At 53.7% G+C, this 139,092-nt stretch overlaps 2 protein-coding genes across 5 annotated transcripts in view; both read left to right on the top strand.

Annotated features, from left to right (window-relative positions):
- Positions 1-4,186, top strand: part of SLC35C2 (solute carrier family 35 member C2) — a 5,441-nt gene extending 1,255 nt beyond the window's left edge. The window contains exons 3-9 of one of the 2 annotated variants that reach the window (XM_027646177.1): positions 782-845; positions 1,058-1,130; positions 1,285-1,453; positions 1,745-1,828; positions 2,160-2,224; positions 3,026-3,155; positions 3,298-4,186. In XM_027646177.1, the coding sequence (XP_027501978.1) occupies positions 782-845; positions 1,058-1,130; positions 1,285-1,453; positions 1,745-1,828; positions 2,160-2,224; positions 3,026-3,155; positions 3,298-3,416 (704 nt within the window). In that variant the 3' untranslated portion in view covers positions 3,417-4,186. Of the gene's footprint in view, positions 1-781; positions 846-1,057; positions 1,131-1,284; positions 1,454-1,744; positions 1,829-2,159; positions 2,336-3,025; positions 3,156-3,297 lie in introns of both variants that reach the window. The other variant, XM_027646176.1, reaches the window with a different exon arrangement.
- Positions 4,187-33,102: 28,916 nt separating this feature from the next.
- On the top strand, positions 33,103-110,260 carry CDH22 (cadherin 22). Of its 3 annotated transcripts, none has more exons than XM_027646110.1 (12): positions 33,103-33,373; positions 57,038-57,989; positions 61,930-62,224; positions 71,367-71,486; positions 80,923-81,090; positions 82,053-82,240; positions 83,088-83,341; positions 90,381-90,517; positions 97,605-97,726; positions 98,001-98,118; positions 105,595-105,846; positions 107,205-110,260. In XM_027646110.1, exons 2-12 carry the CDS (start codon positions 57,765-57,767, stop codon positions 107,741-107,743), a joined length of 2,418 nt encoding a protein of 805 aa, XP_027501911.1. In that variant the 5' UTR covers positions 33,103-33,373; positions 57,038-57,764; the 3' UTR covers positions 107,744-110,260. The 3 variants fall into 3 exon arrangements, with proteins under 3 accessions (XP_027501911.1, XP_027501912.1, XP_027501913.1); XM_027646111.1 differs by lacking the exon at positions 33,103-33,373 and adding an exon at positions 41,276-41,319; XM_027646112.1 differs by lacking the exons at positions 33,103-33,373; positions 57,038-57,989; positions 61,930-62,224 and adding an exon at positions 65,572-65,725.
- The last annotated feature ends 28,832 nt before the right edge of the window (positions 110,261-139,092 follow it).

Below are 139,092 nucleotides of genomic sequence, written 5' to 3'. Positions count from 1 at the left end.
AAGCCATGCATTTATGTTATTTCAGCAGCTTTCTCAGATTGGAGCTTGATAGAGAAGTTCATCATACGTGGCACACAGAACTGTAGCTGAGACCAAGGAGTGAAGCTCCTACTCAGAGCACAGAACTGTAACTACTTCTGCAGTTCTTTGACTGTATGTTATGTTGGCTCCCACAGAACAGCATCTGGTCTAAGATCTCTGGCAAGGTTTGCAATGCCTTACATAAAGTGCCCCATGGTTTCTTGAAAAGTGCTTTCTCCACATCTTCAGCAATATTACCTTTCAGCATAGCCTGCCCCTGGATCAGCAAAACTGTCTCCTGTGGTAGGAAACTTATGTACAAGGGATTATAGACTGTAACAAATGCTGCACCCAGGGTTAGGAGTGCGTGCTAGGGGTTGTTGCTTCTTCAGGCTTCTTGCAGTGGCCCTCAGACTTACCAGTTACCATCTTCTGATACATTCAAAAAAGACTTTATGCAAATCTGTGATGGCTTTCAGTCACAGGGAGGGCAAGAGTTATTTCTGGCTTTTTCACAGTGCTTGTTCAATGAGTGCAGTGCTGAGCCCAACGTAAATCACAGGGAGCAAAACAGAAACATAAAGAGCTGAGAATATCTGAGCTGTGTTGGTACTGAAGAGTTAACATGAGGAAAATTTTTTTTTCCCCCCCTGGTTCTACTCTGCTCTCTGTGTTTTTGGTCAAGTAGCAGGGTTTTGTGGTGGGTTTTTTTAGGTAGTTGATGACAGTTAACATCAGAATTTTTTCATTGATTCTTTAGCTCTGTCAACTTCCTTGGATATTGGGCTGAGTAACTGGAGCTTCCTCTATGTCACTGTATCCCTGTGAGTACAAACATCACCTTGCCTGGGTGGGGTTTGAAAAGTGCTTTGTCAGGCTCTGTTTCTTGAATAGGTGTTTGACTCGGTGGGGTCAGCACGCAGGGTCTGTGATAGCTTGTTAGTAGCAATGTAGAAGTGGGTGATTGATTTCTAATAGTATTTTGATGGGAAAGACTACACTGGAGGGGACTGACAGTGTATTTTGGTTCTTACAGCTACACGATGACCAAATCCTCTGCTATTCTTTTCATCCTGCTTTTTTCACTGCTCTTCAAGCTGGAGGAAATGGTAAGGGTGCCACACAATGCTTTAGGGAGGGAGAAGGTCAGGCCCGGGGAAATAGGCAGTACATGCACAGGAAACATGTAAGTAGAGGGAGAACGCAGTTATGTGGATGAAAAGCAAGAGGTTGTGTGTCTCTGTTGTGTTTGATCTCACACAGAGAGTGACGTTGCTCCTGGTGGTTCTGCTCATTGCTGGGGGACTCTTCATGTTCACCTACAAGTCCACCCAGTTCAACGCACAGGGGTTCATCCTGGTGCTCTGTGCCTCTTTCCTTGGGGGCATTCGCTGGACTCTCACACAGATACTTATGCAGAAGGCTGAGCTGGGTACGTGGGGTGTTAGGAAAGGGGGTGGTGGTGCTGGTAATGGGGAGGGGATTAAGGAGGTGATAGCCCTCACTGCAGAAACAAAACATCTCCTGTAAGGGAAGGTGTTTGAAACCTGGGGCAGGGGTTATCTGTTGATGGGTGATGAAGGTGGCTTGGTATCTGCAGCAGCACAAGCGTGGGCATCACAAACAAGGTGTGTGTCTAGGAAGGGTGCTAATAAAGGCTCTGGGAGCTATTTTATTCCCTGGCTTGTTGCTACCTGGTCTGTTATTGATTCTCCTCTTTCAGGGCTCCAGAATCCCATTGATATCATGTTTCACCTGCAGCCGCTCATGTTCCTGGGGCTCTTCCCACTCTTTGCGGTGTTTGAGGGTGCGTGAGTTAATTAGAGAAAGCAGGGATAGCTTTATAGAGTGGTTGGGGAGACTGCTTAGCAGTTTGGTGTTTGAGATGATTCATTTAGATAAGTCAACAGCTGTGAACTTTACAAAGCAGTTAGAGATCTGGAATTACCTTATGCTGGCAAATCATTAAAGAGTGCGTAGGAAAAGTAGCCTGCCACAGTTGTGGAAATAAGGGCTGTGAAGAACTGGCTCCACATCCTCCTGACACTGGAATGTGAGCAGCCCACCCCTATCCATCTTGTTGAAAGGAATCCTGGGAGTTGGGGAAGGTATTCTGCTACTCACTGTCTTGTTCCTAGGCCTGCCTTTGTCCATATCAGAGAAGCTCTTCCGTTTCCATGAAGCAGGAATGCTGTTCTCTCTGGTAGGGAAGCTGTTCTTGGGTGGAATTCTTGCCTTTGGTCTAGGCTTTTCTGAGTTCCTCTTGGTTTCCAGAACATCTAGCCTCACCCTTTCCATTGCTGGCATTTTTAAGGTAAGGCATGGTTCCTGTGCTAACACTAGAAGGCAAGTACTGAGTCATCCCTGTTGGGCCTTATGTGATGGGAACTTCCCTTAGATCCTTAGAAATTATTGTTATTTTTGTCCTCCTTGCACAGGAGCTTGATGCTTTGCCTTTCAGTCTCTGCAGTGAAGTCCCTGACAGCAAAGGGCCAGAGACTAGTGGCTGTTCTATAAAAAATACCATTAGTGACCAAAGTCTGTTGTGATGTGGGATAGACTAAAACACGTGGGCCTCATGAGCAGTGGATGGTGCGGAAGGGAGGAGGGTGAGAAGGGCAAGCTCTTGCATCAGACCTGTATGTGAACAAATCTTTGGTTTGAGCTATCTCTGTAATCTAGTTTGGCACATCCTCCCCTCCTGCTAGGAGTCCAGCACACATACTTTTGAGCTGAACTCTGACATGTGAAATCTGTCTGGTCCAGGAGTTGGAAGATTTCCTCTGTAACCAAGCTATGCAGTCAGATGACTTAAAATCCCACATCCCAGTTTGACAGGTTGTTTGTTCCCAAAAACTGTTTTTAGAACTCCGTGCGCATGAAAGAACATGCTGATGGAAATTTAGCAGCCTGGCATCTTGATCTGGGCTGCAGCTGTAAAACATCTCGTGCATATCTCCTCAGGTCCTGCCCTGCCACTTGTCATGTTTTTTTGTTTCCACAGGAAATCTGCATTTTATTCCTCGCCACACATTTGCTGGGAGACCGCCTCAGTCTCTTGAACTGGCTGGGCTTTGCTGTCTGCCTGTCAGGAATCTCCCTTCATGTCATTCTCAAAGCCGTGAATTCCAAAGGTCATTGTTTTAAATCACTTTGTGTTTCTTCATGGGCTTTCTCGTAGCCTCACTTGGAGCTGTGTCTGGTTCCAGCTCCTTTGCCGGCGCCAGGTTTGGTGTGTGCTCCAAGTTTGTCACTAAACAGGCTGTCTGCACACAGGTGACAAGACACTGGAGCCACACAAAGAGGCCAGCTCTGACCCTGACCTGGAGCTGCTGCTGCACCACACTGAACATGGGGAGAAGGAGGAAGAGGATGTTGAAACCCCACAACAATGACTGAACATGAAGCACAAAGTCTCTTGCTCTGTTCTTACCAAACCTGCCTGATACCTATCTAGGAGGAAAGTCCAGAAGTCTCTGTGACCACCCAAAGGAGAGCCAGGGCCTAGTGAGAGAATTCTGCTGCTGTGCTACAGTGTGGATCTGTAAATGCTGCACAAGAAACAGGCAAAATTCCTTTCACAGGAACTTTGAAGACAGGCCCTGGTTCAGTGGACGTGGAACAGCCCATGAGACACAGAAATGCTCCAGCAAGTCTGGTAGGGGATCCTGAAGTCTGAATACTGACAGTGTAGACCATGGGCTGTAGAATGAGTGTGGACATACCTGGACTGCAGGCTGAGTGTTTCAGGGATGATTTTACTGTTTTAGGCTTTGGCTTCAAAAGAGAAGGTAGATATACCTTCCCTCCCCTTTTTTTTAAAATGTTTCTACAAAGTAGGAACTTCCATCCTAGTGGGAGTAGATGACTGTATAAATCCTTGAAGTTGTCCCAGTGAGAAGGACCTTTTGTGCCTGGTGACCTCCATGTCCTGTGTGCACAGTAAAGAGAGAATTAAATGCTGGTATTTGGGACCAATTGAACCTGCCAAGTGATGTTGGTTGGAGGCAGGATAGGGATGCAGGAGTACCTGTGGTGCTGCAGGCCAAGGGGAGAGAGAGCTGTGTCACAGGAGGCCTAACTTGAGCAATAAGCTTATCAGAAAGTGTGTGGGGTTTTGAGAGGGGGAATTTTTTGTTTTTTAAATAAACTGTTTTTCTGATTCCCTCTTGTCTGTGCACTATGTACCTATGCTTCATAAGCAGAGGTCATTTGTCTTCTGAACTCCTTTCCTTTTAGAGCTTCACTGACCTTGCTGCTGCACGCCAAATTGTTTCTGAGGCCTGGCAAACAAAACACTCGCCCATGAACAGGATCATTGATCTCTAGAACTAAAACTTCCTGCAACCTCTCATATTTATGCCAGCCAAGTGAGCATACTGACTTGTCTGCCTTCATGCATCCTGGGAAGACTTTAAATATTGTGGCTTTTATAAGAATCTTCCTTCTTTGCCACGCTGGATTGGATCAGTCAGTGCTGCAGCCTTGTCCAGGAAAGAGGGATAGTGCAGGATTTGAGATGGCTCTTTTTCATTTCTGCTAAGCCTCAAGTGACATTGGGCAGGTGGCTGTTTTCTTTTGCATGGCGGAATTTTTGCCTCTTTGAAAGTTTTGTTCAGTGCTACCTTTTGTAGTTTTTGGAGTGGAAATAACTTGAGAGAGCTCCCCCAAGGGATAACAGTGTGATCTTTCTCCTGACAGGAGCTGGGTATTAAAGGGAATTCCTCATATTCTGTTTGAGACCTGAACCATTTTGACTAGGCTGTCCCTCTGTAATCTTGCTTCATTAGTTTTCAGATATGAACTCTTGATGACTTTAATCAAGAGCATGTCCTTCAAAAAAAAAAATTGTTCTGAAGAAGAAAACTTTTGTTATTAGTGATCATCTTTGATGATGTTCTGGTAACTGACTCCAGAGCAGACAGCAGGTGGTGCAGCTTCCTCATGTAAAGCTACTGAACCAGCACTTCCATGCCAGGTTGGCACACCGAGGTATTCTGTGCATCAAGTGGAATGCCTGGAGCTGAGAATGGCTTGGTGTGTCTCTAGCTGGATTTTCCAGTAGCTGGGACTTGTGATGCTTCCAGCAGGATTCACCCTGTTTATCCCACCAATAGCATGAAATACTCTGTACTTGGTGAGGGGCAGTGGTGCTTTCTGCACGTGATCTGTGTTCAGCCATATCACAGCTGCTTTTTGCAGTTCCCCTTCTACTCTTCTAGAACTGAACCCCAGGCATCCTTCTAGTCTAGAAGGATGGGGTAGAATCTCAGGCTGGGATTTCAGGTCCCTGTAAATGTCATGGTAAAGGCAACTTTGTTCCCAAGCCAGAGTTTACACCAGGTACAGTGCTCGAAGATGAAATCTGATTGTGCTTGTGAACTGTAGAGCCCTGTAGTCTCTTTGCTTCCAGTTTCATTTCCTTTTTAAGACAGAGGTGATGCCCTAGAACTGCAGCTCTGTCCTGGAGCTCTTGGAGCAAATCTTGATTGCCTGCAGCTAGATGCACCTGACCTTGCAGGTTCAACTAGTGCAAGCAGCAGGTTTAGTGAAGGAAATCAGTGAGCAACATAAAAAGGCTGTGGCAGAGGTCCATGTGGGAACTGGCAGGAAGGGGTAAAAGCTTTGATATTATTTGGGAAAACAGCAGTGTTCCTCTCTAGGCAACTCCAGTGGGGCATGGTGTGGGGCTCCTTTCTGTCCCTGTGTTGCCTGGCTCCTCTCCCAGAACCCTCATGGGTTGATGTGATGGGTCCTGTGTGAGAGGTCAGAACCTTCCTGCTGGGGTCAGTTCTTGGAAAAGGTAAGGGAGGCCTCATCCTCACACTTGCTATAGTCCTACCTCCAAGCTGAGTCACCCTGGATGTGGTCTTGCTTGGCAGCAGTGCTGGGTGACTTCTAGAGAACATGGCAGAGTTACTGGTAAGCTTGGGAGGGGTCGAGTGGGACTATGCTGGTGCAGGGCAGTGCAGCAGAGTGTTAGAGCAGCAGCACAGCTTGTCTGTTGGATGCTGTCCATCTTACTTGAGTGGGCACTAACATTTAATGAAAGGAAGGAAGAACCCCTGTCCACCTTCTTTCATCTAAATCAAAAACATCTCCTGTGCATTGAAAATGCCAAAAATGGAAAAAGAGGCAAAAGATGAAGGACTTGGAGGAGAAGGCAGGAATGCTGCAGAAATCACACAGAGAAAATGAGAAGGCACAGTCTTGTTGTTGATAGCGTTGAGGTGCAGACTGTAGGCATGAAGAGGTAGGGTTGGAATCTACTGAGGAGATAGGACAGAAGTACAGGGGATGGTGGTGGGAGCTGGGAGTACCAGTAGATTCTGTTTGACCCTGCAAAGCCCTTGCTTTGCAGCTCTTTGGCCAGAGGTAGTCAAGGCCTCTTGGTGTTGCTGAAGCTGTGTGGGGCTGGGATTGATGCAGTGGGCTTGGGACTGGAAACACTGGGGAAACCTAATTGTGTGTGCAGGCACAGGGCCACATCTCCTGCCCTTAAAAGATCTCTTTGTGCCACACCGTGGTCTCTGTGGCCATCTGAGAGGGGTGGTGAAGCTTATGGGTCATCCAGACCATTTTCTGGCAAGCCCTGAGTCAGGAACCGCTTTAGGGGGTGGGAGAAGTCATTTTCTGTGCAGACAATCATTGTGTGCCACAGTTTTTGGTTCTGCCCCTCCTTTCATCAAAGGAGATGTGTGAAGGCTGAATGTTCTGGGCTGTTCTGGAGCAATACAGTGCTGGGGAGGGCACACACGTGTTTGTGCTGCCCAGACCTTCCCTGTCTGTGCCAGCCCACACACTGACACACAGCCATACCCGGGGAGTGCGGGGCTGCCACTGAATATTGATGGTGTTTGAACTCATTAAGCAGCGGAAGCAAAGCTGAACGAGTCTCAGAGGTGCTGCTCTCCTTCCGCAAACTCTGTTCCTGCCTGTAAGACCAGGTGTTTACATGTGTGATGATTCTGCCTCTATACCCATTCTCCTGGGAGGCCTCGTTATTTGAAGAACAGATGCTTGGCTTCCTGCTAAAATTTCAATACCATAAACATCCTGAGGGCTAGGAGAAAGTGTCCCTGCAGACCCCTCTGCACTCCTCTGGTTCTCTGCCCAGCAAACAAGGTAGGTAACATCAGCAAGTTACTGTGGGGAAGCCAGGCTATTTCCCAAACACACAGGAGTAGCCAGGCAGAGCAGCAACACAGGGCCTGGTGCCCAGCAGTAGGGCTGCCTCCAGATGTGCTTCATTTCTTGTGTCAGCTCAACATCTCAGTAGTTTGTATTATGAGGTCTGTGGTTGGTGTCTTGTGAGGTGGGGAAGGGGGAGCTCTGGTGCAGATGGATAGAAGGCTGGTTATACCACCAGCCTGGGGCTGTAAAGGGGCTCACGTTCATCTGCAGTCTTTGCAGTGGCAAATAACTGCCCCTGACTCTATACCGCTGCATCTGCACTGAGGCTCTTCTTTTTTTCATCATTGTGGTATGCAGATTTTCGTGTTCACAGCCTTGCATCTCTGCAGGTTTTTTTCTGGGAATTGCACCTACCATTGTCTTCTCCCCATCACTGTGACACTACCATCAGCCACCTTCCACACTGCCACATGACCCCTAGAAAGGCAATGAAAGGAGAGGGGTTTGAGCAGAGAAGAGGGGAAAAGGCAGCTGGCCAAGAAGGGTGGAGAAACAGCGGAAAACAAGAAAAGCGAATGGTTGGAGATCTCCATCACAGAATGACTGAGGTTGGAAGGGACCACTGAAGTCATCTTGTCCAAGCCCCTGCTCAAGCAGAGCCACCCAGAGCTGCTGCCCAGGAACATGTCCAGATGGCTTTAAATTTCTCCAAGGATGGAAACTCCACAACCTCTCTGGGCACCCTGTGCCAGGGTTTGGTCACCCTCATGGGGAAAAGGTGGTTCCTGGTGTTCAGATGGAACCTCCTGCATTTGAATTTGTGCCTGTTGCCCCTGGTCCTGTCCCTGGGCACCACTGAGAAGAGCCTGGCTCTGTCCTCTTTCCACTCTCCTGTCAGGTATTTATATACATTGACAAGTCTTCTCTTCTTCAGGCTGAACAGTCCCAGCTCTGTCAGCCTCTCTCTGTGTGTGAGGTGCTCCCACGCCCTTCATAATCTTCGTGGCCCTTTGCTGGTCTCTCTCCAGCATGTCCATGTCTCTTGTAGTGGTGATCCCAGCTCTGGGCACAGCACTCCAGCTGTGCCCTCACCAGTGCTGAATACAGGAAAGGATCACCTCCCTTGACCTGCTGGCAATTCTTTACCTCATGCACCCCAGGAAATCACTCCTTTTTTTGTGGCAAGGGGATGTTGTTTGCTCACTTGAAGATGCAGGTATGCAGCTAGAGGGCAAGAACCTGCCCAGTCTAACACTGCAAGAGAGTTTGCTGGAGCAGAGAGCTGTCCTACAAGAACCACACTAGCATAAGTAGCCCTTCCATCTCATTTTGTCCTCTCCAGCCTTGCAGAGCTGGGTAATTGCTTTATCTATCAGAGCTCTTTGCATTAACAGGCGGTAATTGGCACCTGTGTTAAAGAGCCTGGTTTCAATTACTGCTGAATGCAGCTCAAACTCCAGAGCTGGGAGATTACATGGGGGAGGAGCCGTAGTGCTCACGTTTACTCTCTGTCTTTCCACCAGGTGCTCCTCTTTCCCCAGGGATGAAGCAATTTTTTTTTTTTTTTTTTTTTTTTTTTTTTTTTTTTTTTTTTTTGCATTTCTTGCTTGTGCCTTGAATCTGCAAAGCAACCAGCAAGGGCTGCCCGGAAAGAGTAGGGCTGTGGCTCTCGGGAGCTCAGCGCGGGCGTGGCTGGCACACTGCTCCTTTCCCTTCTTCCCCAGTTGGGTGTTTCTTATAGAAGCCTCTCCTGCAAATCCAGGCTGAACGGTGGGGTAGCAAGGTGTGGGAGGGAATTGGTCTTTGTAGATGTTGGTGTTCCCCCACCCGCAATCCTGGGAGCTTTCCTGGTCTCTCCCCTCGGCTGTAAGTCTCTCTCTTTGGCTTCCACTGCATCAGCTCTTCCCCAGTGTGCTGGGCCCAGCCCCCTCCTGCTGCCATTCATCATTTCTGATCCAGTAAATTACAGCACCGTAAAAGTGCACAGGGAATTCTCTTCTGTGTTTTAGAGTCAGAGCCCTTAAATTTCCATTTGTTTTAGTGGGTGATGAATAGACAGTTGTGGTTGGTGCTGGAACCATGCAGAGTGGTGGGAGAACTCTGGCTACACGGTGACTAGTGCTCCCTCCTGCAAGCTCAGCACCAGGGGCCTCATCGGTTTGTGAGGAAGCAGCTGTCTGGGGCTCCCCTTTTCAACATAACTCACTGATTCAGGTCATAAGAGCCATCAAAGGTGGGGTTTGGAGAGGCTAAGTCAGAATGTTAAGTCTCTCTGATCTGTAGGTGTTTCTGTGGCAGTCAGTCCCTCTCCAGCCAATGCACTCTGCTGCATCTGTGCTGCTCCTGCCCTTCTTCTCCCCGGTGAGCTGGAGGCTGCACATGCACCACAATGCCTAAACTGTGGAGATGGGGGTGTCTGGGGGGTATGGCCACCCCTGCATGGTTTGCCTCCTTCTTTCTGTAGGTGTCTGTGTTCTTGCAAATGTAGTTTTAAGTCAGTCTTGCAGCACTTTGGACCTGTCTAATGGTTTTGACGCTGGATGTAAACGTAGCTGCGTGACTCGTGCCACAGTTGAGTCTAAGTCCTGCCTTGAGCAGTAATGAATTCCTGGTCTAAGCTGCTCTCCCTGCGCTGCCGATGCATGACAGTTTTTCCCCTCTTCCCTGTCTCTTCAGACTGCAGGCCAATGGGAAGAGCCTGGGAGAGGCCTCCAGCTCTGTTCTGCTGCTCTGGGGTACAGCACAGGAGTCATTCCACTGCCCTGTACATCCACCACTTGCCTGAGTGGCAGGAGAAGGCACAGAAGGAGTTAAACAGTGCTGGAAAAATTGGCGTTTAAATCCATTGCTGTCCCTTCTAGCAAACCTAGATGGGAAAATGCCTCCCTGTTGGAAATAGCGCCTCTCAAAAATGGAAATGCAGGATGGCTGGGGATTAGGGTGCCTATCGCTGGAAATAGTTTTCTTATCGTCTCTCTGAGCTGAATTGGTGGGACAGCCTCTGAAAATTGAATTGCCTTCTCTGTTTTGGTCTCTGCCATTGCATCCCTCCTGTGCTCTAGCTTTGCACCCACCTTCCCAGGCTCTGGCCTCCCTTGTCCCCATCCTCAGCAGAGCAGACCCCTCTGAGAGGGTCCGTGTCTGTGGAGAGGGACTGTCCCAGCTGGATGGTGGACAAAGATTCATCCTTTGGACTCTCAAGCCCAGAAGGATTTGGTCCCTTTTCCCAAGCCTTTCCTCTGACCTTGCAAGGATAGTGGTGGCCTGGCAGAGCCTGGTTTAGGACAAGCATGAGTGAAGGTGTGAAATGATCAGAAGAGATCGGCACTGCTGGAAACGAACATTGGCGATGAGGAGCTGGGACCAGGGGAGGTGGGAGGCAGAGGAGGAGATGAGGGGAGCTAGAATAGATCAAGGAGAGACCTTAAACACATCAGAGCAGGAACAAGAGTGATTGTGAGGTGATGGGCAGCCTGAATCCTGGGTCTTTGCTGTGCCAGGTGGAGGCATCTCTCCCAGCAGCACTCGGGCTCTGTCCTGGGATGGCCAAGGTGGCTCTTTGGGTTCGTCCTCACAGTCTCTGTTTGTGGATTGAAACATGGCACACCACAAGCACCAGCCAGTCTGTACCCAGCTGTGTCCCCACAGAACCTGGGGGACTCAGTGCTCCCCAGGCCCAGAGCAGGTGAGGCTGAAGGCAGATCAAACATTTTCTCAAGGTGCAAACTGCAGGGCACAGCCCGGGTGTGCCAGTGATGGGTGTCCAGGCACAGTGCAGGGACTTCTTTAAATGTCTTTTTTCCAGCATTCAGCTGGGGATAATTCTCTTTTACTGAGCTGTATTTTACCATAGGCTGCCAGTGCCTGATTTAATCCTTGTCTCTGTCACAGTATTTTTTTTTTGGAGGAATTTCCCACCTCTTGTTAAAGTGTGAGCCATAAGCACAAGAGGTGCTGAGTGTCCACCCGCTGATGACTTTTCAGTGCACCAACCTGCAGTCACGGTGCTGCTCCTACACACAGTTGCTGCTCTTGGTTCTTCACCTGCCAAAACACATTGAGTTTGAAAGTAAAAATTATTTAGGACTAATTGGAGAGTTTTTGCTGCTCTTACAGAGCTACCATCCTTGGTTAATGGAATCTGAAGCAGAACTCACTTTCAGAATAGCCCCTCTGCAGTGAGCTGGAACACATCAAGTAATTGCTGGCTGTCAGGGCAAAACCTTAGCCAAGGGCCTGGTTCCTCTTGGAAGAGCAGGTTGTGCTCAGGCTGCAGGGGCTTGCTGTCTGCCCCTAGAAAGAGAAGTCCTCTCTTCTTACTAGGGTGCTATTCTTGCCCTCTGATGAAGGACTGACATGAATTGCTGACAAATAATGGAAAAAATGTTACCTTTAATCACAAGAGTGCTTCCTTACATGCTGAGGGGCAGCTGTGGCCAGGTCTACCCACATCAGAGGGGTGGGGAGCCTTTATCTCTGCAGAAAGGAAACTATGGCCAAAGGCTTTATGCTGTTTGAGGGCTCTGCTAAAGAGCTCATTCCTGGAGTTAGGATGCAGGTTTGCTCATTGATCCCCAAAGCATCCACACCTGCATGGGAGGACACAGGCTCAACCTGCAGTGGTGGCCTGGAAAGGAGGGACATGGATGGGGGCAGACCAATGGCAGTCACAGAGCAATCCTTTATGCAATTTTAGAAAGTTTTATTGTTGCCAGCCCTGCCTGCACTGGAATGGACTGTCCAGGGAAGTGCTGGAGTCACCATCCCTGGAAGTGTCCAAGAAATGACTCAATGGGGCACTTAGTGCTGTGGTTTAGTTGATGTGGTGGTGTTTGGTCAAAGGACTCGATGATCTTGGAGGTTTTTTTCCAACCTTAATGATTCTATGACTCTACACTTCTGCACAGCCTCAGTCCTGCCCCATGGCCCCGTGCCTGGGGAATGAACCCATGGAGTTTTCCCAGGAGTATTTTGCAAGGGGGTCATTTCTCCAGCTCTTGGTCCTGGTCCACCTGCACTTAGTGGAGGCCAGCACAGAGCTACCCCTGTGTCATCTGTTGATGCAAAGGGGCACCAGCTGTGCCTGGCCTGGATGTGCAGGGTGCCCTATGGGGCCATCACAGCCCCCTGGCTGCGGTCATGTGTTTTAACAGTTCGTCCAAAGCAACTTATTATTTCATTTTGGGTTAAAACTGATAAATCAAGGTGACTTTGGGGAGAGAAATAATTCCTTTTGCAGGATTTGCATAATCCTGGCTGGTGATATGATAATGGTGTTTGTTAAAGACAGAACACAATGAATTAATACTGTTAAGTTGCTGCTGCAAAATGCAAAGCAGGTAATTTACTGTGGGTGCAAAGAAGAGTGTGAGTACAGCAGGCTTGGCAGTGGAAGCAGCAGGCCTGGAAGACTCGTTGCCACAGGTCCAGACCCTGGCACAGTCAGCAGCAGGTACACCCTGCATTCTGCTTGGCCCTGGCTAAAGGTTGTGCTCAGCTTGTCCAGGGAAGGATTGCCTGTTTCAGTCCCTTTTCCCACTGTCTCTGTAGGGCCAGGAGCTGCTTTGTCCCTTGGATCATTCCGGAGGGCCAGCCATGCAGGGCCACTCCCTGCTGGAGGAGGGACAGGGAAGCTGAGGGTGACGTGTGTCTGCTGGGTCTGAAGAGACCTCTGGGCACAGAGATGCCCTGGTAAGGAGATGGACCCTGGCACTGGTATTCATGCCACCTTGGCCACCCCCAGGAGCCAGGAGACTCTGGAGGCTGTTCAGCCCCAAAGAGTTTTCCTCCCACAGCGAAGATGAAGGCCCTGGGGTGGGTTCACCAGCCTGGAGACTGCTCTGCTGCAGCCTCAGCCCTTGGCTCCCACCTTGCTCAGCCAGGCTCAGCTGAGGGAATGGTGCTGCAGGACAAGAGGGAGGAAGGGCTGGTGTGAGGCAGAGGTGGAGGGAGGTGCTCGGGAAAGGTGCACGGGTGCCTCGCTCATTCCCTGGGCTGGTGCTGCACTTCCAAAGCCATCCTTCCTGCCAGACCCCACTGGAATCCTAATGCACTGTTTATCTCTGCAGCTCCACGGCTCTGTGAGAGGGAGATGCTGCGAGGGAGCCAGAGCAGGATTTCGAGCTAATTGGATTCTATGTCTCCGTGGCTTCCCGTGTAGGCAGGCGACTGGGATTAGTACAGTGTTTCTGAGGGATGGAGGAGAGCAAGGATGACCTGCATAGGGATTTCGTCCTGCATAGCCCCTGCTGACAGCTTCTGGAAAGAACTGTTTCGGACAGGCTGTCGAGGTAGAAGGGCCCAAAGCAGTGTGGCCCCACTCTGTCCATATCGATTCTGCTCTTCCTAAACCTTTAAACCAAGTACAGTCCCCTTCCCAGGGAAGGAAACAGCTCAAACACCTCCTGAGCCAGGGGACTGGTCTCTCTTGCTGACTCCATGTGGGGGGAACCAGAAAGAGAAATCAAACAACTGGTGGCTCCTGCATGTAGCCAACCAGCTGCCTGGCTTTGCTCCCCTTTCCCTCCCCAGGCCTGGCTGCTGGCTGGGAGCAGCACCCATTTGAACCTTCTCCCTTCCCCCCCCCCCCGTTCCTCCCTTTGTCTCAGAGCCTGTCAGGGCAGGATTCACCTCATTAACGGAGATTTATTCCTGTATAAACATTTCATTCCTTTAATTGCCAGGCACTCGTGCTGCAGGCAGCAGCGGTGGCGGCTCCGCGTGTGCAGGGTGCTGGGACACCGTGCCAGGTGTGTGTGTGTGGGGTGCTGGCACACGTGGCACACGTGGCTGAGTGACACACCACGGTGCCCACATGTAGGAGCATGTGCAGGACCAGTCTGGGTACGTGTGTGTGGCCCCGAGCTCCGTGCTGGCAGATACCAGCAGGTCTGTGGGGTCGTAGAATCCCAGAATGGCTTGGGTTAGAAGGGACCTAAAAGCTCATCTTGTTCCAGCCCCCCTGCCATGGGCAGGGACACCTTCCACTAGACCAGATTCCTCCAAGCCCTGTCCAACCTGGCCTTGGACACTTCCCGGGATGGGGCAGCCACAGCTTCTCTGGACAACCTGTGCCAGTTCCTTACTGCCCTCACAGGGAAGAATTTTTTACTGATATTCCATCTAATCCTGCCCTCTGTCGGTGTGAAGCCATTCTCCATCATCCTGTCACTCCATGTCCTTGTCACAAGTCCCTCTCCAGCTCTCTTGGAGCCCCTTTAGGCACTGGAAGGGGCTCTAGGGCTGCCCTGGAGCCTCCTCCTGTCCAGACTGAACACCTCCAGCTCTCCCAGCCTGTCTCCAGAGCAGAGGTGCTCCAGCCCTCAAAGCAACTCCATGGCTGTAGTTCCGTGGCAGGGCTGGAGTACTTTCCTTGCTGTGCAGAGGAAAGGCCAAGGCTCAGAGGTGCCCAGACCCTGGCTCTCCAGGCAGTGTAGGAGAATGTTGAATAGCCCATGTGTCAGCAGCTGTACACCCTGAAAGCTGTTGGGATGTTGGGTGTCCAGTATCTCTGCTGTATCCTGGATGGTGGGATGGAGTCCTGGAGCAGCAGGAGAGAGGCAAGCCCTCCTCAGGGCCTCTTGGCCTCTCTGGGGTGTACCTGGGGTCACTGTTTCATGGCTCCTGGCATGACAGGACATATCTTGGGCTCCCTGATCTGTGATCTGTGGAACAGTGTGTTCCCTGGGTCCTATTGCCTTACCAGGGTGCTTATCCAGAGAGCACACACTGAACCAGGAAGGAAGCTGACAGTGGAGAGGGAGTCTGAGCCTTCCTGTCTGGCCTAAGCCAAACCACAGGGAGATGCTTCCACCGTGAGGGCCAGGGAGGGATCCCCCCAGGAGATCTAAGATGTGGCCCATTCCTGCCCTTGCCACTTACTCCCCATGGCACTACCAAAATGCCACCATCTCCCGAAAGCTTCCTGGCAGTCCCTTCCCAGCCATGGAGCATCTCTGGGGCCCTGCTCAGTCAGGCATTGGTGCAGGAGGATGCACTCAGTCAGCAGTGCCTGCTGGGTTATGAGAGCAGGGGTGGCAGGTACCAATCTGCTGCTGTGGTTCGTGATCTCTTCTCCCACATGCTCATCCAAATGTTAATTTTATGGATGTCTTTATAAATCTTGTGACTTTCCCCTGTCCACAGGCTACATAGATTTCATCTTGTTGAGAGGTGACGCTTCTGGCCTTTGGTACCAGGCTGTCAATTGAATATTCTGAGAGTAGTAAAAAACTTGGGACCATATTAACTCATGATTACTTTGCTGCTCCCTCGTGTGACTCTTTCTGTGCCATCTGAAATTCTAGGGTGATGAATAGGTGCCTCAGCTGCTGGCAGAGCCACAGGCGTGGAACAGCAACAGCCAGGGCCAGCCTCCTGCCTGGAGTATCTACATGGAATCCAAACTCTGAACTGCTATTCTCCTGCTTGCCAAGAAGATGGAGGTTCGTGCCCACCTCTCTGTTAGACCTGGCAGTCTAACCCTGCCTCTGAGACCCTTCCACGTGTTCTGAGCAGGGTACACCTGCAAGTCTGCCAGACACACAGCACATTGATTTGCCAGACTGAAAGCAAAGGCTTTGCTCTGCTCACTGTGAGACAGCCTTGCTGCCGCCAAGCCTGGAAGAACATGTTTGGGTCATTCCATCAATGTAAAGGTTAAACGTTTAGCTGCAGCTATTGAAAACAAAGTAAAAGCAGCAACACCACCACCAGCAAAAGAATTGGATGCCTTATCAGTGTCTGGATTTAAGATCTGCATCTAAGCACCTACCAGGTACAGTGCACTGAGGTCCTCACTGTGCCCTGCCCTGTGTCAAGGGTTCTGCCTCTCTGCACTTTGCCACCCATGGGCAGCTCTGCAATGGCTCAGCCCCACTTCACCCCAGTTGACAGCTTTCCCAAATGGATTTTTGGACTCTAATTTTTGCCTGGGAATTTTGAAGAAGCGCCTGATTTGCTCTCTCTGCTGATTAAGAGGGCTTCATGTTATAGCCTTGCTTTCAGCCACTCAACCTCTGTGAGTATGCCAGTGACCTACTCTAAGAGTTATTTGAATATAGGTCTTTTGTTGAGTAAATATGGACCTGGAAGAGCAGTTTTTTTCCTACCTTGCACATCTCCTGTTTCAGTTAATCAGTAGATGGCTCATACATTTAACTCATATTGTTTTGCAAAAAAAGCACATCAAAAGTTTCTATTTTAGCATCATAGAGCAGGTTGTCTTACGGACAGCATGACTTGCAGCTTTCACAGTTCCACAGTTTGTCTTATTAAAAGACAAACTAAAACCTCATCATGATGCAATATGCCTAAAAGTCCCATAATGCCTGAATTCCCTCTTCCTGTCACATCTGTGGGCATGTCACAGCAGCTGTCCTGCTGCCAGGCCATTGTCTCTGGAGTCTGGGCTCACCTTTTGCAGTCATGTGCCTGGAAGACCTGCAGAGTCCAAGGCAAACAGCAGAAGACACAGGCAGAGGTCCTGCTCCGTGTGTATTCCTGCCTGTGCTCTGTCTCTGTGTGCCTGTTCTTGTCACCCTGTCTCCCCAGGGTTGTTGCTCTTTCAGGCTGTTGCTGGCAGGGTCAGCCTGTGATGGAGCTTTTTGGGCTTGAGCCAATCTCACATCCCACCCTGACACAGGAGGGGCTCCGGGGGATTGTTCACTTTATAGTCCTGTCTGGAGCATCCAGAGCAGCACCAAGTGCTTGGCCCCCCCTCCTCCATGCCCAAGGCTGACTCTTTGCTCCATGTAGGAAGCAACAGCTCCTGGCAGCACCTGTGTGAGAACTGGTAAGGGCTGTGCTGAACAGGTCTTCGTGCTGTGGCAGCTGGCATCTCCTTGGGGACAGTGCCAGGTGCTGTCATTCTTGGTGCAGGGTGTTGGCATTAAGTGCTGGTCTGTGCAAATTGCATACCTTGTGTCCCTCTCCTGTCCCTCTCTGGCAGTTGCTGCCCCTGTTAGGTGTGGGTATGATCCACTGGAATCCAGATGGCCCCAGTGACCAGCAGACTAATCCGTTGTGGGACTTCATCAAAAGGCTCAGTGGGGAGCAGCTGTGTGACTGCTGACTCCTAAACTGAGCTCTGGTGTAATGCCTTGGCCCCCCTGTGCTGCTGGACATTGCCCCAGCCACAGGCTGCAGCTGAATGAGGTAGATCTGGGGTGCAGGCACCCAGCGAGCACCCAGGTCTCTGCTGGGCTGTCACCTGAGGAGCAGCAGCAGATGGATGTGGAAAGCCTTTAAATTCAGCACATGATCAATACTAAACTGATCTTCTGGAGTCTCTTATAAGATTACCCCAGCTTCATGCATCCAATTGCAAAAAAAATCACTCAGCACACTAGGGAGATGTGAGAAACGCTGTGGCCCCCGTTTAGGATGCACAGAGCCAGAGTAAGTGACTTCACAGTTGTTTATTGCAGTAAATAATTCATCCACTTTACATTTAGTATTATTGCTACCCCCTGCCCCCACCTCAGTTCCTTTCTCTCAGTTTCCCTCTCTTGTCCTCAAATTCCCATGCTGGGTCATTTCTGTTGTCATGATTCCCTACCACACACACGTGTGTGCTCATACACACACACAGAGGCACAAATCTGTCCTGGTCCAACTTTTCCTGACTGCCATACCAGGGAGAGCAGTGCTGAGGTGGAGACAATGCTGTTTCACTGCTCAGCTCAGTCCATGCCCAAGCCTGGCTTTGCCGCCTTGGTCTCTGCCCCAGCGCTGCTTTCACATGGTGCCAACGTGCAGAACTGTTTGGAATACATTAGCATTGCTAATAGTATTTCTATACTAATTAGTAATGACATTTGAACAAACTCTGTGGCACAAATTATCAGCCAGCCAGGTGTGGAGCAAGGGCTGCAGCTGACACAGAGCAGCAAGGAAGGGGTGGGTGCTGCTCTGACATGGGACCAACCTGAGGCAGGTCCATCTCACCTGGTACCTGTCTGGAAGCCCTGGACTACCCCACACAGCCAGAGCCAGGAGGGACAAGGCAGCTGGATGGGACCTGCTGTGTGGGGTGTGCAGCATCTGGGTTTGGGTGCCTGGAGAGCTCTACCACTGATCACACAAACTTGCCACTGTAGACTCTGGGGGGCTTGCTGAGCCTGCCAGCTCCTCTGTCAGTGCAGTTTTTTTCAGCTGCTAAAAACAGGTTGATGGGAGTCCCTGACATGGGATGAAGCTTTCCTAGTCCTGTCAACTGAGACAAGGTGGTTATATACATCTCTGAAGCCCTTGGCAGCATCTTGCTTGTGGATAGTTTTGCAGAAAAGACTGAGTATAAATTGGTACATGTCTCTCTGAGTTGAAAATTGTTGGAGTCTGGGAGAGTGTCAGGAAGAGCATCACACCTGCATGCTCCAGGCAGTTGCTTCTGGCCATTCTGGAGACACGATATAGGCTAAAAGGACTCTTGGGCCAGACTTTTGCTGCTCCCTGTGGAAACCATTTTGATTGTGTCTGGAGCCTTGCAGGCACCTTTTAGGAGTGCTGTCATTTGCACAGGTGGGTGCTGCGAGGCTCTAATCTCACCTCTGGTTGTGTCCACTCTTGATCACTCTGGAGGGCCAGGAGTTGAGGTCATGGTGGCAGTGGTCTGACCTGAACTGCATCTTCAGGGATGGATCCTCCTTTACAAGCACTGCCCAGCCATCTCCACCGGCTCTTTTAACACTCCTTCCAGCAAGGCAGCAGGTGACCTTTTGGAGTGAAATGATCCCAGCATCCATATGGTACTTTGGGATCTGTAAGTACAGGCCAAATCAGTGTTATTCTCATCCACTGCCTTGAGAGATGTCAGCAAGATCTCACCATCTGGGAGGCAGTGGCTGCTCTGGGTGTTTTGACTCCACGAGAGAACCCCTGAAATGCCTTGGGGTCATTTTTTGATGTGCCCCTCTGGGGCCCCTCCTGGGCTCTGGTTTGTGGGGGCTGGAGGTCCTCAGGCATGATCTACACTGGTTTGTGGGGGCTGGAGGTCCTCAGGCATGAGCTACTTTGTCAGTTTTTGAGCCCTGCTGCTCCTTGCACAGGAATCTGTCTGCAAAGGGGTTGTTGCCCCTCCACAAGGTGTGAATCCAAGGCCTCCAATGCCTCGGGCATGCGGAGCATTGCACTCCCAGCAGCTCAGGTAGGCACCTCCACATCATGGGTGATGTCCCCAGGAGCGACCTCTAAGCTGTGCCAAGGGTTCTCCACCTGACCTTGGCCTGAGGTTGTCCATTATGTCACAAGAGGAAAGCCTGGTTCCTAACCCAGAATTGTAGCCAGGGTGGGGAGCATGAGGAGGGGTGTGCACAGCCCTGCCAGCCCCCCCAACTCTGCTGGCTGCCAGCAAGTGCAGGGGGATGGAGGAGCACAAGGCAGGTGCCCAGCATCTCTACTGCCTCTGGAGCCAGCCCCTGGGGCAGAGCACTCTGGATACCCCTGCAGATGACAGCTGGTGGCACTCAGCACCTCTGGAGCCATTCTGCAGGCTCTGAATTTGCTTTCCGTTCGAGGTGTGTGCTTCAGCTCAACCCCACACGCTTCCCATGGGGTTTGGCATGCTGTGCCCTTGGGGCTGCCTGCTGACAGTGCTCCTGTGCCAGCAGACAGCAGCTGGGGCTGGGGCTGCACTCGGCCGCGTCAGGCTGAGCTGACAGGCCTGGTGTGAAACAAGATGAATGGGCTGAAGTTGGTGAAAATTATTCTAATTTATAATCTGCTGCTTTGTGGAGCTCCCCAATTAATTCTCTCCAGATACATAAGTAGGCCACATGTTTGCTTTGCTTCAAATGTAATAAACATTACACTCTGTCCCCAGCTTTTGGTGCTGGTTGCTGTCAGAGCATTAGTCCCTGTAGCTAATTCCTCACACCTGTCTCCCAGGCTCCTGGGACCTAGGCTGGGCATGGGGCGGAAACACCAGGCTCCAGGAAACTTGTGGCATGGAGAGATAAACTGCTGATCAAAGGGCTAGTGCACAGTGCCTCTGAATATTTAGTCACAGGCAAGGCAGCCCAGCCCGCTCGGGAGAGGGCTTTGTTCTGCCGGCAGCCGGGGTGGGATGGGGTGCTGGGATCTGTGCCCCCCTGGCTCACAAAGAACTGGTGAAGGGTGGGGTCCATGGGGGGTGCAGCAGTGATGGGGAGGCTGCTCTTCACAGCTCTGCTGGGGTCTGGGTGTCAGCAAAGGGCTGCTGCAGCACCGAGGTGCCAGCCTTGGGCAGGGAGAACAACCTCTCTGGCTGGTGCAGAAGTGGCCCCTGCATCCGTCCTCAGGGAAGGGTGCTCTGCTCCTGCCCTCCATGGTGCTGCAGAGCAGGAGCTGAGCACAGCCCCTGCCATGGAGCCTGGCCAGGAGCTGCAGCCCAGTTGCCCAGAAAGAGGCAGAGAGGGTCCCAGCAGGTAGCCGGGATATTCATGGCCCTAAAGTGCCAGGATGCCCAAGGAAAGGCCTGTACTGCCTCTGCAGCCAAGGGCAGTACCACCCAAGAGTCTGGGCACTGCTGGCCCAGGCAGTGTTCTCAGGGGGAAAGAGAGGTCATGGGCAGCCCCTTGTTCTTTCAAAGGACTCCTGTGTAAATAGCAATAGAATCAATTTTGCAATGCCTTGCTGATCCCTCTCACCTCCTTCCTTACCTGCAAGGGATGGAGGGTGATTCCAGATTTGCTGATAACAAGGGTGCAGAGAGGTTTGCAAGAGCAAAAGCCCTGGCTGTGCTCTGGTGCTGTGTTGAGCTGTGAAGAGCTGCTTTGCTTGCTGAGGTGCCCCTGGTGGAGGGTGAATGAATTGGGGTTGGTACTTCTGCCTGGTTTGATGCAACGATGGCTTATTGACTGCTGTGCAAAAAACTGGGGGAAGCTTACGTGGCACTTGGTTTTCAACATCTCCAGAGGAAAGAGAACTTTAAAAATAAGTTTAGAGTGTGGTTCAATAGTGAATTTCAGCACTGCTGCCACTAGCAGCTCTTCTCTCTCATCTGACTTTACCTCTCACATCCACAGCTTCTCTGCTGGCATCTGAGTGCAAGCAAAGGACCTGCCTGGCCTTTGGCTCCTGTTCTGCCCTGGGTGGTCCAGAGCCAGCCACACTTACTGGTGGTCCAGAGCCAGCCACTTCATGTCCTTCAGTGAGCCTTAGGGCAAGGACAAATTCCTGGAGCCCTGGTAGGGGAGAGGTGCTGGCTTCGTACTCTGTGCCCCAGCACCCAGTTCTGTGCTGCTGTAGGGCATGAGGAGCATCTGCCAAGCGTCTGAGCACACTGAGGGGATGCACTTCCCACCTGTCCTTCACGGTGAGGCTGAGCATTCGCTCCACGCTCCCATGTTCTAGCAGGAGGAGCTGTGTTGAGGGCTCTCAAGGACAGAGATGCCAGCCTGGCCTTGAGGCACGCAGCCCCCCCTTTTCCTGGAGCCCCAGACACAGGCACTTGTGTGCCCCACGCAGGCCTGCCAGGGAGGGGAGCCAAGCAGCAGCCGTTATCAGGCTCACACAGACCTTTCCCATCTGGCTCCTCTTCTGAGGAGTGATCCGTGTTCCCTGCAGGTGCCGGGAGCTGCCACCATCACGGGAGGTGCAGCCAAGGCGGGAGGTGCTGCTGCTCTGCCTGCAGAGTCGGGGGCTACCCCCTCCAAGCCAGGCTGGTGCAGCCCTGGCAGCACCTCCAGCCCCTTTTCTCCCCAGTTAGGCAGGTGGGAGCTGGCAGGGAGCCCTGGGATTTGAGTCGGCTCGGGCAGCTTGAGCAAGAGGCTGGAAACACAAAGCTCAGTCTGGGTCTGGGTCCAGAGCACTGGGGATGGAGATCTGGGGGGTGGCAACAAGAGGATGCACGAGGCCCTCGAGACTCTAAAGCCACCACTTCTCCCAGCTCCTGTGAGGGGCAGTTGTCCCCTGGCCCTATAGGGGTGTGCCAGGGCACTGCACACTGGGGGGCAGGGATCTGCTGGCAGACATGGTCCTTGTCACCTTGTTGTCCCCACAGCCATTTGCAAAGTGCCACTGGCAGCACGTGTAGGTTAAAGTAGAGCTGCCCACCAGGCTGGAAGGAGCTCAGACTGAACACCTTCCCTGTAGTGTTGTCGAGCCCTGTGACTGCAGAGCCACTGAGACTGAGCCAGGACATTGTCATCTCTCCTGTTTCCCCTGAAGCTATCCACGGAATTTCTGGGAAGGGCTGAGCTGAGTGGGTGCCCACCACCCTGTTGTCAGACACTCTTGCTTTTTTGCACAGCCTGGCCCGAGGCAGAGGTGTGGGGCTTGGACTGGCTGTGCTGTGGAGTTGAGCTGGGCTGCAGCTGTGCCACTGGTTGCAGATGCTCCTGCACAGCTCAGGGAAAGCAGCAATCCCTTGGGTGTCTGCTGCTTGCTCAGTCCCTGGCAGACGGGCAGGGGTGCTGGCTCTTGGGGAGCTGTGCCAGGACATGTTTCCAGGCCTTAGGTGGGAGAGTTTCTCCTTGATGGATGCAGTTTGCTTCAGAGGTGGAGCACTCACTGCAGGAGCAGACCAGAGCTGATGGGCAGAGGGGCAACCAGGCTGGTGAAGTGAAACATTTCAAATGCTTTTCATTCCAGCTCTCTGCAGCCCATGCCTTGCCAGGAGCTGCTCTCTTGTTTTCAGTTAACTTGGTAATCACATCAGGACCCAGTAAACAAGCTTTCCAAGGATGTTGCAGGAGCCAAGGCAGTCCTGGGTGTCTTGGTCACGTCCCTGGGGAGAGTGCTGCTGAGTGTTGCTGGCACTGTGACACAGCTGCTCCAACTCTTGGCTTTGGGGATCCCCAACACCTTCTCTGGTGATACTGAGCCAGGGGTTTGGCTGCAGAGAACCCCCAGCTGCCTCCTTGGAAAGGACTCTGCTCTCAGCCTGGGTTGGACACTCCAGCACAGCTCTACTCCCTCTGCATGTGTTTCCTGCTCTTTTCTCCCTCCACCTACATCCACAGAGACAGGACAAAGGACCATGGGGAGTTAGAAGAGGCAACAGAGCTGAGCACTGAGAACCACCAAGACCAATCTTTCATGGTACCCCACTTACTACACACACCCTGCCTGCACCCAGCTTCCCCATGCTGTTCTGGCTCCTGTCCTGAATATACTTTTACATTTAGTGACTCTCAGAGGTTTTTAAATTTAATGGGTTCTTTTTTTTTCTTTCTTCCTTCTTATCACCTGAGCTGGATCCTCTCTGAGCTACTGCCAGCTCCAGGGATTACAAGTGAATAATTTAGGTCTGATGGCACGTTTGAAGTTTAAGAAAAGGAAATGGCAAGTGTAGCCTACTCCTCATCCCTACCCCAGAGCCATGGTGCAGGCTGCTGTTGTTTCTCCAGAGGTAATTTCAAGGATTCCCTAAGGAGCCAGGCTCTGCACATGGCATGGCCCTTCTTGGGCGTGGCCATCCAGGTCCTGGCAGCCTGGAGGTGAGGGCTCCCAGGGCACCACAGGGGCAAGGGGCTCATTTTCACCCAGCTGCCCTTACAGCCTTTTACTCTGCCACGAGGCAGCTCCCCAGCACCAGCAGGAGGATCACTGTGTGTGCCATGGAATGACCTCCCTGCCTGTGGGAGGCACTCAGGGCTGTGCCAGCCTGGTGCCAGGAGGGGTTAAATGCCAAACCAGTGTGTGTGTGTGTCCTGGCAGCTCTGCAGCATAGCCAGGAAGGGCAAAGATGCCCTGCTGGAGAGCTGGGTGCTGGGCTGGCTGCTGCTGGAGGTGCCTCAAGGATCACCAGCCTGTTGTCTCCAGGTGCTGGGGGAGGAAGGAGAGCCCGACAGCGTGCTGAGCAATGGCAGCACAGAGCTTTTGGCTGGATCCCCCACCTTTGCTGAGCACTGACACACTTCTGCTTGACTGACCTGCACAGGCTCTGGAGGCAGAGAACTCCCTCCCACATCCAGGGCTGTGCTGCCAGCGTTGGGCTCTGGGCTGTGCTTGCACAATGCCAAGCACGTTGTTGGTTCTCAGGACAGGAGGCACAGGAAGATACTCTGGGAAATTATTTTTGCCTCCCTGCGATTCACTCTTCAGAGCTAAGTCACTTTTATCAGCTCTGGTTCAGCCCCAATGAAGGCAATCTTTCCTCATACATACACTTCTCTCTGCAAGGTGGCTCTGACAAAATTTAAATATGAACTTTAGTGGTTTCCAGGAGCTCTTGGAAGAACTAACAAGCGTATCACAGGGTCCAGCATTAAATCCTTCCCTGCTGGGATGCAGTAGAGAACGGAAACTGTCAGGCAGTTTGAGATCCACTTAGCAATTAGTGCAGATGAAAGAAGCACTAACGCGAGAGCCCTGGTCTCTGTGTTTCTGGTGGGAGGAGGAAAGGAACGTGTAAGAGAAACATGACAAAATGTAACTGTGTATCCCAGAAAACAATGAATCATTTTAACATTTCCAGTCCTTTTCATGCAAGCAGAAACTGTCGATCAATACATGACAGAATTAAAGACCTGCAGTAAAACCTTGGAGCTGAGGATCTGTGAGAATTGTGAACACAGACTAATCTGTGTAATTCTGAATACAGCATACCAGGAGAGACCAGCAAATGTACAGGAGTCAGAAATTCCAACAGTAGAAGTCTTCTGGGCAAAGAGGTTCCTCTGCCCACCCGGAGGAACACCCACTGGAGAGGAGAAACCATCACTGGCAACAGATATGGTGCAGCTACAGAAAGCAGGAGTATTTCCCAGAAAACTCCAAGCTACAACAAATGTGGCCCTAAGCCATATCCTTGTAAAAGCCTGCAAAATGTGATTCAGAATGTGTGTTCACAAAAGCTGCAGCCATATCCATGGCTCTGGAGGATTTGGGGCCAGCAAGAGCATCTCATAGGCTTTACACTCTGAAGTGGTGAAAACAGCCAAGAGATGCCCTTCTGTGACTCTGTGCCACAGCTAACTTCAGTACAAAGTCAAATTCAAGGTAGGTTAGTAGGATAGTATCCCTAGAAAAAGGAAAGGCAGGCATACAACAACTAAACAGGGGACTAGTTAGTTATGTGCACAAGGGACATGATGAACTGTGCTTGAACCTAGTCTAAAAATATCTTTACTGGGCCATTTTAAAAGTAGTAGGGAAGACAAAATTGCACAGTTTGAAAATACTAACATTTTTAGAAAGTTGGAATCATTCTTTGGTAACTGAGTGAGCACAGGGGCTGGACATGAGGCACTTAAAACATGTCTTTGGGGAGGCTCAGGCTCCAGCAGCCGCACTTTGGAAAAGCTGTAGAACCTTGTCTTACATGCAGAGAAACCTTCTAGTCACAAAATCGGGACAACAAATGGCACAAGGAAAGTGTAACTTTAAACTCAGTGCTGAGGGACTGCCAGGAGATGAAGGAAGCCAGGGAACTGGCTGTGTGTGCACACATATTGTCAGTTAAAAGCAGTGGATCTAATGGTGGTGGAGGCTGAGCAGGATTTGTGTGCTTGTGTCCTCGGAAGAGAATAAAAAGAGGCTGTATCATGTCATTTAGCCCTTGTCCTAAGCTTTCCATCTACCTGGGGTTCTTGGAAGCAACCCAGACCTGGAGCCCAGACCTCTGCCTTTCCTCATTTCCTTTTCCCTGTCTTTTTTATGTTGCATATCTAGGGCATAGCTCCAATGCAATGCCTGGGTGGTGAGCTGTGCATCTAGATGTAGTTCTTGGGAGCAAAGAACTTGGAATTGTGCCCTGTGCCACTGAGGGCAGGGCACTATGTGAACACATCCCAGAGCAGGGGTCATTCTCCCTCACTTAACCCCCTGGGCACTCTCTGCCTTCACACTAACAGAGCCAAACACTTGCCATTGGGCTTTCTTCAGACCATGGTCTGGGACTTGTCCAGCAAAGCAAATGCTGAATGACTGCCTCAAATAACTGCCCCAATCACTAATTTTTACGGGCTGAGTGGCAGCATTTCACGCTGGGCACAACAAGCAGAGGAGATGAAAGCTCAAAGCCAAATAGACATCACAGAGCCAGTACAGATGTGATTTATTAAAGAAATGTCTGGATTGCAGAGGAAGCAGAAAGGTGCATCTTGAAAGGAACTTTTAACGTCTGTGAGTTTAAAGCAACAAGGGCTGGGAAGCAAGGGAAGCTGCCGGGGGCAAAAGCTAATGGACCTGGTCCTAGGGTGTGTTGTCAGCAGGGAACATGTGGCTGGGAGCCAAAGGATAAGCTGTGCTGCTTCATCTGTAGCCATGAAAGCAAGAGCTGAGCAAAAGGGCTGCCCAAGCTGAGCTGAGAGGCAAGTGTTGCTGGAGAAGGGGATATCCCCAGGCTCCCACAGGGATCTGATGTACTTTACATCAGAGAAACTAATAACTAATAACTAACTGTGCAGAGAAACTAATAACTACCATGCATTCAGCAGGGCATGTTGCATTTCTGCACCCTCTCACACTGGAGCAGGGATTCCAGCTCCCACTTTGTTGTCCAGATCCAGTGCCTCAGCTGCCAAGTTCTGAGCAGAGTCCCCATCCATCCCTCCTTTCCCAGTGTGCCAGCACAGTTGCTCCAGGCTGGTTCCAAGCCTTGGGTCCCCCATCCCTGCAATAAGGCCTGTGCAAGGATGAGTGTTCACCTTCCAGCAGCTGACCAGGCCCTTTCTCTCAGCTGTACACACTCTGGCCGGGCTGAGGAACTTGTGGGGGAAGCCCCAAGCCTTCCCTTTCCCATGCCAGCCTCTGCTGCCCAGCCTGTCCGTCCGTGCCAGCGCACGGCTGGGGCACTGCCTGCCCACGCTGTCCCCAGCCCTGAAGCCACTCTGAGCAGCACAATCTGCTGCATTAGGTCCATTTCAAGAGCCCCTCCAGGTCAGTTAGCAATTACCTGCACCAGATACACGCTTGGAAAGGAGCTTCTGATCTCTTCAATGCACTCGTTTTCCTCTTTCAATTTCAAATTCGCCTCACTGGAAATAGGCACTTCAGCCTCTTTTACAGACCATGGTAAATTAGGATTTCGTCCAGTTCTGTTGGTTTTGCTGATATAGATGTTTTTCTGTGCAGAGGCGATGCCATGGCCAATCCGAGGTGTGGTCAGACTCCCTCTGCTCAGACTCTTCCAGCTGAGCCTGTGGGTGATGTCATGGTGTTTCTGCACAGACCAGTGGCCCCAGAATGTGCTGAGCAGCCTCTCCTGGGATGGGCATCCTGGTCCCAAAACTCTTGTTATCAATTCAGACTGGTGTCCCACGTTGTTGAGACATGGCCAGTGAGGCATTTCCTCCCTCGAAGAGTCAGCTGCAGTGCAGGTTTCCCATCTGCATACTCCAGTCTTGTCCTGGAAAGGTAAGGACCGGAAAGAAGGAAATCCAGTGTCTTTGCGTCTGTCCTTATTTTTGTGCTGAAACCTGACTGCCATCCGCTTGTCACAATGATATTTTCTACAGTGACAACCTTCATGCTCTTCCAGCACAGCACTGGTCACACTGTGGGGATGCTCCAGCTGGTTTGTTCTGCTGCTCAGCTGAGGAAGACACATCTCCTGCCTGTGCCCGAGGACAGGTTCCCAAGGGAAGGGAGGCTCACCGCAATCCTGCAGCTGGTGCATCTGCAGCAGTCTCTGGGGCCAGTGTGGAGCCATCCCCTGGCACCCCCCTCACAGGCTCAGTTTGGGGGCCAGGGCCAGCTGGCTGCCAGCAGGCACAGGCTGCTGGGGAAGGGGTCTGGATTTGCTGTTTGCCTCGTCACGGGGCGCCTGCGGCCCGACGGGGTCACACCCCATCCCAAAACCAGGGTTCAGTGCTCAGAGGCAGAAGCAATTTTACATTAAGTTCAATTAAATATTTGCTTTATAATTGCGCAACAAATTATTCATAAAGGCATTGGAATCTAATCACAAGGCTGACACCGCCGAGTCTGCAAATGACACAGTACTTGAAGAGAATAAAGATGGGGGGGGAGCTGCCAGGCTCTGGTGACAGCAATCTGTGGGACAGTGGGAATGCTCCCAGGAGAAGACCCACAGCAGCACCAAAGAGGCTCAGCAAAGGCAGGGGCGTTTGGCTGGCAGAGTAAGTGGGGTGGCATGTGAGAAATGGCCCTGGGCAATAGTTTGGGGGTTTGGCTCGTGTGTGCCCAGCAAACAGGGAAGCACTGGGGTGTGCCCCTCTCAGCCAGGTTGTGTCAGCTCCATTTTTGTGTGGGCACGCTCTGCAGTGTGTTATGGAGCATTCCCAGCTCTGCAGGACCTGTGTGAGCACGGGATTGCTGCCTTCAGCTCTTGCCCCTATCTCCAGCAGGAATCACGGTGCTGCACATTTTAGGGGGTGCAGAGACTCTCCCATAGCCATGGGGTGTGAAGAAAGTCATGTGGTGGTACCTGCCCATGGGGTCCATCCTAGACCTGTGCCAAAGCAGCATCCAGGAAAAGGCAGGAGGCAACCTGGGCAACCCCACAGTGCAACCCTGAGGAGACAGGCATGTGAGACAAGGATGAGCAGCTGGCAAGAGGTGCTTGGTAAGCACAGCAGGAGCAAATGTGACCAGCCAGGGACCCCCTGCAGGGAGTTTGGCAGGGGGACTTGCTTCCACGCAGCTTTCATGGCATCCTGAGCTGCAGCTCTGTGAGCAAAGCCCTCTCTGCCAGTCCTGACACTCAGTGCTCAGCTCCTTTCAGGGTGAACTTTGGAGGGCTGAATCCTGCCCCCACGAAGAGCAAGAATGGTGGGGCTGAGCTGTGTGAATCTCTGCTGGTTCTGCTGGGATGAGGCAGGGTGAGGTCAGGGAATGAACACAGCTCTGCTGGGCAGGTGCTGAGTCCAGCAGCCACTGCAGTCAGGTACCATTTTGCCTAACAAGTACCCAGATTCTGTCCCCTGCTGTGATCCTGGGCAGTGGGCTGCGGGCTGCCCTTGTCCTGCCAGGGAGAAGCCCTGCAGGGCACCCAGCGTTAGGGAGGCTCTGACTGACAGAGGAGCTGGATCCTGGACAGAGCTGGACTGGAGATGGATTGCCTGCCTGCCAAATATGGACATTAGACAGGGAGTTAGATTAATGGGAGATGGCTCTGCCAACAGAGAGGTGAGTCACAAAGCTTGTCCTGTGCTGAATCTGTTTCTCCAATAGGGAAGGAGTAGGAGGATTTAGCAAGATTAATCTCTCACAGAGTTGTGAGAATAGCCAGGATTCATGGGCTTCTCAGCAACAAATTTCCAAGTAAGCAGACAGCACTTTGGCTTGCTTGGTGTGACACAGCACAGATCTGTACTGGTAACTCTGGTTTCCCTGCCACAGATCACAGGTAAGATCAACCATCCTCCCGTGCTCACACATGAACCCTGCAGAGCACAGGCTGCACAGGAGCACCAGGCAAAGTGGATCGAAAGCACCACTTCCCTGTGTTTTCCTGAAGTGGCCTGCAGCTGCTCCACCCCAAACAAACAATGCTGGACCCTGCACAGAACACGAGAAGGAGGTAAGAAAGAACTCCTTTTGGCAGCTGAGAGGAGCTGGTGACACATCAGCTGGGAGAGTTTGCCAGGTCTCTGCCATCTTTGCATGAAGAAGGAGTAGGAGCAGGGCTGGGCAAGAGCCAGAGCATCTTTCCTGGTGTGACCAGCTCTTCCCTCTGGCTAGCAGATTGTGATGCAGCAGGACTGACACACCTGGCAGGACCTGATAGCCACGGGGGGAGGGAGAGCAGGTCAGTCACGGCTACTTTTTGGCAGATGATGGGGAGCTCTCAGACACTCCTGTATCTGCCCCTTGCAGCACCGAACACACCACAGAGGAGGATGAGGTCAGGAAGGGGAAATCTTGATAATTAGGTTTTATGTTGTGTTTTAAGGAACTGTGGAGGGAGAACCACAGTGTTAGTGAACCGGGGAGATTTTTTTCTGGAGAAGGCAGATTTCCATTCCATGTTGGGAGTCCTGTTTCATTCTGATATTTCTTCAGTTGTGTGTGTCATGGCTCTTCAGTCTGAGCAGTTTTACAAATGTGTTGTGGAGATGAAAGCACCTGGGAAAGCTGCTCAGGATCAAGTTGGAAAAGCTTTTAACTTTCAACTCCTTACAGACAAAGGCACATAGAGGAAGGGGGGGAGTGCAAAGACTGGGAAAAGGAAGAGGAAGAAGCAAAAAAAGATAAGGAGAATAGATGAGTGAAAGGGACAGAGCAGGGAAGACAAATCACAACAAGAAAAGGAACAAGGCTCTAGCAGAAAGAAAGGGAGAGATAGGGAGAGAACAAAGCAAAGGGGCCTGGAGCTCAATGAGATGGGGAGAGTGTATCAGAATAAGGGAACAGTGCTGCAGGTAGAGGAGAGCTAAGAAATACAAAAGAGCTATTTGAATGCTGGGATAAAACAACGATGGGAATAAGAAGAAAAGAGAAGCCAGATGAGGACTAAATTCCCATGAAGATAAAGGGGATGGCAGCAAAGTCAGAGGATAACCTGGCCATCCTTCTGTCACTGCAAATATCAAACATGACATGAAAGTCACATGTGGGCTTCTGAGAGAGGCAGTGGGATGCAGCTGTGGAGGCTGCACTTGGTGTTCACACAGGTGGGGAGCCACGCTCACACCGGGAGTGATCCTGTCACGGGTGGTTCTTTGCTCTCCTGCTTTGCACCCTCCATTGTCCCTTCCCCACAGGGCCTGGGGTGGCTCCTGGTCTGTGCTGCCGTGTGACCCAGGCATGCTCTGAGGCATTGCTGACTGCAGGTCTCACAGAAGGACTGCCATGATGTGCCTTCTTACAGTGCTCTCTGGGGCTCGTCTGGGAGCTGGGCTGAGGCAGCTGCCTGGACTTATCAGCACTCTGCATGGCAGCAGCAAGAGGGCATGGAATCGTTGAGTTACAGAATGGTTGGGGTTGGAAGGGACCTTTAAAGGTCATCTAGTCCAACCCATGTGCAATGAGCAGGGATGCCTTCAACTAGATCAGGCATGGAGCTGCTGTGGCACAGAGAGGGTGATGGTAGGAGAGACAAATCTTCCCTGTCTCCAGGATAAGGGGGCCTTAGCAAAAAAGAGCACCATGACTACAGACAAGTGCTGGAACCATCTCCACCCACTAGCACACCAGGTTATTGGATGATTTCAGCCAGGTGTGCTCAGCTCCACCTGTGCTGGGAGGGGTGACCTCTCGTCTGTCCCAGGGAAAGGATCTGGGTGTTCCCAGTGCCAGTGGCATTGTTGGCGCAAGAGCCTTGCAGCTGTCCTAGGGCTAGGCTGGCATTGAGCACACGGGCTCTGTTTGCAGACTGTGTTAGCAGTGGAGCAGCTGTGCTCCAGGCTTTGCTCCTTTCCCTACAAGAGCATCAGGCTCAAGTGGGATCTACTTTGGCAGCAGTGCTTGCAGCTGGGAGGCCTCTCACTCTCTCACTGGGATTGAGGACATGTCTGAAGGGGATGATATGAAGCATTTCCTAGGTTGTCCTCATTGCCCCATTGACCTTTGAGGGTGGGAGTCAGGCAGCAGTTTGATGGTGGGAAGCCTTGTGCCAGCCAGTGCAAAGGTGGGAAGGACACTGCTGGAGCCTGACAATGGATCTGTGCCCTGCTTGTCTTTTGGTCCTGGAAAGGAGGAGCCACTCCTCCTGGATCCATGCTGGGGTTATTAACCTCTCTTTTGCTTGCCATCCACGTCTCCCTGACCTGCAGGCCACCTGCCTATGCAGGAAGCATCAGGCTCAGGTCATTTGTGGATAACCTGCTACTGGGTTACCACTGTTTCTTGACCCATATTAGCCAAGCAGACGACTGTTTGCCTTGTACAAGGTGCTGTACACACAGAGGAACAGGGCATTCCCTTTTCTGGTGTTCTCTCTTGCTCTTTTCAGGGCTGTATTCCAAGGCCCAATACCAGAGAATGCTGTGGACTCAGGAGAGCATTTTCTCCAGGTAAGAAGCGAGACCCTGGACAATGGACACTGGAAAATGTCCCACTGGCAGCTGTTTGCCTGAGCTGTGGCTGAAACCTGACTTGCATGATCAGATTTATCTGTCCCCAAATAGTACTGCAGCCTCACCAGCCTCGAGCTTCTTCTCTGCTTCCACCTTCCACCTGTCCTGATCATGGCCAAAGTGTTCCTCAAACCCAGCACTCTGCTGTGGATCCTACTGCTAGTGTGTGACTCCACTGTAGGCAGCAAGGTGTGCTGCCACTTCTGCCCCTGCCCCCCCTCCAAAGTGCTGCCGGGCAAGGACAGTGCCCACCAAGCTTCAAGCAGGGCTCTGAAGAAGGCACCTGAGACCTGAGGTGGGTGCTGAGGACACCAACTGCCATGGCGACCCCTGTGCACAGCAGGACGGGGTCTGACAGCCCCAACCTCAGCCCCAGTGGTGCCCAGAGCCCCTGACAGAGCTCCTGCCTCGCTGCCACTGGGCTGCCGAGGTCTGGCACCATTCAAAGGCTGGGGAAGAGCGGGCTGGGGTCTCTGTCCCTGACCTGCCAAAGCCCTGGCACACCGGTTTAGTCCTGCACTCCGTGCACTGAATGCGTTCTCAGCCCCGGGCATTGGAGGGGCGTCCTGACCTGGGGGGCAGGTTTGCCCCTTCCCCTGCCTCTGCCCCTTCCCCTGCCCCGTCCGCGCCCCGCTCCCGCCTCCGGGGCGGCGGGGACGGCACTGCGGGCGGCGGAGGCGACGCGGGCGCCGGGGCGGGGGTACCGGGGGCGGGGAGCGGACCCGCGCTGCGGGCAGCGCCTCGTCACCCTGCCGGGGACCCGCGGGGCTGGGGGGCCGCTGCTCCCGGCGCCGGGGCCAGGCGGCGTCCCCAGGGCGGGTCTCTAGGGGAGGCCCCGGGGCCGGTCCGGGGCGCGGACCCGGCGCTGCATTCTCAGAGTCTCCAGCAGAGGCTGGGCTGGGCTGGGCCGGGCTGGGTTGGGCTGGACTGGGCTGGGCTGGCGGGGAAGGAGGGGAGGCAGGCAGGGAGCGAGGGGGAGGAAGGCGGCTCTCGCCGCACATGCATCCCCCGCCGCGCACCCGCCGCCCGCGCCCCGCCTCGCTCCCTGCCCGCCCGGTGCCACAGCCGGCTCCGCTCGCCGCCGCCGCCGGTCGGGGCTGCGATCCGCTCCCTGCCGGGGCTCCGCTCGCTGCTCCGCGCCCGGCTGCCGGGGCTGCGATCCGCTCCCTGCCCGGCTGCTGGGACTCCGCTCCGCTCCGTGCCCGGCTGCTGGGACTCCGCTCCGCTCCGTTCCCGGCTGCCGGGGCTCCGCGCAGGATGCCGCGGGAGGCCGAGCGCCCGGCGCGGGGGGGCCGCCGCGGCCGCCGCCCCAGGTAAGAGCCGGCTCGGGGGGCGGCGGGGCGGGCACCGCGGGGCAGCCCAACTTCTCCGTCCCTCGCCGCGCCGCAAACTTTGCCGCCGCTCGGCGGGGCTGCGGCGGGCGCTCCCCGCGGGTGAGCCCGGGCTCGGCCCGGCCCCGGGGTCGCCGCCTCGGGCCGTGCAGCCCCGCAGCCCGGGGTGCCCCGGGTCTCCTCGGAGTCGGCGGGAGAAGCCGGAGGTTTGATGCCTGTTGGGCGTCGCTGCCGGGCGCTCAGCGCTGGCACCGCGGGATCCAGCGCGGCTCCACCAGCGGCGGGTCCCAGCACACCCTTCAGTTAAAGCGCTCCGGTCTTTGGAGAGCTGCAGCTCCTTCTTTAGCCTGTGGCATCTTAAAACACCCTCTTCGGGCTCCTTCCTGCGCAAGAGCCGTCTCCCCATTTCTCGCAGAGACCAGAGCCTTCGTGCCCATCCCATTCTGCATGGGCTTTGCTTGGGGGGTGTGTGGACGTGTGGCTGCAATGCCTGCGGAGCCCAGCCCGGAGCCCTTAGAGCCGGCCGGGTAACATCTCTCTTCCCAGAGCCACGGTTTTTTTCTAACAGCAAACTAAAAATAACTGTTCTAAAACTAGCACTTTCCTCATTTAAAATGTGGTTCCCAACTGGCTGTGCACAGGCCTTGTGGGAGCAAGAGCTGCAGCCGTGTCTGCCCCCACCGCCTGCCCCGGCCCAGCGCTGCCGTGCAAGGTGCTTCTCGCTGGGCATCTGGGGAGCCCAGCCCGTGGCATCTGGGCTCCTGTGGGCACTGGCAGTGGGTCTGGGAATGGAGGGACGCGGTTTTGATGCCTCTGCTCTTCTTGTTTAATTTCTGGCGGTTGTAACATCCCGCACAGTCCGGGGAGAGCTGTCGTGTCTTCTCGTCCAACCTCATTGTGTGCATGAACAAGACCAGTTCCAGGGCTGATGGTGTAGGCAGCAGCAAGGAGAGGCAGGCTCAGGAGTTCAGACGTAACTTCATGAGACAGTGCAGTGCACCTCAGGGAAGCCTCTGGACCTGAGAGGGCTACGAAGGATGGATGGCTCCACCAGAGCTCTGGTTCTCCAGAGCTTGCTTGCATGGCCTGAGGTGGCAAATGGGGGATGTGCCTCTCTGTCCCTGCTCCTGGGTTGGTACTACGCTGTTAAAATGCCATGCACTGCAACGTAGTCTTGCATGCCACTGAGGAAATCTCGGCTAATGACTCTTTGGGACCTGTTTCTATTTCTTGAGAGTGCCTAATGTTCAGAGCATGGCTGAAGCCTGCAGTCTCTGTACTCATGCATTTCATGCCCAGCTCAGAACCTGGGCTTTGCCAGGTTTTCCTTGTGAGACTGGTGGATGCTCTCCACCCCTTTCAGGAGAGCGCTGGGTAAGGAGTATTTGCAGCAAACAATTATCAAGGTTGGAGATCATTGTCCTGGTACATCAGTTTTCAAATGCTGAAAATAAATAGCTTCTCTGGCTTTGAGTCTGAAACGGTTTTCCCTGTGCTGGTGCTGTGTTTGTTTGTTTTCAAGGCCAAAGGGTGGTTCAGCTGCTCATTGATGAAATCCTGAAATGTTGACGATACCCTTAGTGTAGCACAGGGTAGAGCCCACTGAAATCTGAATAAGCTGGCCCAGATTCTGCACTGACTTTTATATCACGTCTGCCTGTGCTCCGGTGAGGTGGGGGTCAGAGCAAGTGAGGCTTGGTCTCTGTATGAAATGCTGGTTGCTGAATAATACAGAGATGGAATTGGTGGGCTTATGAAAGAAAAAGTATGTGCTGTTTCATAGGTAAAAAGGGCCAGCTTTGTTCCTGCCTAAAAAAAAAAAAAATATGCCCTTTGCTTTTTGGTGCATTGACACTTTATAATATGATATGGTGATTTCATGCCTATGACAGAGAAGTGGCTACTGAAAGAAGGTCAGTTTTAAAACTCTTTTTCAAAAGAAGCTAGCAGGCCTCCAGGAAAAAAAAAAAAAGAAAGAAAAGGTTGGCTTTAGCTTAAAAATAACAGTTAAAATCCTATTTTTCTTAGCTTCTTATCAAATAACACGATATTTTCATGCTTTAAATGCAATGTCATGATTGAAAAATTCATAGTTCTTGCTTGTGTGTAAGGATTCTGAGAAAGGGTCATAATTTACTGTTATTCATGTATATTGTCTGATTAGCTTTGGGGGGGGGTTGCACATTGAAAATAATATTGGGCTAGCAAGGGTTTTTTCATAGGAAATTTTACTTTTGTGCTCCTAGTCACTATCCCATAGTAGTAAAATTTGGCTGCAAACATTGCAGAGGGAATGTTTGTTTGTTTTTTTGAAACCCCTTTTACAACCCATGAACTTTATCTCCTTAGAAGGATTAGATTGTTCATGGAAGCTTTGAAACAAGACTGGACTTCAGGTGGGATTTAATCTGATATTATTCCCTTAAAGTACAATTACATATTTACTTTCAAATAATTAGTTTTTATATTTTGAGAGCCCATTTTTGGAAAGTAAAGAAAAACAGACTGAAAAAGAAGGAGTGTGGTGACACTTGGATTCTTTCAACATCATGTCACGAAACAGTGTTTGTACATAAGAATACAGCCATGTATGAATTTGTGTCATTATCTTTTAACCATGTGGTTATGCAACTGTGGTTGGGTTTACAAGCAGTGACACTTCTCTGCAGATAAGTCCATACATATCCCGAGGCACAGGCCCTTTTGAGTGATCTGCTTTCTTGAAAAATTAACATGTAAAGATGAGGTGGGTGTGAGTCCCAACAAGACTCCTTGCCCGAGGTGGTAGGTGGACACGGTGTAAGCTCCCTGCTGTTCTCTGGATCCCTTTGGTCTCTACCACCAGTTTATCCCGTGGGATTTTCTTTCAGGAAGGGTGCCTGAAGGGGAGGGATGTCACCAGCTTTGCCTCAGACCGTTTGTTGCCCTGGGAGTGTCCTCCCTGTGCCCTCAGCACCCTCATGCTCCTTGCTCTGTGGTGAGCAGGGTTCCTTTGGGTCACCCTGTGCTCAGGGCTCTGTGTGTGGCTGCCCAGGGCTGCAGGTGAGGGGACAGAGCTCTGCCCCGTGGGTTTGGCTACTCCAGCACCCACAGGGCTCACAACTGCATGTCCCTTGTGTTGCTTGTGAGGCACAGTCCCCCCTCCACCCCAGCAGAAAAGCCAAGTCTTTTTGTCTGGATTTGGGCAGCAAATTGCTGCCTGTCAGCCATCCCTGCTCCTGTGAAGACTTGGAGTATGGGGTTGAACTGGGACTGGGACTCACCTGTCACCTAGCATGGGCTGGGGGGTATCTATTTCTACAGTTGTGTCTAGTTTGTGGGTTAGTTTCTGCTTCAGAGAGCTTTGGAGGGGTCAGGTGAGGGACTCTCTGCTCCTGCTGGTAGCCACTGCAGAGACCCATCCTCCCAGTTCAGAGTTTCTTTTTCATTTAGTCATCACTTTCTATTATTTGCAGAACCCATAAAAGGAATACAGCACATTACAGTAATTTTCAATCTTACCCTTTGCAACAACTCTGCTTTCAGAGACTAGTCCAGACTTTACTTCAGCTTGGCTCTGTGTCCCCTTCATTTTCTTTCTTTTCACTGTCCTTTGTGCTGGGGGGGGAGGGGGAGGGAGAAGGGGGTTCTGTTTTAGAGAGTTCTGTGTTATCCTGTTGAGAAAGGGTTTTTGGATGACATTTTAGTGCTGGTTCTCCAGGACAATATCCGGGTAGCGAAAGGGGATCTTTCTCCACCAGTCTCTGCCTTCCCTCATTGCACAAGGCTGACTGGGACTCCTGCAGAGGGTCTGGTTTCTTTCTTTTCTAATGGAAGCTGTGTATCTTCTGGGTGCTGCTGTTCCTCTGATCCTCTTGCAGTGTGGTTGGAATTCTTCCTGCAAGCGTATGTCTCAGCTCTTCAACAGCATTGCAGCACCTTCTCTCATCTGAGGGCCTGTGGGCAGGTGGTAACTGGCAGCTGGGTGCAGAGCCCACGGCAGCTGCAGAGCTCCCTTTGCTGCTCGTGTTACCTGGTGCATGTAAAGGATACAGGGCTCTGCTGGGAGGTAGGGGCATGAGAAGAGGTTGTTCACAGTGCAGGGGTTGTCCAGGGCTGCCTGTGCCTCGGTGGCTGAGCATGTTTTTTTCCTTCAAACTTTGGGTTTCAGTGCTGCCTCTGCACTGGGTTGACCTGACCTCTCCACCGGTGCCCAGCATGGGGAGTGCGGTGGAGGTGAGTGTGCACCCCAATACCAGCTGGGAACAGGTCTCCTCAGAGGCCCTAGAAGGTCTCTGAGCAAAAGGTGGAAAGGTGGGGGACAAACCTTGCTAAGCTGAGGCCCCTGCCTTGTTCTTCTTGAGAGTGGGGGTAGTTGTGCCCTTGGGCATAGGAGAGGCAGCCAGCCCAAAGCTGGTCAGTCTGCTCCAGCCTTGGTTTGACTGGATCATTCATTGCTGCTACAACTACAGGCTGAAAATCAAGGTGCTTTTCAGAAAGTGTGTCCTTTCTGCTGGGTGCCAGATCTCAGGATAGCTCACTAAACACAAGGGAAGGTTACAGTACTCATTGCAACCTAATGACATTTTTTCAGCTAAAGGCAGCACTTCTGTGTTTCCAGTTCTGCCCTGCTGCTCCTGTCTGGGAAATCTGCACTTGCCTTCTCTCTGCCTGCTGTGCCCTGTTCTGCTGCCCTGCTTTTACTCATTTCCTTGCCCCTCACTCTGACTCCAGCAGTGCCATCCGTGAGCCTGGAAAAAAAAGCCCAGCAGAGCTCATTCAGTTTTGACTCCACTCGGTGCTACACTTCCTAATTTCAGGTCCTAGTGAGAGAGCCATGCCTTAGCTCACACTCAGCAGGACTGAGGCTCTGGGCAAAGTGCCTGTTAGCACTGCTGTCACTGTTGAGGGCAAAGTCTGCTCCCCAAACAGAGCAACCTTGCCTGTCTCACACTGTCACTGCTGTCACCTGTGCTGAATTTGGCCCTGACTGGGTGATGATGGAAGCTGTGGGTACAATGGAGGTGATGCTGGGTCTGGTGTTTGTCAGCAGCAGCCATAGATCTGTGGCTGTCCTGTAGAAGCATTTAGCCAGGAACCCAGCAGAGCTGGGAGCATCCTGCCCCTGGTTTGGGCAGTGGTGTGTCAGGGTGTGTCACTTCACGGAACAAAGTGGTCCTGTGCTCTGGCTGTGATAGTTTTGTGAGCCTTGCTGATTGGGAAGTCCTTCAGGGAATCATGAAAGCAGAATTTTCTGTTCATCAGCCTTTTGCAGACACCCCCTAGCCCTCTTTGTTGCTCTTCCCTGCTACAAAGAACACAAGGGGAAGGAGAGGTGGGCTCACTCCTCTTTCCTTGCTGACACTGCCTCACTCACCATTGCCACTTCAGCCAGGGTTTTGTTAATCTCTTCCTGATTGACTGTAGCCAGTGGCATTAACTGCAGGTGACTTGAAGCTCGAGGCCCTCAACTCACCTGAAGCTGCTGATGGCCAGAAGCTTTCTGCAGCCAATGATGGGATGTGAAGGGAGTCGCCATAGAAACATCTTGGGCAATAAATGGAGCCTCAAAAGCTCTGTCTGCCTTTTGGCAGGAGCCTGTGTGTGCATGTGGGTGCAGGTAGTGGTGTGCACCCAGCAGACCAAGGATATGAGACATTTGGAAACAGCAGCTGCAGGAGCAAGCACGGGATCTGAGCACTGCTCTGGTAAGCTAGCATTTCCCTGAGGTTTTGATTGCAAAACTGAGTCAGAGCCCGAGGGTGTGATACAATCCTGATACTGGCCTGGCAGGAGGGGGCTCATTCCCACAGCTGAGCTGTGTCCAGTGCTGTGCAGAATTCAGCCCCTCCAGGGCTCTGCAGCCCCAGCCTTGGGGCAGCCCTGTCCCCTTGCTGTGCATGGCAGCACTGGGGACTCAACACAGCCTCTGTGGGTGACACCCACCTGTCCCTGGGCTCTTTCCTGAGCACTGCTGCCCTTCCCTGTGGTCTGGCACACCCCAGCACAGGGAGGTCTGAGGCCCCATGCCCACCCAAGAGGTGTTGGAGCTGGGTACCTTGGGGTGTGTGTTCCCCAGGCCCTGGCCTGGATCTGCCCCCTTGGTGACCCCTGCCCCTTGCTGGCCAGGGAGCCTGGGCTTCCTGAAGGCAGTCTGTGGGGCAGGTGGCTCCTCTAGCTCTAAGTCCCCATGTCAGCCAGAGCTGGAGAGGGCAGATAAAGGTTTGGCTGCTCCTGAGGCTCAGACCCTCCTGGTCTGGCCATCCCAGGACAGAAGGAGTGCTGGGAACCCTGGGCCAGGTCCTTGTTCTCATGTCTTCCTGCTGCTCTGGAATGGCTGTGCCAGACAGTAACTTGTGTATGTGTGCCTGGGGATGCTGTGCTCCCTTCCCCAGTCCTGCTTCCTTGCGTCTCTGTCTGTCACACTGGGATTATCTCCCTCTGCTCCTACTGCAGCTGCTTCCCAGAATCCCAAATCCCCAAAATGCTGTTTCTCCAGTAATCCTTGTCATTAAAAGTGGCTCCTAAGCTCAGAGCACCTCCTCCTGTCCTCATCACCCTCTCTAGAGAGGAGCAGTTTGAGATGGCACATACTAACCATGAGCAAATGATTCTGCTAACCTGGAACAGGGCACTGTTTTGTCTCCCCCCACCCACTACCAAACTCCAGTCACCCTTGAGTCCTTCTGGGTTTTCACTATTCTGTTTTTCAGCAGTGTGAAAATGTGCTTTCTCCCCTGTTGTTATGGCCCTGACAAGGCACGTGGCTGTTGGTGCCAGTCTTGTGCATGTGTGGGAGAGGGAATTGCTTCCCCCATCACTGGAGTCTAGAAGGCTGAGGACATACAGGTGAGGGAGGGGGCTGCTTTGGGAGCTGGACTTCACCAGCTTTCTGAGCTTGGCTGCCTTCCCACTTATGAAATACAGCTGAACCTTTTGATGGCAGGTAGGAATAGCTGAGCATCAGCAGAGTCCTTAAGAAATTACATCCCTGCTTAAACTTTCAAAAGTCAGCTGAACACCCGTTCGCCACAGCCCTCCCGGGCTGTTCCCCAGTGGCACGGTATTTTCTGCAACAAAACTCCTGCTGCGGCAGCACTGTCCGAGGGCAGGGCACTCCTTCGCTGGGCATCCTCCCCTGTGCTGCAGGAGACGGGGACTCTTCCCGTGCCGGTTTTTGGATGCTGTGGAGGTGCGAGCTCAGCTCTACCCGGGGTGGCACGGGCGGGGGTCCGGGTGGTCCCCGGGTGCCGGAGGGGAGGGAGGGCGGGCGGGGGGCTCCTCCTCGGGCCGGTGCCGGCAGAGGGAGCCATCCTTCCTCCTTTCGTATGCACAGCCCGGCGTGCCAATTAACCAATTAATTTGAAAGGTGCTGTGAGAGGTGAGATTAGAACTAGGGTCCTCCACTGAGCAATGGCTCTGCTCGTCTCGCTGAGGCTCAGGAGTGAGCGTGTCTTTCCCAAATCCCTTCTCTCTGTTTTGCCACCCAAGTTCTCCTCTCAGGTGAACCCTTGGGTGGGTTTCATCTGGTCCAGCACCTCGTGGCCATGAAGACAGGAGCAGCCTCCGCAGCAGGTGTGGTGGGGGCTGATGGCAGTGCCTTGGTCAGCTGGGGGTGTGGGCAAGGGACGAGCCCCAGGCATGCAGTGGACCAGGTCTGCAACTGTGAGCCCCCGTGGACCATGGGATTAGTGACCAGGGGCTGTGGCTGACCCTGCAGACATAGATGTGGCCTTGCTTGGCCTTGCCTTGCCTTGCCCAGGACTTGGCAATGGATTAGCTAAGGCAGACAAGAGCTCGTGAGCTGGAGCTGTGAAGTCCTGCCTAGAGAAGTGACTGTTGTGCTGGTGGATGATGCTGCTCCCCCCTTCCTTGGTAATCACAAAGTGATGGAGGCATGAAGTGAAGTGCAAGCACTGAACCTTCCCTGGCTGGAGCAGCCACCACAGGTGAGCATTTATGGATTTTGCCTGAAAAAGCTGTTTATATTTTTGTGCAACGGGAGCCCCGTGTCTGGCTGGGAAGGATGTTTGGAACCATCGGTTGAGGCTTTAATTGGTTTTACACCTAGAGTGCTAACGTGTTTTAGTGGACTAGATGGGAGGTGGGTGGTACTTGGCTGCCCCAGGATAGGATATATGAGCTGGTGTCATGGGACTGAGGGGCTCAAAGCTTTGTGCAAGGAGAATGGCAGTTTCTCACTGTGCTGTGGCTGCTGTTTTCTATTTAATGCATTCAGAAAGGGTCAGTCTGACTTCCTCTGCTCTGGCTGTGAACCTGGCCTGCAGTGGTGCTGCCATGTGTTTTGAAACTGCTGTGGAATAACCTCGCTAAGCAGTTAAGCACCACACAGCCACCTGCTTACTCCCTCATTCCCAAGTGGGGCATGGGAAAAGGAAAGGAAGAGGAAAACTTTTGGCTTGAGATAAAACTGATTTAATAAGTGAAAGGAAAGAAAAATTAAAACAAGGGATGCAAAGGCAAACACTCACTGCGTTCTATAGGTAGACTGATGCCAAGGCAGTTCCTGAATTAAAGGTGGCTCACTAAGCTCCCTCCTCTCCCTTTTTATTGCTCAGCATGTCATTAGATAGCTTTGTGGTTGGCCTGGGTCATCTGCCTGGTTTTGTCCACTCCCAAACTCTTGTGCATGCCCAATCTGTTTGCTGGGGGGCATAGTGAGAAACAGAGGAGGCTTTGACACTGCATTTTGGCAGTAGCTAAAACATTAGTGTGTTATCGGTTTTGTTTTGGCCACAAATCTGAAACTCAGCACCATATAAGCTGCTGTGAAGCAAATTAACTCCTTTCCAGCCAGACCCACTACAGGACAGTTAAATACCCTTTAGTGCCCTTGGCAAAGAGCCCTCATCATACCTGGGCAGTATGTCCAGGCATTCTGTCCTGTGGATCAGATGGCCAAGGCACACTCAGGCTGTCCAGGGCAGAGGCACAGCACTGCCTATGGTGCTGCCAGAACATGGTGTTTGTTGGGAGAAGCTAGAGAGACACCAGAGTGCTGGAAAACAAGCCTTGGGAAGCCGGGCTGGATGCAGGCAATGAGCTGCTCACTCAGCTGGTGTGAATTAGCCTCAGTTCTTCAGAATTCTGGCAGGTCAGGGTCTGACCTGTGACCACGCTGAGTATCTCCCTTCAGTTCCTGGGCACAGACTCCATTCAAGTTTGCTTCTAGGGAGGCATTTTCCAAACCTTGGGCTGTCCCAGAAGCAGAAAATCCTGCAGCTGAGCCCGTGTTGTTCATAGTAAGCACTGCCTTGGTTGTGAAAGGCTGCTGTGAAATAGAAATGAGAGGGAGGGACCATGGAGCCCCATGGTGGGAGGCCTTTTCTTTAAACAGCAGCTGAGCTGGGCTTAGGCAGAGGTGGGACACAGTGTCTGGTCCTGGTTTCCACAAGGCAGCACGTGCATTTCCCTTGTGAGCGATGAAAGGCTGGTACTGAGACTCATCTCTATCTTTTTTATATCTAGTCCATCACTGTGCTGTCTGTTGCTTCCCAAGTATATATAGAAATAGCAATGACAGATTTCTTTGTCCTCTTCTAGCCAATGCCTGAAGTGATTGATAAGTTTATATATTTTTGTGTGTGAGTTCTGTCTGTGCACCAAGATGAGGAAAGCTGTCTCATGGTGCCCCCCACCACGGGGGCCCAAGGACTGTGCAGGTGCAGTGCTTGTGTCTGGCTTGGTCCTGAACCTCTCAAAAGTTTGGTATTGGCCCTGCTCCGGGCAGCTGTGTCTTGTTACTCAGTTTTGGAATCACAGTGACTGCATGTTCAGGTGTGAGTTTTGGTGTCAAGTCACTGTGAGGTCTGATGGGAGAGGGGAGTGGCAAGACATGTACAGCTCTGAGACCAGCGGGGGGAGAATGGCTTCTTGGCTGGACACTGCTTGGCTTTGGATGCCCAAACTCTGCCTGAGGCTGCTGCCAACCCAGCAGCCTGAGAAGGGTGGTGGTTTGGAGGGTAGTACACAAAGGAACACATTTTGTCTGCAATGCAGTCCTCCCTAGTTGGCTTCAGGCAGTCCAGTGTCTATCCGGAGCAGTGGGGGCCTGGAGACTGGCGTGGCAGCACACAGGGGATGTTTGTGCAATTTGGGATTTCAGTACTTTTACAACTGCCTGCATGGCTTGGGGGTGGTGGGCTCTAGACTGGGGACTTTGGGGCACGTGAATGGGTTCTAATGTGTCTGTCATCAAACAAGCTAGAAAGGAGTGTGGAGAAGGAAGTGAAGCAGCCTAGAGACAAGGGGAGAGTGAGCCTGGAGTGACCAGGAGTCTGCAGTGTGGTGACAGAGAGCAGGATGCAAACAGTTGAGGTGTGTGAGGGTGACAAAGGCAGAGAAAACCACAAAGGAAGGGGGGAGTGTGTGCTTCCAGTTCTCCCCTTTTCCAAGTGTGGAACTGCTTTGGGAAGATGGGGTGGCCTTGATGAGTGCACACAGAGCCAGTGTCTGTGCATTTTTTTGGTTGTGAGGATCATTCACTGCCAGCAGTACCGAGTGGCTGTTGGACTGGATGGAGAAAGTTGGGCCATAGGGGTCCTGTGTGTGCCTGGGGGTGTTCCTGGGGAGGCAGTGCCAGGCTGCAAACCTGCAGCAGGGCTGAAGGACTCGGAGCTGCAAAGGGCTGCACCCGCCCGTGTGAGTGTCTGCACCTCTCTTGCATGGACATACTCACGTGTTCCAGCATGATCCTGCCTGCTCACGTGGATGTGGATCTCCTTGGCTCTATTCTTTCACATGCACTTTGTCCATTTGCTTTTCTGTCCTCCCTGTTGCTGCTGTAATCTCTCTCTCTCTTTCTCCCTTTGTTCCCTGGGCTGCTTTGCTGCCTTCTACTTCACCATGTCCCTCTTTATTCCTTTTGATAATAATAACATTAGAACCTACATACAAGGCCCCAAGGTCCCTGCTTTGTGCAGATACATGAGCAAAGACCCTTCAAAGCCCGTGTGCTGGGTTGAGAAGGTTCTTATAGTCTCTCTGTTGCCAGGAGTGGCAGAGGCAAAGGGCCTGATTGTGAAATAAGGCCTGTGCAAAACCCCACACTGTGTCCTCAGTCCATCCTGGAATGTCAGAATGCCGGTCTCGTTTGATGGAGTTTTACACCAAAGCCCTGAACCCTTGTGCCTGATGGGAGGAACTGGACGATTAATCTCCCTTTATCACTTGTGCTGAGCAGAGTGCTTGTTCCCCAAGCTCCCAGTCTGTCCCTTCCTCGTTGTGCCATTGGTTTGGTAGTGACATTAAAGTGAAGCTACTTGGGGATTCCGTTCCAGCCTGCTGTGTTCACGTGCTTCGAGCTTTCAGAGATGTTCTCCCTTTCAACTGCAATTTGCACACTTGGCCTCTGCTGAGAGGTGATGCTTCAATGGGATGCTGAATTCTGGTGGTTGGAAAGCGGCATTTCTTGTTTTGCATGTGTGGTACCCACTGTATTTCCTTTGCTTGGTCCTGTGTGGCTGCTGGATGCTGGTCCACATCTGCAAATACAGCACTGCAGGGGGTGGAGGAGGAATCAGATATTTTTTTCTTCACTTGACAAAGTGGTCAGAGTTTCTTGAAGAGAGAAGGTTAATACTGTATCTGGCTTGCAGAATCTTATCTAGAGACCTGTTGACTTGTCACAAGGATGTGGCTCTGGTGTGGTGGTCCATCATGGAAAGGGAAGGACTCTGAAATCCGGAGATACATTTAACATTTTTTTTTTCCCCTCTTAAAGTCCTCCAAGAAATGTGCATCCAGTCTGTAGTGGTCTCTTTCAGCTTTTATCAGCCACACTCCAGTTTTCTGATGCTTGCTACCACTTTGGCTCTCTCAGAGGTGAATCTGTGTCCTGAAACTCCTTGATGAGAACTGGATTTGGGAAAGAGCAGGCAGGAAAATCAAAAGCCTTCACCTGTTCCTGGAATTTGCTGCTGTCTGCAACCCTTTTGGTTTATACACAGCAAAGGTCACAGAAACAACAGGCTGTTTTGGCATATTTGCTTCCCCTGCCGTTTCTCTTTGAGTAGCATGACCTGTGTGTGGGGTCATGACTCAAGAACAGTAAAAGGAGCCTGGGGATGGGCTGTAGCAGCAGGACCCTCTGTTCTTGTCTCTGTGCAGTAAAAAGCAGAGGGGCTGTAATGCCCATGTCAGCCTCTTCCTGGGCATGTGGGCCACTGTGGAGCCTTTTTGCAGGCACTGACGTTGGTCACTGTGCTGGAACTGGCTGTCAGCAGGATCATCTCCTCCTTTCTTTGGGCAAAGTGCCTCAGAGGGCCTGAGCACCTTTTCCAAGGAGAAACTTGGTCTTTCTTTTGAGCCACAGACCTGGGGGATGATTCACTTGTGGATGCAACAGGATTGGCAACTCTGGGTCCCTGTGTACGAAGATTTTGGGAATCCCACCTGGGAGCACCTGTATGTTGGTGCTGGCAGCAGAGAGCAAAGCCAGGGGCTCACAGAGAAGGTGGCCAAGGTCCCTCTTGATGAGATGTCTAGTCCTGTCCCAGGCTCACCACCCTGGGAGAGAGGAGTGGTTTGCCTTTCTCTGGTGTTAGCTGTTCCTGCCCTTAGGTCTGCCCCTGGGTTGCTGTGCACCTGCCTGCAGCTCTCAGAGAGACCCTGATAGCTGAAGCTGGAGGGTGATTCCTCCCTGGACAAGTCATGCTAGTGAAAAATAAACTGGATCTGGTCAGGTAAAATCTTTGAACAGCACCTGTAAGTACTTTCTGGGCTGCTCTGTGGTGGCTGCCTAAGGGTGTGTCCCCCTTTGGACTTATCCAAGAGCTGTTTGAAATGTGGAGAGTGGCATCGTTCTGCTTGCAGTGGGCATGTGAAAGGTGTGATATTGCTGGCAGAGCAGACAGAGTTGTCTGTCCAGTACAGGGCATGTCAGACAGGATAGAAATGGAGCAGGACCTTGTCACCTGTTGTAGCATTTACTGGTGTGTGTTGGAAGAGCCAGGATCTGCCTTTCCTCAAGGGAAGGTGAGAGGATTAGCCCAGGGAAAGGCAGAGGGGCTGGTGTGCCTCTCTTTAAACTGTCCCACCGCTCCTGGTCTGCAAACTCTCCTCCTCCTGCTAGTTAATATTAGTATTCCGTTTGTGGAACGGGCGATGCAATTAACACAAAGGTACAGTCATTCATTCTGACTGGAGGACTCATGGGATCAGATGTACTGGGGATAGGAAGCGGAGGCTTTCTGCTGGGAAAGAATGTCACAGCACAGCGGACACAGAAATGAAAAGCTATTAATAATGATCCCGGAACTTCACTTCCATCAGCTGTTTATTTAAAGGTGCTCCGTATTCAAAGCCTCCTGATTTATGTGGGCAATAACACTCACAGTCCTGGGATCACTTTTTTAAGCAAGGCTAATGGGGTGAAACCATCATACTGCGACAGTAGAGATCAAGCTGGGAAAATGATACTGGAGAGAAAAATAAACTATTGCCTAGATAATCCCAGAGCTACGCTGGGCTGGGAGCTGGTGTGAGCTCCCTGCTCTTCCAGCATTTATAAAGGCTCTTACTTCCTTTTTTTCCTTGGTCTTTGTGAACAGAATTTACTGGGCATGGAAGGATATAAAAATTTGATTCTACCAGGCAGGATGCTAAAATACTGCTTCCCTTGCATGCAAGTGAAGCTTTGTCTGTAGTAGAGCTGTGTGTGGTTGTTTGGCCATGCAGCGCCCTGGGTCAGGCAGCCTCTCCCTCTCTGCCTCTGGGGCTCCCATCCTGTCTTGGTCCCTTCTTGAGGAATTGGTTCTTCTGGAGAAGGGGGTCTCTGCTCTCTGCTGTGTGGATTTGCCTGCACAGTGGTGGTACAGGAGTGCCTGGAGGGGCAGAGTTGGGATGTTCTGTGCCATGGCACAGAGGGGAGGAAGGGCTGCTCTGCAGTGGGGGAGGTCAGGTTCTGTGAGGGTTCTCTTTAGGGGACTGTTAGTCCTGGAAGGACCAGGAAGGGCTGGCGGGACCCAGGTGCTGGGCCATTGACCTGACCCATGAATTTGACACAAACTCGTGGTGGTTACCTCATCCTGCACTTAAACCACAACAGGAGATTGGACTCAGGGCAGGAGGAATGCAACAGTGGTGCTGGTTTCTTCTGAACCTTCAGTAGAGCCCCTGGGAGCAGGAGCTGGTTTCAGCAACTCCCTCTGGACGTCGGGCAGAGTGCCAGGAGTGCCAGATGTTGGCCACCAGAGGATACGTGACTTGTGGTACTTGCAGGACAGTGAGCAGCTTTTGGCAAAACCTGCATGTTTTTCCTGGGGGTGTGGAGTAGCCCCGAGGCCGTGGAGCTGCTGTGCCTGTTGCCCTGGGCAGTGACTGACTCCTGGGACACGACTCCGAGTGCTCTGCGCTGTCAGGAGCTGCTGGTGGTGGTGATGTGATTAGTAGGATGAAGCAAATGATTCCAAATAAATAATGCATCTATCATTAATGGCTGAATGCAAAATTTAGCCTGTTGCTGTTGTCTGCAAGTTGCTTACAAGGAGGTCACAATCTTTTAGTCTGCTGTGGGCTGGAGCAGGCTGTTCTCTGCAGCTCACTGTCAAATGCTCTGCTTGCAGGATTCCTGGCCCCCTCTGCTCCAGAGTGTCGGTCCCTGGCCCAGCAGGAGGGTCCAGTCCTTCCTGGTTGTACTTTGTGAGGGGGAGATGGGCTTTGCTTTGAATGAGTCTCTACCAGAGTGACCATCCAGAGGCTCCTGTGTGACTGTTCTCAAGAACACCTCACTGCTGACCTGGCTCTGCTCAACACACAACCTGAGGGACCCAGGGAGGGACCTGGCAGGGCTCTGATCACCTGGACAACCTCAAGGGGTGTGCAGGTGCCCACTCCTTGCTGTGCTCCTCTTGGAGGTGTTGACTTTCAAACAGACTTGGCCAAAATGTACCCTCTGTGTAGGAGACTCAGCTGACAGGGGTTTCTGCCAGCTGTGGTGGACTGTTCTGTGTGATGCTGTGACTTAGCAAAGCATGTTTGCTTCCTGTTCGGGGGATGAGGATGTGCAATGTTCCGCTTCAGGTTCCTGAATTCCTGTGGTACCCAGATTACTTCCTTTCTTCCCAGTGTGTTTGCTCAGAAATTCCTGTAGAGCGGGAAGGTTTGGACCTGGAACCTCTTCTTCCACATGCCAGAAAAGCCTGAGTGTAGACAAAATAGTGTTGGATTTTAGCAGGATGCTGCAGAAATAATTTTCTTGCCCATTATACTATCTCGTTTCTAATTTTTGTTTAATGAGCTCATCTGAAAATAAGAAAATCATTGTAACAGTTTTCTTAAGTGTGAAAGATCAGACTGAAATTGGCATTAAAGAGACTAATTACTTTCATTCTTCCACCTTTCTGACAGCTGTTTATTGCTGCAGGCTCATCCTGAGGTGCTGAGGAAGCCACTTATCTCTTCAGGTGCCTTTGGCCCAAGGTATCTGAAAGAGAAAATTGGGTGCCTGCTTCTAGTCTGGGCTGTGCAAACTGGATCATCTTGTTACACGGGACAAAAGTGCTGTGCAAACTGTAGGTGTGACACCTGTGGTGCAGCCCCACAGGTCTGGTCCTGTTTTCTTGCTGCTCCCTTGTCCTCCCTCGTCACTTCCCTGCTTCACCAGAGAAGTTTGAGTCAAGAATGACAGTGTGATGCCACAGAAAGGGACTTCCTTGGTCTTGTACTTTCCATAAAGGGAAGTTGCATGTCTCCTGTCAAGAAGACTGAGGGATTTCCAAGGACAAAATTTCTAAGAGGATTAAGACATGTATGGAAGAAGAGTGAGCAGCAGCAAGAGACCTACCTGAAAGTGGCATTTGCCTGTCACAGTATTTATTTCACCAGAGGACTGAGTCTGAACATGACCTTGAACCCTGAGAAGCCAACTGAAGGAGGTTTCTTTGAACCTTTATGGCTCAGTATAATACCCACTTGTTATTCTCTATAGGAATTTGGGGAGACTTTCACGCGAGCTGGAAAGTTGCAGACAAAGCTGTGAACATCTTCAATTTTCCATTTAATCACACAATATTGAATGATAAATAATTCATGCATCTGCCAAACACTGACTTAAAAGAACCCAATTCCCTCCACATTTGTCGAAGTGGAAGAATTCCATTTTGTGCTTTTTTATTTTACGTCGTCCTTTAACTCCTGTCCAAAAGCCCTGTTGTCTGGGCCATCAGCTTTGATTCCACTTGCCCTGTTTTGGACTCGTGCCTTTCCTTTCTTGTCGCTTCTGCTGTTCAGAGTTGGCAGGAGGGGAGTGATGGTACTCCCTGTGTGTCCACGGGGTGCAGCCCTGGCAGTGGAGGCTTGTGGGAAGTTGTCTGCCCTGCTCTGTGGGAGCACTCCTGGCTCCTCAGGAGGTGCTTAGGCACAGAAGATGTGAATCTTTTGGGAATGCAACTTCTGACTCTCTGCAGAGTGTTTGGAAGGTGACTTTCAGATGTGGCTACCTGTCCAGATCCTAAAATTAAAGACTTGCTCTGAGCTCCGGAGCTTTGTCTCCACAGCAACTCTGTCCATCCCAGCAGTTGTGACAGGGATGCTGTGATGGCTGCCTCCACCTCCTCTCAGAGATTGTTTTTAAAGACGAATTAAAAGTATTGTATTCACGTAGACAAGGCATGAAAATTCCATATTTGGAAAAGAATTGCTGCAGAGCGAGACCGTTATGGCTGTAAAACCCTCTTCCCTAGGGCAAGCATTGAGGATTTTCTTTGCAATTAAAATTTCTTTGAAACTTGGACCAGAGAAGATTTGGAGGGGAAAAAAAAAAAATCTCCTGAACTTTGAAAGTACTTCTTTCCAAACAATGCTTGTGTGAGAGCTTTAACAAACGCTGTTCCTCCCAGTGTGTCTGGTAGCAGAAAGTGACTGAACATGAGAAGTCAAAAGGTTGTGAATAGCTCCTACTCTAGTCTCACTCTTTCTTTTAGAATTTTTGAAGGCAGCATTAAAGGAGACAATATTATACTTAAAGCAACTTAAAAAGAAGGGGCAAGGTGCGTGTTTAGTCATACAGTCCTGAGCGTTGCACAGATATATATTCCTCTGCAAGAACAACTTTTCTGGACTGTGTGCAAGTTTATCTGAGAAGAAAGGCAGAGGAAAATGTTCTTTGCTGGGAGAATAATTCCAAGGAAGTAGAAAGAGGAAATCCAGAGATTTACTTCAAGAAAAAGCATGACTAAACTTTTACTATGGATAATGGGCTTTCTGCCCTGTTGTCGGAGCTGAGGCTGGGGTGACATTAGTGAGAGAACTTGATTTTATCGTTGCCTGCCTGTCTTCTGTGCTCTTTATCAGGGCTGAAGACTTGCTGAAAGGCAGATTGCTACCAAATATTGCTTTGCACAGTCTGGGCCTGCACTTGGGATATGCTCATCCAGCAGCTGGTTACACAACCCTTTCACTGTATAAGTAAAAATAAAAGTAATTTGAATATCTTATTTCAAAAGCCTCTACAGTTTTGAATCCCTTGGCCACTGATCTCCAGCATTTGTAATACTGTGATGCAATGTGCCATCCAGGTCATCTCTGCCATCTCTCCCTTGATTGTCGAAATGTATTGGGGTTCTGGAAATGACACTGAATTAGGACATGCCTTCTGCAGGATGCATTTCAGTAAAGGGATGCAACAGGGGTACCAGAGTTTGCAGTGACAGAAACCTGCCTAGCTTTCAGTTGCTCTCTGTGGCACCAGTGCTCTGATATCTTGTCCAGCTTTATCTGAACGTTGTGTCTCAGGTGTCACTGATGGGATCTGCTGTGGGATGAGACCCTGCAGCGCAGTGACTATGATCATAATCCACCTTGCTGTGTGTGGGCATCCCACAGCTTTGCTTGCAGCAGTGCTGATGTCCCTTGCAGAATTATTGGCCGTGTGTGTTCATGTGTTCCACCCAAAGACACTGGTTTGTGGGGGCTGGAGCAGAGGATGTTGGAGCAGCAGCCAGGTTGTGGTGTTGGTCCTCAGTGGTTTAAACCTGCAGAGCCCTCCTTGTAGGGCAGAGGGCTGGATGCCCTGGCCATTCCTCTGTCCAGCCCAGAGGGGTAATCATGGGATGCCGCTTGGATGCTAAAAAGAGCTGTGGGAAGCTCTGGGGATATGGGTGGGTCCTTGGCCACAGTGCTGTGGTCCAGGCTTGGTGTGGTGCTGATGTGCATTGTCAGGAGGCAGCGTGTGGGATGTTAGAAGCTTGGATGTGATACACTTACCTGGTCTGGAGGTGACACTATCTTATGTCTGGCAAGATTGCCTCATCTCTCGTCTCTAGATTTTGAGGAGAAGTTTATAAAAGGAAAAAAAGAAAAAATCTACCTCATCTTGTCTTACAATATCCAGTAGAGAAAGTGAGCTCCAGAGAGCTTGAGTTCATGTCTTAGCCCTAGGCCTGGAGATTATGAACCATCTTAAAGCTTTGCAGCAGCCTTGCCATGCTTGTATTACCTGCACACAACAGATACGGGGAGTGTGCTGTAGCCAGCCTGTTCCTTTTCCCAGGAAGGGGAGCATTAAGCGGATTTGAATCCTGTTTAACAGGAGGAGACGTGGTCACAGGCTGCGTGCTGCTGCACTGTAGGCAGCACTAGAGAAGAATTGCTGTTGAAGTAATTGCAGGCTTTCTCCTGCCCCGACTCCCAGCAAGGTCTGTCTGAGGCTGGGCTGTCGTGCTGCCCACACTCTCGGGTGTGAGGCAGGTGGGCTGCCCATGGATGCAGACTGAGCTGGGACGAATGTGTCCCCAGAGCTGCCCTTGTGGTTGCACGTGGCCTGTTCCCTTGTGGTGACACAGCTGGCACATGTGGATGGTGCTGGACCCGCTGCACACCCTCCAAGCTCTCAGGGAGCTACTCTTTCCTTAGCTTTGCTGTGTAGCAGGTCTGGAACTGGTTAATGGATGCTCCCACTTTGAACTCATTCAAAGCAGCGAGAGGACCGTGGAGATCAGGGCTGAGCTGCTGTTTCTGACCAGTGACACTCCCGCTGCAGCCTTGTGTCCTCTGGGGTGTGCACGTGCCATGGGAAAGCAGGAGAAAGCCCAAGCTTTCAGGAGCTCCTGTCCTGTGCTTGGTATTCATTCTGTGGTTCTGCCTTCTCGAGGGTCACACAAGTGGTGTCTTACTCTTGCCTTGCTCCTCAGCAGCTTTTGTAGCATCCTTGTGGCTGTTCTGAGCAGCCAGAGCAGTCCTGATGCTCCTGACAGTAGTGATGGTGTTCTGCTGGGAGGAGTGAGGAGCCAAGGCAGAACATTCAAGCCCACATTGGTTTAGACAGCCGGCTGAGGTCAAGGAGAGAGGGCTTCACTTCCCCTCTGTTGCATCTTTTAGTAGCTGCTGGGCAGCTCTGCATTTTCTGCCACTTATAAGGCCTTGTCTTGGAGGAACAGTGCTGGTGTGGTCAACACTTCCAGTAGAGCTATGGGCATGAGGAGCACTGCATGGGTTCCTGGGTTGCTCCCAGACCTCTGAGTGGGATTGTTCTCCCTGGGCTCCTGGGGCATCACTGCCCTGGCCCTGGGACTCCAACAGTGTTGGGCAGTAGTGCAGGACTGTGATGCACTGGGCAGTGCTATCTTTGTGTGCTGTTGCCTGCCCCTGTCTTCCCCCTCCCCCTTCCTACCTTCTCCTGTATCAGCCTGCATTTTTAAAATGAAATAAATATTGACACGGGCGGGATGCTATTCAATTTGTCCTGATCACTGGGCTGCGGTGAGTTCTGACAGAGCAGAGTGTAAAACATAAGCTCAGGATGTAATTTCTACTGTCAACATGATGTACAGTATAGCTGTGCCAAATGCACACCAACAAACTGCACAAGCTCTTGTGGGAAGGGGAGGGGGCGAGTTGTGCTGATAATTGGGATGCAGGGACTGCAGAGCAGCAGGAGAGGGGACATCACCCTGGGCCTGGGGCCGTGTGAGGGTCTGGTGCTTCACTCTATGCATGAAAACCTGCTTGGCTTGGTGAGTGCCTGGGCATGCTGCCACGTGGGTGCATGTGTGCTGCTGCTTGCTGGGACCCTGCAGGCTGGGCTGGCTGCAGCAGCAGCTCCCACCAGTTATTTATGGCCCCACTGCTCACGTGTGGCAGAGAGAAGTGGCACTTCCAGCTGTTGGTAAGAGATCTTCAATAACACGGGGAAATAAATTTAGTGCTTATCTTGGTTCCTGTGCACAAGACTTTCTGTGGTGCCTTGATTCCTGCTGCTGCAAGGGCACGAGCAGGACTTGGGGGTCTTGGCTTCACAGCCTCTGAAAGGGGTCTGTGATGTGATAGCTGGAAAAAGGGTGTGCACACTGAGAAGAGACATGGCCCTGACCGCAACTGTGACCTGAACCTCTGACAGAAGAGACACAGGCTGAGAATTTATGGGTGGAGAAGGGTCTGGTCTGTGGCAATGAGCCTGGCTACAGGTGTGTTTCTGGATCAGTGTTTTGAGGTGGCTCTGGGTGTGGGGGGCTGGAGGTCACCATAGGTTGTGTAGATGGGCTTTGCAGCCTGGGACCTGGACGAGGCAGATGAGGTTACACCACCCCCACCTCTGCCCATGGGAAGAGCACACAAGCAGCTCAGCTGAGTGTAGCTGAACTTTGGACCCATGAGAGAGCCACCAGCAAACCACATTAGCAGTAAGAGGAGAAATCAGTTAAATATAAAAAGCAGCATAATAGCTGAGACTCTAAACAGAAGGTTGTGGTTCCCACAGCAACGCAGCCCAGCCCATGGGTGCTCAGCAGGACTCTCCTCTCTGTGGCAGGAGCTGCTCTGTGGAGTGTTCAGATGCAACAGGGCTGAACAAGTTGCCTTGGGAACTGGGGGCCAGCTTGTCCGCCAGCCAGGGAGCAACTCGGCTCCAGTGGAGCTCACCCACTGCAGCATCTTCTGCCCTCACTTCCTCTTTTCTGCCTGGCCTTAGTACGTGCATTTAAATTGTTGCTTTTACTGTTTTATTGATACATTTTAGGATTGTGCTGCAGCTCTGGTCAGCTGACATGGAAGGCACAGTACCCCTTTCTGAACAAGGAGCAGGGCCATCCCTGTGTGCACAGGGCTGTCTGCAATGCATGGCTCAGGTAGTCCTGTCGTGGAGGAAATCAGCTGCCACTCAGGTGTGAAATGGTGTGATGAGGAGAACGAAGGTGGCTCCTGCTGCATCAGGGAGCCAGGGTTGGTGCTGCCTGCCAGCTGTGTGCCCTGAGCACTGTGTGCTGCAGGCAGTGGGGAATGTGCTGCTTTCGTGCCAGCTCGGTCGGGGCCCCTGGATGCTGATGTTACTCGTGGTGCCAGGACTTGCACCATTGGACTGGCTTTCTTTCAGCCTCCCTGCGTGTTCAGAAGGCCTTTGGTGCTCCAGAACTGCTCCTTGGCAGCCTCACTGCTGCCTTGTCAGGCTTCTGGCAGGGCTTTATAAACCAGTGTGGATGGATGGCAAGGAGAAGGTACTGGGTGGACAGAGTGGCTGGTGGCTGCCTCTCCCTAAGGCTCTGCTGATGTATTTGTCCTGAGAAATGGACTCCTTTTTAAGTTCTTTTTCTGGCAGTTGCATTTACTAGGTACAATTCATTTGTACTCAGACTTTGGATGCGTCTGGAGGTGTTGTCTGCAAAAATACTGCAGAGTGGCGGGGCAGAGATGCTGAATGTGTTCTTCCCACACTTACTGTTTGCCTTGGGTGCTGACCTGAAACTCTTGCTCTGGCAGAGCTTGTGCTGTTCAGTTTATTGACAGCTCTTGCTGTCTTACTCCAAAATAACCACAGATCTCCCAGATGTGAGAATTTGGAGAGATGCTGTTTGTGACAGTGGTGCACTGTATCTTGGTGTATGTATCTTCTGTGTAAACATGATAAAGCACATTTGCACGTGTGCTGCTGTTGTGTTTTGTTCTGAAGCCTGTTGTGAGTCAGGCATCAGCTCCATTGCTCCAGAGCAGGGACCCTTGTCTCTGTGAAGTTACTTTACCCTGTGAGTCTTCTAACAGTGGGAAGAGATGACTCAGTCCACCACCCACTTACAAGTCACCTCATTTCCCTAAGTCTCTGATATTAAATACTCTGGTGTTTGATAGGGCTCCTCACCAAATTGACAAGTGTAGCTCATTCTTGGGGAGCAGGAGCAGGAAGAGTTTCTGCCTGGGGAGGCCTGGCTGCAGGAGACAGTCGTGGCATTGCCAACAACCTTACCTGGCTGGTGCAGAAATGTCTTAATAACAAATGGGCTGGCAGGGAGAAGGGGTGGGGAGGAATGTTAGTGCTTCTGTGCCATGATTGCTAACATAAAAACACACTGGAGACCCTGTGTTCCTTGGAGCATGAAGCGCACAGGGCTGGCACATGTGACAGCTGATGTGCATGTGTGAGTGGAATATAGCATGTGTACATGGAGAGGAAATGTGTGTGCACCCAGATGAGGCACAAATACAGACAAAAGAGTGTCAGTGTGTGTGAGTTATCTTAGCTGTGCATGGGCTGGAATGTGTGTGAGCCCTTTGGGTGAATAGATCTGTGCACGTTGTGTGAACCTGTGAACCATGAACAGGCAGTGCAGAACAATGCCCAGCACTGGTGCCTCATGGTTCTCAGTGAAGTGTTAGTCCAGACAAGTGAATGCAGAAATGGCAATTGGGAAATGGCCCTTTGGTGCAGTCACACAGGGGAATGGCAAATGTGGGTAAGAGCTGGGGAAATACTTGGGAGCTGTCCCTGCTCTGGACTGCTGGGGCTGTTTAGATTCATGGGGGGGGTCTGTGAAGAGCACAGTCCAATTCCCTTTCTACGGGGAGTAGACAGACATCTAGTCCAGGAACATCTCCCTCTCTGGTTATCCTCTTTCCCCCTCCTATTTAGAGTAACAGCTGACAGTAGATTAATTCTGCAGACTGGTGCATGTTTCATGAGTAGCTCAGGCTGTGGCTGGTATCGCAGAGCTCTGGTGGAAGCTCAGGATGTTGGTGCAGGGAGAGATGGGTGCTGCATCCCCATCTCCTGATCAGGTCTCTTCTCCCCAGGTGCTCACTGGATGTACTGTACTCTGGGCCAAAGGCCTCATGTCTCAATCCTTAGTGCCCTGCAGGTGCCTTCAAACTTACCCTGGAGCCCTTTTTAAACTGTTACCTTTAAAGTCAGCCAGGTGGTGAGTTCTTGAGCAGATGCTTTTCTCCCGCCCATGGCTGCAGAAGTGAGAGGACAGCAAAGCTTCTGCAAGGAAGGCTCTCAGGAGCAGCTGGACAGCCTGCCCTTCTCATGGTCAGGTGCTGGCATCCCCCAGTGTGAGCCTTGTCTGCGAGGGCAGGACTGGTGTGGTCTGGTCCTGCACAGGCAACAGCAGCTGTGCAGTGCTGGGGGTGCTCCTGCACATCTCCTGACAGTGTGGGCAGCAGTGACCCCCTCCAGGCACAGACCCTGCTCCCCTCAGCAGCCAGGGCTGTGTGGTGAGGGGGTACCCTTGTCAGCAGGGTCCTTGGTCTCTGAGTCCTTGCTGGAGTAGATGTCCACAGTGCTGAGAGCTCTGCAGCTCTGGCAGGACCTGTGGGTCTGGGCTCTGCTATGGGGCACCTGGGGCAAGGCAGGGTGGGGATGCTGACCAAGGCTGCAGGAGCAGCACGGGGGGACATGAGGCCCTGCTTTCACACTGGCACTGACACCTTGGCCTTTTCCAGGCTCCTGGAGACGCTGTTGGCCACCCTGCACCTCCCTGCATGAGCCAGCGAGGATGGAAGTGACCGGGATCAGCTGGGCAAAGGACCCTTCACCGGGTGCTGGGGTGTCGTGCCCCTGAAGATGGGAGTTACAAATGGCCTCCTTGTGAACTGCACGTGTGGCACAGGCGCCTGCACTACCAGACCCCTCGCACAGTAACCCAAGGCTGCCCCGGGACAGGCGGGCGTTGGCCACAGCAGCTCATCCTGTTAACTCCACCGTGAAAACACACGCAGAACAGCTTTCCTTCGCCTCCCGTGAATGAGGGCTGCGGGTGCCCGTGCCCCGCGCGCTGCTGCGGCGTCCCCTGCCCGCCGCGGGGGTGGGCAGCAGGCTGAGCATCCCCCGCTCCCCAACGAGACCAGCACGGAGCCGCGCAGCTCTGCCCCTGGGGACAAATGCCAGCTGCCAGACTCTTCTCTGGAGACCCAGGAGCAGCCCGTGAGGCACCAGCACTGACTGCTCCCACGCTGGCAGCGGGCAGTCCCGGACGCCTCTCCTCACAGATGTGACTCGTGGTGGGACAGGAGTGCTCCAGCTGCCGGGCGCGGCATGCAGCAGGGATGGGGATGCTCTGCACTGACCGGGCAGCCTCACGCTGCTAGTGTGGACTTCCCTCCTTCTCTTCCCGAAAGGATGCTGGCTGCCTGTCCAACAGCTCCTGCTCATGCATCCTCCTAGAGTGCAATGGCGAAGGGTCTGCAGGGCTTCTCGTGGACCATGCTGCTGCTGTTCTGTGCCATCCAGGAGCTGGGGTCCTGGGCCGTGCACACGGCGGTGGAGGGCCCTGGCCTAGGGCAGCCAGGGGACCCTGCGCTGCTGGCCGGAGGGCGAGTGAAGCGGGGCTGGGTCTGGAATCAGTTCTTCGTGGTGGAGGAGTACACAGGCACGGAGCCGCTGTATGTGGGGAAGGTAAGCCAGCCCAGTGTCTCCATGGGGCTGAGAGAGACAGTGGCAGAGCAGACATGCTGGCAGTGCAGGGGAGAGAGGGGGACCTATGTGAAGGGTGCTCACAGGGGCTTTGGATGTCACAGGGGCTCTGTGGACTGGGATGGCAGGAGCCCGGTCCCTGCTGGGGGTGGGGAGGTTAATGTGCTCCCAGAGACTATGATAGGAGCACTCCAGAATTCATGTCTGTGTTCTTACAGTCGTGTGCTGGGTTCCTGTGGTGTTGGGGGTGGGTGCAAGGAGCCCCATCTCTTTGGGAGCTGCTGGCAGGTGACAGTGCCTTGCTGGGCAGAACTGGGTCTGTTGGTGGGAGCTTGTCACTTCACTGGTGTGTGACCTCCTGTGGAGGCTGGGCATGAACCTTTGCTCCTTTCACCCCTCGTGTCCTGAGGCTAAAAGAGCACTTCAGCTTGGGGTTGCTGGGCTTCAACATTTCCTGGGAGCTGTGGAGAAGCTGCCCTTGTCTCCCACGCATTGGGAAGATGTGTTATTTGTATACTGGTGAAGGCAGTGCTGGCTGCTGGGACCAGTCGGAGGAGCACACTGCAGTCCAGCTGGAGCTGGGGCTGTGGGCTCACCCCAAAGTTCCCAAGAGCTTGTACAGCAGGGCTGCCTGATGGCCTCGGCCGTCTGGGCATGAGTCTGGAGAAGGTTTGAAAATGGGTTTCCTGGCCAGGGGCCAACTGGGATTTCAGTGGTGATTTGTGTCCGTTTCAGCAGACGCTCCAAGCCGCGCTCCCGCCGCCCTCGGAGCAGGCACAGCTAATTCCTGGCTCCCCTGGGAGCAGCGGAGGCACCGGGCCCTGTCAGAGGCCTGGCACTGCCTCGGCTCCGAATGAATTGAGAGCTACAACTTACCCATTTTGCAGCCTCTGTCCACACCACCCACCCCATCACCTGCCCCGCTCAGAACAAGTCAGCACTGAGATCACTCCCTGTGGATTCTGCTCCCCAGGGCTGAAAGCCACCAGGGCCAGGCTTCTCCAGGGGCTGGGAAAAGATTTGGTGCCCTCCTGGGGTGGTCCCTAGCAGTGTGACAGCCCTCCTGACACAGCCCGTGGATCTGGAGCCTTCCTGCACAGGGGGGACCCTGCAGGGTAGCAGGGGCTTGCCCTCTGTGGATGCCTCTCACACACCTACATGTGCTTTCCAAAGGGCCGATACCATTTCCATAAAATCTGGGTTCTCTCGCTAATCCTTCTTCTGAACTGTAATTTCCCCTGAGGCTGCTGTCAGTTTGATGTGGATTTCTTTGGGTTTTTTTAAATAGAATTATGGGGTCAGCACTAGTTACAAACTTCTGCGTGTGGACAGATCTATTTTAGATAGAGGAGAGGATTAAAGGGAAAAAAGCAGATTTAATTAAGTTGCTAATATTTAAAGAAAATTGATGAACTTGGGCTTTATGAGTTGGAGCAAACAGAGTGCGCCGTTATTACGGGCTAGTTTTTATTTGATTTTCTTTCTTTTCTAGCCCTGGAGTCATTTTTTATTTGTGTATCTGTGCTTTCTGTTTAATTGCGTTTAATAAGGAATGTGCACCTCTGTTCACATTTAATTTTGATTTAATTATTAGTATGTAATTAATGGCTTCGTAAAAATCCTGGTTGTAGTCTTTTAGGACAAGGAAACTATTTTCCTGTTCAACAAACAGGACAGATCAGCCTTTTGTCTGCCCTCTGGACGCCCTGGTGCTGTGGGCACTGTTGTCCTTGGCTGGGCAAGGGGGGTCCCTCTCCTCCCAGGGCACAGTGCTGCTGGCATCCCCAGCCAGCAGTTCTGTGCCAGGGCTGTGTGACTTGGCTCTCCTGCCATGCCCAGGGGTGATGGGATCCCTGAGGCAGCCTGGGAACATGGTGCTCCCCAAGCCTGCCCGCTGTAGCAGCGAGGCCAGGAGGAGAGAACATCCCTGGGATGTGCTCTGGGCCCGTGGCATCTCCCCTCGGGTGCCTGTAGTCTGGAATCTGGCCCTCCCCCATTAGTTGTTGTTTAGCCAAGCAGCACAGATTTAGCTCTTTTAATCTTCCCTTGTAAATCAATCTCTGCAGCCCTCTGAGCCCAGGCTCCATTTTTCTTCCTAGCATTCCGGTTTGCAGGGATGCTGGTGTCTGCTCCGAGCAGTCAGTGATGAGCAAATATGTGAAGAGGTTGTGCTGAGAACTCAGTGTGATGCTGGGAAGAGGTGCTGGGTGCTTTATCTCTGCCCTAATTATTAATCATGAGCCTGGTGTTCAGCAGAAAAATGCAGTTTCTTGCGCTCTGCAGACCAGGTGCTCCTTCTTCGTTTTGAAAAGCTCGTGGAGCAGTGGGAACTGGGGAGAGGATAACAAAGTGAAAAGAGAGGGCAGCAAGCTCTCCAGCAGCCAGCAGAGAGGTCTGGGACTTGGTGGCCAAGGTGGGATGACCCTCCCCACAGTCCAGGGCAGGATACTCCAGGTGGCCAGGGTGGGACTGACCCACCCCTTAGGCACATCCCAAGTGGCACTGAGCCACCACGATGGTCCCAGGCACTGCTGGGCTCACAGCCCTGTTTGTGAGCTGAGTGAAGGTCTCTTTCCAGGCAAACCTTGGGAAATGTGTCACCATGGGCAGTAATTTGTGAGTGTTCTGCAAAATGCATTGAATTGTCAAACGCGTGGGTCCCTCACTCATGAAATAAATACATAAACTGTATCTAACAAGACAAATATAATGAAGGCATCGTAAAAAAGAGGCAGCTCTGGTATAAATTCTTCCTGGTAGAGCTGTATATCTGAAAGGTGGGTTATAGAACTGCAGTTTGGAAGATTGAATGGCCCATAAACATTTTCATATTTCATTAGCCGATTAATGGACGGCTTTTTTCTTTTTTTGGAGGGGGCAACATGACTTTGCTGATTCTAGGCAGAAATTGTAGGAAACAAATGAAAGCAGCTGATGAAACCTTTCTGGGGGCCTGTCCCGTTATGGATTGTCCCAATTAATGCCTGTGCTGCTCTCTGTCAAGATGCATTCTGCCTGTCCAGTTACTGTTAATAGATTTCTCATAAGTGGCTGGATTGTAAAAACCTCATAACTCAGTTTAATGCCACCAATAAAATTATCTCTGGACGTCTGGCCTGGATTCCAGTCAGCTCCTGGTCCATGGGGAACTGCTGTTTACCCTTTCTGTTCCTTATTTCAAACACTGTCTTAATTAGAAAATGAAGCAGAGACTGGCTGCAAAAGCATCTTTGGCAGGGTCTGGTTTTAGTCCTGAACAAATATGAGCCTGATGCGTCACACCCTCTGCAGGTTTTGCCCAGGTGGGGCTCTGGGTGTGATGTTGGGATGTTGTGAGCCCCTGTTACCTTGCCATGTAAACCCAGCCCAGGAGTGTAGTGAGTGTGTGAGCTCTTAGGCAGGGAGTTGCCTGCCCAGATTATGGAGGGTGGCTGTGGCTGGGGCAGAGGGGCAGATGGGGATGGATTTTGGGCAGCTGGATGTGTAAGGGGGGGTGAATGCTGATGATGAGGTACCTGTGCAGCTTGGGAGAGGTGATCCCACACTACCAGAGTCCTGGGTCCTTGGCCATAGGGAAATCTCTTTCTTTGGAGTGCAGTTGAGTTGTCCTTTGCTTTTCCCTCATCTCCTAAGCCCTTGTTGGTGGGGTTTGTCCCTTGGTGTGTGGTGTGGGTGGGCACTGGCAGGATTTCTGCTCTGCAGAGCAGAGTAGGCAAGACAGAAGTTCCAGTTTATTGGGTCTTCCTTCATGCACAGGAGTTGTCTGGTGGTGCTCTCTGCCACTCTCCCAGTGGGAGAGAGGGGAATCACCTGGGCACTTTGAGTACCTTGTGCAGGGGTTCCAGGCCCTTGCAGTCTTGGCTGGAGCTGGGCACAAGCATGGCCCCAGCCTGCTCCCACCCTCTCCCTCTTTCTCTGGCAGATCCACTCGGACTCGGATGAGGGAGATGGCTCCATCAAGTACACCATCTCCGGGGAGGGCGCAGGGACCATCTTCCTCATCGACGAGATCACAGGTGACATCCACGCCACCGAGCGCCTGGACCGGGAGCAGAAAACCTTCTACACGCTGAGGGCTCAGGCCCGCGACCGGCAGACGGATCAGCTGCTGGAGCCCGAGTCAGAGTTCATCATCAAGGTGCAGGACATCAACGACAGCGAGCCACGCTTCCTGGAGGGGCCCTACATCGGCAGCGTGGCTGAGCTCTCCCCCATCGGTAGGTCTCCCGGGTGGGAGGACATGGGTTGGGAAACCTCCACCTCTCTCCTGTCAAAAAAACCTCGAGCCTTCTGTACCCCGTGAAACCACCTGCAAATCCCGGGGATTCCGGTGCTAGGGAGCCAAAAGGGAAAAAAATAAATAAGGTGGCTTAAGAAAAACAAGTGGATAAATCCTCTGAGCTGATTGCCAGCCTGTGTCTGAGCGCTCAGTCTCAGCCCTAAGCCGTGCTCTGGGGACGGGTCGTGGCGGTGCCAGCTGCCCGCTGTGCACTGACTCTGGCTTTGCACAGCCCCCTCGCTCCTAAATGCTGGGAGGTTGGACTAAGCCCTTGCATGCCAAGGAGCTCATGTCTACCTGTGGTTCAGATTAGCCTGTGTGGTGCTTTTTCCCCTCCTCAGGCCATCCTCTGTGTGCTGTGCTGCCCAGCCGTCATCCCTTATGTGTCCCCATGCAGCAGTGCCAGACCCCTCTCAGCTGGATCCATCCCTCCTCTGATGGGCCAGGATTTGTTGGCTGAGATTGAGGAATTCATGTCCCTGTAACAGAAGTGTGGCTCCCCTCTGTTACCATTAGCTGCCCATCCCCTTGGCACCAGGCCCCTTTTAGGTGATCAGCCTCACTGAAGCACTGAGGGCCAGGCTGGGGTGTGTATCATGGGGCTGCAGGAGTCCATCCCCCCAGGATGGCCGAGCAGGACAGTCACTTTTGTGCTCACCCAGGTGTCAGGAGGGGTGCAGGGAGGTGATGTGTGAGCTGCAGTGCTTCTGGCCTTGCTCCTGTGCTGGCTTGGTGCTGGATTCCCATGCTGCTGAGCACAGCTGGAGTCCAGGAGAGTGGCTGGTGCTGCAGTGCCCATGCTGTTCCCAGTCCATGCCAGGCTCTCTGATACCCCCACTGACAAGCCTGAGCTCGTAGCAGGCTGTGTGTGTCGGCAGGAGCTCTAAATCACTGTTCCCAAAGGCTGCATCCAAGTAGAAGACAGCCTGTGAAAAACTAACATCGAAGATAAGGCGGGTCCCCAACAGTGTCAGAAAGGAATGAGTTGGCACAGGAGACAGGAATGGTGCCAGGACTGTGGTGGGAACCCCGGGGCAGCTGAGCTGCACCAGGGCTTGACAGGTCAGGTCAGGTGAGCTGCCAGATCCTGTTGTGCTGCTGCAGGAAGGTCTGGCTGCAGAGACCTCCTGGAAGCAGAGCTCAGGGGATGGTGCTCGGGTCCGCACTGCCTCAGGACAGAGCTCTGTCTCTCCGTGGTTAATATGCAGCATATTGTAAAGCTGGTGCGTGGCCTCCAGCAGGTACAGATGTACAGGAATTGCCTGCACCAGAGGAGCTGCTGCTGCCTGGATTCTGTTGATGTATGGAGAACAAGCTCTCCTGAGGCATCCCAAGCTCTCCTTCCTCTTCCCGTTACCTGCACACAGAATGACCCCTTGAACTGCAGCCATGTGCTCCTGGAGAAATGAAAGACAGCATGTGGGCACCAAAGCAGGAGGCATCCAGTTCCCAAAGAGAATAAAGAAATTAAATTAATCTAATTTGCTTGAACAACATTTTAAAAAGCAAGGAATTCTCAACTCTGAGCATTAGACAAGGATCCCAGTTCTTTGAAAATCACTAACAATTATGGAGCCGCCTGATCAGACTGATGTGAACAAGACATATCAAAGGAGACAGTTTCTATGCGAAATTGGAGATCAGAGGGAGAAAGAAACACGGTTTCACAACATGAAAGGAGGCGATTCCTGCAAATTAAAATACTCGGAAGTTAAAAGTAAAGAGAAGTGCTGTGAACGGCGTGGGCTGTGCTTCCAAGCTGTGTGCTTGGAGAGGGGAGCTGAAGCCAAGAGCCTGTTCTGCTTTCCGGGCTGTCTGCCTGTGACAGCCTCAAAGCCTTGTGCAGCCTGGCCATCCTGGGGAGCACATGGGCTCCTCCGGAGCAGCCTCCCCCTGGAGATGGCCCAGGGAGAGCCTCACACATCACCCTCACGTGGTGCTGCTGCACAGTGTGAGTGCAGAGCCGGAGGGTACCCACATGCTGCTGCTGCTGCTGCTGCAAGTCCCCAGCTCCCTCCCGCTTATCCCTCGGCTTACCCAGGAACAGGCAGCATGAAGGACAAGATGGACACATCCTGTGAAAGCATAAACAGGCAAACCTGACACAGAGCTTTTCTGCTCAACCCTCTGAGGTTCAGCAGCTGGGAGGGAGATGGGGCCGGTCATGGACCTGGGGTGTGAAGTTCAGCTCCAGATGCTGTAGGAAGGTGCTGAGGATGCAGGACATGGGAAGCTGCCTGGGCTGGGGAGGTGAAGTTCAGGGTGTTCTTATGGGAAATGCCCTGCCAGGCCCTTCTTGTGTGGGAGTGCTCCTTTTGTGGCATCAAGTCTGGGTGCAGCTGTGATCCTGGCTTTGTTGTGGTTGGCATTGGTAGCGATAACTCTACGCTGGGCAGATCATCTTCCCTAGACCTGTGGGGTATTTTCACAAGAGTAAATGGGGAGTGTGCCCTGGTGCCTTCCTGAGTGTGGATGGAGGTGATCCCAGCTTGGTGCTGGCCAAGCAGAGGTAGGAGGGCTGGAGAGCTTGGGTTTGCTATTAGTGTATCAACATCAAAGCCTGGGGACCCGCAGGAAAACATACCTGCTCTCAGCTCCATTTGGGTTCAGCTGTGCTCTGCTGGGGAAAGGGACACCCCAGGAGCAGGGCTGCTCTCCAGCTTGTTTGTAAAGAGCTTCTCATTCCCTGTCTTGCTACTCTGACAGCCTTTGCTCTGCAGCCCAGCCTGAAAAGTGAAGGGTGACCTCTTCTTTCTCCTCTCATGCTCCTGCATTCCCAGACCTCGCTGGGGTTTGTGCTTGGGTGGTTTTTGTTCCCACTCCAGGCTGCTCTCAGACGCACTCTCCGTTCCCTGCCAGAAGCAGAGTCCTCACTCCCAGAGGTGGGTGCCTTCCTGGGGCATGAAGAGGAATAAACCAAATACAGTCAGATCCGCTCTGTGACAGCAGGAGCAGATCAAAGGACATTATTTGCATAATGAAGGAGTACTAATTGGGAGGGAAAGTCATTTGATTTCCTAGTGTCTAAGAGGGAATAACAAATGAGAGAACTGCACAAACTCTCAGAGTAACTGGGAGTAACAGGGGGCACAGCTGCCCCTTGCTCTGTGCTGGGGCCAGTACAGTGTGTTTTGGTAGACAGCATATCTGCTGCTTGAGACTAAGTCAGGGTGGACTAAAGGCCTCTTTGTTCCAGGATCTTGCCTTGACAGTGGTCAGAGTGCACACTTAGGGAGGAGGAACAGCACACACAGAATGTGTGATGCTCCTCTTGATACTCTCCCAGCCAGCATCTGGTTTCAGCTTGGGAACTTCTTCAGTTGTGGTTGTTTTCTGTCCTGAACTTGTCCAGACTCACTGTTAAACTCTGCAAAGGGAAAAGAAAAGGGATTGCTGTTACTGGTGGACCAAAAGTGGCAGATGCAGGATGGTTGGGAAGGTAAGACCAGAGTTTGGGATTTGTAAAGGGCAGAGGTGGTGCCTGGAGACAACCCCAGCCCATGAGCCAGGCTGGAGAAGTCAGTGTTTTCTACACACTGAGCTCCTTCGGGTGGAAGAAGCACATCCAGAATGGAAGCTGACCCAACAGCTTTGCTTGGGCTCCCTTGGCATGGCAGGACCAGCTGCAAAAACAGGCTGCAATTGGTTTTTCTCTAGAAACCTTTTCTGGCCTGGGGCACCAGGAGGAGTGGCTGCAGTAGCAGGGCCCAGAGCCAGTGTGGGATGCTGTTGGGATGCAGAGGAGGCAGTTGGACCTGGGGCTGGCAGGGAAGACAGCCAGGGCTGTGGTGGGGTGGACAGGTCCCTGCTCAGCCCCCCAGGGGAGCAGGGCTGGAGGGAATGCACTGGGGTCACTCAGGCTGAGGAAGGCAGGGGCCAGTGGTGCTGCCTGGGAGCATTTTTGCTGACTCCCCCCATGCCTGCTGCTGGGGAGCAGTCTGTCTGCAGGAGGGGGCTTGAGCTGCAAACCCTGTTTACACCTCCACTGCTGCCCTGTCACCTCAGGTTTGCTGGCCAAGAGCTTCCAGACTGCTCTGTGCTGGCACCTGAGGCTCAGCCTCTGTGGATACCCCAGTGTGGATCAATCTAAAACGTATGAGTTGAGCAGAATCCAGACCTACAGCTGCAGAAAGTAGGATGGGACCCAGCCAACAGCCTTGGAACTGCAGGAGCTTCACCTTGTTACAGGAGATGCTAAAATTAGCTGTATTTTGGGCTCCTTTCCTGAGCTCCCTGGGGTCTGCTTAACAGCTGTCTGCTGCACTCAGGCGTGAGCCCAAATCCAGCACACGGTGCCTCCTGCAAGACAGCTCTGTTGGTTGCACAGGGTGGGTGTTGAAGCCCAGAGCTCACTTCTGGGCTGTTTGGGGAGCATGCAGAGCCTGGAGTGAGGGGCATGCCAGGAAATGCACATCCTTTCATCAGAACATCTCTCTTCCCTTGGTGTATTTTGCTCTCATTTCTCTGTGTAGCACCATGTCCAGATTAGAGACGATTTGGCTGTACAGACAGAAACTTGGGGTCAAGCCCTGACTCTAGCACAAAGCTGGCTGAATGCAGAAGTGATTATTGTGAAAAGAAATTGTTTAATCTCCAGGCTGGAAGCAGAGAAAAACACTTTGTTTACCATAGAGCCAGAACACTTGCAGGCAGTCTGATTTTTTTTTTCCCCCCCCTTGATAGAAAGTGCTTAAAACAGTTGTGTGCATCTGGAATCTGCTGGGACAGCAAGTGTCTGGGAGCTGGGGCTTGCACTGTCTCTTGGTCCTTAGTGAGATAAGTCCTTCCCCATCTGCTCTGAGTCGTGGGGCAGACACTGGATGCTCTGCCCTGTCCCTCTGAGCTCCTCATCCAGTCTGCATGTGCACAGCCCCTCAGGGAAGATGAGCCCCTTCATGAAATGCTTTCATTTGCTCCCCAAGGCACCACGTTTACCTGCTTGGTGCCAGAGCTGGGGTGTCTTGTGCTGTGGGTTTCTCTGGTTGGACACCCCAACAGATATTTCACAGTAGCACATTTGAGTGTTTGCACCCCTGCCAGGTTAGTGCCCTCGGGCTTGTCCTGCGGGGTGTGAAGGCTGTGCAGTGAATCTCCTCTGGGTCTGGCTTTCTACCAAGTCAGAATGTTCACGAGATTGCAAGAAACTCACTTCTGCTCCAGTAATTTTTAAGCTTCTCTAGTTCATTTTCTTCCCTGATGTCCTGCCTGCATGTTTCTGGGGTGCCTCAGCCGCTGCAGGTTTTTGGGGCCAGCAAAAGCTGTAAATGGCATTCTTTATAAAATCCCACCTGCCTCCTGCCCCACAGCACCCAGGCCCCTGGGATGGGAGTGCTGCACACTGGCATCAGCCCAGGGCACGTGGGTTTGCATGACACAGCACTCCTTGCAGGGTTCCTGATGTTCTGCAGAGGTGAAATGCCCAAGTGCTGTCCTGGAGCTGGTCAGATCCACACAGAAAGGGCTCTCAGCACAGCTGGAGAGTGTCCTTGGGCTTTGCCTGAGCTGGAGATGCTGGCTGGACCCCAGCGCTGGGTCTAGAGAGCATCTGGAGACTCCTGGCTCCACCACGGAAGGGTGTCTATGGCTGTGAGGAGGGAGAGTCGATTTTAGCAAGTGTTGGCTTTTCCTGCTGCTCATTTGCCTCTTTGCTGGCCCAGAGCCCAGCTGTACTTCTGTCCCTGGGGAAGTGACAGGTCCCAGTGGCTTGCTTGTGGATTCAGTGCAGGGCCTCTCTGCTTGTGGATGTGTTTGAAGTTTGCCTGTCAACATTTCTTTTGGCTAAATGTGTTTGGAGTGAGTGGCATAGCAAATGGGCTGGAGCTATTAGCCTTCTGCATGCAGGGTCGCTGAAAACAGCCCCAGAGGCTCCAGGTCCTGTGGGAAGGTGGTGATGGATGCTAGGAGAGGTGTGCATTGGTATTCCAAAGGTGTCCTGCAGAGCCCAGGACTTGTGGATTCCTGTCCATCCCAGAGAGGGATCCTCTGGATCTGTGGGGTGAGCTGGCCAGGGGAGGAGCCAACATCTTATCTCATTTTACATGTCTAATTATCTCTCTGGATACGAGCTCAGGCTTCTTGGTTATGGGAAGAGGGTGATACAGCACATGATGGATGTTTCGATTTTATTTAGCGTATCATTTATGGCTAAGGCACATGCCAGAAAACTAAATAAAAGCTGTACATGCTGTACTTGCTGTGGGCAGTGCTATGCTTGGAGAGCAGGGACTAATATTGAAGCATGGTGGGAGCCAGGGAAGGCTTGTCTCTGTGGGAAGGAGGGGACCACGGTCAGCTGGAATTCAAGACCAGTGCTCTTCACATGGAGAGTGGGAGGGAGGGGTGGAAAAGGGGTAAGTGGGGTTTAAGAGAGGAGGCTGGAAAGATGAACTCATAGGTCCTAATACCCAGTAGGTGACCTTGAGCAGGATGCATTACACCTTCACAGACCACAAGTCAAGGCACAAAATGGGGTCAGTGTTCCCTACCTGCCTGCTGTTGCTCATTTGTTAATAAGATGTTGTGAGGGCAGGTGGGAAAGGGCAGACCCTTCATCACCTCCAGGGTTTCTGGCTGCTGTCCAAGGGCAGTGTGCCCCATCCTGCTGCCTCTGAGTGAAGGTGCCTTGCTGCAGTGTCCCTTAGGCTGCTTGGTTCCCCTTGCCCCAGAGTAAAAAGCTCTGGGGACTCATGCCTGAGACCTGGAACTGAATCTGCTGCCCTATTGCTCCAGTTCTTGGGAGTGCCCAGCAGCTGTGGGCCAGGAGCCTCCTGTGCTGGCACAGGCAGACTTGAGAGCAGCAGCTCACCTGACCAGTCCAGGGCATGGCTTAGAATGGAGACACAAACTCTGCTGTGGGTGGGCACAGATCCTGCCCCCTCTTCAGACCCTGGCACTGCTGCAGTTTTGCAGTTCAGGTGAATCTTGGAACACAGGAAGTACAGCTGTGCCTGGCAGGGATGAATTAGGACGTGAATTATCCAGCTGAGTGAATGCACCTTGTGAGAAGCAGCGTGTGATGCAGAGCCTGGCACAAACTTTTAGTGGACAGCCCACCTCTAATGATCCCTGTGCTGGCATCTGTGGGGTGATTGCTCAGAGGTGGCTGGAATAGGAGGCTGTGGTATAGTCCTTGGAGCACCTGCTCTGTCTGCATGTGCGCAGTCCTGACTCAGGGTGTGTGCTGTGTACAGGGCGAGTGCAGGCAAATAACCAGTGGGCTTGTGTGGGTGAGGTTTGCATCTCCTGTTCCTAGGCAAGAACAACTGGTTCTTGGAGCGTGGGATGTTTGTGCAAGGTCAGCAGGCTCTGCTGTGGTGGTGATGGTGCAGGAGTGGGTGCTGCTGTGGACACCAGGCGTGGGCTCCCATCTGATTGCTGCCAGGCTGAGCAGAGGGGGAGCCCTGTCTGTTGTCAGGGGCAGATGCTGCTTTTTGTGATTCTCAGACTTTGGCGCCTCCAGCATCCCTAGGAGGCTTATCTGCTGTAGCTGGGAGTGGGATGCTTGGAGAACCTCATACCATTTCCCTTCTCCGGTCCCTTTCTGATCAGAAGCTTCCCAAGGGAACCTGCCAGGGTGTTCTGCAGGTGAGGGGGTGATCTGCCTTGGCTGATACCTGCTGAAAGAGTTGTGTGACGGCAGGGAGAGGAGGAGGAAATGCAGCAGTAGTATTTCTTAAACAGTTGTTTGCAAGGCAGAGAGCCAGTGTTGCCGTGGTGTAATCTGGATGTGCCTGGCAGGGATGCACCATAACTTTACTGGAGACAGCAAAGCATAAATAAGTTGACTCAAACTAGCTTGTTGCTGAAGACCGATGAGGGGGATTCTCCTGTTATCAGCAGAGCTGCAGCTCTGAGGAGGCTGCCAGGGAGAATGAAAAGCAACCATGGTAACTGCTCATTTTCTTCAGTGAACACCCTTTCCAGGAGATTGGAGTGAACTGGGCTGGGGGGAGCATGTGCATCCCAGCGGCTCACAGCAGCACTGCTGTCTGCACTGTCTCATCTCCTGCCCAAGCCCAGGCAGGGCTGGTGCAGGAGCTCCCTGGCTTGCCTGCAGGCTCTGGGCTTGTGGTCTCCTGACAAGGGAAGAGGAAGGCATCAGTTCTGTCTCCATCTGGATGGCTTCAACTCCTTTTCCACCTGATGCAGATGTGGCAACAAAGAATGCTTCTGACTTTGACTGGTGGCAGTGCTTGACCTCTGGAGTAGGGATACACTGAATCTGGTGCTAGAGGTGGAACTGGGTAGCCTGTTCTCACAGCACTTTGGTCATACCACCTCCTTCCTCAGGGTGTCTGTAGGTAGGATTAGGCTTTTCTTCCTTCCTCCCTTCTGTTGTCTCTGTTGATCTCAGCCCCTTTGCTCCTGCCCCCATCCTTGTGCCCTGGGTCCTGCTTTTGTCAAATTGAACATGATGTCAAATTAAAGGCATCACAGGGGCAGTTGGAGTGAAGTACCCAGTTTAATGAGGCAGCCCTGAAAATCAATAACTTAATTGCAGACATTTGATGGACTTTTATCCAATTTGTAGTCCTCCTGCCCTGCTACGTGTAGAGCATGAGGAGGTGGTGCTGTGTCTGGCTCTGAGCAAGCAAAAGCCTTTCCTCTCCCGTGGCTGTTGTCCCTGTGCAGGTCTGCCTGCTGCAGAGGGATGCTGCAGTATGGGTCAGGCCTTAGCTGGGAGGATCCTCTGTAGGCTAGAGGTGACCATGTTGCTCTGTGTTGACAGGAAGGGCAAGTGTGGGTATAACATCTCATCCCCAGCTCCTTCCCAAATAGTCCAATAGAAGTCTAGCAGGGGAAAAACTCCCAGCTATTCAGACCAGTGATCTCCTGGAGAGCAGGTCCTGCCCTAAGATGGCCCAGGGTCCTGCCACTCTGCAACATAAGAGGGGCATTCACAGCAGTGTCTGGAGTCCTGGATCCCAGGCTTTTGTGGGGCACTGATGCTGCATTTGCACCCAACTGTTCTTGTTTCCCGCGACATTTGCAAGCAATCAAGTGTTGGCCCCTGCTCTGAGGTTTGTGCTGCTCTTCTCAACTCCTCCCTGACTTTGTTTTCCTCTCTGTCCCTGCTGCAGGCACCTCTGTGATGCAGGTGATGGCCTCTGATGCTGACGACCCCACGTACGGGAGCAGTGCCCGGGTGGTCTACAGCGTGCTGGAGGGCGAGCAGCACTTCACTGTGGACAGCAAAACAGGTGAGCAGCACCCAGCTGGGCTGGGGCAGGAGACCCTGCCCTGGCCACACATCCTGAACTGGCTGTGAGCAAGCAAGTCTGTGCTCACTGCTGGTTGCCAACGCTGGGTGCCCATGGCAGGAGTGTTGCTGGTTGGGTTCCATGGTGTTGGAGGGGAAGCCCAGGAGCCCTGCAAAGTGCTGCCCAGCTCTATGCCCTGCCTGCAGCAGGCAGGACCCAGAGCTGCCAGCCCAGAGTGCCTGGTCTGCCCCTGCACTGGCAGAGCTCCTCTGAGCTCTGTACCTGAAGGAGGAGTGCACCCACAGGCACATAAAATCTCACTGTAGAAGGTTTAAATATTACCAAAGGGACCTTACCAAAGGCTGCATCGTTACCACCAGGGCTTTGATTAAAGGTAACACTTTAAATTAAGGATTGGTTTATAAATGTTCCATTAATATTTAATGAAAGAACAGTAGAAGCTGCTCCATTCCTTAACAACTTATAATAGGGGCTGTTGTAAAATGCCTCTGTAATAAATCCCTGGCAGATGATGCTCTGACATACTGGTTAGAGTAGACCATAACCAGGAGATGTTGGGGTATATATTCTCCTTGCCTCCCAAGAGTGTGACTCTCATTACCCTTAATGGGAGCCTCACAAGCTTGCTAAGGGGTGAGACACTCAAATGCTAATAAGAGATATTTAAGGCACAAAGCATGCAATAAAGTGCCCACAGTTTAATGAAAAATTGTCAAAGGACAAGCAGGCTGGGGAGCTGCAGCTTGTGTTGGAAAACTGGACAGCAAAGTCCCTTCCACCCTATTGCTGAACCATAATGAGAGAGAGGCTGAGATCAACCCCTGGGCTAAAGTGCCAAGGCTCTGTCAGGCTGATCTGTGTCTGTGCTGATAGATATTTTCTAAGACTATTTTTATGTAAGTCAGAGTGAAATTTATTTGGAGACTCTGGTTTAAGGAGAGTGTAAGGAAGGTCTGTGTGCCTGAGCCGTTGCATTCATTAAACTGTGCACTTCCTGACAATGGTTTGGTGCCTGTGGGGAGGCTGGACACTGCCCTGGCTGTACCACCTGCCCTGGCTGTGCCACCAGCCTGGCTGCTGTTGGAGGAAGGCTCAGATTTGGGAGTTTGGGAGCTCCTCCAGCAGTACTGGGGTATGTGGTGGGAATTGCCTTTGTCTGGACAGAGGCTGGTGCAGTGCAGAGAGGGCATAAGCAGCATGTTGGGGCTGTACTTGCTCCTGGTTCTGGAGCTGCTGCAGCTGGGCTCTCTTGTCTCCCAGATTTGCTTTGTTTTATACTGTGTGTTTATGAACAATAGGCTAAACACTGAAAATTCAGGTGCACGTGAGATCCTGTTAATCTGAGACAGCTTTGTGTGAGTGAAAGTCTGGCTGCTGGAATGGAGAGGGACCACTGGGAGCAAACTGCACAAGCCAGAACGTGTAGAGGCTCAGCTTCCTGCCACATTAATGCTCTGTATTAAGGCATAAACTAAAATGTGCCCTGTGGGACTGTGGTGAGAATTAATGTCACTCTGGGAATCCAAGCTTCTTGATTCCTTGACTTTTTGTGTCTTAATTCTCAAGCTGGCTGTTTCGTACACTGGGGGGTTGATTTACTGTTCTATTTGCTTGTAATTCATAGCAGTGAAACTGCTGACAGTCTGCAGAAGAGTCCTCAGCCCCTCTTGAGCCTGTCTGTTCCCAGAATATCTGGCCGCTAACGTGGGCGTTGGGGCTGACTCTGATGATGTCTGAGCTGCAAATGGCCTGTGGCAGCTGCCCTGCCAGGGCTGTGGGAACACGAGGTGCAGCTCTGCCTGTTGGCCTCTCAGGTTGTGGCTGCAGCCTGTCCTGTGGCCTCGTGCCCCTCTGTCACTGCCGGCCCAGGTGGACATTTCTTCATGTCCACCCGAGCACATCCTGTCCTGCTCCCACTCTGTGTTAGAATAGGGGTTTTTTATGCTGCACGTGGGAATCCAGCTCTGATTGCCTGGGGTGGCCCCACTCCTGCCCTGAGCATAAGATTTAATTAACCATAGCAGCAGCATAACTCTCAGAGCCACCATTGTTATTAATGGCCATAAAAAGAACCATAAAACCCTGGCATGTTACATTTCTTATAATATATGGTAATGAAGAACAATTTGTTTTCTGTATTTGGTTTTGACCTCCTTCTCTGCCTTTCCTTGCATCTGCTCCCTTGCACACCACCTCAGCCCCTGACTCCTTCCAGCTTGGCTTTTTTCTTCCCTCCTTGTCTTTGCAAGCAGCTCTTTTCATACCCTCCTTCATAGCACAGGTGTGGCACGAACAAGAGTGGTTTGCACACTTGAGCACAGGATGTGGACCATGTGTAGCTTAGTTTGTCTCCTGTTCTTGGATGTTACCAGCTGTAGTGTTCAGCTGGGATTTCATATTCAATGGACATTTCACAGGCAGACCCAAACCGTCTGGATAACATGCTGTGCCAAGTCCTGCCATTCAGTAAGCCCTGAATGCCCAGAGTGCCTCAGGTGTCTTTTTGGAGATAGATGAGTGACTAAATGGCTCCGCTGGAATAGCGGGTGCAGCACCATGGCATTTGTGCTGTAGGAAAATTCCAGTGGTGAATGATGGTGAAGAGAAAGCACAGTTGATGCACATGAGCTTTTCTTTCTTTTGTATACACCAGCCACTCTCATGCCTTGAGAATTAAGTTTCAGAGACTGAAACTTGTGCTGTGTACCCCAAACCAGGTTCAAGAACTTCCCCTGTGCGTGTTGAAGTTCTAGCTGGCTTTTTTGGTATGTTAGTGAGGAGCTTTGTGCACACAGACTGTGAAGGCAAGACTTTCTGTGTCAGCTGTAAGAATATTCCAGTGGCTTCTTGCAAGAGCCTGCAGGCGTTAGTCCTTTGTAAGCTTTGTGCTGCCTTCCTCATTCGTTGTCAGTCTGCAGATGGGGTGCAGCTGATCTTTGCTCCTTGCAGCAGACGAGCTGCAGTGCCCAGGCTGTGTCTGCCCTGCTCTGCTGGAGGAGTCTGTGCCCTCACAGAACAAGCACACACCTCTTCCCCACTGCTTCCATTGGGAAACAGCCACTTCTGCCACTCTGGTGGGTGTTGGCTCTCAGTCAGAGCACTAATCTGATGGCAGAGCCCCCTCAACACTGCTGGGCCACAAACCCAGCTCTGCCCAGAGGGACATGGGGCAGGAGGTTTAGTGCCAGCTCCTGTGCCAGCTCCAGGAATCTCATCCTCACCAAGATCTTTCAAGCTGATGCTTTTAAGATGCAGAGATGGACATGTGAGTGTGTGGCTCCCAGTGCATTTACATGAGAGGAGAAATCTGTGCATTTAAATCTGTAGGCAGTGTTTTCATGTTGCTTTATATCACCCTGCACTCTCTGCACCTCTGCAGATTATTCACCTTTATAGGGGCAAATCTCTCCTTTGGCAGGCAGCTGTGCCTGCCTGCTCATGTCTGTTCCCACATCCTTTGCAGTGCCCTTTCTCATCCCTGGGCAGTGTGCCTGTGATCCCTGCCTGTGATCCCTGCCCACAGGCTTGGGAGGGAACCTGAAAATACTCAACACCCAGGGAGGGACACAACCTGGTGTCCCTGTTTCCAGTAGTCTTGTTCATCCCTTTGCAGGGATATTTGCTGTTACAGAACAGTCACAGCACATAACACCACAGGCCTCCTGATATTCAGTGCCTTCCTTAAAATCAAGGGATTGTCAGTTCAGGAGAGTGCATGGGAACCTGGCTTTTTACTGGAAGGAAGAGGTTATTCTTAAAACTTGTCATTCTGCTGAATGCGGGGAAAAAGCAGAAGGACTCAGACGGTAGTTGAAATGCAATCTGGCATTTGTGATGACTTAAGACAGCTCCTAAGTTCTAGAGCCTGTGTCCTGATTGAAAACTGAGCTGGTAAGGGCTTAAGATTTTTGTGCTGGGGAGAGCAAACTCGAGATACCAGCCTGCTGGGATGAAGCTGATGGTTATTTGTGTGCAGTCAGTAGTTGTTTCTTCCCTATCAGCCTTGCCCTTTGCAGGCTGACCACAGCCCTGCCCTGGGACAGTCAGGCTGAACTGGGAGAGCTGCTCTGACTGGGAGCATGCAGCAGCTGAGCTGGGCAGGTGAGCTTTTGGGTCTCTGTGATGTGGTGGTGGGAGGCAGAACGTGTTCCTCTGCTGTTCTTGCCAGTTTGTTAAAAATGGTCCCCTGTGACTGGAAACACAGGTATACCAGTATGTGTGTGTTTTCCTGTGAGCCCAGGGGGTTGTGCAGGTCTGTGCCCCATCCCCATCCTTTATCCACCAGAGCTGTGCATAGACATGAGGGACTCTCAGTGTGGGGCATGAGAGTCTGCAGAGAAATCACATTTATTTAAGGGGATTGCTCTTAGTAGCAAGACTGAACATTAACAGTCCTTTTCAGAGACTGGTGCAGGAATTCAGGTGGTTTGAGACCACATCGTATGTTTGGTCATCTTGAGGAAATTAGAGTGTATCTACTAATGTGCCAAGGGAATTAATGTTAAATGATGAGGGATTTAGCTGCTAAAAGAAGGGACAAAGGAAGGATGAGTGAGCTGGCCTGTCTGTTGGAGCTCACTGTGGCTGCCTCCCTCTGCACTGGCACAGGCAAGGCTGATTCCAGCCTGGAACAAGCCCTTGTTAAGTGCTCCTCTCTGAGAAGAGGCAGTAGCTCTGTCTCTGTAAGTGCTGCCCTAGAAGCTACAGGGCACACTGGTTTGAATACAACTTGGCCACCTGATATGAAGGGTACTGTGTTAGGGATCTCCAGCTGCAGCATCCCTCAGCCCCAGTGATTCTGCACCCTTCCAGGTAACTTTGGTCAGCTTGGCTATGCTCATGAAGCCATAAATGTTTCCATTTCTGGATCTCAGCCCTGCACCTTATTTGCTGAAGAGCCATGAAGCTCCTGAGCCTTGTGCCCAGCGCCTCACGCAGACCCCCCGTAGTTTCTGCCTCCCAAATTGTGCTGAGCTAAAGGACAGGAGTGGGGGCTGTGCATGGAGGGCAGATGAAGTGCTGGTTCTTGGGGCTAAGACCCCTTCTGCATGGGCTGACCTCCTCCAGGATGTGTGCTTCCAGCAGCACTTGTGTCTTGGCAGATATATTGATATTTCTGTGTCCCTGCAGGTAAGTGAGGGCACAGGTGAGGAATCTGCAGTCTGTTGGCAGGTGTCTTGCCACTCCTGGCCTGAGGCAGAGATGGCTTTGCTCTAACTGACCAAGCTGCTGGGAGGAATGAGTCTGTTTTATCCAGCTAAATAGGAGGGGGAGAAGGCAGACCCAGATTCTTCTCAGGCACGCACAGTAAAAAGACACAAATGGCAGGATGACAAGGCTTGTCACCACGAAGGTGGCATTTTCATCCCTGGAGATACTAAAAACCGGACTGTTCGTGGCCCTGGGTAATCTCATCTGCCTGCTTTGAGCTGTAGTTGGACCAGGAACCACCTGAGGATAGATCCATGTTTGTTACTCCATGACTTTCTGGCTTGTTGCTCCTCCTGCCCTCAGCTGGAAGGTCCTTTGTCCAAATGGTCTCCAAGGATGTGGACATCTGACCTAGAAGTACCTGAGAGCAGAGCAAAGCCCATAATGATGGGATTCCTGGAAGGCAGTTACCTGCTGAGTGCTTTGTCCTGCTTTGTTTTTATTACCCAAAGAGTGTCTGCTGTTGGAGCAGATTCGATGGTATTTATGTGATTCTGTAAGTGTCCCCTTGCCTGGTAATTATCCTGATTAATCTGGATCATGCTGGAATGCCACATGTGCCTTGTACCAGAGGGTATGCCACCACACATCTTCACTAGTCAGCTCTAACAGATGCTGACAAGAACTGGGGAGAAGAGTCGGAGCTGGAGGTTGTTCTTGCTCTGTTAGCAGAGCCTGGGAAGTACAAGGTTTGTCAGAGTTTCTGACTGGAAAGAAGGTGAATCTTGGGAGATGATAGCAATGACTTTTTCGTGCTCTGAGTGCAAAGGTGCCTGCCCCTGCCCTCTGTGCCCTGAGGACAGGTCTGTCACCATCCCTGGCAACTGCTTTGCAGAGCCCCTGGGGATCGGGTTTTGGGAGCAGAGGCTGTCCTGGCTCTGGAAGGTGGGATCATGCAGGTTTGGTGCTGGTGGGTGTTTAAGGCAGTACCCATAGTGCCACATTCAAGGAACTGATGTGGAGCATATGTGGAGACCCTGATTTGTCACAGCCACCAGCAGATAGTAAGTGGTACCTTGGCCTAGAAGGCAAAACCAGCCTGACTCTTGGGGTGGTGGCCTGGTGTGGCCCATGGAATTTAGGAACAGCCTCCCAGTGACAATCCTGCTGGGGCACAGAGCATTTCATCTGCAGCAGACCCCTGCTTTTCCAGGATGGATGGGGGAACCTTGGAGAGGGAGTTTCTGATCAGTCTGCACCGCTACCAAAGGCAGGGATTTTGTCTGCCTTGTGCTGCTGGAAGAACCAGAGCTGGCTGGGGCCATTTGCCCTGCTCTGCACGTGCCAAACAGCCTGGACTTGCTCCCCATTGGGACGAGTGACCTTGGAGGTGTTCTGGGAAGTGCTTGAGCACTTTCCTCCCATCTTGCATGGCGTATTATGAGCTATATCATTACGAGCAGCTCAGTTAAGTCATTACAGCCTTGGTGAATGCATGAGCTTTTTTCCCTCTCATCCCAATTCATCACTATTGTGCTGACATGAATCATTTTCATTATAAAATGCTTCAGACCCCGTTAATTAACAGAATTGCTTAAATTTCAATGAGATAGTGCTTGCCCAGAAATAAGGTTTTGTATTCACAGTGGAGTGGCAGGAGAGGCCTGTCAGCACAAGCAGCTGGGGCTGGTCCCTGAGCCCTCAGTGCTTGTGCAGGGCTGATGCTGCTGCCCAGATGGGAGGGTTCCATCCTTGCTGGGACAAGTGCCTGGAGAAGTGTTCTTCCCACCCTTTCCTGTGTCCCCTTCTGTGTGAGGTGGGGTGGGACTCCTTGTCAAGTGGCTTCCTCTGAGCAGAGCCAGGAGGAACGAGGGGGGCAGAGCAGACCCCAGGCCCCATCACAGGGTAAATGCCCACTCCCTGCTCCGTGGGGCTGAAGGCAGAGGAGTCCAGGTAATTACAGAACTTGAAGTGACAGAAGGACAAAGGAAGCTGAGTGAAATTGTGCCTCTCCATGAGAGCTGAGGAACGGCAAGGATCTTAAATGGTGGTTTTGTCTTTTATAATAAATGCTAACAATGATAATCATTGCAATAATTGCTAGTTTCAGAAAGGACAGGAGCAATAAATGTCTCCTGAACCGTGTTGCCTGCTCCTGCTGCACCTGTAATGTCATGTAAAGAGCAAGGGGGAGGAATTTCATCCTCCCAGCTCAGTGGCATTTCTGACTGCCTTTGGGCCACTGCAGCAGTGACTCTGTGATGTGAGCCCTTGTCAGGAGGTGCACAAGGTCACGCTGTACGCCTGAACAGGGAAACTGGCACCCGGCTGGCTGGGGAGGGCTGATACCTGGAAGCCTCAGGGTCTGTCCCTGAAGCCACATCTTGGCTCCTTGCAGCCCACTTGCACCCAGTTGTCCCCTCTGCTGTGCTCAGGTTGTGCTGAGGGCTTCCCAGGAGCCAGGTGACTTGGGGCTGCAGTGCTCTGCCACTGCTTGCTTTGCTGCACGTCAGCACATGGCTTGGAAGGTGCTCAGAGCAACTGGATGGTTCTCTGCTCTTTGCTCCTCAAGGGAGGAGCTCCTTGTTCCCTTTGGGTCCGACCACTCACTGGAGACCTGTTCCAGCTGCCCCTTCCACCATCCTCCTTAGCACCGGGCAGGATTACTGGTGGAACAAAGCAGGGATGGATCTTGCAGTTCACAGCAGGAGGAGGTAAAGCTGGTAGTTAAACGGAAAAGGCTGGAAGAGAGAGGAATCACAAAAACATAAACCAATATCTAAATCTGTGGGAACACGAAAAAACTGAGCTGGAGGGGATTTTAAGCTGATTCCTTGCTGTTCTGGGATGTTGCTGGTACAGTGGGACTGGAATGTTGTGCTAATGACCTTGTATCCCTGTAGGCACTCCTGTGTGCCCCTGGTGCCACCTCAGGGCAGAGTCGTTTGTTTCTTTCATTCGCAAAATGTTTCTTCTCTACTTTGTTTCCATGTAAATGAAACCCTCCTGGGTGACACAGGAAGTGGTAACTTTTGCCATTCACATGGTTTTTGGGCTTTTATTGCTCTTTGTTTCTTGTTTTATGTTCCTTTATGTTTTAGTCTTGGTCAGTTCCCCCAAGTCCAGATGAATACTGGGGACCTATAAACACTATTTTTTAAGAGACTTCATAAGAAGTACTGCCACACCATACATTTTTTTTTAAGCTCCAGTGCATTCTCTGACACAGAGCATGTGTATTGTCACCTTTGGTCTCCTTAGAGGGACACTTGAAAGCCAGGAGTTTTTGCAGATAGACTTTTGGAAGTGCACTGTCCCCATCATTCTGCAAACACACAGAGCCCCCCCAGGCGTGCTCGGGCCATGGCCCCTGTGAGATAGAGGACACCCATTATTTGCTAGGGGTGCTGCAGGAAGCCTGGCTCCTGCTCAGCACATCAGGATACGTGGGCTGCTGCAGAGCTGTGCCAGAGGGGTTTCGTGACTCAGCCTGGGCTTTTACAGAGCCCTTGTGTGCAGACCTTGAGGCTGGCCCCAGCACAGCCCCCGCACTTGGGTGAGGGCGAGGATGAGTCCTCTTGCTCCTGTGACTCCAGCTCCCACCAATCCTCTGGCCCCCACAGATCTTCCATCCAGCTCCCGGCCTCCCTGGAGAGAAGCACAAGCCTCCTCTGTGCCAGGGTTTAACGCTGTGGGAGCTGCCAGCAGCCCACGGGAGGAGCAGCAGTTGGAACTCTTTTATGCTTCATGCGGAGACTTGCTGGGAGCAGGTTGGGCCTGTGGCTATTCCAGGGCTTCAGGGGGATTTGGGGGATGTTTCTGCCTGGCTGACAACCCCCAGGCTTGTTCTCCTCTCCAAAGCCCTTTTTTTCCCTTAGTTGGCTTCTGCTTATGTGACCTCTGTGAAGGGGCCCAGCAGACACTGTGACCAGCAGCACCAGGGCTGTGTTGGGGAGAGTGTCCCCAGCAGTCAAGGAGGGTGACTGTCCCTTCTGCTTGACACTGGTGAGACACAAGTGCTATGTCTGGCTCTGGACTGCCAAATATGATTCTATGGGCATACCAGAGTGAGTCCAGGGAAGGGCCATGAACGCTGGTGAAGTACTGGAGCATCTGCCCTATGTGAAGGGGCTGGGAGATCCAGCTGATCCTGCTCAGGGCTGCAGCTTGCCCAAGGTAATCTCCGGCGGCCCCTTCCAGCCTCTGTGACTCGTCAGATCTCTGTGACCTGCCTGTGCTCACGCTGTGTCCTGCTGGTTCCCAGGTGTGATCCGGACGGCCGTGGCTGACCTGGACCGTGAGACACAGGACCGCTACGAGGTGGTGATCCGAGCAACAGACATGGCAGGACAGCTGGGCGGCCTGTCGGGATCCACCACAGTCACCATCGTGGTCACTGACGTCAACGACAACCCCCCACGCTTCCCCCAGAGTACGTCCCAGCAGTGGTGGGGGTGAACCCGTGTTCTGGTTCCTGGTGGATGGTGGGATGGAAGCTGCAGGCTGAGCCACACCAGGCTGGCATGGCAGCAGCACTGAGGCAAGCACAGCTCCTGGCCTGGGTCTGAACGTGTCCCTGCCTGGCAGCACGATGGAGGGGCAGCTGCATTGACTGAACTTGTCCAGGGCCCCAGGCAAGACTCTGGTGATGGTCTGGGAGCAAGCAGGGCTTTGTGGTGGGAGAGCACCAGCAGAGCTGGCCTTTTCCTGAGGCCTCTCTGAGCAACAGGGAGAAGGCAGCCAGGTCTGCTGTGCTGCTCTCTCCTGGGAGCTGGAGCTGCTGGCTTGGCCCCTCCTGGCTCCTGCGTCAGAGCTTGGCACACTCTGCCCCAGTGCAAGGCACAGTGACACTGCTCATGGACGGCAGCCTGGTGACACACAGCTCTGTTTTCTGAATTGCTGCTGGTGGCCTATGGCTTGAACTTGTGTGTGATTTGGGACCCTCCTGGGGGTGGTCCTGCTGTGAGGAGTGGGCTGTGCAGTGCACACCAACTGTGCAGCCTGGCAGCTCCTGCCTGCCAGGCCAGGGAAGGGGCTGCAGCTGGAAGAGGCTCACCTCTTTGGCTGTGTCTCCTAGAAATCAGAAGTGGTAAAGGAATCCTTGCAAGGAATCAGAGAGCACTGATTGCAAGGCAGTCTCTGTGTGAAGAAATCAGCCTTTACTTCACCCAGCACCTGGCACATCAGTACTCCCCAATTATCTTCCCTCAGCCCTTGTTTTTGGCTGGGGTATGTGTTTTTTCTCCTGCTGGGGCATTCAGGGACTATAGACATGGTGGAGTTTGTGCAGCCCTCAGAGCCTAAGGGTGCCTCAGGGAGGTTTGCAAAGGGTCCTATCAGACTGGGGGGGTTCACAGGCAGAAGCAGTGACCCTGGTACCTTTTTCTCCTCCAGAGATGTACCAGTTCAGCATTGTTGAAACGGCCCCCGTGGGCACTGCCATCGGCAGGGTGAAGGCTGAGGACTCCGATGTCGGGGAGAACACGGACATGACATATCAAGTGAAGGATGAGGAAGGGGTGGAGATGTTCAAAGTCACCACAGACAGCAATACCCAAGAGGCTGTCATCACGGTACAGAAGGTGAGAGATGAGGAGGGCTGGTTGGGTAGGGATGGCACAGGTCCCTGGGAGGGCCCTTTCCGTTGGGGACTGCTGCAGTTGCGTTTGAGCTGAAACAAATGCTCCTCTGAGTGCTGCTCTGGCAGTAGCAGTTGCATTTTTGTGCCTGCTGATGCAGGGAGAGACTGTCTCTGCTCTGCCTGGATGGCAAAATGCAGGGCAGTGTCTGGCAGGAGACACTAAAAAGAAACAGCACACAGTGCCTGCTGGAGTCCCCCAGGGTGGCTCGGGGGTGGCAGTGAAGCAGAGAGCTGTGTGGAGGGGGCACCATGGGTAGAGCTACAGAGACGAGTGCTTACAGCTGTTATTGATAGCATCTGTTAGGGGAGAAAAATGCCCACCTAATTCCCATACCTGACCAACAGCACTTTGACTGTATCTGCTTTTGGTGGCAAAAACAATCAAGCAAATAGTTGGTGCAGGCAGAAAAGAATGATTGTTCTCCAAGGCCAGAGTATGCAGCTCACTTACCCTGTAAAAATGAGAGAGGAGTGATTAATGATCAGAACTCTCTCATGTGCAGTGCACGCTCTGCTGTCTTCCCAGTGAATCCCGGCTGCCCACAGCCTGGGCACCCTGTTGGGGGCCCTGGGGGAGTGGGCTGGGGGCTTCTCCTTCCTTCTGCCCCCTCAATGTGGGTGGTGCTGGCAGGAGGGCGAAGCAGAAGCCCCCAGGCTCCTGCAGAGACACCTGCTTGGGAGCGGGTGGCTTTAGGGGCTCTAGTGCTGCCCTGACGTCTCTGGTGAAGGAAGGGGCAGCAGAGGGGCTCCTCGGGCTGGCCGTGGCTTACCTTCTTCCCTTGTGTCAGCCTCTTGACTACGAGTCAAAAAAAGTGCACACTGTTGTGGTGGAGGCCCTCAACAAGTTCGTGGACCCGCGGTTCGTGGACCTGGGCACCTTTCGGGACCAGACCATCGTGAGGGTCTCAGTGTTGGATGTCGACGAGCCCCCCGAGTTCCGGCCCCCCTCCAACCTGATGGAGGTGCAGGAGGACGCAAGCGTTGGCTCTGTCGTGGGGGTGGTCACTGCCCTCGACCCGGACACAGCGAACCACCCTGTCCGGTAACGCATCATCCCAACCTCGCGTCATCCCCCTCCCTGCCCTGGGCGTGGGGTCACCTGCAAGGGACACGCGTGGCCTGGGGGGGGGGGCCTGTGGCCGTGGCTGGGATGGAGGAGGTGGGACAGTGCAGGTAAAGGTGGTAAGTGCTGCATGTGTGGCCGAGTGTGTGAGTGTCCCGTGGGACAGGCAGGTGGCAGGTGAGTGGCAGCCTGTGCACAAGCCAGCGCAGCCGTCTCGCAGGTGACAGGTACATCACTGACGGGTGATGGGTTTGTGAGTGCAAGGGAGCATCAGGGAAGGTGGCTTGGGTGATGCTTGCATGTCCTTGCTGCTGACAGCAGGGTGTCTGCAGCGGTGCCTGACACAGGCCAGACTATAGGAGTGGCAGGAGGACAGTGGTGAAGGATGATAAATGAGGTGAGGCTTGCGAGGTGCAGAGCCACAGCCTGGCTGTGTGTGCGTGCATGTGTGCATAGGATCAAAGATCAGAGGAGTTTATATTTGGGCAGGGGACATAATCCAGGCAGCAGCTTATCTGCACAGGACATTTCCCATTTCCATTTAATTTGCGGCTAAAGAGATTGTTACCTTGTTAAATTGTTATTACCTAGGGCACAAAGCAGCCTTCTGGCTCTGCCAACTGGCCTGAGTCACGAGCAGTTGGGCTGGAAATCTGGTGTTCAGAAAACATCCTCAACGTGTGGAAAATTTCCTTGAAATGTGTGTTCTGGTGCCAGGTGCCAGTGGGGCTGCAGGCGCCCGTGGAGCCTCTCACTTCCAGGGAGCAGCAGTGGCTTTGCACTGAGAGCTCTGCAGGGATAGACTGGGAGGGACGGGGATGTGAGGTGGAGGGGGACAGGCCAGGGAGGGCTCAGTTACAGCAGTAGTTGCTTGGTGATGCTCCTGGGTGCCTGCTCAGGGCAGCTGTGGGTAATGCACCGTTTCACAGTGGGGTGAGGGAGGATCTCCCGATCTTCATGGAAACGAAGACTGAGAGGGTTAGAAAGCTCAGAAAAGAATTTGCACGTGGAAAGCTGCCATCCACATATGCCTGGCAGCTAGCAGAGAGTACTGTGTAACAAAGCTGGATGCTGAAAGTTGACTTTGGGGTGAATGAGGGTGAAATCAGCCATGGCGTGCCAGGAACTGTGTATGTGAGCGCTGCACCACTTGCACCACTGGGTGCTGACTGTTGGATGTGTTCTCGACATACCTCTGCTCACCTTGTGTGACTCTCCAGTCAGGCCACGTGTCTGACTTCTTTCTGGCCTCTGAGCATGTGGCTGTCAGCTCACACCCTTCAGGAACATGGTCTGTCCCCACGTCTCTGTGTGTGCACGTGTGTGCATGTGCTTTTTCACTTGACTGTATCTAGCACTGCTACAGAACACAGATTTCATTTTCTGACCTGTAATTGTAGGAAAGGGGCCTTGGGGATAGAACTACTCTTATTCTTGTTTTTTCTTGTTCTCCATTCTGTTTCCCTGTGGAGCTTACCGCATTGTTTGCAGACAGACCAAAAGAAAACAGGGGAGGGAGGCTCTCTACTGCTGTGCAGAAGGGTATGGGAACTTGAATCAGAGAGAAGCAGATTCAAGTACTGCGCAGGAGCAAGATGGTTAGAGCCCAAACTTTGCTATGGGAGTCTCTCCTACTGTGAGCTCAGTGCCAGACAAGACAATACCTCGTGCTCAGGCACAAAAACCCAGCCAACAGGACTCCCAGGCATCTGCTACAGCTTGGGAATTGCCATGTGTTTTCCCTTGTCAAGCTTGATGCATTCAAATACATGTCCTCCCTCCAGCTATCCCCAGGCAGGTAGCTCATCCTGTGTCCCCCATGCTCCCCTGGGACACTTGGTCTCTATCTGTCCATCCCTTCACTCCCTGCTGTCAGGAGCAGTGGCAGTGCAGCTGGGTGAGCCTTCCCAGCCATCTTAACACAGACCAAGTGGAGAAGCAGGTTGATATTGGTCGTGCTGATGCAGCACCAATGCAGGAGGAAGGTGCAGTTGAATGTCTCCTGCTTTCCTGTCCTCTGGCTATCCAGGCAGTTTAATAAAATACTTTGCTGCGTAGGCAGCTGCTCACAGCTTCAAAGTGGTGCACAAACATTAATGCCAGCACCCTGCAGCACCAGGATGTGACACTAACCCGTCAACAGGAGATGGCAGGAAGTCACCTCGCATTTCAAGTGCACTGCTCCGGAGTACAGTCGCAAAAAGCCAGCACTTGTACTTCACCCCTGATACATTAGAGAGCAACTGGTCCTGACAGCATGACCAGCATTTGATCCTCGGCTCCTTGAAGTTGGAATGAACCCTTTGAAGTTGCTGCAGTTCAGTGGATCCCTTTAACTTCCTGCTCCTCGTCTGCCAGAGGTGGGAGCAGAGGCATGTCTGTGCTTCTGCAGTGGCTGCTCTCCTGGACTCTGGTCTGTGTGTTGGCTCTGCCTGTAAATAGCAGAGAGCCACAGCCTCCTGTCACATCGAGGTGCACTCTCCCCTTGAGGCAGGAAAGAACAAGGATTGCCAGAGACAGCAGAGCAGAAATCAGCTCTGTCAGGGTTTCCAGGTCCTGCTGACACCAGGCTGCCAGTAACGAGGTTTGGGAGGTATTTTTAGCCAAATGGGAAGGGAGGCGCCCTTGGCTCTTTGTTTCCAGCCTCAGGCCTGCAGGAACAAGGCTGTGTGATGCCTACTGTGCTGCCCAAAGCAGCTGCCAGAGGCACATTCCAACCTGGTGGCTCCCCTGCCCTCTCGATGATCCACAGGTCCCACAGAATGTGGTCACTTGGTTTGAGAACAAATCCCATCCCACAAACCAGGCTGGGTGGCAGTGACCTGTTACAAAGATGTGAGGGCTTGAAGGGGTGTCCAGCTCCCCTGTTCTTGGGGGACATCCCTGAGGCACTGCCTGCTGCCCCACTCCAGCTGCACATGGCTACAGAGCCCCTGGTACCTCCTTGCCTTGGGCAGGAGGAAAGCTGGGGCACCCAAAGAGCTCCCCATATCTCAGAGAAGGCCACCCTCCCAGTGACACCAAAGGGAGCCATGCTGAGCTCAGCATAGCCAAGGGGCACAACACTCACTGTGGTATTGGTGTGGGAAATGCCCTTCTAGAGGTCCAGTTCCTTTTATTTTATTCTATCTTTGTGGGTTTTTGCCTATCAAAAGCTGGAATTGTTCCTTTTCAGAACAAATTTAGTTTCCAGTTGGCTTTTTGGCTTTAGCTGTGTATTTTCTGGGCGTAGTGCAGTTTTTCTCAGCTGAGCCATTGTATGAAGTAATACAGTGATAGACTGTCTGTGTATGTGAGGCTGTTTGTATGGGAGCCTTTTGTTTCTCTCTCTGCAGCGGGAGCCTGTGCTCTGATTGTGTATGTTCCAGGCTTTATCAGCACCGGGAAGATGTTGCTTGGGATTTAAGGTTCTCAGAGATATTCTTGTTTGGCGTTCGCCAAATCCAGAGACACGTGTTGGACATGGGCATTTTATAGACTGCAAGAGCACAGCAAGAACTACAACCTGCTTCAACACAAAAGGCAGAGGAGGAAAAAACAAACACAACAAAAAGCTTTTCACACAGTGTTTGAAAAGCTCCCTATTAACAAAACACATGGCTTAAAATGTGCTCCTTGGTGCGTTCGGGGGAGAAGTGAAACAAACTGCTTGAGAAATGCATTCATGAGAAAGATGAGCACCAAGAAAGCTGTCGAAATTAAACAGTCACTTGTAACATCCAAACCAACAGGCAGTGCCAGCAGGAAGAGAGGGAAATGGAGTACAAGGTCTGCATCCCAATCAGAGCTGGGGACTGCAGTTCCAGATATGGAGCACCAGCTGCAGGAAGGATGGGCACAGGTCCTGTCTCTGAGTACCTGAAGGGTAAGGGATTAAATGCTGCCTCTTCCCAGGTGGAAAGCATCATTTAACTTCAGTGGGACCGGTGAATATGAAACTGGAGGAGCAGAGGTGGAGAGGCTGGTTGGTGAGGGTCGTATTGCACAAAATTATGGGAATGAGTGCAGTGGGATGAGCCATAAGCTGTTAGAAGGTGAAGTCTGTTGTGTGATCTGCAGCTCTGAGAGGGTTATGGCTATGGCTCTAGAGGGATGATGGACATCCCTGTGGCCCCCCCAGTCCCCAGCTCCCACACCAGCCTAGTGCTCCAGAACCTCTATGGCATTGGGACCCACAGAGAGCTGCAGACCCACCTCCACAGACACAGTGTGTGGCAGCAGGCTCAGCCCTGCTGCTGTGGCCAAGGCAGCACATTGAGCTCCATCTCCTTCCCCAGTTCATTGCTGAGGAGGTGGCCATTCTTTGTAGCAATGGTGACAAAGGGATCAGATTTCTGGTTTGTTTTTCCCTGGCCATGGGGTACAGGTGTGCTGGCCTCAGCAGACAATTCAGAAGCGACAGAAGACAACCTCAACAGCAAAGCAATGAGAAGCATAAGAGCAGGTTCTTGGTGGCATGACATGGAGTGCTCCCTGCCATCCTCCTACCCTCCAGCCAGACAGGCAGACCTGTCAGACGTGTCTGGGCTCTGGATGTCTCCCGTCACTAACTGGGTTTTAATGTGTCTCCCATTGCTAACTGGGTTTTTCTGTGCAGATATTTTTTACAGACATCTCTGTTTATGCAGCAATGACACAAGAGTGATCAAAACAGGCATGTGCTTACTCAAGAAGCAGGGAAGGCGTGGGGAGGGTGAAGTACCATCTTGAACTTAAGAGTATGAAAAAGTGGAATGGAAGGCAGGACATGTTTGAGGTCGGGTGATGTGGGAGAACAATGAAAGCGGTTATGTAAATACATCAGTTATGCTATTGGAAAGGTATTGGGTGTTGTGATCACAATTTCTGTTCCTCTTTCCAGCAGAACATTGAACTGATGTACAATTCAGAGCAGCCAGACCTCTTCTTTCCCTTTGCAGTGAGCAAGCAGAGTGGATGAGAGGCTGTGGTACGTGCCAAGACAGTGTCACTGTCCCTTCTCGAGCTGGCTGTGTGCCTGTAGAGGCTCTGCTCCCAGCTGAGAGTTGGGACAGAAGACACAGGCAGTCCCTGGCAGTTTGGAGATGCCTGAGCTTGCACCTGGCTTTGTGTGACAGATGTCCATCTCCTCTGAATGCCGGGGGGAGGAGGCCATGTGGGTACAGAATGTGCTAGAATGTGGCTGTGTGCAAATGCAATTTAGATAGTGACTTCTGAATGTCTTTCTTTAGCTACAAGCAAGTGCTGTTGTATTTTTTCTCTCATTCCCCCATCTGTCTGAAAGGGAGAGGGCTAGGGAATGTAACATGGAACTGTATAACACATTAAACAGCATAGGAATGCCTTTGTGTGTGCCTCCATCAGAGATGGAGCTGTGTGGATGGACAGGGACTCTGTAGGAAGCACTCCCACTGCAGCTGGTCCCCTCCCAGGGCTTGGGGCAGAAGAGTACAGGGCCATCAATGGTCATCCTTGCATGCAGAAGGTGAGCTGGTGTTCCTCAGCTGTGAGCCATGTAGATGATGGACCCACAGACCACAGCTGGACTCTGGCTGCCACACACAAGCCCTTGGGAAAGCTGCCCTGCAGCTTGCAGACCACTTCCCTCATCCTGAACCTCCTGCTGGCCTGGAGCCTGTCCTGCTCAGCTCCTGTCCAATGGGGCTCCTCAATACTCTCCTACCTCATCAGCTTTCCAGTTTACTTTGTCCCTACATTTATCTTCCTTCTGTGGTTGAACATGTGACTCAAGGCTTTAATTTATTCACAGCCCTCCTTTTGGTAATTTATCCTTTGTACTCTTTGCTGTCTTGTATTATTTAATTCTGTGAAGCACTCTGGGATTCAGTGTGTGTGAAAGATGCTGTACACAATAACATTATGCTGTATTGTTTGTGATTTGCAGGCCTTCTGGATTTCTAATTCTGATTGCAGTGGTGGTGTGTGTTATTTGTGCTATGGCTGTGCTCAAGGCCCTCAGCTGGATTGGACTTCCCTTCCAGCCCCTTCCCCCAGGAACTCACATCTCACTGTGCCCTGATTTGATGTTGGTTTGCTTAATTCTGTGTGTAATGGCTGCAAATGCAGGACATGCCACTGGGACAGGTGTGGGCTTGTGGTGTCGTGGTGAAGGCATGGGACTAAACCTGGTGTGTGACTCCTTGTGAGCTGTGGGGCTGCCCTCGGGGAGAGTGGGAATCATGTTCTCTGGAGGTGGCACTGGCAGCATTTGGGCTCCACCCTTCAGGGAAGGGGCTCTTTGAGGCAGCACTGGAGCAGCTGAAGGAGAAGAGCTAGAGCTGCCTGTGAGAAGTCTCTGCTGAGTAGTTGGGGACAGAGCTGGAGGAGCTCTTCAACCTGTTCCTTGTGGGAGTGGGAAGCTCAAAATAGGGCAAATCTGAGGGCTGCTGGCATGGTGTGCTGTGTTGATGGGGTGCTGGTTGCTGCCCACCTCTCTGCTGCCAGGATTGCTGCACCAGTTGCACAGATTCAGTGTGGGTGCAGAGGAGACCTCATCCTTTGTGCCTGCTGTAACTGCAGTTCAGGGTATCCACAGGTCTGGCTCATGTGTGCTGCTGTGCTGCACTCCAGGTCTCTCACGTGGGTGGATGTGGTGGCAGGATCAGCAGAGAGGGTAGCAGGTGAGGTGCACATGCTCGACTTCAGTTTGGATTTGTGCTTTTCCTGAACCTACAGCTCTGAAGCTTCCCAGAGTCACGAGTGAAGTTATAGCCCATGATTTCTGTATCACTCTGTCTACCCAGAGCATAAGGTTCCCATCAGAGCAAGTTTTTCCCCTTGTCCACAGTCTGTGCATAGTTCCACTTCATACACCAAAAGCCACATTTTCATTTGACTTGAGAACTCTGGGCTTCCAGCCTGGCAGAAACGTGCCCTTCCTGTCCCATCCTGCAGCACAGGACAACGAGAGTGGTGAAACAGGGCCTGCTGTGTTATATTCCAGTACTTCTGGGGCTGATGGTGAGGGTGGGCTTGGCACATCCAGCTGCTCACCGTTTCCCCTTTTGCCTGGTCACAGGTACGCCATCGACCGCAGCACGGACTCCGAGAGGATCTTTGACATCGATGCCAAAACAGGTGCCATCGTGACAGGAAAGGTCCTGGACCGGGAGACTGCAGGGTGGCACAACATCACTGTCCTGGCGATGGAAGCAGGTGAGATGGAGGAGTGCTGTGTGGAGGGGGAGAAGCATTGGGTGCTGTCACTGCAGAGGTGGCCAAGATGCGAGTGTTAATCAACACTGAAGTAAAAAACATAAATGCAGCAGCACTGAGTCTGACATCTCCCTAGACAACCTAAAAATACTCTTCCAGACTCGAGCATTAATAAGGGAGCATGGTCGAATGGTATATTTGATGAACACTAATCAAATTTGTGTTATCTATGCGCCATCTCTGCCAGTCATCCCCGTGCAGCTCCTTCCCCGCAGTCACACCTGCTGAGTGGCACTGGGGGCTCCCCGGGGGGGATTTTCACATTGCCTGCATCCCCCAAAATCAGTCATGTGCTGCCTGTGGATGTCCCATCAGCTGGAGCCCTGTGGCACTGAGTGGCTGTCAGCACTTGCTTCTGCTGGGGCTCACGCTGTGTGGGATGGTCCCAGCACTGCAGCAGTGGGAGGGGAACTGTGGGGGCAGAGTGTCCCAGGCGTCATGCTGGGAAACAGAAAGGCATTGCCGTATTCTTCTAAGTTTTCCATATTTTGGATATGAAGTCATCAGGGCAGGCTGGGCCCTGCTGTGCTCTGCCTCCCACCCCACAGTGGGTACCAGGGAGCCTCTGTGGCTGCAGAGCACCTCCTGATGCCTGCTGATGTGTGCCAAGGCCTGTCTGTGGGTAGGAACCTTTCCCAGGCTTCACTCTAGGAGATCCTTAGGAGTTCTGGTTCTTGGTTCTTTGCTTGTTCTTGAGCATTGAAGGTGCTGTTCACATTCAAGGAGCTGAGTCAGGGCCTGACTTGGGTCCCAGCGGTCAGATCTTGCCACCCACCCCAGCCAGGCAATGGCACAGGCCCCGTGGCCCAGGGAGAGAAGGGTCAGTGGCCCTGGTCAGACCCCTGCTGCCTGGAGTGATGTCCCTGCCTCTGCCTCATGTCACAGCCCCTCTGTGCTGACACTCTGTGCCGGCTGACCAGCGTCACCCTGCACTCTCTGGCTGTGGCACTGGCACTGTCGGGAGCCCTGGCTGGCCTGGAGATGGGCGGGTGTGTTGGCACTGCCTGGCCATGTCAGAGGGAGGGCAGCCCACTGCTGAGCCATGGCCTGTCCTGGGGGCTCCATGGGGAGGCTCTGCTGGGAAGAGGGGAGGGAAGCATTGCAGCACAACTCAGCATCCAGAGTAAACGTGAGGTGACAAGAATCAGAAGGACAATATTTACAGGCAGTGGCTAGGATTTCAGAACAAGTCAGTAAATGCTGTGGCTCCCCTCTGGCAGGGAAGCCTGTCAGGCTGGATCACTTCAAAAACCAGGGAGACTCTTCAGTGCTCTGACTTCTCCCGTGGTGAGCTCTGACTCATCCGTTTTAACTGCCCAGACATCCCTCCCAGTGACATTATCCTTAACGTTTTGTAATCATGAAATATTAATGACTGATATTGAATTTAAAGTACAATTTATGTCTGAATCCCCTGGCGGAAAGGGCAGTTGTAAAGGTACAGCCTTCTGAGTGATGGAGGGGTTTCAGAGGGGGCTGTGCAGCAGCTGTCAGGCTGTGCCTGGTGAAGTGGGGTCAGCTGCAGCAGTGGGAACGTGGAATGCAGGGCGGCTGGGAGCCTCCACACTGGCAGCAGCACAACCAGCAGTGCAGTTCCCAGCACACAGGTGTCGGGGGTGCTCACCATGGGCATGCAGGGGCTGCTGCACCAGGCTGGACCTTACCAGCTACAGCAGAGGCAAGTGGTAAAGTATTCCCTTTCCTCAGTGAGATGTAAACTTGGCAGGAGGAATGGAACGAGCCAACTGGGCATCCTGCTGCCCAGACTTGTGCCTGGTGCTCCGGCTCGTTGGGGATGGTGGGAACCCATGCCCACCTGATTCCCTCAGTGCCAGGCACAAGATGTTGCATCCCTGTGGCCTCCTCGAGCTGCCCTCCCAATCTGCTGGCAAGGCTGTCCTGAGCAGGGTTTGGCTGCTGGTGGCTGAAGGACAGACAGCCCTCTGGCAGCCCTTGTTCCCACAGGGAGCCTGTGAGGCTCGAGCAGCTCCATGCAGGAGCTGTGCCCCAACCCTGGACAGTCCTGTCATGCAGCAGAGACTGTGTCCAGGGGCACATGTCCCACCTGCAGATACCACAGAGTGCATTTGCCTCTGAGAGTGGTAAGAAAAGCTGCAGAAGGTGCCTGGCTGTGCCCATGAGCTGGCTGGGCTGCTGCTGCTGCAGGAGGAGTGGAGGCAGCCCCCCCCAACCAGGCACCCCCAGCATGAGCTGCCTTGGCCAGCCAGGGACCACTGGAGTGTTTGGCCTCACAGCGTGGCAGCTGGCAGGAAACATGGGGGCTGTTCAGCTAATCTGGCCTGGGACCAGGCCAGGCACTTCCACAGATAAATCTTCATCTTGCTCGCAAGCTGTTTACCTTCCTTGGGCTAATATTAGTGATTCTCTTCCTGTTTTCCTCTTTGCTCATGTAAAATGATGAGGCCTTGACTGCTGTGTCCACTGCTGGTAATTGAGATGATAAATCTTCCTGCTGGAGACTGGCTTTAATCAGAGCATTGTGTTTGGATGCGATTTAATGACTCTCATGCTGCTGAGTTTGGGCAAGACTCAGGAGAGGTGAGAGCCATTTATGTGTTACTTGGCTTAACTGCTGCTTCCACTTTGTATCCCCTCAGCAGGGAGCCACGTTCTCAGCTCCAGCCTCCGATGTAGCCACCTGTCAGAGGAGCCATACCCCTGACATGTCCCTGCTCTGTCCTTGCCACCACTGCTCTGCTTTGCAGGCAGGACCTGCAACAACAGCTACAAACCCACCCTGTGCTCCACAGCCGTGGCATCGGGGCTGGAGAGCAGAGTGGCCCATCCCAGTCTTCTGTTCTGCATTTTGTTTTCCCAATTCGCCAAGGTAGCAAGGAATAAATTCCACTCCTGCCTCTTCTGGCTTCCTTACTAATAGAAATATTTTGAATTCAGTATTGTACCAGCTTGGTGTTGACACAGAAGAGCAGGTCGTGCGCTGTGCCCAGCAGTACCTGTGAGCTGGGCTGCCCCAGGTGCTGCTGTGCCCTGGGCTCTCCTCAGACCCAGAGAAGCTGCCGAGCACCCCTTGGTGTGTGAGACCCTGCACGGCTCTGTGCAGGCAGGAGGGCAAATGGCACATGTGCCTTGGCAATGGCTGGATTTGGAGCTCCACAGGAAAGGTTTGGGGGTAAAAATGCAAAGTGCTTTATTGTGAGTTTGTGTGCGGGTTTGGAGGGGTTATAGCTGCATCCCAGCACAGTAACCACTGGTTCCTCCTTTCCTGCCATGACATGGGTGGCTGAGTATCCCCAGTCCCCTCCCATCCCTGTGAGCTGCTGCTGCTGCAGAGCTCCAGCCTTGGTGAGCAGTTGCCCAGAACTGCCCAGTGTTGGTCCTGTTGGCACTCAGTCATCCACAGCTCAGGAAGAGAGCAAGTTGGCATTTTGTGTCTGAACATTCAAGATAAGAATATCGTCCTGTTTAGATTACTCCCATGATTATTTACATTGAGAAAAATACTTTAGGATGTGGCTGAAGCATTTGAGTGTTGAGCCAGGGTGTTGCCATGCAGCAGGACTGTGACCATCTCCTGCTCCAGCGTCCTGACACTGCCTGTCCTGTGCCAGCACTGCCTGTCCTGTCCAAGTACTGCCTGTTTTTCCATGTGGCACCTGGGCATGGGGGGTCCAGCTGGCACTCAGTGCATGCCCTAAACCATGCTGGTAGTTAGATTGAAGCAAGTGCAGATGCAGCAGCATGGAAGCACTGGGCAGGATTCTGTCCCCCACCCGCAGCAGCTCCAGCGGCTCTGAAATAATTCTTCCCATGTTGGCAAAGGCAGCTGCCAATCACCAGCCTGGATCTCCCGTGCTGCACGGCTGTGCTTCCAGCATCTCCCTCTTGTTCTGTGTATTTTCCATGTCTCTTTCCTCAGTCTTTTCAGATTAATAGCATTCCAACTCCTGAAGGAAATGCAGAAAAACGGCATGTTTAATTTTAATTTAGGAAAGCGTTTAGGTAGCAGCCTAGTTTCCTCGCTGCTGTCAATCAGGTTTTCTCAAGGCTGACATCAATTAGTTTAAAAATATTGAATGTAATTTTGCCTGACACAACATATTGCAGCCACTGCAAAATATAATTTATTTTAGAAGAAGAAATAATTAAACTAATTTGCATGTCAGTCAGCTGAGCTGGAATACCAAGGAGAGACGCTGCAGTGGAAGGTGGCTTTTTTGCTTTCATGTTGCCCTCAGCCTGCACGTGCCACCCTCACCCCGGCCCTGGGCCAGGTGCTGCTTGGCAGAGCCCTGCGAGGGCAGGTTCCTGTGCCACCCACGCAAATAGCTTCATCCACCCCCTCTGCTGCTCTTCCTGGCACTAGAACCTGCTTGCTGAGCCTTTGCTTGTGTTCTGGAGCATGTGTTGGGTGCATGCACACAGGTAGAGAAAGCACAGGTCAGAGTTTCTGGCCTTGCAGGCTTGAAGCCTGCATTAGTCAAGTGATTTGTGCCTTTCATCACAGATGTACTCCAACAATCCTAATCGCACTTCTTGCTGTCATAAATTCAGTTTGTGCCACGCAGTTACAGAAAACGTATTTCAGATGTTTTGAAGATAACTTTTATCGAGTACATCCAACCATTTTTCATATCTCCCACCCATGACTCCAGGTAGTGGCTCAGAGGAAGAGGGAGATTGATAAAGCATTTGGGGAACCTTCAAATGTACACTGTACAGCCAAAAAAAAAAAGAAGCTGATGTGGGCCTCGCTGGAAAGGTAGACAAGGGTGCAGTAGTTGCGTTTCTAACCTTGATGTTTCTGGACACGTCAAATTTTAACCCCGTCACTGACCCAGGAGTGAGTGTGAGCCTCAGGCTTCAGCAGTTTTGGAAGGGCCAAAAGCAGAGCTTCGGTATGACAGGGTGCATTAAGAAAGGTCACTGTGCTGTGCCTGGGGGAGTGGGACGTCAGGCAGGGCTCATGCAGGGCTCAGGCAGGGCTCGGTGTGGGTGCTCAGCTCTGTGCAGATCCTGTGGGTGACTCTGCTCGCGTGCGCCACACAAAGCACTCCTGGGCAGCTGCAGCTGGAGCTGTGGAAGAGCACGGACCTGTGGTTCTGCTTGGCTCTAAACATGCTGATCACATCCCTCCTGAGGGGCTCTAGGAGGTGGTCTCGAAGTGAAGCTGCCATGCTTAAGCTCACCTGGGTGCCCAGAGCTGGCCCTGCAGAGCCTCCATGGCACCCAACAGGTTCTGAGGAGTGTTTGGCAGCACTGGGATTGGCTCCTGCTCCCAACCAGCTCAGAGGCTGTGGGGCACTGAGGGAGGAACCCCACTCCTCTGGGTTACAGTTAGGAAGGGGAAGAGGTGGGGTTTTGGGCTCTTCCTCCCTTCGGGCTCTTCTTCCTTCTCTTTCTGCCTCTCCTACTGTGTCAGCAGTGCCAGCTTGCTCCAGAGCTGAGCAGCAGGGATGGTTATCCATCTTCCTGTGGGCTGAGGAGGGGGTGATGAGATGCTGTCGTTCTCCTTCTTGCAGGAATTGGACCCTTTTTCCTCCTGCTCATTTGTGGGCATCAGGCGCGCACCCCTCCGCCTCCCCAGGCTCCCTTCTCGCCCTGCTGCCTCCCCCTTTCTCTCTCTCTCTGAAAGCAACTGCAGTTTATTTCACTGCACCAACATGCCTTTTAAAATAACACATAGTTCCAGGCTTTTAGTCACGACTTCTGCCTCCCTCCCCCAAAAACAACCATCTAGTTACCAGAGCAGCTGGTCTGGGTGAGAGGGAGTGATAACATGAGAACGGGGTGAAGGCAGCTCTGGGGAGGGGGCTTAGATTCCCAGCTAATTATGGAGCAGTGCTAAATCTCTTCTCCCCTGGGTCCTCCTCCACCTGATCTGCAGGGGCCAGTAATAATGTTATAGACAAACAGGCAGCAGAACTCCTGCCCGAGCGTGGAGAGAGGCATTAGTTCTGTCACAGGTGCAACCTCTGGTAAAACAAAGGAGGTGGAGTAAGAGGGAGTTCTCATTTCTGGGCATGTATGAGATGCTTCAGCAAACATCAGTCCCTCCAGAGTGATTTATAATCCTGTGGCACAGTCTCAGTGTCCCTTGGAAGTTGTGCTTAGGGCAGTGACGCTGCAGTGAGTGGAGGTGGAAACACTGTCCTCGTCCCACCTGTGGAGTGAACCTTTCCCAGCCAGCGGTTCTATGCACCCCAAGGGAGGAGGGGAGTGGGCTGTGAGCCCCTAGGACCACTGCCTGTGCGAGGCTGGGCTGGCAAGTGTGGGGTTGGGGGGACTACCCTCAGTCTTACTGGGTGACCCCCCTCATGCCAGCTGGCGGATGGTGCTGGGTTGAAGTTGAAGCTGCTGATGACAGTACAAAAAACAGTGTCAGCATGAGAGACTTGGGTCCTTCAGCATGAGGCAGGAGCCCTGTGCCTCAATGGGGCACAGTCACCACCAGGTCACCTGAGTGTAGAGGAGGTGGAGGGACAGATCTCACCACCACCCTGTGCCCTCAGTTGATCTCAGCTGTTTCACATGCTGGCTCTGTTCACTCTGCTCTCAGATGTTGCTGCCAGCCCCCAGGGCCTATGGGTTAGGATCCAGGTCAGGGGGTGATGTTCTCATGTCCTAACCTTCTTGTGCCTTCTCTATGCTGTTTGGCTGCAGCACAGATCCTCACCAGTGGTGACTGGCCCTTATGACCAGGACTTGCTCTAGGCTGTTCAGCATTTTCAGGGTTAGATCAGGCTGATGGTGATGTTTTGTGAGTCCTTGGCACACAGCCCAGCAGTTGGGATTCTTTACAGGGAGCAATGAGGCTGAGTGATGCTCTGCAGGTGCTGCTGTCCTAGAGATGGTCCATGCCACAGGCAGAGATGCAGTGCTGTGTGTCCCTCAGTGCTGTGTGACCCTCAGTGCTGTGTGACCCTCGGTGCTGTGTGTCCCTCAGTGCTGGCTGCAGCCACACAGCCACGAGACTAGGATGGGGAGGGTTGCTCACTGACAGCAGTTGGCACTTTGTACTGAAGCCCTGCTTCTCTTTCTGTTTCAGATAATCACTCACAGGTGTCAAGGGCCTCTCTCCGTATCCGTATCCTGGATGTCAACGACAATCCACCTGAGCTCGCCACCCCGTATGAAGCTGCTGTGTGTGAGGATGCCAAGCCAGGCCAGGTAGTGGGTGTCCCCCAACCCCGGTCTCATGCTGCAGGCAGTGCTCTGGACCAGTGCCAGCCTGCCAGTCCATTCCCTTCTGCCTGAGACTCTTCCCGTGCAGCCCCTGTTACACTGGGAATCGCTCTGCCTGTGTCCCACAGCCGAGCCCGTCTCATGGCTCATCATGTGCTCTGGCCTTAGCCAGTGATGCCACTGGCTGGACCCTGCATGCAGGGCCCTGGGAGAGGCTGCAGATGCAACCCTGGGGCTCACCTCTGCCCTCTCCCCACAGCTGATCCAGACAATAAGCGTTGTGGACCGGGATGAGCCTCAGAGCGGCCATCATTTCTACTTCACACTGGCACCTGAAGCCACCAACAACCACCACTTTTCTTTGCTGGACATCCAGGGTAAGTCCTGCTGCACCCCTGGCCCATCAGCCCTTGGGCTGAGTGGCACCACTGGCTGTGAGGAGGCAGATGGACCGTGGGCTTAGGGTCTGTCTGTGCCAGGTGGAACTCCAGGTGCTTTGGGCATGCCACAGGGCTTCTTGCCAACCTGAAATGGTGGGACTGGTCAGCTAGCAGCTTGGATTTCCTCAAGGAGGCTCTGCCAGCTTTATTCCCTGCTGCAAAGCTCCTCTCTGCTGTCTGGTTAAGCCTTTGGTGTTTTCAGGGCTCTCGATCCCTTTCTTCATGTGGAATCTCCAGCCTACCTGCAGGCAAGGAGATGATGTGGATTTATAGATGAACACACTCACATTTTGAGCATTATGATTTATCCCTCTACAAGGTAAATCCTGGAGCGTTGGTCATCCTGGGGCTGCCGTGTGGATGGGCAGCCCCATCTCCCTGACAAACAGGCAGTGTGGTCATACCACAGCCAGCCTGTGGCCGTGGTGGGTCCTCTGGGGTACAGCCTGCAGAGCCTGATTCCCTGTGAGATGACAGCTCCAGGATGCAGTTCCTCTGCTTTTCCTGGGGCTCATCCTGTCCTTTGGGGCATGCAGCCAAGCATATCTATTCCTCTGGGGTTCTCTGTGTCCCTGGGCTCAGTGGCATTTGTGTGGACAATAACAATCCAGAAAAGTAGTTATCAGGCTATTTTTGACTGGTGTTTAGGGTGCATTTAGATGCTGATTGCAGCAGTAGGTATAACAGGGACCCCTGCAGATATTGGGACCTTCTCCAGCCAGATGTGCACGCACTTGTCACAGAGGCCAGCCCTGATGGAAGCTAGCAGATCACACTGAAATTCTTCTTGTGTTTTGATTGGGTTTTCTTTTAAAACTGTTTTCTGTCTCTGCTTTTGCAGCTTCATCTGTCAAAAGTCTGGTTTAGTTTGTTTCAAGCTTATCAGAGGAGCCTTCTGCTGACGTAAGATCCTGCTTGCTCAGTTCGGTTCCGCGTTATTAGGGACAGTCAAGCTGGAAAAACTTCAGATGTGATGGTAGAAGGGCTGAGTATTGTTTTGTGTCCTGAGAAGCTCAGCTGTCTCTGACCTGAGCCCCTCCCCCTGTGCTCAGGGGGCAGCTGTTTACAAGACCTTTGCTTCTTATCATGTAAGAAGGCTTTAATCCTCAGCAAGATTTTGCCCCACACCCAGCGATTAACTTCCCTCACTTTCTCTGAAGGACCTTATTAAAATGTGCTTGAGTGCACTGAGCTGCACCCAGGTGTCCATCCCTGCCCAGACCCTCACGGGGCTCCAAGGAGCCCAAGGCTGTGCTCCTGGCTCTGGGCCAGGGTCTCTACCATGGCCAGTTTGCCATCCCAGGGCCACCACTGCTGTTCTGCTGATCTGGCAGGGCATGTGGCCGGGGGTGGCTGGGGTTTAGCAGGGGCTGCTTGGCTTCCCAGCCCTGTGTAGGGGTCACACCCCGTTTGGGTCTCTGGGGTCCACCAGCAGTAGCCCAAGAGCTGGCATTGTAGTAGATTCAGGACATTGGCTTGTGTGCCACCACTTCCTCCAGAGCTGCTGCTCTCTTGAGTGGGATGAGGCTCTCGTGGCACGGGGTAATTCTTTGTGCTAAACGATCCCTCACGCTTTGCGTGTGGTGTAACACTGCATAAAATGAGTAAAAGCTGGCATCACCTCCGCCTCCTGCTCTTGGGAAAACAAATGTTGTTGCTGCAGGGTTATTCCCAGAGTGTTTGCAGACCCTCCTGAGTGCTGAGCAGTGCTGTCTTCCACGGCAAGCGGAGGTGGCTGCCTGTGCAGATGGAGACACCCCTCATTTCTAGCAGGCATGTGTCTTGGTGCCATCTCCCTCTCTTTGATTTCTGCCCCCTCCTCCAATTCATCAAGTGCCCTGGGTACACTTGCCTTTGCCCCTTCTCTCACAGGTCCCCTTGTTGGATCCTCCCTTGTGTTCCTCCGTTGCTTCCCTCTCGTGCATTCACCCCTCTTGCACTTGTCTCTACTCCCCCATATAAATATCAGTGGTGACAAACTGCTACCACCAGCCCATCTGTTTCTTTGTACAAATTTGTAGCCAGTTTTGAAACGTGATTTATAAATATTGCTTTTGCAGCCAAGGAGTGACACTGATGGATGTCAGCACAGATGGATTCGCTAAGCTCTTGCTTAAATCCGTTTTTTTTTTTGCTTTGCACCTACTTCTCTTGGCTCCTTCGTGGCAGCAGAAAGCCACCTCGGGAGGTGACTTGTCCTCAGCACTGCCTTGGGAGTGCTCCTGTAGCAGTTGGTTGGGCAGGGCAGGAGAGGCCGTGGTGGGGCTGCTCAGGGGGAGTGTGGGGGGCTGTGAGCTGCCAGAACAATGCTGGGGCTCCCTCTGGGGGTCCCTGGCATGGGTTCTGCTCGGGCAGGCACCTTGCTGGGCAGAACTGACCCCGTGCACAGCTGGGGAAGCAGAGCAACCGACAGGCAGGTAAAGGTTCGAGTGCAGAGCCCTGTCCTGCATGTGGGAGCACAGACAGGCAGGGTAGGGCCAGAGGGGATGCTGAGCACTGCCAGGGCTCTTCCAAGACTCCTCAAGGGCAGTGTGGAGGGGTCTGTGAGGGTTTTAGGGAAAGCCCAGGGTGATTAATGTGGCAGCCCATCCATCAGGTGATGATCTTGTGGAGTACTTGCTGGTAAGCAGGGGTACAGCTGCAGTGACACGGTAGGTGTGCTCCAGATTGGTGCTGCCCAGGTACAGCCCCAGCAGCACTGCCTGCCCAAACCCTGCCAGGCCAGGCTCTGCTGCTGCCAACTCTGCACGGAGCAGGAATGGCCCTTGCAAAGTGCCTGCAGTTTGCACCCACAGCCCCAGCAGCACGCAGGGCTCCTCTGTCTCCAGTGCTCTGGGTTGGAGGCATGAGAGCCAAGGTGTCCCTGCAGGTGACTGTGTAGCTGAGTTACAGCTGGTTTGCAGGAGTTGAACTTTTGGAAGCAGTGCCATTGTCCTATGGGTATCTCTCTGCTGGCATCTTTCTTTCCGTGCTTTTGCTCTGCCCAAGGGACTGCTCACAGACTTCCTGATTCTTCAGACAAGGAACAAATGTCACCTGTGGTAACAACAGTCACGATCCAGAAGGAAGATGCCCAGCAAATGGAATGACTAAAGGAAGAGATGGAATTAGGGAAGCTGACCACGCTCAGGTCCAACTGGTGCCATTCCAAAGACATTTGCTATCCTCTGTCTCCTAACTCGCCTTTTGCTGGGTCTTTCTGGTCTGAGAAAATTGATTACAGAAGGATCAAAGGCAATTAAAACCTGAAATCATGTTCTCCAAGAAATGCTAATTGTGTTGGAAGGAATGGTAGAAAGCATCCAAGCCCAACAACCTGGAAGGAGTGCTAGGTAATATGGAGTGACACATGGAGCTACTGACTCCGGGGCTCAGGGGCTTGGCAAGCAGATGTCTGAACTCTCTGCAGGTCTCATTAAGAGCATGTAATGGGTGATGGAAGATCTGAAAATTGTAACAATCAAAAGGAAAATGTTGGGATTTGAGGACTGCCTGAGGACAGAGGAATCCGCTTCCCACCCCGCAGGGATGCCGCTCTCAGCACAAGCAGCACAGATGCTGATTTGACCCGGGGGGTGGGGTCTGTGTGTAAAAGAGCATCGAACCTCCACGGGGCTGAGCAAACAGGGAAGGAGCAGCAGTGTTGCTGTGGCCTGGCACCCAGAAAAGTCAGCAGAAGGAAGAGGCAAAAAGGAAAAACAAGATGTTTCTTCTACCAGCTGCACCACCTGGGGCTGAAGGGGGTCTGTTCCCTTTGGGCAGCCCTGGCAGCAGCGTGCCCGTGGGCCTGGCTGGGTGCCATGGGCTCCTCCCTGGAGCTGGTGTGCCTGGGCACTGGTGCAGCAGGGCAGCTGCTGGAGAAGAGGAAGGCAGATGCTCGTAGGGCCCTGTGAGTGCGGGAGAGGGCAGGGACATCAAAATCCCTCCTGCTCTCCTAGCACTGCTTGAGATTGAGTTATGAGGAGGATTTATTAGTTCTGTCTTTGAGGCTGCCAAGAGCCTATTTGGAGAGGGAATCTGAGAGACTTAATTGTTTTATTATTCCTAGTGATGTTAAGCTCCCACCAGAGTATATTGTGTTTCTAAACTTTCCTTTAGGGCAGCCTTGATGGGTCCCTGCTCGCTTGGCTGACATCGTTTCCTGCCTTGTCCAGTGACTTGTTCCTCAGGGGGACAGAGGGGCCATCTCCTGCCCATCACACAAGGTGATGTGATGTGACATGGGATAATGTCACTGTGTGATCAGGGAGAGGGTGGCAGAGGAAACCTGCAGAGAAAATGTCAGTCTGTGCAACAAGATGGCAGTGAAAGCAAATGGTTTGGCTGGGGCATCACAGGACACTCGGCACAGCCTTTGGAGCAGTGTGACCACAGCAGAAGGTGCAGCTTTGCAGGGACTGGGCAGGAAACCAAGTGTGGAGACCCAGACTTGTCTGTGCAGGGAAGCTGTGGATTGATGTCTGCTCCCGTTCCAATGTGGGCAGCACTGCTACTCGGCCTTGTCACCCCAGAAATGGACTTGGCAGGAAGCTACTGAGGAGGAAGAGACACGAGGGCTGCGGGGCCAGGCCTGCCCAGGCTGTGCTGTTACAAACCAATCTGCACCAAGACACATCCTGAAGAAGCTGCTGTGGGTCAGCTGACTGTAAAGAAACAACCAAGAGAAATTACATTGTTTTGTAGGAGGTTGCTTTGGTTTCGTCTTCCAGGATTTCGTTTTCCCAGACCTGGGCAAAATATTCTTCACTTCTGTGGTCAAAGGGACTGCGATTGCGTGGCAGCAGCACAGCTTTTTCTGGAGTATCTCAGAGGGGAACACAGAAGTTTGCAAGTAATGGGAGTGCAAACACTTATCAGAGCAGACAGTTGTCCGTGGTTCTGGAGAGCCTGGGCACAGCTGGGGGGCAGTGGGGGGACAGCTGAGCCATTTCCATGCCCAAGGCAGCTGGTCCGTGCCGGGCTGGGCACTGGCTGTCCAGCCTTGGTGAGCAGTGTTGCAGGTGTAGATGTGAAATTTCCTCAGATCTCCCTCCCGTAGGAAGGGCTTGTGTCACCCTGTTCAGAAGAGAAAATGTGGTTTCACAACGTTTAAAATAGTGTTTGTAATTGGGATTTTTGTTGCTCACTTGCACCAAGTTTTGGATCACAGAGCAAACCCTCAGGCCCTTCCTGAGCCGAGGTGTCTCGGAGCAGAGCTGTCTGTCATGCTGCTCGTAGATTTAAGTACTGGCTGCTTTATTGTGATTTGGTGGGTTTGGCAGTGGCAATATTTCTCCTTCCCGTCCCTGGAGGTGGGGGCTCGATGGTGCCACGCTGCCTGAGCCGTCTCAGTTGAGCTGAGGTTGGTGTCTGCCTCTCTACCACTTGCACATGTATTTTCCCTTGGTTTCTAGACACTGTTTCTAAAAATACAGTGTGGCAGGTCCCTAACAGGAGCTGGAGCTGGCTGTAAACAGAAGGGAGTTGCCAGCCGCCTGCTGCATTTCCAGAGAGGTTTGGAGCTGGTGCTACCCCTGCATTTACACAGTGCTGAAGGGCAGCTGGGAGAGCTCCCAAGCACTGTGTTCCATCAGACCTGGGCCAGAGATGGGCTGAGCTGCGGTGGAGGTGCAGGGCTGTGTGCTCAGGGATCCTCCAAGCCAGAATCTGACCCCAGCCCCCAGCTGGTGACCTGACTGATGTGCCAGCAAAGGTGACCCTCCTAGGCTGTGGCCAGAGCCTTGCTCTCTCGCAGCACTTTGGTCTGTCCTATTTGTCCTGTGACTTTATCTCCACTGGATCCAGGTGTCTGAGGCTTACCCTTAGCTGGGCTAGCTAGGAGTTAGTCCTGGTCTCTTGCTGAGATGGTGCCATTAACATTATTTATATCTCCCTACTACGCTGCAGCAAGGCAGGGGGAGCAGCACCAAATGAGATCTCGTTACCTTTGTGCAAACGATTAGCATAACAATAATTTTTTTTTCCCCTAGCTCATCCTTGGTAGACCATAGGCAGCTCTCAGCAGCCTCCCTGCACCCAGAGGTTGATGCTCCCCAGGCACCTCTGCCCAGGCTGGCGCTCCCCTGCTCATCCTGCCAACTCTGCCCAGTTCCACAGTGCTGGTACCACATCCTGCTCCAGGAGTCTCAGCCACAGTGACCGGTGTCCTGCAGGGCAGGAGATGGGCTCTGTGCTCTGCTGTGCCCTGGCTGCCCTGCAGTGCCTCCAGGACTTGCTTCTCAGCTGGCCAGTGGGTCTTCCCCCCCTGCACTCAGTGCACGCCCCTCTCCTGTCCCTGCCGTGCCCCGTGTGCTCTCATGCAGCACCCAATCCATACGGCAATTTCCGCGGTGGCAGCAGCCCAAGGGCCAGAGTTATAGTAGATGTCTTTTCCAATCGAAGAGCTGATTCATAGAGAAAGGGGCTGGTCCAGCACAAATCATGTCTGATGAGGACAGTCTGTAGACAGCAGCACCTTGCTGCGAGTGGGCCAGTCTGTGCTTTGTTAGATAAAGACTGCAGACAGTCGGCAGTGGCTTCTGAGACCTGACTGCAATTTTCACCTGCTGCTCAGCCCCACCCTGCCCATGCTGCTGCTGGCAGCACCCCTGAGCAGGGAGTGGATCCGAGTGTCAGTTGCTGTCCCTGCCCTCCCTCCCTGCTCCCAGTCAGCAGCAGCTGCTTCTTGGGCTCACTGCTGGTACCGGGGCCCTGGAGGGTCCCGTGAAGTGGCCGTGTTAATGGGATCGTAATGGGTTGTGCAGTGCCAGCTGAGCCCCTGAAGCAGCAGGGTGTGAGCAGATGGGGAGGAGGATGGCTGACTTGGCTGGGAGGATTGGAAGGAGCTCTGCCTGCTCCTTCAGGAGTTACAGAGGATCATAAGGGTGTCTGGCCCTCCAGCTAAGGCAGGGCCCTTCACATACAGCTCTTGGGCTTGGAAGCTGTGTCTGCTCTTTCAGGCTCAGTGCCACCTGCACACCCTGTCTGCTCTAGTGTCCATGTCAGAAACTGGTTTTTATCCTGATTCTGACTCTGTGCCACTCTCAGATGGTCTTTTGGAAGGTTTTTCCCCTCTCTCTGCTCTACCTGCTTTGTTTGTCAGTGCAGCTCAGACATTCACCTGCTGCTGCTCCTGTGTGAGGTTCAATCCTGGGTGTGCTGACAGGGAGACACCAGGCTGGCCCCGAGGTGCCAGCAAAGGGGCATGTGCTGGAGCAGAGCTGGGCACCTTCGGTCACTCAGGCTGCAGTGCTGGGGAGCCATGAGCTGGGTCCCTGCAATGGAGCAGGGAGAGGCCCCAACGTCTCTCAGGGCGGCTGCTGGAGATGGTGCACGAAGAGCTGCTGTTCATCCAGAGCATGGTGGAGCTCGTGGCAGGTCCTGCAGGCTGTGACATGGGGGTGACCTCACTGTGGGTTTGCTTGTTCCCTGCAGACAACACGGCGGCGGTGCACACACAGAGAGTGGGCTTCAACCGCCAGGAGCAGGACGTGTACCTGCTCCCCATTCTGGTGGTGGACAGCGGCCCCCCGGCCCTGAGCAGCACGGGGACTCTGACCATCCGTGTCTGCGGCTGCGACAGCAACGGGGCCATCCAGTCCTGCAACAGCACAGCCTATGTCGTGTCGGCCACGCTGAGCCCCGGCGCCCTCATCGCGCTGCTGGTCTGTGTCCTCATTCTGGTTGGTGAGTTCCTGCCTGTCCCCCGGGCCCCTCTTGTCCTGTCCCAGGTCCCCTCCATCATCACATGAACACGTGCAGGCTGGTGCTGTGGGCATGGAGCAGGCTGCATCTGTCTGCTCCCTGGTAGCTGCAGCATGGGAGGCAGGAATCTCAGCCCTGCCAGTGGGGGACCAGCGGGGAAGCTCCCGTGTTTGCAGCTGGGGCAGGGGTCCCTGTGCCAGGCAGGTGTGCCCAGCAGAGCTGGTTCCATCCCCACCTGGATAGGCAGGAGCCAGGAGCTCTCACCAGCTGCCATGCTGTGCCCACTCAGGTGTCTCAGAGCAGATGGGGGGGCTGTGCTCCCAGCATGTGACCAAGGCTGGCAGATGTGGGGTGCACAGGTGTGCTCTTACCTGAAAGGGTCAGCGTTGGAGCGTGTGTGAGCACGTGGGCAGGACATGGAGCTGGGGTGCAGGCAAACCAGAGCACTGCCCAGTTCAGGACCTGTGCCCCGGGAATGCTGCTGCCAGACACTGACACACTGGCACAAGCTTTGCTGGGCCACCACAGCAAGGTGTGTAGGTGCAGGGGGAGCATGGGCTTATGTGCACATGGGGTGCATGGGGTGTTGTGCTGCCCTCAGGTCTAGCAGAGGGCAGTTGATGGATGCAGCTGCTGAAAGCCCTCAGGCCCTGGGACTGGCTCCTGGCTGGTTCCAAGGGCTGTTCAGATACCTGTAGGAGCCAGCGTGTTGTTTGGTGAGGTCTCCTCTGCTTGGCATGGCTCCACTCCCCGTCTCCTGCTGCATCTCCATTCAGAAAACCCTTTCCCACAGGGTGCACTTTACACTGGTTTCATTTTCCAACGCAGCGCAAACAAATTTCTGCCTAATTGCCCAAACGAATAAAGTGCACATCGGTGCTTTAAAGGTGATGGGCTGAATGGATGATGATCCAGGACACAGCTGCGGCTCACTGCTCAGGCTCTCTGCCATCTGCTCCACGCTCACCCACCCAACATTTGGCTGCTGCTGTGATTCATGCACCCCCTTTTCCTACTCATCTTCTGCAGAACCCATCCGTTTGTCTGTCCAGCCGTGTGTTTATCCATCTGTCCCTCCTGTCTCGGCGGTCGCGCTGCATGGGAAAGGAAGCTCCCGGTCTGCACTGGAGCCCGGGCAAACCTCTCACCAGGCCAGTTCACAGCACGGCTGCTGCTCGATGAGCCTGGCTGATTGGAACCGTCTGGCATTCCGGTGGGGCTCCCCGTGCCGGGGGGTGCTCTGCCTCTGCATCTGCTGCCGAGCAGAAGGTGTACTCACCCCACGGGAGCACAGCTTCCAAGAGACCCCGCACCCGTCTGACCATCTCTTCCTTTCCCAGTGCTGGTCCTTCTGATCCTCACGCTGAAGCGACACCACAAAAGCCACCTGACTTCTGAGGATGATGAGGACATGAGGGACAATGTCATCAAATACAACGATGAAGGGGGCGGCGAGCAGGACACCGAGGCCTACGACATGTCAGCCCTGCGCAGTCTCTACGACTTCAGTGAGATCAAAAGTGGCGATGGAGGTGGGGGGCCAGGAGAGGGGGGCCCGGGCAGAAACCCCGCCTCTGAGCTCCATGCCCTCCCACAGTGGGTGCAGAGCCCGGACCTGGACTTCTCTGTGTTCAGAGACTATATCTGCAGGAAGGTGGAGCAGGCGGACGAGGACCTCTCTGTGCCGCCCTATGACTCATTCCAGACCTATGCCTTTGAGGGCTCGGACTCCCCTGTGCCCTCCCTGAGCTCCATCAACACCTGGTCCAGCAGCTCAGAGCAGGACTTCTCGTACCTGAGGGGCTGGGGGCCACGTTTCCGGCAGCTGGCAGCGCTGTACGCGGGGCGCAGGGGCGAGGAGGACAGTGAGGAGTCGTAGCTGCCTCACCAACCCCTGTGAGGCTCCTGGTGCCTCCTGGACTGAGGCTCCCGCACCTCGAGGTGCCACGTAGGGACCGTGTGCTCCTGTGGCCAGACTCCACGGCTGCCACAAAGGGGCTGCGCCGCAGGGCCGGGGGCACTGGGCGACTGCTCCTCTGCAGCTGCCTCCTGCTTGGGTGGGCTCCGCACCCCCGAGGAGGGGCTGGGGAGCCCGGAGGAGCCTGGCTGTGGTGTCTTCATCTCCTCAATGCCAGTCCTCATCAGAGCACTACGCATTAACTTAAGAAAGAAAATCTAATTCAAGAGAGTTTGGAGACGATTTCTCCCCCCGCAAATTATCATTTAAATAGATCTGTTCGGTGAGCCCCATCCAGGAGAGGAAGAGCAAACCGGGAGCCTTTTGTTGTCTAAATTGTTTTTGTCACTTGAGTCAGAGTATTTGAAGAGCTTTGATTTCTTTAAGAGCTTTCCTTTCAGAAGGAAACAAGCTTTTAACTTCTGTTAAGATTTCCCCCCCCCCCCCCCCTTAAGTTCACTCGCTTTTTTGGAGTCTTCCTTCTCTCTGTTCCCCGTGGGCCTCTCAGCAGCCCCCAGCTGCCAGCATGGCATTGGAGGGATCACATCCTGCACAGAGTGGCCGCTCACCTCAAACCACACTTCACCCCCACACTGCAATCGCTTCACCCCCGTCTTGTGGTCACAGAGGTGCTGGTGATGTGAAGGGGCTGTCCAACACTCCCTGCACAGCAGACATTGTCTGCAAGGTCCTGGAGTGCCCCACAAGCCCCAGTGACAGATGGGGACATCCCACCCATGACCAAGGCACAGTGCTGTGGCTTGAGCCACGGGGCAGTCACAGTGCTGGGGAGCACCGTCGGAGGGGCCCAGAGAAGCACCCCCAGCGGGCTCTGCCAGCCCCTCATGTGGAACCAGGGTTTATGGAGCTCTCAGTCAGGCACTGGCTGTCACCAAGCAGCATGAGCTGCACAGGGCAGCAGGCAGGACATCAGTGTTCCCTGGCCCACAGCGGCTGGGGAGAGCTGCATCCCATGCTGCAGGGTACGAGATAACCCCAACCCCTGCTTGGGAGGAATAATTCCTGCTTACACCCAGCTGAGAGCAAAGCATCATCATGGGCGACAGAAAAGCCATCCCCAGGAGATGTGCACGAAGCCAGGTCCTGCTTGTGCTGCTCTGTCTGCTGGCTGCAGGCTGGGCAGCAAATCCATAACACCTTGTGGTCCCTGGAGTGTTCCCACCCCGGCACAGTGCCCTGCAAAAAGCCAGCATGAGCTGCCACAGTGGGGCTGCCTTTGCATGAAATTCCTGGGTTTGGAAGGCAGGTCAGGAAGATGCCAGTGGGACGTGCCGTTGCTCCTTGGGATGCAGATGATGCTGGAGGAAGGCACAGGGTGCCCTGTGCCTTCCCAGCCTGCCAACTACCCCGGGGGAGACTGAACAGCACGTGGAGTGATGCCCTCACACAGCGTCTCAGGCAGCGCTGGCTAGTACAGCTCCTTATCTGTTCATGTTGGGAAAAAAATCAATTATATCCTTGATAGGTAACTGATAAGGTCTCCCAAGGCCTGACACATCCTGGGCTTATCATTGGGTTTGTCCTTTTAGTTTAACCACAGTGTTTTCTCTCCTTGGAGAAGGTTTAACTGTAAATGTACATGCGTGTTCATTTTTTTACCGTGTGTTGCTTCCCGGCTGCTGGTGTTGGTCCTTTGGCTACAGCGTGAGACCCGACAGTGGAGAGGGACAGGACCTGTCCTTGTCACAGTGCCTGCCCTGCCCGCTGCTGCCACGGCCACCTGTGCAGAGCCCCAGCTTGGCTCATACCGGGACCAGGGGCTCCTTTCTCCGTAGGGCCTCTGTGGTCCCCCCGAGGAGGCGGTGGATGCCGTGGCTGGCACCCAGCCTGGTGCGCTGCTGGTTCACTGTGATGATGCTGGGGAGGCAGCGGGGCTCTGGAGTGCCAGCTCTGGCCGCGCTGCCTCAGGCAAGTCATGCCCTGCACCACCCCCTGCCCCCCCTCCCCGTGCAGGAGAATGAAGAAAGCCCTCTCTTTCCTCAGGAATGTGTTCGTGTTTTCCCTCTGGGCTGCAGATCCGTGCCCGAGCCCCTCCGGCACTGGCCCTTCCTCTAGCCAAGTGTTGTGCAATAGCAGGGCTCTGTCCTAGGAGATGGGGTCTGACAGGGTCCGTGTTTAGCAAACCTCCCTCCGGGTTCCCCCCATCCCCGCCCGGCGCATGCACGCACGCTTGCGTTTTAGTTTCTACCCCAGGTGTAAATAGGGGAGGAGCGCGGTGCCGAGCGGCCGCGCCGCGCTGCCCGCGCCCCCTGCCCTGCACCCGCGGGGGGAGCCGGCAGCTGCCACCATGTCCGATGGAGTCACACTTCGGTTTTTGTTTCTCTACCCAGATGAAATTAGAAGGTTCTTTTCCTCACCCTTGTTATTTTTTTCAAGGTCTTTCTGGGACCTGGAAATAAATTATTTCCTTGTCGTCCAGCCCGAGTCTTATGTGCTTATTTTGTCTGGTTTCCTTTCCTCACATTGCACTGTCAGTGTGGTCCCATCAGCACCTTTCCAGAGGGGCCAGGTGCTGCCTGTGGCAGAACAAGCTGTGGCAAAGCCCAGCACAGCCCATCCACCTGCTGCCCGCAGCACATTCCCGCTGGCAGGATGCTGCATCTCTGACTTCTTCCCATTTTTCATTGAAACGCTCATCAGAAAAAGCTTCTTCAAGAGAAGGGTAATTTTTTTCTGTCTGAATTTGAAGGAAACGATGAAAAAATGTGCCCTTGGCTTTCTCTATTCCTGGGCCTCAAGGCATGTGGCTGCTGGCCGTGGAGGGATGGAGCAGGCATGGAGAGGAAACATGGCTGAGCTCAGTGGTGGCCTCAGTGCAGGTCAGCAGACAGAACAGGCAGACTTTAAAGTGCTCCATAAAGTGATGGTCATTTAAACAGCAACTTGCATTCTGGCTCCAAAACAGGATTATTGATCCCCCAGGTCTTTGAGTGTTTCCATATCTTTCACCATCCCTGTGCCTCCCCTCCATCCTGCTCCCTTGATTATTCACTAAATGTTATGGAAGAAGCATCTGGTGACCTTTGATGACAGCAGTTAGTGGGATGCTGTGACAGAAGGGGTTAGTCTGGAGGCCGGAGGGTTTTCCAGAGGCGCAAGGTGTGCTGCCAGACCTCAATGTGCACAGTTTTCCTTTTCACAGTTTCAGTGAGTGCCTCTACAGCTGCCAGCCTTGAGGAGGCCTTTCTGCCAGCGTCACCATTAATTACCCCCTCACAGTGAGTCCGTCAGCACTGTGCTTGCAGCCACCTGCTCCAACAGGTCTGGACACTTGGCCGGTTCCTGTTTGCAGAGAGCTGATGGTTGCTGTGTGTTTCCACTCAGGTTTCCAGCCCAGGTCCTTGACAACATGAACTCTCATTCAGCTGCAGCCCACACAAACATGTTTTCGAAGTCCTGCTGTCCCACTTCAGGCACCCAAACACCTTGGAACTCTGGAGGTCAGCGCCTGGAGTGTTCTGGGAGCTCCATGTTGAGGAGGAGGCATCTGCAGTCACTCTACTCCTTGAAGTGACAAGGTGACAAGTGCCTAGAGTTGAGTGGTGAGCCTGGGCTGTGCAGAAGGATTTGCTTCTTGATATTGTGGAGAAATTGAGAGAGCTCAAAGCAACAAATTGCCAGCCAGAACCAGACCCTTCACTACAAAAGAGGAGGATTATTGAGAGCTCTGATTGCAGAAGCATCTGTGAAGATGCTTGGAGAGCTCCATGCCTCCTCAACAGGGCCCCTTCTTTGGAAATTTTCCTATAGCAGCTCTCTCTCTCCAGCAGTTGCACAACAGCCTCGTTGCAGAGCAGGGCAAGGGCAGGTCCCATTCCTCCCCCTTCCACGGGAGAGGAAGCCAGTCCTGCTCTGCAGATGATGGCCCTCGCCACGTGGGACACGGCCTGTGGCTCTCTGCTGGCAGTGGCGGAGGATGGTGGCACTTGCTGCTGTCACATTCTGAACGGGTCCTGCAGGGCTGGTGCTGCTGCTCCCCATCGACCACTGGCTGTTGCAGCCCCAGCACAAGGAGGCTGCATCAGTCACCTCCAATGCCTGCACTGAGCCACGGCGAGCTCCAGAAGGCAAGGTGTCCAGGCCTCCTCCAGAGAGGTATTTGCAAAAGATGGATGTGATCTGCTGGGATCATTAAGGGGAAGTGAAAAAAGGGCAGTGATACCTGCACCCTCAGGAGGGAAATCCATCTCTGGTAACTGAGTGCAACAAGGCTGTGTCAACCTCCACCTCCAGCTCCCACTGGCAATACACTGCTTGGGAAGGTGATCCCTTCTCCCCCATATCCTCTGAGGAAGCTACTTTATCACCAGAAAGCTGACTCCTCTAACCACCTCCACTACAGAAAATATCCCAGCTCCCTACGTCCTTTCATTTACCAAGCCCTTGAGCTTCCTTCAGGGTTGGTGTCAGACTGTCCTCCCTGCTCAGCAAAATCTCAGTTTTACACCTCTGCCCTGTGCTCGGTGCAGGCAGCAGCTCTGTCTTGTCAGGGCTCTCTCGCTGTGCACAGTGCTCCAGTCTGTGCTCTCTGCTTGCTGTGGCTCCGCTGCCTCCCAGCCCATCCCAGGAGTGTTCCCAGCATCTGGAGATGACCTGGCCTTGTGCCTGTGCTTGGCAGCAGGTCTTGCCTCCCTGGTCACTGGCAGAAATGGTGCAGTGTTTCCAGGCAGTTGTCATGGCTCTGTCCCCACAGCCAGAGGAGCTGGAGAGAAACAAAATCCCGCTCCTGGGCAGTCAATGGGGTTGAAAGCACCCCTTGCCCTGCTTAGCAGCCAGGTCAGTGTGGTAGAGATCTGGTGTTCCTGCTGCCACCAGGACTACATCCATTTGGGATGCTGGTGCCATGCTGAGCGACCGTCGTCTGTCATGCACACATCCCAGCCTGGGCTTTCTGCAGCCTAAAGATCCCTTTTCAGATGAGTGTGGATTTAATGACTGTTCTTCAGATTCTCAAGGAAGGACCTTGGGCTTTGCAAAGCTGAATCCAGCGCAGGTGGGCAGAGTCTGAAGCAGTTGGGATACACAGGCAAAGCACAAACAGGGGCCCTCACACAGGAATCACACAACCCTGGCTTTGCAAAGGGCCCCGTCCTGTCCCACCTGTCCTCACTGCTGCCCCCACCCACGATGGAATGCATTTGGGGGGGGTCAACATCTGGCATTTAACATCACAACCTTGGGCAGCAAGGAAGGGTAAAAGCAGGAGCAGGAGCCCAGTGCTTTGGCATTTGCCTCCCCTGGCAAACATGTCACCATCTACCCGCCTCTTCTGTTGCTGAGTGCCCAGGACTGCCATGGTTGGGAGGCCAAGTGCTGGTTCTTAGACATCCCTCATCTGTTGTCAGTGACAGCGAGTGTTTGTGGCTCAGGGGTTGTTAACTGCTCGTGTCCAGCTACACTGTGGGCTTATAGACATCCATTTTTCATCTCTTCATCACTGCTGTGGAGGTGCTGCTCAGGTGAGCATAAATTGGTCCAGCTGTTCACTGGGGGAACAGCCACCAGCCATTTCTAAGCAGAATGTATCCCTTTAGCTAGTGTTTCTACCATGGTCATTCGGGAAGTTTTAATCCCTTTTCTGCTGGAGGAAACGTGCGTTGCCACCCACCCCAGCAGAGCCAGCGGTCAGGAGTCACTCACCTTTAGCCAGGAGCCAGGCAGCTGTTGAAATCCCTTCACACTACACACAAATTAGGCATTGAAAACACTCATTACAGCCAACATGACACGCCTTCATTATTCCAGAATAATTGTCTGAAAGGCTCAGCTCGGAGCACAAGCTTCACTTGGTGCAGGAATGTGATAAAAAGAAAACAGGAAGTGCAATCAATGCTTGTAATCCTTTTAAATAAAAAGGTACTTGCTAGTAGCTGCCAACATCTTTAAAAAGCTGTGATTTCCCCGGAGAGAGCCCTTATCAGCTATGACTGCGTGTCATTCTGGCTGTCTGTCAATCCCTCAGACTTCAGTGCCACTGACATTAAGAAGCCAGGCGTTAAGATTATCACATTTACCCGTAATGTAGCACAGATTGTGTTGACATTTGGGAAGTATTCCACCACAGGAGCTATTTGACTTCAATGCTTTCTTTCTGAAGAAACAAATGCTTTGAAATATTTGAGGGCAGGAGCCTGCTCTGCCTGCAGGGTGCTGGCGTGGGGAGCGGGAGGAGGGTGAGGGTGTACGGGCAGTGACCGTGAGCAGGAGGGATGCTGACCATGCCGTCGGTGTGGAGAGCAGACCCAGGCTCTGAGAAGGCTGGGGGGGGGGGCTGAATCCCAGGAATGCTGCTCTCCCATTCTTTCCTGCACCTGTCACAGAACAGTCAGGTACTTGGGTTGGCTGAGGAGGGATCCCCTGCCCACCCAGGACAGCCACAGTGCAGAACCCGCTGTGCCACGGGGACCCAGAGAGCAGCACCCTCTGTTTGCACTGTCCTTCCTCCTCCTGGCATTCCTCCTCCCGGGAAGGCCTCAGCTCTGTCCACAGCAAAGGGGATATTCCAGGCTAGGCCATAGAAACAATGGTAAATGACCTGAAATGAACTGATTAATCTCTTTAAATAACTGTGAAACCGTTCTCCAGAAAAAGTTAATCTACTCTAAATGGCTCTGGTGCTTTTCCTGGGCTCCAATCAATACATGGTCGCTTGCTTTTCATGTGTAATTCACAGTAATTGCAAAAGAGCGCTTTCTGAAGAAAATGACACTCTGCAAGCAGAAATGCAAAGAGACACAAGGACTAATTGTCTTTAAATCCCAGCACAAGGCACGCTGTCGGACATGCTGGCAAGCTGGAGGTGCTACAGCATCACAACTCCATGTCCTGGGCTTCTCTCCGGGAAGCTGCTGGAGGTGTTGGAGCGTGTTGTGTCCAGATGGTTTAGCTGGGAAGCTCAGCTGCTTCCAGGTCTGGCTGCCAGGACCTTGGCCTGTGGACCCCCAGCCCAGCAGCTGCAGAGAGAAGGTGGCTGCAGGATTACAAGTTTAGACAAAGACACATTGCATTCCTGCTACCACAGACATCACTGGCACCTGGAGGCAGCCGTGCTCCCTGCCAGACTGTCCCATCCAGACCAGCACTGCCCCTGCATAGCAGCATTCTGCCATCACCCGGGGCGTCTGTGGCCCAGGATGAGCCCTATGTGCAGAGCTGGTGCAGCCCAGCACGAGTCACATCCTCAGGTCTGTCCTGTCCCCTTCATCTCCTGCTCAAGTTTTCCCCAGACTGAATTACCCCACCTTTGCCCAACCTCGAGCCATGTCTGCCTGATAGTAGGACAGGCACCCTCTTCCAAGGAGTCCATTGCTTTTCCATCATATGCTGTAAAACCAGAGCATCATTTTCCAGGATGTCATTCTAATTCTAGTAATAAAGATTATTACTTGTGATTTGCCCATAAAATAGCCTGGTGAGTTAGGCTGGTGTGCCTGTGGGTTTGCACATCCATCCCTCCATACCAGGGGCGGCAGGCTCTCTGCAGGGCAGGGGAGCAGGTCCAGGGGCTGAGGTGAACATGCCACTGTGATTGACACGCTGCTTTTAGTAGCTGTAAAGCCTCTGACATATTCCTTTTGGCGCGGTGCAGATCTGCACTGCTGAGCTCCAGCACAAATGTCATTAAAACATGTTCTACCCATGGTACCTATAAATAATTGAGGCAGCAGGTCTGTGCTGAGCTCTGTGCTGCAGCTTTCTGCTCCTCCAGCGAGGGGGCCGGGAAGATGACCTCTCCTCCCACTCTCTATCTTTGAGGTGAAGGGGCACCTGGTGTTTGTCCCCACACTCATTTCTCTGCATTCCCAGGCCATGCGGGAGCTCTCAGGGCTGGGGGGTCTGGGGTGCTCTCTGCAGGGAGGTGAGTGCAGACACTGAGCTCTAGACCTTGCCTTTGTGGGCCATGAACAATACCTGGCTCTGCACTGGGCACTGCCGTGTATGGGTGCATGGGGAGCAACCAGCACCCAGGTAGAGGGGCCCCAGGACTCCTGGGGTGGGCAGTGGCTCCTGGCTGCCTGTGCCCACCACTTCCCAAACTACTCAAAGTTCCAGAGCTGCCCAGAGTCTCACTGCCTGCAGGTCTTGCTGCATCAACACATGGTCTGCGTGGGTAAATACTATCTGAAATAGCTTAATGCACTTGGATGCATTTCCAATACTGTCACTAAACGTGTGGGAAATTCACAAGCCTGGCAGGGAAATCCATGGCTGATAACATTTGTCGCTGCTGTGGCTTTGGTAGTGCAATCCATCCCTGAGCACAGCTTTCCTCACCTGGCCAAAGCTGGTGGGGGCATCCTGTCCCTGTGTGAGACCCACCACAGCGGGTACCCATCCTGCTACTCATCCCATTCATGGTTCAGACCGCTCCAACCTTTCTGCAAGTCCTGGCACAAAGGGTGAGTGCCACCCTTGACCTGGGCTCCTGCAGGCCAGCAGGGATGGGCCGTGGGCTGGCAGATGAGTTTGCAGGCAAGGCAGCAGTTTGGGACACCTGCATGGGACACCCACGTGGGACACCAATGGGTTGCTCTGTCACTGGAGAGAGGGGCGAGTTCACACCTTCGGCACCAGCCCCCTGCACCTCCTATCAGGCAGTTCTGGCTCCCTTCATGCCCACAAGCAAGTTTTTTCCTTCCTCCCTTCTCATGACAGCCACCGGCTCCCCCGTACCAGTGGGAGTCTCTCGTAGGCACTGCACTGGGAACTTGCAATATAAATATGAAGTGCTAATAACCCACTTGGCTGTTTTGGGAGCAGCGACCCCAGGGCGATGCTGTTCCCCTGGCAGCCTGCACCCATCAGCCTGAACCCAGACTCTCCACAGCTCCTTTCAGCTCCCTGGATTCAGGTGAGTGCATGTGTGATGAAGATGTATCATGGCCACACACAGAGCTGTAAGGGGGCTCATCTGAATTGCCCAGCATGGAGCCATACCAAGGTGTTCTGGCAATGGAAGAACCCCCTCCTGTGCCAGTGGCATGTTCTGAGCTGGGCTGGCAGCCCTGGGCAGCAGGGCTGAGCGTGGCTGTCCTGCCCCTGCACACACGTGTGCAGGGTGGTGGGCACGTGCAGAGGCAGGTGCTGTCTGCGTGTGGAGGCGTGCAGCCATGCAGCCATGCAGAAGCACGTGTGTGCTGAGGCAGACGCTGCACTGTGCAGCGGGTGTGTGCCCTGACAGATCATGAAGGTGTATTAAATAGCAGCTGTCGGGCTCTTCCCGAGCACAGCGGTAACACAGTTGGGACCATTGTGATGTCTTCTTAATTTAAACTCCTGTTGTCTTTCAGCCACGTGCTAATGAGGGCTAATGGGGAGATCAGCGTGCTGTTTGCCAACGTTGCTGTGTGCATTGCCATAGCCCTGTCACTCCTGCAGCCTTCCTGACCTCACTGGCTGGGAAAGCCACACTGTCTTTCTCTGTCTTGCTTCTCTGATGGGAAGAGGGACTTGGGGTCTGCTCCTGCAGGAGAGAACTCTGGTATAGCCGAGTTCTCCAACCAGAGAGCAGCAGGACTAATTTGGGGAACTGGTGCTGTTCATGAGCAGCCCCCAGGGTCTCCCGGGCTCCCTTGTATTGCAGCATCAACAGCTCCAAAAGCCCAATCAGCCCTGTGGCTGTGATGCCTGCAGTGCTGCCATGGCCCCTCCTGCCCCTGCATCCCCAGGACAGTCACATTTCTCCTCACAGAGAAGGGACAGCTGGCTGCTCATCCACTCTACGTCACCCCTCATGCTGCCCTGTTGTGCCTCAGGGTCTGCACAGGGCACAGGGGTCACTGGTAACCAGAAGAGTGATGGTTTGTCCACATCCCAGTAACATTTTGTCCCCTGCATGCCCATCCTGACTGGCGTGGCCATGGCACTGGTGCTTGGGGACAGAGCATCTCTGCACGGGACGGCTTTGCTCCACAGGGCTGCTGTGGGCACCATGGCAAGGATGGGGCCATCATCCCTCCCTCTCCCTGCTCCACACTGCGGGTGCCAGCTGTGTAGCAGGACCCTGTCCCAGGGATGGTGGATGGGACACCCAACGGGTGCCAGTGCCAACCTGTCGGAGCGGGAGCAGGGCACAGGGAGTTCCGTGGTGGCAGCATCCCTGGAGCTGCTTCTCCCAGCACTAACCCACACATTTATCAGGATTAATGAAGCGTACAACAAACGGGTCGGGGAGGCAAAGAAAGCAGCAGAGGCAGAGACAGCAGCTGGCAGCAGGCAGGAGGGAGATGGGGGGTGTGCTGTGTTGACAGGGGAGCCGTGGCACCAAGCCACACATGCACTGGCTGGACAGGGCTGCACACGAGCAGTGCAACTCCCTGGGTGCAGGATACAAAATTCCTGCACAGACACACGGGAATATTCGTGTTTGCTCATCGTTGTGCACACAGGCATGAAGGAAAGAGAGACAGTCTTACCAGAGATCAGCCATCAATGCTTGAAAAAAGCCATTGAATACTAACACAGCCACTTATGCCATATTTGCATACTTGCTTAATAAAAAATTATGGCCGTTCAAAGCCCAATCATTAATAACCCAGCATATTTTTGTTTAACTCCCTCCCTTTTTTATTACAGACTAAGCTGTTTTCCTGCTTATTCAGCAAAAATTCTCTACTCTTCCACCAGGACGAGGCGTGCAATAAATATGTACTTATTAAGTGTGCATTACAACTGCACGAGCTGGGAGAAGTAATAACAGACCCAACATAAAGCTGAAGTATTTATGCATGTACCTAGGGCCACTTTAGCTATTTATTTTCACAAAGAAATTAAATTAGATGGTTTGATAGCTCTCAGTGTGATTATGGTGGGAATTTACATAGGGCCCAGCCTGTCAGCTGGGGGTGTGTGTGAAGGCACAAGCCCACGTTGAGGACAGGCTGCAGACATCCTGCCAAGCCAGGTGTGCAGGGCAGGACCCCCTGCCAGGAGGGTCAGTGCCCAGCCAACCTGCTCTGCCTCTCAGCCAAACATCCCCTGGGAACACCAGGCAGGCAGGATGGACATCAGACAGTGAGGATGGACACTGGGCAGGCAGGATGTGGCTGCTCACTGCTGGTACCACACAGTGACTCTTTGTGGGAAACATGGCCCTTGGAGAAAAACCGTGGGGATGTGAAGAGAAGCAAGTTTTCTCATGAAAATTGCCTTTTCAAACCCTTCTCACTTGAAAGAATCCCAGCGCCTTTGTGAGTGTGTAACACCCACTCTCCATAGATGCCTTTGACAGGAGACATGACACCTGCCCCAGACAGGAGAAGGGATGGGGAGGGCAGGGCCACCCCCCTGCACCCCCCGGCCCTCACCACCCTGCGGGAGGCCCCGTAATTAGTAAGCGACCTGATTAGCGCTGATTGCACACCCGCCGCCCGCCGCGGTGAGAGCCTGCGGCACTGCCTGCGGTGCTGCCTGCGGTGCTGCCTGTGGCACTGCCTGCACTGCTGCTACCTCTGCCCCGCCACGACCCCACACCAGCCCCGGGGCCACCCCAGGGCACAGCAGAGGGCACCAAGCCTGGGGGCACCGAGCCTGGGGGCCCTTCAACTGTTCTTTCGGGGCTGGGGCCACCTGCTCCCCAGGGACTGGCTTCCCCTTGTGCTTGTCCCCTTGGTGTCTGACGTCCCCCCATGCCTGTCCTGCAGGTTCCTCATTTCTTCGAGTTATTAAAGATGGGATTTTTAAATAGCACGGAGGATGTACAAGTTTTGCGGTGTCAGCACGGGGGAGTGACAGGAGCTGCTGGGAACCAGCCCAGCCCCTTCAGTGACAGTGTCCTTTAATTACAATTGATGGCCTGGTGTCTCCCTTCCCTAGTGCTCACCAGCTCATTGCCTCGCAGCAGGACAGAGGGATCCCAGGCCCCATCCAGCCGTTCCCTGGACTCAGGCACAGTCTGCTCTGCTCCCCTGATTGCACACATTTAATCTAATCTAAACGAAACATTGGCAAGATGCCTTCCCGGAGGCAGAGGTGTCTCTGAGAAATGCCCTGTGCCTGCCCATCCACCCATAACACGGCATCGTGGTCCTGGTCACCCTGTGCCTTCCAGCAGCTGCTTCCAGTGGCGGCTCGTAGAGAAACCAGCAGCTGCCAGACACGAGGTGGTGTTTGCTGGCACAGGGAGTGAGAGGAAAACTGCCTCTGCCTGGGGCACGGCTGGGGTGGGAGCGCACGAGCTGAACACCAGGGCTGACTGTGGATGTGCCGGCTTGCCAAGAGGAGTGTGAGAACCGCCGCTCACTGGTGGAACAGGAGGGAGCACAGCTCAGCAATTACAGCACAATTAGCTCAAACAGCAGGTTGATTGTAAATTGCAGCTCTGTGCCAGCTACAAGTACGGAGCGAATGGCTGGCGGGAGCTCTCCCGCAACCCGGCTGTCTCTGCTCGGGCCCGAGCCAAGTGGGAGGTGTAGGGCCACGGCTCGCATCATCCCCTGTGGGGTCTCCTGGCACCTGGCCCCACACCCCACCCCCTCTCTACTGTGGACACAGGAGAGGTGGTGAGGAGCCCCGTGGGCTTGCTGGGGCATGGTTCCTCTATGGAGGGCTGCCAGGAGCCACTCCGCAGGCAGGAGATGTTTGCCCTTCCAGAGGCTGCAGGGAACAGGAGCCATACTGACTTCCCAGAGCAGGTCTTGCCCCAGCAGAGCTTCTGGGCAGCCCCTGCTCCATTCTGGGGCTCCGGACTGCTGCTGGCTCAGGACCTGGTATGAGCAGTGCCACTCAGGGGGCCCCAAACCAAGTATCATCCTTGATGGAAAGATGGTAGTTGTTACACTCCTCCTGCACCCCGTGCAGGGAGCAGCCATGAGGGACAGCACCTTGCAGAGGGGGGACCCCCAGAGTGGTCCCTGTGGGGCAGGGAGGGACAGCTGGGTTCATCTTGAAGAAGTGGTCACAGCATAGAAGAGAGTGCAGGTGTGGTGCTGCCAAGGGGATGATGGCAATTAATGTGTGCACATTTCCTGGGAACGACCCTGCCTCAAAGCAGCCTGTTCCCTGCATCATCCCATCCCATACTGTCCTGCCTGGCGTACACAGGACAGGCACAGCCAGGGAACAGGAGGGGGCCCTGGGGCAAGTTGTCTCTCGTGCCCAAGCAGGCACCCACCCAAGCCCTTGTGCAGAGTGTGAGGCAGCCTGGCTGCTCCAGCCAGCCATGCAGACGGGGCAGAACTCCTGTGCAGCCCTGGGGAGGAACAGACTTCTGGGGGCCCCACACCAGAGCCCGGCTCACTCAGCTGTGCTGGGAGGACCTGTGGTACAAGTGCAGGAGGGCTCAGCACTGCCCACAGGGCTTGCAGCAGCCCCTGTCCCCCAGGGGCTTGCAGCAGCCCCTGTCCCCCATCCCTGTCCAAGGGATGGCAGGGGGATGCTCACAACCAGCTTTGGGGATGGCCATGCCCTCAGCAGTGTCCCATTGGCTCCGTTCCCCACACTGTGCTGACAGTGGTGCTCATGGAGCCGCCTGCTCAGCAGCAGAAGCAGACGATCACTGAGCCTGTGCTGGGGAGGGGCAGGAGGGGCCCTGTAGCCCGGCTGTCCCTGTGCGTGGGCTCTGGAGGGGCCTGGGGCGGGCGAGGGGCAGCGCCTGTCAGCCTGCTGAGGCTGATGCCTTCCATCTCCGAGTTACTGGCTCGTGTCAGGGCAGAGCTGGAAATGTCAGGGACTGCTGCAGGGTGACCGTGCAGAGTGGCAGATGGTCAATGATGGATTTGTCACTTCAGATTCAGGCGGTTTTTAAATATTCAGCAGAATCGGAGGTGACAGCTCATGGCAGCAGGCAGAATTTCTGTACGTCTCGGTGAGACCTCCTGGCCCCCTGGGAGGGGGGGCACAGCAGGACAAATCCTGGCACCTCGCGGCCCAGGCTGGGGACAGCGCAGCCTGGGACCGTGCCACGTGTGGCCAGGGCTCCCTGTGCTTCCCGTGGCTGGTGACCCAGTGGTGGCACAGGCAGGAGGCTGGTGATGTGCCTGTTCTGCCCCAGCTGCTCCCCATGAGCTGGAGCATCCGTGCAGTACCTGTGCTGCCTGTAGCCACCACACTTTGTCAGTGGCAGTGGGTTGGGGTGTCTCCAGGGCACTGGGGGCTCCTACTGGCTCTGCACAGGAGCTGGCACACCCTAGCCCTTTGGAGATGGCTGTGGCAGACACATTCTGAGGAGAGGCCCAGTGAGTGGCAGTGTGCAGGAGGCTCCTAGGCCAGGAGGACTGGGGGTCTGGGGAGGCCAGGGGTATTGGGAGTGTGGGCAGAGCCAATGGCAGGCTCAGCTGAGTGTGCAGAGTAGCCTGATCCCCTGATCAGGCTGAGAAAAATGCAGCTCAGCACATCCTGCAGAGCCACCCTCCAGAGAGATGTACCTCTGGACAGGGAATGGGTCACCTGCTGGGGCACGTGCAGGTGCTCTGCAGATTCACAGTGGCGGCAGCACTAAGGCAGGGACTGGTCCTGCTGCAGCAGGTCAGGGCTGATCAGGGGGCAGCAAGGAGCATTCTGTTGAGAGAGACTCCTTCCAGAGCTGCTGGTAGCAGCCCGGATCCCACTGATGGTTATGGGGAGTAGTCGCCAGCCACTTCTCCTGGCTGGTACTTCTTCCAGCTGCACAAATCATCATGTAAAGACTGTCCTGTACCTGGCCCTTGCTGGATGTGGGAAGGACATGGCCCTGCAGAGCCAGCATGGGAACTGTCTCCTGTTGCAGGAGTCAAAGAGCCAGGGCGGAGTGTGGACCCTGGCTGATCCAAGGGACATGGGGCTTCCCCCCTCCCTCAGGATACGTGTAGCTACCGACCCAATACAGACAGCGGCGGGAGGGAGGCTGCGAGGTCAGTGTGGCAATGAGCATGCTGGCATTTGAGGGCAGACAGTGCGTTATTGACTCTGCATCCCCTGTGCCTGCTGCTCGCAGAGAGCTCTCTCATGCCAGCTGGATGGACTCAGCTGTCCCGCTGCAGCTCACCGGGTGGAGCCCTGACCGCGGGGCACTGCCGACCACGCGCGTTTGCTTCAAATTGCAAACAGTGCAGGTCCTGTGTGCAGAGATGCCTGGCTGAGGGGCATGAGCAAGGGCACACCATGCTCCCACTGCTCCCCCTCTGCTGCAGGTAGTTCTGGGCAAAGCTGAGCACCCAGCCAGCCTGGCCTGGGCAGAGCCAGCCCTAGGAGCACCTTCGGTTGGGAGTGGATGGGCACTGCCAGGACTGACAGACCCTGCTCTGCTGCCAGGGGTGAAACTGCAGCCCCTTTCTGCAGCTGCCTGGCCCTGCAGAGTGTGATGGGCAGTCCATTATTAATGCTGAAGTCAAGCCTTTCCACCAGCTCCAACCTGAGAGTGCTCTGCTGCAGCACTGCAGCCCCTGGCAGGGAACCCCAAGAGTGTTCACAGAGCACCCCAAATGCTGCAGCTCTGCAGCACCACTCACTCCACAGAACCGACTCCTCTTCATTGCTGTGTCTGCTGTAAGAGCCTGTGCCCCTCTCCTGCACGGGCTGTGTGATCACAGTGACTTCCAGCAGGGCCAGTTCTCCGCAGCCCAGCTGAGTGCCAAATTCTTCTTCTTCTGTTAGGTGCTTCTCTGATCAGCAAGCAGAAGGCAACTTGCTGGTCAGACTCTCCTGGAAGAGCTGAGCTTGGCTCTAGCTCCAGCCTGCGCTTAGAGCAATTTAATATTAGCAGCAGGAGGGGATGGGGAATTAATTTTGCTTGCTGCCACCCCTTCGGGCCACACCTACGTGTGCTGGATAGTGCAGTGTGCTGGCTCTCTCCTTCCTCCACTCGAACAGCTGCTTGAATTTCCTTGTCCTGCCTTCATCCCTCCTTGCATTAACTGTTTCTCATCACCAAACACTGAAGGGCTGCAGCTGGCTCTGCCCAGCAGGCTTGGCCCTTCTGCTGATGGAAAAGTATGAAGCTCTCAGGGAAAGCACAGGCCATAAATCAAGGGCAGCAGCAGCATCAGGCAGACCTTGGCTCTGAAGGGGCCATGCAGGGCTTGCGAGCACAGCTTCGGGCAATTGCTGTGGGTGCAGAGTCCAAGATTTACAGGGAAGTCCCACACAGCAGCAGGATGTCAGGCCACAGAGCACCTCACGCTTTGTCTCCATCCTCCTGAGACAGCACAGGATGTGCCTCAGCCTGGATCAGGGGTTGGTGGGGCCAGGGGGGCACTGCCCGAGGTGGTGGGGTTGAACACTTACCCTGCAGAGGGGCACAAGGCTCCAGCTGGTTCTGAAGAGGTTAAATCTTTCTAATCGCTCAGTAAGACCTTCTCTAAGAATTTATCTACTTTCTGCCTTCCAAGAACATATGGATAAAATCCCCCTGAGCGGGACTTACATTTATAGCATCTATTACTGAGATCAAGGTTAATCCAGAGTAATCTAATGGGGTGAAAAGGACTTTATATAAATCTGGTTTAATCTATGGGACATGATAGCCTGACAAGGCCATCAGAACTCTCCTGTGCCACTGCTGGGACAGGGAAAGGTGCCAGGGTTGCTCAGGGGATGCAGGAGAAAGAGCTGGCTCATCCAGCACCCACCAGTCTGAGCACAGCAGGCAGTGCCAGGCAACTGGCAGTGTGGGGATGTGGCTCTCAGGGCCAGAGCCAGGCCAGCTGTCCCAACGTGCAACTGATGGTGGTGATTCCAGAGAGACTGAGTGGCTCTATCCCTGTAAGGATGCTGTGCCATGAGACAGGGAGGTTGTAAATGCTCCAAGTTATGAGCTGTCCCTAGTAGGTGCAATTTATCCACACTTAGCGAGAGGGGATTCAGCAGGGAGAGACAGAAGGTGAAATTCATACATCTCCCAGCACTGCAGCCGCATCCTGAGTGCATGCCCATGCTGGGGAATGGTGCTCTGCCAGGGCCTGTGCCTGCAGCACGTGCACAGGGCACTCCAGGCATGCAGAGTGGAAGGAATGCCCCTGCCAGGATGTCACACTCTCGTCCCTACTGCACCCCACATCCTCCACAGCCCTGCCAGCACACCCATGCTAAGCTGCCTAGTGCCAAGCACTGCTCCCGCTTCTCCTGCTGCTCCCACTGCTCCATCTTCTCCCCATCCTGCCACTGGCTCGCTCCAGTCTGAGCCCTGCAACTGTGCCTGGGGATGTGCTGAGCCCCAGCCCCAGTCCCGTGCTGTGCTGTGCTGCCTGCCCGGGCAGCGAGGCACAGGAGTGAGTTCTGCAGACAAGGGAGGCCAAATAAGACAGTTCTCCAGAGCACGGTGTGTCGTTTTACATCTGCTCAGATGGAGACTGAGTTATCCAGGTCCCTGAGTCCCAGACCCGCTAGAAGACAGTATCTCAGCTAAACGATGCAAAAATGATTTAATGGAGGGAACTAATCAAGGAATCCAAGAGAGACTGCTCACCAAGGGCTGATGCAAGATTCAATTAAACTGCAGCCTTTGTGGGTTCACCATTTTAATTTTCCACAAATTAGCTTAAAAAAGGTATGGAAATGAAGATATTAGATTTTTTTTTTAAGTCGAAAGGAAAAATCCTTTGAGGATTATATTAGCTATTTCGCTTTAACAAACATAATTTCTATACTCATTTTCTTGTTTTAATCTCAGCTGTTGAGATACTCTTTCCATTCCAGCACCAGTGTCAGTGTTTTGAGAACAAGATGGGGAAGGCTGTTAACCCTTCCTGGAGCAGGTCCTACAGCCCACAGCAGCCACGGTGCTGGAGTAAGGGCAGCACAATGGCACCAGCACCCTTCTGGGTCAGCTGGGTGCTGATGTGGAAGTACCAAAGGAAACCTTGCCTTCTGGCTTTGTCCATGGTCATGGCACCAGCAGGTGCAGCTCAGCTGCACAGTGGGACCAGCGCAGCAGCTGAGTGTCCCACACTCTGCTTGGGACCTGCAAAGCAAGCCTGTCCTTGCCAGCGCTGTGCCCTGTGGGCAGCCCCCAGGTTTGTTAGTGGGAGCAAGTCCAGCCCCACAGTAGCCAGTGGGCTCTGCTCCATCCCTGCTTGTGCTCAGCTGGTTGGGCAGAGGCTGGTGTTCAGTGTGGATGGGGCTGTGGATCCACTCGAAGCCACAGCAACGCTCAGCTCCAGCTGCCCCACGTGTCCTGTAACTTCACCTGCTCTTGCCCTCAGGCAACTGGAGATAAACATGGAGTAACAGTGTTGTGTGTCAGCTGCAATTTGTCTTCTGCAGGAGTGTGTCTTGCAGTAAGGCTCTCCTGTGAGTAACAACATCTGCTGTTATGGCCGTGCCTCCTCTGGCACCCACCAGCCTGGCATGGCCGGCCCCTCCCTACCCGTGCAGTGCAGCCCTTCCACCAGCTCCTGCTCCACCAGCAGCTACAGCACTGGGCTTGGCTGGTGGCTGCTCTCTGGCAGGAACAGTGCCCTGAAAGTGTCAGGGCTAGGGCTGGCTCACCAGGCCTTGCCTGGCTGGACAGACTGCTCCCTGCCCTGTGTTCCTGTCCCTGGGTTCTTGCTCATCAATGGGAAATAAGTCCCCAGCAGCAGCATCACTTACTGGTGCGGGGGCTTGGGCAGGACCACAGTGGGTCTGGCTGGGCTGCCCTGGCCAGGGCTGGCATGGCGAGGCCATGGCCCCAGGCATGGTAATGAGAAGCATCATCTGCAGACCCCCTCCTCCCTGCCCGTTCCCTTCCAGGGTGGGGACAGCTGCTCATCCTTTCCTCCCACCACTGCCTGCCCCTCTGGCACTGCCCATCAGGTCCCACATCCACCATCCCGCTCTGCTCTCACCTTCCTGTCCCTCACCATCCCCTCCCGGGCCCCCCCTTACCCCCTGGCAGCATCATCTCGCCCCTGGGTGACCTTCAGCTCTCAGCTCCTGCAAGCACCTCCCTGTCCCCTTCCTCCACGCCTCGAGCTGGAAAGAAGCTTCATTTGTCACTGTCTCTTTTAAAAGGTCCAATCTCTTCTGTGGGGTCACCTGGCTGCTCTGCCAGCAGCTCCTTGCGCTGGCACAGCTCTGCTGCAGCCACTGCAGCTGCCAGTCCAGGATGCGTCATCTCTGTCCCCTTGTCCTTGGGGTCTTGCCGTGGTCCCCTCTTCGCTCGGGGATGGAGGAGCAGTCAAAGCCCAGCCCAGGGGTGTCTGCAGTCCATAGCTGGGGCTATGGAGAGGGGTGGCAGAACTGGGAACGTAGGGCCTCACCCTCCTGGAGATGGTCCCAGAGCAGCAGGTTGTGCAGGACCAGCTTGGCCCTGTAATGTGGGTCCAGCAACAGAGGCTGTGCCCGGGACCCTCCCTGCCCTGCACACACTGAGCCCTGAGCGGAGCTCAATGCAGAATTAATTTGTCATATTGACACTGATCGTTTATTAGGGAGTAGAGTGGAGCCCATTCATTTGAACAGAAAACATTTCATCTTATCTCCTGCCTTTTCATGCCTCAGCTCTCACTCTTTAACCTTGGACAACGAGACGTTCATAATTTCCTCACTGGCTCTATGGCTCTTCTAGATAAGAAACTTATTTTTTAATCTTTCTTTCTATTGAATTTTAAACATGTTCCATTACAAAACCTGATGCACATAACAACATTCTTCTCCCAGCAATAATGTGGCCTTGCTGTGCTGCAGCCTGTGCCCCAAGCCAGGCTCCTGGCCCTGCCATTCCCTGGGGACCCAGGGTCGGGGGACTGGCACTGCTTTCCCAAATAGCTGTGGGGGCTCTGGCAGTGGTGCAGGGGCAGGCAGGGCCCAGGGGACAGTGTGCACACAGGGGTGCTGCCAGCAGCCGTGGAGAGAGTGTACGGGGCTGTGAGGCTGGCGCTGCCCTCTCCAGGGTTTGCACCCACTGGGACTGCAGGGGAGCAGGCACCATGAAAAGAAGATGCTGTCACCAGCCGACGGTTTTGATCAGTTCCCGTTTGCTCTGACATGGTCTGAGCTTGGGGAAGTGGTCCATGTTTAGAGACAGTCACTGGGGAACCACCATGTGACTGGGAGCTCTTGCAACCCCATGCATGAGTCTGACTGCAGCCCCACATGGAAATGCGGGGTCTACCCCAGCCCAAGGCCACGCACAGCTGTGGAGGGATTGGTCTCATCTCCACTCCACGTAGCCACTGCCCTGACAGCAAATAGCCCCACCAGGGCCCCTGCAAGGAGAGGCCATGATTGCTTTACGTGTGCAGGAGAGCCGCAGAGATAAGGCTTTCACCTCCAAGGCTCTGCTGAAAAATTAGGGATGGGAGGTAGGAGGGAGCAAATTGAGATAAATGAGTGTGCTGCATGGCATCCTGCCCACAGGATGCTGAAATAAAAAATCAGTAAATAAAAAATCACCAGTCTTTATCTGGTCAGAGCCTGAATAGGCTGCGTGATAACTATAACGGATGAGGCTGCCGTGAGGGCCTCTGAGAGGGACCTGCTGCCCCTTGTGCTGTGCGGGAAGGCACCTGCTGGTGCTTGTTTGCTGGGGACACGGCAGTGGTGGCGTGAAGGGCCAGGGCAGCAGCTCTGCCATGGCACACCAGGTCCTGTCCCTCCGAGTGCACCGTGCTGGCTGCTGCTCCAATCCCAGGTGGCTCTGGGAAGGGCTTGGCTCCTTCCTCAGCGTGAAATGCACTTTTCCAAGTCGTCCTTCACAGCGAGGGAAAAGGCAGATCAGATGCCGAATTAGCCTGCAAGAGCCGTGTTCCCGTCTCTCTTATCTAACTCACTGTAACAAGCTCTTTGCATTTATTCTACCAAATGTGCTGCAGAATTGCGTTACAGCTCATGGCTGCGAGCCATCTGTGGAGAGAAATCCAGTTATACCTTGTATAATAAGTTCCTGACAATCTTACAGAGGACTCCGGGTCATAAAAGTCTCCCAGTTTTATCGCCAGTAACAGACACGGAGAGAAATTAAGTTGTCTTATCAAATTTAGATAATATATATCCCTCTGGAGTGGAAGGTTTCTGATGGATCTTTTACAGTATTAGAACATTTAGAGGGGTGAACAGAAATGCACAGTGGGGGTGGGAGAGCAGTGGGGCACAGAACACCCCAAGGAACCCAGGAGCAGGAGTCCAGTAGCTGCTGGGCAGAGATGGGCCTCGGGGAGCTCATGGAATGAGAGAGGAGGAGAAGGCTGTTTGCAGGCAGGAGCCGTGCTGAGAAGTGGGCTCTGCTCCTGCCTGGCTCACCTCGAGCATTCTCATGCAGCTATTAATGAAAGCAATAACCTCCAGCATCCTGATATGCACACTCCTTCCAGCTGCCTCCTGCGCTAGTCACTGCGCAGAGAAGGAGCCACGGGGTGTTTGCTGAGTTCCTGGGTCCTGGGCTCTGCTGAAGTCGGGATCCAAGCCCTGCAGGGAGGCTGAACACAGGACATCCCCAACATGCATCCTCTGCAGGTAAAACGGCCGGCACAGGAGGTGTATCCCTGGTGCCAGAAGGGTCCTGCTCTGGCAGCCTGCACTGGGTTGGTCCTGTCTGGGCTCTCCCTGCTGTTGCTGGCGGCAAAAGGAGCTCTGCTCTGCTCAGGCAGTAATTTTAAGCTCCCTGGAGAGGGGCCCTGCTGATCTTATTGCCTGGGGCTTGGCCTGATCCCTCCTCCCTGGTTCGGTGGCTGGGACAGGGATGCTCACCACCTGGCCCAACCTGTGGCCCCCAGCCAAGTGCTCACTCCTGGGTGCCTGGCTGCCCACTGGGAAAGTGCTGGTGATTTGGGAGTGCTGGGATCCTCGGCACACCTGCTCTCTGTTCAATATTTAGCTTCTGCAGAGGCAGAGTGCAGTAGCCATGGCAATGCAGCGGGCAGGCCTGGCGTCGCCGGCGTGCCGTTTATTATGAGCTGAGCAGTCTCGGGCACTGGGGATGCAGACACATGCCTCCCCCGAGAGCCCTGTGCTAATAAAAAAAATGAATCCTTACTTACTGATCTCTGTATTTTTAAAGATAGGTTACTCTGTCTTTTCCTTTTTTATTCACTTTTTAAAAATCTATCTTGCCCGTCAGTGCAGAATTATCTGTTTAGTGCCGTTGCTACTTTAATCACAATTAGCTTTCCCACTCCATTAATAAGACTCTCAGTGGTGCTACATCATGGGAATATGCCTTCACAGCCATCCCTGGCATTCTGCCGGGTCTGATGCCCAGGGCTTGTTCTCCCTCCAGAGCTGGGGGTTGGTGCTCTCAGTGACTCCCCATTGCCTCTGTGCTTTGAGGGCTGCTGAGCCCCGTGGCCAGGCAGGCCCTGGGGACAGGCAGGCACTGGCATCACTTCCCTGGAAGACTTGTGGCTGGGCTGGAGCTGTGCCCGCTCCTGGCAGCGGGAGCAGAGAGCCTGGGAATTAGTATTTAACCACAAGAGTGGGTCAAGAGACTACCTCGCCTCCCCACATCTTTTCTTCAGAGCATTTGGTGAACAATGCATGCAGAAGGCTTTTTATTTTTGTGTAGAAACGTGTGTCTAATGAATTAGCCACGGATTGGAGCCTAACATGGGTAATTTACACTGAACATTCGCTCGCTCAGAATCATCCATCAATTTTGTACCACATTAAAACCCACGTCCCGCCCTGGGAGTGAGTGGCTGCTGCTGCAACCCGAGACTCCCTCCCAGCACACCCCTTGGTGTGGTGTGACTGCACCGGTGGCCTCTGTGGAGACAGCAACCACTGTGCCACAGGCTGTGGTGGCAACAGTCTGACCCCCCTATGGGCAACGGGCTGTGACTTGCCCAGTACCCCTTGGCACAAAACAGGCAGGCACAAGGACAGGCACAGGTTCCCTCTCCTGCAGCCTCTGGCCACAGGGTTCCCCTGAGGTTGGTGGGGAGCCCTGCTGCGTGCTCAGTCTCCCCTGAAAGGACAGACAGCTTTTCTGCTGGGAACCATGTCCCCTCAGCTTCCAGAGCAGCATGAGACTAAATTGTTTGTCTGGGGACTGGCACCAGGCCCAGGGAAGGGTGCTGCCACCAGAAGCCACCATGGCTGGAGTGTGGCACCTGTAGCACTGTCTGGGAGGTGCAGTAGTGTGTGACCATGCTCAGGGTACCGTGGGCAGCTCACCCCTTGTTTGGCTGTACCAGGACACTTCCTCCCCCCAGCCTCCTCATCACTGCAGGGACCCCCCCAGGGGGTGGATTGCACAGGGGAATCTCTGGCACAGGCGTAATTGCTGAGATAACTGCTGATTGTGGAGTTTGTAAATAAAAAATAGAGTGGCCGGGGTCAATCATAATTGGTAAATATTTGTCTATCTAGTCAAAAGGCCTTTTAATTAACAATTTTGTTCTTGCAACTGGTTTAATTTCTTTTAAGAACTTCTGCAGGAAGTCAATTAGACCCAACAGATGGTGAAGAACATCCCAGCATCAGCACATCCTGCCATCTGCCACCTCTGTGAATGGCAGCCCCACCAGAGCTTCATGCCCTATGGCAGCTCCCCACGGGACAGGGAAGCCCTGACCCCTTGCCCCCCACGAGCTACAGGTAAGTGGGATCTCCTCAGCAGGAGCCACGGGCAGCCAGTGCTGGTGCAGGTGGTGGGGGCAAGTGGAAGGGCTGGAACTGCTGGAGCCACATGCTGGGGCCTTTGGGGCCGTAGCTCTGCCCTGGGCATTTTACCTCTCCCCAGGCAGCTCTCAAACCTCAGCTTGAGTGAGCAGTGGGAGAAAGAACAGCTCTGTCATGACATGGGCTGGCTCCTGGCAGCACCAGCAGCTGGTACAGCTTGGAGTGGGCACGGCTTGCCCTGCTGACAGCCTCTGCCCTGTGGCCAGATACCTCCCTGCTCCTGCCCATGGGGATACCAGGCCCCTGCTCCCCAGGTGGATTGTCCCTGTCAGGCTGGGGCAGAGCTGCCCAGCCCTTGCAGAGAAGTGCCTGCAGGGACATTGAGCACTGCTGTCTGGGGACAGAGGGCTCTGCTGTTTGGGGACACGGGGCACACACTGTCTTACATCCCCCCTGCCCTCCCGCTGTCCTCCCCTCCACCTTGGCTGGCAGGGCTTCTCTCCGCAGGTGAGCTGGCAGCACCCGCACCTGCTGCTCTCCACAATCAGGAGATTGCTGTGCACAAGAGGCAGCTGACGCATCTCTTCCTCAATCAGCTGCTCTTCACGCCCAGCTCCGTGCCACTCGCTGTGCCACTCGCCGCTGATTGCCCTTTGTCTCCTGCAAGGCCACGCTCGGTGGCAGCGCAGGCAGCGGGACCAGGGTGCTCCCATGGCACTCCTGTGGTGTGGTTCTGCCCTCCACTCACCATGACCCCGCAGCTCCCAGAAGGGGAAGATGTTGGGGTTTCCCAGTTTCAGGGGCTTATCCTAGGAATGGCTTGAGGGGAGACCCTGGGATGGGCTCTCAGACAAGTGCTGGCTTTGGCCCAATGTGGGCGCAGGACCCTGCTGCTCCTGACCCATTCCGTGCCCGCAGGAAGGTGGCCAGAGAACCTGCAGCCAGCTGGGTCTCTGGGTCTGTTTGGCAATCAGCCAAGGGGCAGAAGCAGATGGTCCTGCAGCTAGCAGGTCAGGGAAAGATGTGGGTGAGCAGAGGGGTGGGCTGGGAGCCAGGCAGAGCCAGGGCTGGGCACAGGGCAGGAGGGGATACAGCTTCCCCTAACATTGCTGCCTGGCCACGCCACTGGAACCTCTCCAAAGCACCAGGGAGCAAAGCACCTAAATTTCTCCTGCCAGGCCCTCCGGAGATGTCCCCCTTTATTCACAACTGCTTTTTAATTGCCTTTTGTCAATTACAGTGAGATGGATCGGGTTCCTCGGGGAGGCAGCAATTAGCGCAGGGATGAATGCCGAGGCAGCCAAGCTCCCTCTGCACGCAGCAGTGGTGATTTGTAAACCTGTCACCCAGACACCGAGCTCCACTCCCAGTCACAGCCTCACGGCAACGGGAACACCGTGCACACCGTGCACACCTGCCCCCGGAGAGACAGGACCCGGGCACCCGCCCCAGCCTCTCCCTGCTGTGCCCCCCTCACTGCAGCTCCAAGGAGCGGGTGTCCAGCTGGTATCCAGGCTGTGTGTGCCCTGCCCATGGATGGTAGGGGGGTGCATGCAGGGCTGGGGGATGAGGATGATGACACGGAGCCAGGGCCAGCAAGGAGCTGGTCTGGACAGTCTGGGCAGCAGAAGCCCCTCTAGATGGGGCACCATCCCTGCCAGAAAGAATTAACACCTACAGTTTCCAGCTGGCTGTGGCCAGCCTCCTAATTAGGTTTGGTGACAATGGCAATTAGTCATCCTGGTTCCCCGGTGCGGTGTCTGTGACGCGCAGGGAGCTCTGACCAGGTCGCTGCTCTCCACCCTGTGACTCCAGGTGTCCTGCCCTTGGCTCAGTCTGCACGGACACACTGCCTGCCACTGCCCAGCCACCACAGCCAACTGTCCTTGAGCTCGGGATGCTCTCATTCATCCCAAATCCATCCAAAATTCAACCCTCCAGATAACCTGGTTGGTCATGGGACAATCTGGGCAGGGGTTGCCTTGGCTGCACCCAGAGGTGCAGCCTGCCAGGGACTTGCTCTCCCTCTGTCCTGTTGCCTCCTGGCATTCACATCTCTCACCATCCTGGTCCCAGCTCTGCACAACTTTGGGCACCAGGGACATGTGGCCATCAGCCCACGCTGGGCCCGAAGCGGTCGCTGCCCGTTGTCCATAAATTCCCCCTGCCCTCCCTCTCTGCTTCATGGCTTTTGTCTAATTCCCTACACCCCTTTCCTATTTTTCTTCTTGACAGAAGCAGCAGGCTCATGCATCCAGACTCCACAGCCCTTTTTTGTAGCTGTAGATTAAATTTCCCAGCTCAGTGTCTGCTGGCCTCTGGCTGAGTCACTGTGCACAGGTGTCTTCCCATCCCCAGGAGCAGCAGACAGTCCTGGTGGTGCTGGAGCCTGGGGACTTGGTCCACACAAGGGCATGGGGCAATCCCCACCAGCTGAGCTGAGCCCTGCCAAACCCCCAGGCCATGGCAGGCGAAGAGAAGGGGGGTAAATCTTGTGTGGGCCCAGCAGCCAAATTCTGCCGAGCATCCCCCAGCTCCTGCTTCCCTCGCTCTGCTCCGTCCTTGACCCCAGGGAGGATGCAGCATGTGGAGGGAGCCCGGCTGCTCTAATTAAACCATGTTTGCAAACTCTCATGGCAAGCATCACTAATTATAATTAGGGAGAGCAGATCTGCCTTCCCTGCCTCTTGGACACGTGAACAAGCTCCCTGCATGCCAACCAGGCTCGGAGGGCACTGAGGGCCAGCACACGGCTCTGCTCGGCATGCCCCGGGCTGGGCACATCCCCAGAACAGACCCTGCAGAGCCACAGCGCCATGGGGGCCCTTGGGCCGGGGGTGCCAGCCTGGGGCAGAGCACCACGGTGCATCTGGCACCAACCCCTTCACCCGGGCATGGCGTGACTGCACCCCGCTCCCTCAGCACGCACTCTTCATGCTTGAACCATTGGCCTAACGATTTCAGGTTTTTCCCCATTTTCCTGTATTATTATTTGTCGTCGTTCCTGTTGCAGTTCAGTGACCATGAATTATTGAGCGTCTGCTTGCTCAGTAACTCTTTACTTCCACCTCGGCACACTGCTGCCCTGCCGCCTGCGTGGGACGGCCGCCAGCTCCTGCCCCCGGCCCCTCCTGCTGCCGCGGGACCCCTCGCCACGCTTGGCACGTGGCACGGCCCCGCACGCTGCCAGGGCTGCTGGTGAGGGGCCATGCAGGCCTTAGGTCCAGCAAAAGGCCTTTCCCCAGCTCCTCTCTGTTGGTCTGGGGGGATGCAGGAACTTCTCGGCCATGGGAACCCCAAGTGGGACATGGGACGCACTGGGATGCACTGGGGGACTTTGCAGTGGGCACTCATGGGGCAGCGCTCACATGCACGAGGAGGGATTGCCTCACACCCATCCCTGCTGTCAGGAACTCAGTGCCCATCCCTGGGCAGGGACATGTTGGCACTCACTGAGCTGTCTCAGTGCTGGTGGCAGGACAGGGTCTGGAGCCAGGGTTTGTGCAGGAGCAAGGAGGTGGTTGATAGCACCTGACCAGGCCAACAAGGCACAGGGAGGGCTCAGGTAGAGCCTGCTAGTGCCCCAGGGCTGCCCTAGGCCATGGCACAAGTGTTGGGGATGATGAAGAGAGGCTTGTGCCAGCACCAAGCCCAGCCTGGAGTGGGAAGACTGGGCTTTCTCGGGGCTGAGGAACATTTGCCATGAGCAGAGGGGAATCCCAGGGTTTAACAAGCCCTGTGGGCAGCCCTAGGTGGGTACAAGGACACAGGTATGGCCTGTGCCAGTGCTGGCAGTTCTGGAGCAGCCAGAGTGACTGTGGCCAGGAGCTGCTGCCCCTGCAGTGCTGCCGCTTTCCCTGCACTGCTTTTGTTGTTGGGGCAGAGCTGAGAAATCTCTGCTGGTACTGTGGGATTTCACAGACATGAAGGATAAAGTCTCTGAACTCCCACAGCTACATTTTCTGAGCCCTGCAACACTCGAATACCTCTGAAACACTATTAAGTACCTAGTGCTGGTTTGTCTTTGCAATTGTGTCCCCTAAATAAATCCCTTCCCCATGCTGAGCCGTGCTAATGGCCTATTGTTAAATGGCCAGCCAGTGCACTGTAAGCTCAAGTCATTATTTTTTCCGCTCATCACAGAAACAAAAAATATCTCTCTGGCATCCCCCTTGCAGAAGAAGACTTGAACTGGGAAGCTGCAAACCCTTATGCAGGGCACATGCCCCTTGCCCTGAAGCATCAGATGGGGGTCACTCAGGCCTTAGAGGAAGCAGCAAGAGTTTCCTGTCATTGAGCCAGACCAGGCATCTCTGTGGTGGGACAGGACAACACCTGGGCTGGGGAGCAGCGCCTGCTCCACCACATGGCAGCAGCTCCTCTGTCAGGATGGTCTGGCAGCACCCACAGGGACCCTCAGCCCTGGCCCTTGGCACAGGTGTGTGCCCAGCATCGCCTCCTGCCCGCTCCCTGGCCCGGCTGCTCCCTGGCCCCCGCGCCTGTCTCTGTCTGCTGCCGTCTCGCACGTAAGCGGCTCCCTGGGAGACTCGCTACATTTTTTTCCTTTAACCTTGAAATGCAATTTCCTCCCCAAAATACCCTTTTTCCTGTAAACAACATCTCTTTAGTGAGATTACAGCAGAAATCCCTGAGCTACCCGGTCCCGGGCGCTTTATCACCCGGTGAGCCCCATCCGTCACGGCCATGCGTGTGTTCCCGGCGCCCCGCCCTCGCCGACGGGTGATGGTCTTTTCATCACTTTTACAGATTTATTTTACAATAATTTAATTTCATCCTCAGCCCTGGGAAGACGAATTGGCCCCTGATGTGACTGGGGATTCAGAGCCAGTCTCATAAATTTGCCGCCTCTACACAAGGCTCTATTTGGAGTCCCCGCTGCAGCTGTGAGCGAGAGTCCTTAAACAACGGGGGACGGGCTGTAAATCCCACATGTGATGAAGGGATGCTGGGCTGTTCCCTGAGCCTCTGCCTAGCTTGGTGGCTCTGGGTGGCTGCAGGGCCAGCGCAGGGCATGGGGCAGGGCATGGGGCAGACAGAACTGCGGGCAGCCCCAGCAGCTCTCCTGCAGCATGGCATGCCAACAGTGCCCGTGTGCCAGGGCTGTCACTGTGCTGCCAGGATGCCACCTGTCCACACAGGCACCACTGCTGGTGGCCCCGGAGTGGTTAGTGCCCAGGACCCATCTCTGCTGGCACGTGCCTCGCTTCCCAACTCACCAGAGCCGGTGCTGTGCCGGTGCTGGCCGGGCACAGGCGTCAGGGTGGTGCCGCCGGCCCTGTCACCGAGCTTTCCGTGTTCCTGCACATCTGTGCTCGACACATCTGGGACTCACAGCGCTTTCGCTGCAAGAGGCTTGCCAATGTAATTAAACTCGAGTGACTCCCCTGCCCCCAGGCACAGCCCCTCATTTCCCTTTGATTTATTATGTCTTCTTAATTTATTTAAATGAGCCTCGGTGTTTGCACAGACAGGGAGGGGGCTGGCTGGAGCTCTAATTGCCGGAGCAAAGGGAAGGCGGCAGGAGGGCTCCAGGGGGGCTCAGCCCCACCCCGGACCTGCATGGAGCAGCAGGGTGATGCACTGTGGGGCAGGGGGCTTGGCCAGACCCCCAGCCGAGCCCCAGGCATGGGAAGTGCCTTTGGAGTGAAGCTTCCCTTGTGAGTGGTGGTGGTTTGCCCCCCCCCCCAGCTGCACCAGTGCCTGGGGATCTGCCTCAATGGGGCTTTGTGGGAAAGGCTGAGCAGCTTTTGGGGTCAGTGTAGGGGCATCTCCCTGGGACACTGCAGAGCAGCGTCTGCTCTGGCTCTGAGCTGGCAAAGGCAGGGGATGGAGGAGCCTGGCCAGGAAGCCCTGCTCAGCCCTGTACCTGGAGTGCACAGGGGCTGTGGTCCACCCAGATCTCACTGAGGTTCCTGGCCAGGTGGGAGAGGTGCAGAACGCCAGGGGAGCCCGTGCCACAGCTCCAAGGGGTCAGTCTGTGCTTGCGGCCAGCAGAGTTTCCTCTCTCTCCCTCCATCCATTCCTCCTGCTTCCCTGTGGCCCCGCTCCCCCGGCTCCTGGAGGAGCCCCGGGTGAGCAGGCTGTGCTCCTGCCTGCCCCGTGCCTGCCCTGTGCCTGCGCGGCCTCGTGCCCGGCTGGGCTCTGTGCCACTGGCCCTGCCATCCCCAGCCTGTGTTTGCACAGCTGATTGTTCCCGGCTCGGCGTACTGCCTTGCACTTGTCCCTGTTGAATTTCATCCTATTTTTTCCAGTCCATTTCTCCAATTTGTCAAGATCATTTGGAATTCTAATCCTGTCCTCCAAGATACTTGTAGTCCCTCCCAGCTTCATGTCATCTGCAAATTTAATAAGCACTTTCTCTATTCCATCATCCAGGTCCTTAATGAAAACATCGAGCAAACCAGAACCAGGGCAAGCCCTTCGCCATCCGAGCAGCCCGACACGTTCCGTGCTCACCATGCTCTGCCCAAATGTCTTGGGAAAGGGTGCCAGACCTTTGCCATGCTGGCTGTGCCTCACTGCATCCCCCAGCTCACGTGGGACCTCTCTGCTTCACTGCCCTGGAGTGGTGCTGAGACCAGTGCGTGCTGCCTGCATCAAGGGAGCTGGTGTTGGGGTGAGGCTGGGAGGGGACAGGGGTTTGTCTCCAGCAGCCCTTCAGCTCAAGCTGCCGCTACCTGGCACGGTGCCAATGCCTGGGGCCAGCCCCCATGTGCTGAACACCACAGGGCCATGCCCTGCAATCCCCTGCTGTGGGACATGCCAGCGGTGCCAGGAGGGCATGTGGAGTGGTAGTGGTGCATCCCGAGCTGGGGTGCGTGGCAGTGACCATGGCTACAAGTGGGGTGCTGAGAGGAACAGGTGTCTGGCAGTGGGAGGGCAAGAAGCCCTTCACCCAGGTAGTCAGTGTGGGCACAGGGGCAGCAGAGCAGCCCTGATGGGGTCATCCTCCCCTCCCCCTCACAGCTACCCACCTAAATTTCCTCCAGGTGAGGCTCTGCCCAGCCCTGCCATGTGGCAGGGACCTGAAGCCAGCCCCAGGAGGAGATGTTTCACATGCTGCCCCCGGCCACAGCCATCTCCTTTCTTTAATTGATTGTAGAAAGCAATTTACAAAATACAAACTGCTGCCTGTGCCAAGCCCTGCGTGTCCAGGCAAAGCCTAATTTCACAGTAAAATTTCAAGTGCAATGAATGGCTTTTCCCAGCACCACTCCATGTCCAAGCCAAGAGCTTTGCAGGCTGCGTGGTCTGCGCTGAGTAGCCCAGAAATGGCTCTTCACTGCCCCGCTGAGCACGCAGCTCCCCAGGCTGGCTGTCACGATGGCTGTGGCACCTCTGCCAGCACTCACTGGGCTGGCATGGCTGCATGGGACCACCATGGCTGCAGTTTGGTCTGTGGAGACCCGTAACCCCCAAATCTCCAATCAGACAGCTGGATGCCACAGGCATTCCGCATGCTCCATGTGGCCGTCGGGGAGGTGTCCCAGCAGGGCTGGCCGGTGCTGCAGTGGTGGGGGCTCAGCTGAGAGCTGGTGCTCCCAGCCCTGGCTCCTTTCATGTCAAAGTCATAATTTCATGGTCAGGGTCTAGGAGGCTTGTACAAACAGATGCATTAATTCTGCATTTAGTGATACAGGAATAATTGGTGTCACATCAATTAGATCGGTTCTTGGATACTGCAGTGATAAGTGCTGTGCAAAGGCCCCTGGGCTTCAGGATGTGAGGAATTCCAGCGGTGAGCGAGGCTGGTGGGGTTGGCAGCAGTGGGCAGA

This window comes from Corapipo altera, unplaced genomic scaffold (genome assembly GCF_003945725.1).
Source record: "Corapipo altera isolate COAL_440 unplaced genomic scaffold, ASM394572v1 64, whole genome shotgun sequence".
NCBI classification, from domain to species: Eukaryota; Metazoa; Chordata; class Aves; order Passeriformes; family Pipridae; genus Corapipo; species Corapipo altera.
This window is presented reverse-complemented; position numbering and strand designations above follow the sequence as displayed.

Coding starts and splice junctions, on each gene's coding strand:
- CDH22 (XM_027646110.1), top strand. CDS start 57,765: ATGGCGAAGGGTCTGCAGGGCTTCTCGTGGACCATGCTGCTGCTGTTC. Junction 83,342..90,380: donor ACAGCGAACCACCCTGTCCG/GTAACGCATCAT, acceptor GCCTGGTCACAG/GTACGCCATCGACCGCAGCA. Junction 97,727..98,000: donor AGGATGCCAAGCCAGGCCAG/GTAGTGGGTGTC, acceptor CTCTCCCCACAG/CTGATCCAGACAATAAGCGT.